Source organism: Convolutriloba macropyga, chromosome 10 (genome assembly GCF_964194025.1).
Source record: "Convolutriloba macropyga chromosome 10, txConMacr16.3, whole genome shotgun sequence".
In the NCBI taxonomy this organism is placed as follows: Eukaryota; Metazoa; Xenacoelomorpha; order Acoela; family Convolutidae; genus Convolutriloba; species Convolutriloba macropyga.
This window is the reverse complement of record NC_134477.1, coordinates 32,179,977-32,307,459: the sequence shown is the minus strand read 5'-3', so window position 1 is coordinate 32,307,459 and position 127,483 is coordinate 32,179,977. Positions and strand designations below refer to the sequence as shown.

At 35.9% G+C, this 127,483-nt stretch overlaps 3 protein-coding genes and 1 pseudogene across 4 annotated transcripts in view; 2 read left to right on the top strand and 2 right to left on the bottom strand.

Moving 5' to 3' along the window:
* LOC142348455 (synaptosomal-associated protein 23-like) overlaps nucleotides 1–19,511 on the top strand; it is a 22,371-nt gene extending 2,860 nt beyond the window's left edge. Inside the window, exons 2-4 of one of the 2 annotated variants that reach the window (XM_075399819.1) lie at nucleotides 12,988–13,177; nucleotides 13,683–13,885; nucleotides 19,085–19,511. In XM_075399819.1, coding sequence (XP_075255934.1) covers nucleotides 13,023–13,177; nucleotides 13,683–13,885; nucleotides 19,085–19,317 — 591 coding nt within the window. In that variant the 5' untranslated portion in view covers nucleotides 12,988–13,022 and the 3' untranslated portion in view covers nucleotides 19,318–19,511. Of the gene's footprint in view, nucleotides 1–12,975; nucleotides 13,178–13,682; nucleotides 13,886–19,084 lie in introns of both variants that reach the window. The other variant, XM_075399817.1, reaches the window with a different exon arrangement.
* LOC142347995 (uncharacterized) lies at nucleotides 8,593–12,190 on the bottom strand (annotated as a pseudogene).
* Nucleotides 19,512–50,255: 30,744 nt separating the features above from the next.
* Nucleotides 50,256–103,555, top strand: LOC142348454 (uncharacterized). The gene is made up of 3 exons (XM_075399816.1): nucleotides 50,256–50,578; nucleotides 63,941–64,187; nucleotides 103,254–103,555. Exons 1-3 carry the CDS (start codon nucleotides 50,489–50,491, stop codon nucleotides 103,271–103,273), a joined length of 357 nt encoding a protein of 118 aa, XP_075255931.1. The 5' UTR covers nucleotides 50,256–50,488; the 3' UTR covers nucleotides 103,274–103,555.
* LOC142348453 (uncharacterized) lies at nucleotides 77,788–102,304 on the bottom strand. Its single transcript, XM_075399815.1, has 3 exons — nucleotides 102,038–102,304; nucleotides 88,355–88,552; nucleotides 77,788–78,499 (listed from the first exon to the last, which is right to left on the bottom strand). The coding sequence occupies exons 1-3, from the start codon at nucleotides 102,240–102,242 to the stop codon at nucleotides 78,132–78,134; spliced, it is 771 nt and encodes a 256-aa protein (XP_075255930.1). The 5' UTR covers nucleotides 102,243–102,304; the 3' UTR covers nucleotides 77,788–78,131.
* Nucleotides 103,556–127,483: the final 23,928 nt, after the last annotated feature.

Genomic DNA, 127,483 nt, shown 5'->3' with positions numbered 1-127,483 from the left:
ATTAGATTGCGAGATTTTAATACTTTTCTTTGTATTAACTCTAAGCGAATAACCGTTATTGATTACATCAGTGATTAATCAAGCTCGTGATTTTAATCTTTCTTGTAAATGTTTTGTTCCTTTTCCTAATTTTTTTTTCGAGAAATAGCTATTAATACAAAAATATAAAAATACTTCGAAAACATTTGCCAACTATCAATTTGTTTTTCGGTTAAATTTATGTAAAATGGAAATAGATGCAACAAGGAGTTAATAGAAAAAATTATATTGTCATCTTCAGCTTCATGGGGCTGCAAAGAATAGCCGTTTTTCAGATGATTTTGCAATATCCATGTTCGTTGTTAAGCATTGTTGTATCGCAAGTTATAAAAAGCTCCTAGCACGCTGTTTACAGTATATAGGTAGCTCCATTCAATCCTCGATATTTTTTCACACGCACTTTATCAGATTTAAACACAGCAAGAATGGTTTTTCAAATTTTTACATCTATATTGCAACAAAATTGCAATATTTTTGTTGTCATGGGTTCTGACTTAAACACGGCTGTGCTTGAACTGATATTCTTTGATTGGAGAAAACAAAGTGGTTGCCAGAGTATCAAAATAATAAAATTTTGTGCCAAAAGCTGTTTTTTCTGGAAATGAAAATCAACAGAAAACAGCCGTAATTTTGTTTGAGCTACAAATAGTTGTGCTACTTGTGTATTCACAAAAAACAGCCAGTTTTCCGCTTTTTAACAAGCATTTAAATTTTTAGGGAGCTCATTTGTAGCTGACTGAAATAATGCAGTTTTGACTAGAAACGGGTGCATCGGTAATTAGTTGCGCTTACGATTGCTCGACACGTACTCTTTTTTGGCCATTTAATCATTTATTTTAATACTTTGTGCAAAAACCAACTGATAAAACCCGGCTTAATTGAAACAAACTTTGCTCAAATAAAACAGTACTTTCCCGAGCCGAGTTTTGCAAAGCTTGCCGTTGCATGATTTTCTAGGACAAACGTTTGCAGGAAGCTTTCAAAGTTTTAAAAGATATCGATCATACATCCCGTGGTAATTATTGTAGTTGTGCAAAGATTATATACCTGGAAATCTCAACAAAACATCGAAACAATATTTTTTCTTATCGTACGATTTACATGGTTTTAAACTAACATGCACTGACCTGCATGATTTATACGTTTCATATGTGTTTAACTGCGGTCAATAAATCCTGTATTTTGATTAAAAAATACCAAAAAAAATTTTGATTAAGGACAATTTTAAAATAAGATAATCTTCTAAATGATGTATTACATACACGGGACGAGATAGAATGACTATCATTCTAAGATATCGTAAGATTCAAGAAGCAGTTTCTTATTTTATGAAATCTCGTAACATTTTCAAAAAAGAGAGTTTTTTTTGTAAAAAAATATTCTTGCAATTTCATTCCAGTCGATCTAATCTGTTCATTTGTGCGCATCATTGAAGGAAATGTCGATCCAATTGTTTGTACTGAAAATTTGATTACAAAATTTGTTTGACCGGAAATTGATCTCTAAGTGCAAAACTAAGTACAAAATTGACGCCTAAGTTACAAAACTGTTGATAATTACTTTGAAGTTAAGGCTAATATTCGCAGCTGGAAAACATGAATTTTTTGCATTTTTTTGCTGTTCTGAACAATACACCAATTGTTTCAAATATAATGCAATTTAGTTAAATATAGGTTTGAAGGACACATTAAAAAACAAAATTCTTTACTTTTTAAAAACAAATACGCGATAGTTTTGTATTTCTTTTCAAAAAATTAGGTTTCTGTACTCAATTGAAAAACCATTTTTCTTTGTTTTAGTGATAAATCAATCAACTCCAAATTTGTAAATGCGCTTTTTATTTCAACGAGATGAAAATTTGCGCTGCAAAAAACTTTTCAGCCGATGTCAATTTTGTGGGGATCTTGTAAGACGAATCTTTGTCTTGCAAGAAATCTTGTTAGACTAATTTTCATCTTTAAAAATTCGGCCAGAAATTCTTGTAAGGCTATGCATTATCTTGTGAGATTCTGACATATTTTTACAAGATCTTATAAGATAACCACTCCAAGTATACTTGGGTAATGTTGAATCGTTATCTGTTGTTTTAAATCCATGAAAAACAATACTTCTAATTAGCGCAGTGCTGCCTAGTTAACGGATGTTTAGAGGTTTTTTAAAAACATTGCTTTATAAGTTGGCTAACACTTTTCGGTATATAAATAATCAGTTTACAAAACGATTAATGTTTTCCTGTTAAGCATAATGGAATCATAAAGAATTGCCACGTTATCATACAGGATATATCTAATATCCTGGTTGTTTCTAGTATCAGAGACCACAACAATTGCAATAATTGATCTGAAAAGAGTTGACATTTGATAACTTTCGTCAATAACTAATAGTTTTCACAATAAAATCCTTTTTTTAAAAATTCAAATACCAGAAACAACCGTACTAGGTAAATTGTTTCGATATGGGCGTTATATAATCACCAATATAAGTAAGAAATGTCAAGCAAGTTCAGCAGCCAAAAATCAGCTATTCTCAATTTCGTCAGTCAGATTTGATCTCATATTTGCAATTTGTGTTAGAGAGTAGAGAAACATTCATGTTGCTTTTTGTGTGACGGTTTCTCTTAGATTTCTTTGCATGACGTTATCGACGTTAGCTCTGATATATAAAGCTTTCGACAAATATTTATGCATTACTTTTGATGACGTCAATAAACGTCGAACAATAGGTTCAGAGCTATGAAATTTTAAAGTTTATGATGCTTCAGTTCTTGTTTTGCGTCATTATTCAATATTGACTGTCCATTTAATTATCCTAACATATTAAACTTGAGAAAAGAAATTACTAAACTATGCAAAAAATAAAATTTTAATGTCATTGCACTGGCTCCAAATATAGCTCCGAAAAACATGTTTTGAAAAATTTTAGCTGATTTCTGTGTCGGGTACTCTGGTAGGAGTCGGTATATAAAATCTTAAAAATTTTAGACAAGTTGTATGAAAAATTGTTATAAAATTGAAGAATTGAACATCACTAAACTGAGTTGTCAGACCCAAAAGATGCTTTGATTCGATCAGCTCGGTTTAACATATGTGATATCATTCTTCTACAGTAAAATTCAGTGATATTTGTTAAATTTGCCTAGTGGAAAAATGTGGATATGCTAATCTATATATTAATTCTAACTCGAATGCTATGTCACCATGTTTAAGCCCCTAATCTTCACATGTTTTAGCGTCCCTTAAACATGCAGCCTAGCGTTTGCATGCATTTTGAGCGCTTCGAGGTGGTTTCGAACCGGGGTCTGTTGAGTTCGTTCAGGGTATAAAAACGTTCGCAAACCACTAGGCTAAATCCCTTGCTGTTAAGCAGCTATTAATTCAACGTCGATAGAGAGCCACATCATCATGCGCCATATCGTTTTGCATGCACGCTTGCCATTGCCAGACTAGTCTTTGACCGAAAGGCTACCTATGCCGTAAAGGTCAATGACTGATTAGCCGTAGATGCAAAAATAAGTCATCGACCGAAAAGCTGCCAATGTCCGAAAAGCTGCCTGTGCCAAAAAGGTCAACGACCGGAAAACTGCGGATGCAAAAATAGGTCAATGACTGAAAAGCTACCTATGCCGTAAAGGTCAATGAATGATTAACCGTGGATGCAAAAATAGGTCATTGACCGAAAAGCTGCCAGTGTCCGAAAACCTGCATGTGCCAAAAAAGTCAACGACTGAAAAACTGCGGATGCAAAAATAGGCCAATGACTGAAAACCTGCTTATAAAAATTATTCCATCGCCGAAAAGTTTGTCACACGAAAACAGTCCTTGAATGACATGTGCGATGCATCTTAGATATTGACAGAATAAAGATTCTTTAAGTAAAAGTCCGAAATGAAATTGAAGATGAAGAATTGTCCATTTATATGATAAAAAAAAGATAAAGAAATTTGAATCACTCAGGTAGAAATGCAACGCGGTCAAGATTTTTTGTAGCGTTTTTAAATTCTCAACAGATTGTTGTAATATCTTTTCTCTTTCATCTCTCTTTTTTCTGTATCTATTCTCTTTCGTTTTTCTTTTTCTGTATTTCTTTTCTCTTTCGCTCTATTTTCTCCCCCCTCCTTCGTTTTTCTCTTTCTTTTCTGTATTCTTTGTTTGTCTTTTCGCTCTTTTGTCTTTTTCTTTTCTATTTTTCTTTTCTCTATTTCTCTCTCTTTGTTTTCTGTTCTTTTTATCTGTCTTTCTTATTCTTTTTCTCTTTGTTCCTCTTCCGCTTGTCTTTTTTTTTCGTATTTTTCCCTTTCTGTTCTTTTTTTCTTTTCTCTTTCTTTTCAGTCGTTCTTTTCTCTCCTACTTTTCTCTCTTTTTTTCTGTTTTTCCTTTCTGTCCTTTTCTCTCTTGTTTCTTTCCTTTCTTTCTATTCGAATTTTTTTTTTGTTGTTTTCGTCTGTCTGTCTAATTTCTTCTTTCTTTTCTCTCTTTCGATTATCTCTTACTTTTCATTCTCTTTTTTGTGTTTCCTGTCTGTCGTTTTTTCTCTCTTTTCTCTTTCTTGTTTTTTTCTCTTCCGTTTTTTTTGTTTATTTTCTGTTTTTCGTTTCTGTCATTTTTCTCCCTTCTCATTCTTTGTTTTCTCTTTCTATTCGCTTTTTTCTGTTTTCTTGTGTCTGTCTGTTCTCTTCTTTCTTTTCTCTTTTTCGTTTATCTTTTTTCTCTTGTTTTTCTCTCTTTTCTGTATTTCCTGACTGTCTTTTCTTTTGTCTTTGTCTTTGCTCTCTTTCGTTTCTCTGTCTTTTCTCTATTTTTCATTCTTTTTTCTATTTGTTTTGTCTGTTTCTTTTTTTCTTTTTCTCGTTCTTTTTTCTCTTTGTCCCTCTTCCGCTTCTCTTTAGTTGCTCGCATCTTTTTTCCTTTCTGTTTTTCTTTTTTGCTGTTTTGTCGGGCTTTTTTCTGTTGCTTTTTTTGTCTTTCTTCTCTTGCTTTTCTTTCCTTTTTCTTTTCCTTTCTGTATTTCCTCTTTTGCTCTTTTTTCACCCCTTTCTTTGGCTTTTCTTTCTTTTCTGTATTCTTTTTCTGTCTTTTCTGTTTTGTTTATTTTCTTTTCTATCTTTCTTTTCTCTCTCTGTTTCTTCGGTTCTTTTTATCAGTCTTTCATTTTCTGATACTTTTTTTCCGTGTTCTTTTTCCGCTTCCCTTTAGTTTCTCCTATTTTTTTCCTTTGTTTTTCTTCTCTTTTGCCTTTTTCCTTCTTTTCTGTCGTTCCTTTCTCTCTTTCTTTTCTCTCTCGCTTTTCTCTCGTTGTTTTCTGTTTTTCGTCTCTTTTTTCTGTTTTTTTTCTGTTTTTTTTTCTACCGTTTTTGTTTTCTCTTTTTCTCTCTCTTTTCTCTTTCTTTTCTGTCTTTTTTCTTTTTTATTGTCTCTTTCTTTTCTGTCTTTCTTTTCTGTCTTTCTTTTCTCTTTCTTTTTTCTCTTTATTTCAGCGTTTTTCTCTTTCTTTATTCTTTCGCTTTTCTCTTTCTTTTGTATTTTTCTTTTTACCTTTGTTTTCTTTCCGTTTTTCTTTTTTCTGTATGTCTTTTCTCTCTTTAGCTCTTTTCTCTCCCCCTCTCTCCTTAGTTTTTATTTCTTTTGTTTATTTCGTTTCTGTCTTCTATTTTTTGTCTTTTTCTTTTCCAAATTTCTTTCTTTGTTTCTTTTCTGTTCTTTTTTATCTGTCTTTCTTTTTCTCATTCTTTTTCTCTTTCGTTCCTCTTCAGCTACCTTTTATTTTCTCGTTTCTTTTTTCCCTTCTTTTTTTGTTTTTTTTCTGTTGTCTATCTTTTTCCCTTCTTTTTCGTTTTTTTTTCTAATAGTTTTTTCCAGTTTTCCTCTGTGTGTCTTTTCTCTTCTGTCTTTTCTCTCTTTCGTTTATCTGTTGCTTTTCCGTCTTTCTTTTCTCCCTCTTTTTTTCGTTTCTCTTTCCATTTTTTTCCCCCGTTTTCTTCTGTCTGTCTTTTCTCATCTTTTTTGTCTCTCTTTTGTTTATCTCTTGCTTTTCTGTCTTGCTCTTCTCTCTTTTCTGTATTTCAGTTCTGTCTTTTTTGTCTTTGTTTTGTCTTTTTCTCTTCCGTCTTTCTTTTCTGGCTTTCTTTTCTCTTCTTTTTTTCTGCCTTTCTGATTCCTTTCGCCCTCTTTTGTTCTTTTCTCTCGTTTCTCTCTTCAGTTACTCGTTCTTTCTCATTTTTTCCCTTCTCTCTCGCTTCTCTTTCTTTTCTGTATTTCATTTCTGTCTTTCTTTTTCTCTCTATCTTTCTTCTATCCTTTTTTTCTGCTTTTCCTTTTTTCATTTCATTCTTTTCTATCTTGCTTTTGTCTCTTTCTTTTCCGTCTTTCGTCTCTTCTATGTTCCCGTTTGTTTCTTCTTCTGCATTTCTTTTATCTCTCTTTGTTTTTCCTTGCTCTGTTCTGATTTGTTTTTTGTGCCTTCTGCTTTTTCTTTTCTTGCTTTTCTCTTTCTTCTCTATCTTTCGTTTTTTTTCTTTTCTCTGTACGGTATCTTTTTCTCTTTCTTTTCTGGATTTTTCTATCCTGCTTTTCTCTTCTTTTTTCTTTCTTTTTTCTTTTCTGATTTGCTTTGATCGCTTTCTTTTCTCTCCTTATTTTCTCTTTTTAGTGTCTGTCTTTTCTCTCTCTGTTTTTTTTTCTGTATTTTTTCTCCTATCTCGTTGCTTTCTCTCTTTCTTTTCTGTCTCTCTTCTCTATCACTTCTTTCTTTCTTTTCGCTTTCTTTTTTCTTTCCTTTCTGTCTATCTCTTTATCTTTTTCTTTTCTCTTCCTCTCTTTTCTCTTTTGTTTCTTTTCTTTTTTCTGTTTCTGTTGCTGCCTTTTTTCTCTTTTGTTTCTTGTTTTTTTTGTCCTTGTGTTCTTTTTTTCTATTCTTTTTCGGCTTTCTTTCTAATCCTTCTCTCTTTTGTTTTTTTCTTCAATTTTTTGTTGTTTTCGCTTTCCTCTCCATTGTTTCTTTCTCTTGCTTTTCTGTTTCTGTTCGGACTATCTTCTGCCTTTTCTTCCTTTTCTCCTTCTTCTTTCTCTATCTTTCATTTCTGTCTCTTTTCTCTATATCATTTTTTTCTCTTTATTTTCTGTCTTTGTTTTCTCTCTTTTTTCATTCTTTTCTTTCTCTATTCTCTTTTTTGCCGTTCTTTTCTGTCTCGCTTTTCTCTTTTGTCTGTATTTCCTGTCTGTCTTTCTTTTGTCTTTGTTTTGTCTTTGTATCTTCCGTCTTCTCCCGTTTTCTCTCTGTTTTTTTTGCTTTTCTCATTCTTTTGCCCTCTTTTGTTCCTCTCTCTCATTTCGCGCTTCAGTTTTTCGTTCTTTCTCATTTCTCTCTCTTCTCTCTCGCTTCTCTTTCTTTTCTGTCTTTCGTTGCTGTGTTTCTGTTGCTTTCTCTTTTTTCCTGTCCTTCTTTTCTGCCTTTTTTCTCTTCTGTTTTTGTACCTTTTTGTTCTCTTTTCTATTTGCCTTTGTTTTTTCTCTTTCTTCTTTTTTTTCTCGTTCTCATTTCTGTTTTTATCATTTTTTCTGCTTTTTGTTTTCTCGCTTTTCTCTTCTTTCTCTATCTTTCGTTTCTTTTTCTTTTCTCTGTATTGTTTCTCTTTCTCTTTCCTGTCTTTTTTCTCTCCATTTGTATCCTGCTTTTCTCTTCGTTTTCTTTGCTCCTGTTCTGGTTTGCTTTTCTCGCTTTGTTTTCTCTACCCCCTTTGTATTTTTTAGTTTCTGGCTTCTCTCTTTTCTGTTTTTTTCTGTCTTTTTTCTTTCCTGTCTCTCTTTCCTTTCTCTTTCCTTTCTGTCTATTCTCTTTCGCTTCCTTCTTTTCGCTTTCTTTTCTCTTTCCTTTTTGTCTTTCTCTTTATCTCTTTTTCTCCTCTTTCATCTTTTGTTTCTTTTCTCTCTTCTCTTCTTCTTTCTGCCTTTCTTTTCTCTTTTGTTTTTTTCTTTTCTAATCTTTTTTCTGTTTTTTTTTGCTTTTCTTTCAAATCCTTCTCTCTTTTGATCTTCTCTTTCGTTTTTTCTTCTGTTTTTCGTTCTCTTCGCATTCTTTTCCGCTTTTTCTTGCTCTGGCTTTTCTCTTTCTGTTCTGAGTTTCTTCTGTCTTCTCTTTCTTTTCTCTTCTTTACCTTTCTTTCATTTCTGTATCTTTTCTCTGTATCGTTTTTTCCTCTTTCTTTTCTGTCTTTTCTCTCTCTCTCTTTCTCTCTAACTTCTCTCTCTTTCCTCTCTTTTCTCTCTTGCTTTTCTGTCTTTTTTCTTTTTTCTGTTCTCTTTTTTCTCTTCTGCCTTTCTTTTATCTCCTTTTTTCTCGCTCTCCGTTCTGTTTTTCTCTTTTTTCTACCTTTCTTCTACTTTTTGACTTTCTTGCTTTTCTCTTCGTTCTCTATCTTTCGTTTCTTTCTCTTTTCTCTGTATTTTTTCCTTTTCTATTTCTTTTGTCTTTTTTTTCTCTCCATTTGTTTCTTGCTTTTCTCTTCTTTTTCTTTTCTGCTTCTTTTCTGATTTGCTTTTCTCGCGTTGTTTTCTCTCCTTATCTTCTTTGTATTTTTTCAGTTTCTGTCTTCTCTCTTTTCTGTTTTTTCTGTCGTTTTTTCTCCTCTCTCTCTCTCTCTCGTTCCTTTCGCTTTTTTTTCTGCCTCTTTTCGCTTTCTTTTCTCTTTTTCTCTTTCCTTTCTGGCTTACTCTTTATCTCTTTTTTCTCTTCTTTTCTTGTTTCTTTATTTTTTTTCTCTTTTTTGTTCTTTTTTCTGCCTTTCTTCTCTTTTGTTTCTTTGTTTTTTTTTCTTTTTCTTTTTTAATATTCTTGTGCCTTTCTTTCTAATCCTTCTCTCTTTTCTTCTTTCGTTTTTTTTCCAGTTTTTCGTTCTTTTCGCTTCCCTTTTCTTTTTTTCTTTCTTTTGCTTTTCTCATTCTGTTCTGAATTTCTTCTGCCTTTTCTTTCTTTTCTCCTTCTTTCTCTATTTTTCGTTTCTGTCTCTTTTCTATGTATCGTTTCTTTTTCTCTTTCTTTTTTGTCTTTTCTCTGTGCCTTTCCCTTGCTTTTCTCTCTTGCTTTTCTTTCTTTTCTGTCTTTTGTCTCTTTTTTCTGTTCTTTTTTCTCTTCTGCCTTTCTTTTATCTCCTTTTTTCTCGCTCTCCTTTCTGTCTTCATCATTTTTTCTGCCTTTCTTCTGCCTTTTAATTTTTATTTTCTTTTTCCTTTCTGACTTTTTCTTGATCTCTTTCTTTTCTCTTCTTTTCTTTTCTCTTTACTATTCTGCTTTCTGCCTTCCTTCTCTCTTTTGTTTCTTTGTTTTTTTCTTTTCTTCTATTCTTTTTTTGAGTTTTTTGCCTTTCAAATTCTTCTCTTTTCTTCTTCTCTTTTGTTTTTTTCCTCAGATTTTTGTTCTGTTCGCTTTCCTTTCCTTTTTTTCTTTTTCTTCTTTTCTCTTTCTGTTCTGAGTTTCTTCTGTCTTTTCTTTCTTTTCTGTTCTTTCTCTATCTGTCATTTCTTTCTCTTTTCTCTGTATCGTTTCTTTTTCTCTTAATTTTCTGTCTTTTCTCTCTGCCTTGCTTCTCTCTTTTCTCTCTTGCTTTTGTGTCTTCTTTTGTTTCCTTTTTTCTCTGCCTTTCTTTTATCTCCTTCCTTTTTGCTCGCTCTCCTTTCTGTTTTTTTCTTTTTTTGCCTTTCTTCTTGTTTTTAATTTTCTTGCTTTTCTCTTCGTTCTCTCTCTTTTGTTTCTTTCTCTTTTCTCTGTATTGTTTCTTTTTCTCTTTCTTTCGTCTTTTTTCTGTCCATTTGTATCTTGCTTTTTTCATTTTTTCTTTCCTCCTTCATTTCTGATTTGTTTTTCTTGCGTTGTTTTCCTTATCTTCGTATTTTTTTCAGTTTCTGTCTTCTCTCTTTTCTGTTTTTTGTGTCTTTTTCTCTCCTCTCTCTCGTTACTTTCGCTTTCCTTTCTGTCTCTCGTCTGTATTGCATCTTTCTTTCTTTGGCTTTCTTTTCTTTTTCTCTTTCCTTTCTGTCTTTTTCTCTCTATCTCTTTCTTTTTTCTTTTGTTTTTTTTCTCTTTTCTGTTCTTTTTTCCGCCTTTCTTCTATTTCTTTGTTTTTTTCTGTTCTTTTTTGCCTTTCTTACTAATCGTTCTCTCTTTTGTTCTTCTTTCGTTTTTTTCTTCAGTTTTTTGTTCTTTTCGCTTTCCTTTTCGTTTTTTTTGTTTCTGTTGCTTTTCTCTTTCTGTTCTGAGTTTCTTATGCTTTTCCTTTATTTTCTCTTTCTTCTTTCGCTGTCTATCGTTTTTGTCTCTTTTCTCTGTATCGTTTCTTTTTCACTTTCTTCTCTGTCTTTTCTCTGTGCCTTTCTCTCTTGCTTTTTCTCTTTCTTTCTCTATTCTCTTTTTCTCTGACTTGCTTTTCTCGCTTTCTTTACTCTCTTTATCTTTATTTTCTTTCGTTTTGCTGCCTTTCTATTTTTTCTGTCTTTTTCTCTCCTTTTCTCTTTTTTTTCATTTGTTTTTCTCTTTTATGTTTTTGTCTATCTTTTATCTTCTTCTTTGCTCTTTCTTTGCTATCTTTCTTTTCTCTTTCCTTTCTCTCTTAGTTTTCTCCCTCTTGTCTTTCGTTTCTGTATTTCTTTGCTCTTCCCTCTTTTTTGTGTTCTTTTCGCTTTCGCCATTCTGCATTCTTTTGCTGCCTTTCTTCTCTTTTGTTTGTTTTACTTTCTCCTTATTTCACCTTCTATTCTCTTTTTTTGTTTTTGACTTTTCTCTCCCATTCTTCTCTTTCGTACCTCTTTCGGTTTTTTCTTTAGTTTTTGATTTTTTCTCTCTTTCTGTTTTTTCTTTATCTCTTGTTTTTCTCTTTCGTTTTCTTTATTTCTTTTCTGTCTTGCTTTTCACTTTTTTGTCCTTCGTTTCCGTCCCTCTTTTCTCTTTTTTTTTTCTTTTAAGCCTTTCTTTTTTCTATTGTTTCCTTCTTTTCTCTCTATCTCCTTCTTTTCTGCCTTTTGTTTTGTTTCTTTCATTTCTCTCCTGCTTTCCTCTTTTCTTTTCTTTTCTGAATTGCTTTTCTTGCATTTCTCCGTTTCTCTTCATTTTTGTATTTTCTTTTTCATTTTTTTCATTTGTCCACCTTTTCTTGTCTGTCTTTTTTCCTTTTCTCTCTTGTTTTTTCTCTTTCCATTCGGTCTTTATTTTCAGTCTCTTTTCTATTTCGTTTTTCTCCTTCCTTTCGCTTTCTTTTCTTTTTTCTTCTCTTTCTTTTCTGTCTTTCTTGTCTCACATGTTTCTGTCTTCTCTTTATTCCCCTCTCTTTTCTGCTCTGTTCTCTTTCTTACTTTTCTCTTTTGTTTTCTTTTTTCTATTTTTTTTCTGCCTTTCTCTTTTTTGTTTCTTTTTCTCTTTTTTTCATTACTTTCTCTTTTTCTCTTCTGTTCTTTTTTGCCTCTCTTGGGTTCCTCTCTTTCTTTTTTTCTTTAGGTTATTGGTTCTTTTCTTTTCTTCTTCTTTCCTCTTTTTGTCTGTTCTTGTTTTCTGCTTTTCTTCTGTTGTTTCTTTTTTTCTCTTCTTGTTTTCTCTTCTTTTTCCTCTGCCTTCCTTTTTCTTTCTTTCTTCTTTCGTTTCTTTCTCTTTTGTCTGTATGGTTTCTTCTCTGTTTTTTCCTGTCTTTTTTCTCTCCTTTTTTCTCTTTTTTCTAATTCTTCTCTCTTCTTTTCTTTGCATTTCTCTTTTCCTGCTTTTCGATCTTCTTTCTCTTTTGTTTTTCTGTTTCCTCATTTTTCCTGTTCTTTTTTTTCTGCGTTTCTTTTTGTCTGTCTCCTCTCTTTTTCTCTCGCTTTTCTCTATTTTCTTTTTTGCTTTTCCGTATTTTTGCTTGTTTTTTTCATTTCTGTCTTCTGTTTCTCGATTTCTTCTCTCTCTTTCTTCTCTTTTTTTTCTGCCTTGATTTTTAGTTTCTTTTTCTCTTTTCCCACTTTCATTTGTCTTTTTTGTTTCGTTTCTCTGTCTTTTCTCTTCTGTTCTGTTTTTTTTCTATTTTCTGTCCTTTTCTCTCTTTTGTTTATCTTTTTCCTGTTCTCCTTTTCTGCGTTCGTTTTCTCTCTTGCCACTGTCTTTTCTCATTCGTTTGTTTCTTCTCTTTTCTCTTTCGCATGTTTAAGCTCCGTATCATCGCATGTTATAAACGCTCCCTAAACATGCAGCCTAACGTAGAACATGAGTTACACTATGCCACGATGTAGAATATCGTTATCTGTACAAGTCTGAGCGCTCCTTAAATATGCAAAATGGTAAAGCAGAAAACGTGGTTGGAAAAAAAACTGTTGACACATAGGGTAATATTCTAGAACCAAACACATCGGTGACGAAATGTAATACCTATTGCTTTTGAACGAGGGGCATAGCTTCCAGCCCCAGTTGGCGCAAAAAAATCTGATTTTTTAACCTTCTATCTTTTCTTTTAAATGATTTACTTGTGATGCTTTTGCGGGCCTGCTAGTTCTTTTGAAACGTTGCTCTGTATATATCGTGGGGATATCGGACAAGCGTCACAAAATATCAGAGAAACATCTTTTACTCACAAGTGACATGTTCGCCTGATTAATTTCAGCCTCATTAACACTTTCAGCCTGATTAATTTTAGCTTGAATGTGGTTCACATTATAGACCTCCCATATTAACTGAGGATTGATTGTTCCTTTCGAACAAATTAACTAACAGATGTTATTTTTCACTAATTCGCTTTGGATTGTGACCATACTATAGTTCTTGTAGGTCTGGCACCTCTACCTGGATTTTGATTGTGGGCACCAGAAGCTGTAAAAACGCTATGGTATTATTTTTTACAAATCTCTACAAGTTTTCCAATTTTCGGTTAGCTAAACAAAAACCTTAAAAATTCCGCTGACATAAAAAGGAAACAGTTGCTCTTTTGATAAGACTTGTCATCAGATATAAAGAAGACAGGCAGAAAGTGACGTTTCAAAATGAGCGAGCAGAGGTCGGCTCAGCAGCAGATCCACGACACGAATGCAGAGTCGGTGGCAGCAACCAGGCGCATCAGGGCTCTGGCTGAACAAAGCCGAGAGGCAGGCATTGATACCATGAACGAGCTGGACAGACAGGGCGAAGCACTTGACAGGTTTGTTTAGGTCCAGGCTGTCCTTATTTCATCCCACTAAAAATCACCGCATACATTTGATTTTTCTCAGTAAAATTTTCTTCAAGGTCATTTTTCCGCAAATGCAGGGTTGCCCCCCCTTTAGACTAAAATCTTATTGTAGTAGTCACAATAGCCGTAGCCGGGTTGCCAACCACTAACAATTTTCAGTAACTATATCCGCAGCATCATGTAATTTCTTAGTATATGATTCCTTGGAAATCTCCAAAACCATGTTATTTCCTGGATGGAATAGAAAGATCATAAATCATAAAGTTTATGTCTGTGTTACCAAATTTTCGTGCTTAAAACTCAATCATCGCTCTTTCTTGAAAACTATAGCCGAAAAGTTGTAGGTATAACAAATAAAGTTTCAACAAAAAAGGTGGAACCAAAATAATAGGACCGGATAATGGTTCTCGATTTGAAGAACGTGATAATTAAATAAAACTTATCTCTTGGTTATAAGCAACTTATAACGTTATAGAGCAGAGAAGGGTCTGGATGAGATCAACCAGGATATGAACCAGGCAGAACAGAATCTGGATGAGTTAGAAAAGTGCTGTGGAATTTGTCTGTGTCCTTGGAACAGGAAGAACAGGACTAACAACTACGACAAACACAACAAAAGCAAAGCGAAGACTGCCAAAGTTGCATACAACTCCAACGAGAATGTCACCACTCAACCTGGTAAGCACCAGCAAAAATTTCACGTTGATTTATATTGAGATGTGAACGTGAATAAAGCGCCGCAGTTCCGGGTCGAGGCGTCAACGGTAAAAATCGCCAAAAGATGTAAGATTTGCGCTCAATTCGATTAATGCGGTAATAAAATTCAGTGCCATTTTTTCAATCGTTGTCGGTTATGTCACTTCAGAGAGTTAATAGACAAATAAATTGGGGAATAAAGGTTTGCCACCTGCGCAAAAACTTTGACAGTGCAAGAGATCTATTATTGAAAGTCAAAATTTTACCAGCAGAGCTTTTCATTAAAAACGTATGTCTTCTTAAATTTTTTGACCTCCTCTCACAATATAAAGAGAGCAGTCGAGAAAGCAAAAAAACTCCTCATTCAGGGTTTTTGAAAAGTACGAATTGACCAAAAATTCCAGAACTCTCCAGTACTTTCCAAAGAATAAGTGCCAATCCAAATGGAGTGACAGGTCACTGATTAGAAATTTTTCTAGGAAGTGGAATAATTTGCCAATTGAAATCCGAAAAGAGAAAACTAAAAATAAATTTAAGGAAAAACTAAGCAGCGAAATGGTCAAACTGCATGAACGTGTTGCAATAGATAGACAAGTAAGAGGCTTTAGAAATTTGTTCTACTGAAGTATAAAGACCAAACTATTCATATATTTACAAGGCGATTTTGAAAATGTAAATATTTAACCAAACGTTTTTGTTGTGGTTATAACTTTAAATTTACATTTTTGAAGATTGAAAAAAAAATTTTAAATGGTGAAAAAAATTTTTTAAACGCTTATGCAGTGAAAAAAAAAATTTTCACCGCTGAAATTGCAGCGAAATTTTTATTTTCACCGCTTCCCATTGGTAGCGATGAATTATTTTTTTCACCGCTTAAGCGGTGAAAATACAAAGTTCACCGCTAAAAACCGCAAATCTTACAAAATTTTAATTCATTTGTTATTCACAATGTTTATTGATTGTGATTTAATTTCACAAGAAATATAATTGCATGCTATACAGATGGCGGAGTGGAATAAAAAGTTGTTGACATGCAGGAGGTGAGAGGTTCGAACGCGTGTACGTCAGTTTCTTTTTTTATGGAAATCCTGTGAATGCGGTGAAAAATTTTTTCACCACCGAGAACCGCAAATCATACAAAAGTTCACCGCTAAAAACCACAAATCTTACAAAAAGTCACCGCTTTTATTGCATTCATCGCAAAAAGATTGCGGGCGCTTTGCGGGGAGAAAAGTTTTTCGACCAAACTTCGACATGGGTTTTCGGACTATTTTATTATGATCTCTCATTGTTATTGTTCAGAATATTCAAAGCAACCTGAGTTGAAGAATTGTTCCAAATTCGAGACAGCCACTTATGAAAAGATTTCGAAATTCTAGTCGGGGATCGACATTGACTATAAAAATATGGTCCAGTAACATATTTAAATTCGATCTTATGTCCCTCCATTGGTCCACGTAACACTTAATGGTCAACCATGGTCTCCACATCCCATTTTATGGTAGACATTGTCTTTTCATGAGCCAAGTATTCAAATTATTTGAACTTAGTTTGTGTTATCAGTGCTCATTTTTTCTATGGATGCGCTATCATCAAAGAGCAACATAAAACTATATTTATCACTGGCAGACCATTAAGATAACAGCTGGAACTTTCCAAAAAAATAGCAAATTTTAAAATCTTAAGAGTGATACCATTCAGTGTAGCTCTTATATCTTACAAACATAATTTTATCAGAAATGACTTTAGTGTGAAATTTTTGGTTGTTTTCTTGGCAAATATATATTAAATTTGTGATGTCTATTAATTTCTAGTACCTCCCTTACTAATATTTTCTCAATATTGAGAGACTTGCTCGTTGACTACAAGATATGCAAAAACCCACTGTTAAAACGCACATTTAAACGCTCAAAAAATGTTGCCACCAACAGTTAAAAAATTGTTTTGTAAAGATCTAGTGGTTGCAAAAACCGTGATTTTTATTACATTGATTGTTTTTAGAGTTTTTAAATAACATAGAAATGTAGTTCCAAATATCGAGGGAAAATTTTTGGAGCTTTGTATCTCTAAGAAATTCACTAAGAAAACTTTTGCTGCTCGTAATTTTGTAACATACCACACCCTCAATATGCAAATTTCATTTTTGACAACTGAGCTTCTTACAAAAAACCATCCCTTTTTCAGCAAGTAAAATAGAATCGTTGGAAATTGAAATAAAAACAATCTATATGTTCTAGTACATGAAAATCAGTTCCAAGGTGGAATTTTCAAACCATTGTCATCTCAAAGTTACACGTAGAAGTTATTTAGACGTGAAATGCGAAACTAATTTTCTATGAAAAAACCAATGCAGAAAATGCTGGACAATTTGGGGGAAAAAGTAAACAGACGTGTTAAAAAATCTCTATTACTATCTATTTTTAAAGTTGGCAAAAAAGATTCGAACTGGTCATATATTTAAAAAGCTCATGGGAAAGTTGCTTTTTAAACACTCTATTAATGCTTTTTCCATACACTTTTTCTAAAGGATCAAACTTATCATTGTCAATTTACTGAATGCGACGTAGCTCAGTGGAAGTGTGAGACCATGCTCACATAGATAAAGGTTCATTTTTTCCACGAAAATTCTTTATGTCGGGGTATATTCTTTCCGTGCTCATATTCACACATTAAAAAATAATTTCAACTCTTTAATATTCTTTTCATTTGAAAATTTTTTTGTTTATTGACTGTTTACGTCATTAAAAATTGGTTAATGGTAGAGTTTTCGTAAAATTGTTTTCACTGTCTTTACCATACGACATAGAGTGAGCTGTTGGAAATATGAAGCGGTTAAATCGATACACAAATGGGCATTGATCAGACGATCTAGAAAACAGTATTGACTCGAATTAGCTCGAAATAGCGCCAACTACCAGAAAACAATCCGACAAATTTTCATACCTGCGGCACGATTCGATATTTCGAGATTATGAACCAAAAGTACGATGATTCAAAACTGTGTGACTATGATCAAATCACAAAACCCTGAACAGAAATTGCAATGCTCAGATACTCAGATAAGAAGATGACATAATTCGAAATTCTGTGCAGATGTGTAAAATAGCATGAAAGTGTTTGAAATTGAGCAATTTCAGACAAGTTTGCTCTGACGAAACAAACAGTGGAAAATTGTACGACTATGGTTTGACAATCTAGAAAAAGCAAACCTGCGCAATCATAATCATTCAAAACTTAAACATACACAGAAAATCTTTTGGTCTCATTACAAAATACCCGGGTCAAAGCTTTGGTCAAATTTTTGTAAGAAATGCGGTGAATGCTGTGAATTTTTTTAAGAAATTCGGTGATTGCGGTGAATGCGGTGAAAATAAAAATTTCACCCCATTTTACCGCAATTTTTAAAAAAAATTCACCGCAAAATTCATCGCATTTCTTATAAAAGTTCACCGCATCCGATTTTTTTGCAAATTAATGTAGGAAATGCGGTGAAAGCGGTGAATGCGGTGGAAAAAAATAATTCGCCGCATTTAACCGCATTTCTTAAAAAAATTCACCGCGAAATTCACCACATTTCTTACAAAAATTCACCGCATTCGCTTTCCAACGTTTACTCAATCTTATTTATATTCTCTAAAAGTATCACAAAATTAAGTGAGGGTTGGCGCAGTGGAATAAGCATATGACGGCATGCAGGAGGGCACAGGTTCAAACCCGCGTAAGGATGCCTCTTTTTTGTAGAAATACTGAGAACGGGGTGAAAATAAATAATTCACCGCGATTCACCGCATTCACCGCAAAAAGATGTAAGAAATACGCGGTGAAAATTATTTTTTTTTCGCCGCATTTCACCGCATTTCTTACCAAAATTCACCACCAAACCTCAACCCGGGTATTCTTTTCTTATCACATCTTCAATTAAAGCTACTGAAAATACTAACTAGGCTAAATACAACAAAAACTCCCAAAAACAGCAGATGAAACGACGGAAAAGACCGAAAATTAATTTTTATTTTGTTTAAGTTCGTTAAAAATCTACAAGAACTCATTAAACAACAAGATTGAATACACAATTACAATTTAGTTGCTCTAAGCGGAGAAGTTGTTTTTTTTTCGTCACAAACTTGACATTTTTTCATTGTTTGCGTTAACGTACTCATGTTGATAAGTTTTCAGAGCTATCTTTTTCTCAGTTTATACGCAGAATTAAAAATTAAAATTATGTAAAAAGTTTCAACAATTCAGAGTCACTATGAGAAATAATTAATCAGAATATCAATTGAATAGTCGCGCTTTTGTGAACTTCGGGTTTGACATAATGACTTATGAATCAAACTAGTGGGGTAACTATTCAACATAGTTGGCGGACGATCCCAACTGGTGCCTAGCGCAATTAAATCTGACGTATTGGTCTATGATTCATTTATTTTTTCTCATGGTTCGACTTAGCGCGGTTTCGATTTGAAACATGTGGACAAAAATTAGGTCCCAGACCATGTTTTTGCGTTTGGAAGGGTACACCCCACTACTTCAAGACAATAATTGTCGAATGACATTTCTATTTCAATCACATCTCGCAAGAAAGACCAAATATTGTTTGCAAGGGTGCATACAAGGATCATGCTAGAAGATATAATTGTATCAAAAGGTTTGTATGTCCGACGGTTTATTTGATATCATGTATTTTCCCTGTATGACTGTCAGTAACTGTCAATCCGGGTTGCAGTTTCCGTTCGTTTTTTTTAACAAACTCGGCGCTTTGCGGCTTTTCGTCCCATGACAAAATTGACGCTTGGAGTGCAAGGAGGTTTTTCTACCCCTTTTTTTCGTTTATTTGACGACCACATTTTCAGCAAGATCTAGCACGATAATGTTTGTTGTTGAAATTCTTTCGAAGGTAGGAGATTAAAGGTAATTAAGATACAATGCTAATATACCAAAAGAATTTTGCTTCCGAACCTGAGCAAGTTTGCTCGTAATGATGAAATATATTGGGTCGACTCCATAAAATTTTCCGTTATGAGCTAAATTGCTCGATTTTATGTGTCAAATCCATTTTTATATAATAATAAATTGAATATAATTGCCCTTATAACCCCTAGTTCTAGCTGGTAAAACTGATGATTTTGTTCAAAAGAGTTGTCTTTTGTTCTTTTTCTGTCAACACGAATTTACACAAAGGTACATCTCAACAAGCGATGGTGAGAGTGACGAATGACGATGCAGAGGACGAGATGGAAGACAACATCAATGCAGTGGGAGACATCACTGCCCAGCTGAAGAACATGGCACTGGACATGGGGAACGAACTGGACAGACAGAATGACCAGATTGGAAGGATGAATGACAAGGCTGAGGCCAACCGGGAGAGGATCCAGAAGGCAGACAGACAAGCCACCAACATACTCAAGTAGAGCAGACGGGGTCCAGGAATTTCAGTGGTCTCAGAGTCTTTTCCAGTTCTGAACCAGCATTTCAAGCAGTATATTTCAAACTGTTATGGAACAATTTATGATCTCAAAAGTTTCTGTATGTGCAGTTTCTGCCCATTCTAAGAAAAAAAATAATGCTGCCCATCTTTTGAACAAAATTCATTTTTTCATAAGCGTGAGTGAACAAGCTAGCCCGGGTCAAGGTGTCACCGGGAATGAGTGTTATTAATATGCAGCCTTAACGAGACAGAAATAGCCACTACGGATCTTTTTGGTTTCCTCCCACCAATCTTAGTGAGCGATTATTTGCACCCCACAAGCGTGCGTGACATAATTTTACATAATCATTTGCTAGGCACGTGCTCTGTATATGGAAAGTTCACAAAAAGTCCACCAAATTTAATACGTCAGTTTAATGTCAAAATGTAATATAAACCAGCTCGATAGGTCAGTGCTTGCTTCGTTCTGTCATCTCTTACAATTCCTATAGTATTGAAAACAGAAGTTTTTCGGCATCCAAATTTTCCGACCCCCCCCCCCCCCCCTGTTGTCGGTCGAAAATTTAAAAAAATGTATCTGTATAGCTCGTTTTTTGTCCGTTGCAAATCGTGTGAAATTTGAATGTTTTAAAGGAGTCGCGCGGGCCACCATCTCAGACTCACTCAGCTTTTAAATCCATCGACTTCCAGACGGACTCAGAATTGATAGCCATATCGATAGCCCCTGGAAAATTATTCGTCCCCTCCAAAATTCTTCCTATCCCCTTAAAAACAGTCCATGAGCATTTTACTTCCCGCGTCACCGGCATGCAATAGTTCGCGAGGGGGAGGTAGTGGGGGAGCAATTCTGAATTAAATTTCGGTTTCCTACTCCCCAGTTAGCTTACCCCCCGTAAGTTTCGGGTACATAATTTTGCCATCCAACAAGATACTCAATTCCCAATTATGGATCTGACTTTTTAGTGGGAAAAAATCAGTTCTAGTAGGGCCTTAAGTTCATACTGTAAACCTTTAACCTTTTTTTGATAATCCTTCAGTTCTGTTTCACCATGTGTACATTCAGTTCCGACCTACTTATACCCATATTTACTGGTTAAACAGTCGTTTTGAACTAAGAAAACAAAGGCCCTCAATTAGATCTGGTTCCCTATCTAATGATTCAACGGTGAGACGCCAGAAGAGAACGCATTTTTTGGCGTACGCCCCATTAAAACTTAGTTACCTGCCGATCAAAATAACTACCAAGGAAAGAAGTGGATAGGATTCTGCATGATTATGGCAGTAGTCCTCAACACCGAAGAAATTCGTTTCTGCTTTAAATAAAGATAAATCCTCTGTTAGATCTGAATTCGCATATACTAAACACTCGTAAACGATTTCTGCTACAACGCGTAGCCAAATAAACTCTGGAAAAGTGCATTTATTGCAGTATGGACTGGATCATTGATCGTGAACTAAGGGTTACGAAAAGACTTTTCCACCAAGCAGCAAAACATTATATGCCTCGAACGGCATTCTACTACTAATGGCCTCTGAACAGAGCATTTTTCAGTTGAGTTAAAAGTTGTACTGAGCTAACGGAAAAAGAATGTGCACAAAGCGGCTCTTCTCGTGAAAACTTCGAAACTTAACCCAAATGAAACTGTAGACATCTGAAAATCCGAGAGTTGCGCCGCAATTTTGTTAAAGATTATTTGGCTTGCGATGCAAAATTTCTCGATATCTACCCAGGTCAAGATTTTCGTTTGTCCTCGTTTATGATGCAGACATTTTTGAACGCACACAGGGGGCACGGTGCGTTCGCAGATAAACAGGCGAGGAATTTTTTTGAACACGCAATATAAACGCACCAAGTACTTACGGCCGAGCTCAATTCTGCACCACAGACGAGCCAAAATCTGTAACAGAGACACACCAATTCTGCAACATACACGAGCCACATTCTGCCACTTACACGAGCCGCCTTCTGAGCCACAGACGAGTCAAAAATTTTATCATAGGCGAGCTGAAGTCTCAACGATTTTTCGAAAAATCTTGCTATGAAATTTTCGAAAATTTTTCAAGTTGGTTTAAAAAATCCTTTTTTGAGATTTTCCAGTGTGTTCTGAGCGTGTTTCCCTCCTCCTTTCTCATCCGGACTGGAGACCGGCTACGGCGTTTTCAAAAACAAATAACTATAGGAGAATTGAGCTGGGCTCAAAAAAACCAGGCTCGAATTCTATCTCGAAACAAAACTAATTAACAAAACCGCAATTATATACAAATTGGCAAAAAAATTGTCGGAAAAAATCTCCTGTCGATTTAAAAAATCATTTTTTTTGCAAATTCCCAGTGTCTTTTGGGTGTATTTCCCTCCTCTTTTCTCATCCGAGTATACACTTATGATGCCATTATAATTTTTTTTACTAAATGCGTGATGGGTCTTTTTGGCAGGGCTTAGAGAAAAGACCAAGACATTGTTAGGACTTCTTTGAAAGCTATGTCTTTCTTATTCACAACTGAAATTTAGTTAAGTTAAAAAAGCTCTCACACTCCCTTTTGATTATCCTAAATTTGATGCATCATGGTTCCGCTTAGCATATTGCCCACCCAGACAACAATTAAATGTGTGTGTGTTCATCACTGGCGTTTAATATTACGGAAATTTACGCACACATGTTCTTGGTGCACTCGAATTACATGGTCTGGAAAAAGCTCCGAGCGCACTTTTCTCAGGACAACGGTCTAGAAACTGTCTGATGAGAAGTCAATTTGGTTTGGGACCGTCTGATCAGAGGCTGTTTCAAGCGCATACTAGTCACATCAGAGGCTGATTCGGGCGCACACTAGTCTGATCACAGGCCAGGTCAAGCGAATTTTTTTCTAGTTTTACTCTCTTTTTACTGGAAGTTGTGGAGTCTGCGAAGACTCAACAATACAGCAGTTTTCTGATCAGCCCCATTTAAGTCTGATTGGGTTGATCAGAACCAGGGGACAGCTGGCAGCAGCTGCCGTTCCCTTCATGAAAAGATTTGGAATAATTGTAAATCAAGACGTTTTCATGCAAGCTGTCTAAGTTCATCTATTCAGTTAGAAACATGAATTAATGGTGTACTCAATAATTTTTTTTATCGGTACTTAGGTTTTCTTTTCAATGGCTCTATTTTTAGAATTGGCTTTTCGTATTTTGATTGTATGTTTGAAAACACCAACTTTCCTGAAATGAATATATTGTAGCGATATTAAGACAGTTGTTCATGTTGAAAATCATCCTATGATTAGACTTTCTTGAACGTACTTTAATTTAACAAAAGTCTACTTTAATCTGTGCACTTCAATCTGAAGCACACTTAAATGTGATCGAAGATGATTTCGAGCGCACTTTAGTCTGATCGTAAGCGATTTCAAACTTAATTCAGTCTGATCAGAGACGATGTCGAGCGCAGTTCACTCTGATCCAAGGGCAAGTCGGATCGAGCCGACAGCTAGTCTGGTCAGAGGTGAATTAAAGCGCACAATAGTCTGATCAGAGGAAGTTTTCGAGCGGACTTTGAGCGCAAACGAGCTTCGAGTGCACGATAATTTAGTCAGAGGACAATACTTTCTGGTTCGGTCTGATCGGAGGTCGCTTATGTCTGGGACGGTCTGATCGGAGGTCGCTTATGTCTGGGACGGTCTGATCGGAGGCTATTTTGTTATGGATCTCGAACTGGGCTTTATTATCAATTGACGTAGGTGCGACTACAAACATCTCTTCATCAGCCCTTGAAAAAATTGCATAAAGCACGCTATTGAAGATATTGATTATGCCAGTCGTACCTATTCCAAAACACTTTTGCCGACATATTTAAAAAAAAAATAAGCGCAATACTATCCGGGGAACAACCTTTTTACCATAGTCAATTTTTTATCCATAAAAGATTGAACCATGAGGGATATTTCTAAAGTGCGGAATTGGGCCTTGGGTATTGTAAACGGATGTGAATTAGTTTCAATATAACTACGGCAGTCCCGTTCAGGGCTCTCTTTATTGATTTACTGTTTGTAAGCATAGCGCTACTTATTTCTGTACTTAACAAATTTCATGTGGCTAACCGACTCAGGAAAACACTGACAGTGAGCTTCGGTTATTACGGCAAAGTTATAGAGTATTACCAGATTCTATGGTATACGCATATTAGCGAATAATATGAGACTGGCTAAACTTTTAACGGATGCATTTTATAATGCAGATTGGAGTTTTCTCAATCTCTGAATTGCGGAGAAATCACAGAAAAGATTAGTGTATACTGCATTCATCCAGGGTAAAGAACTTTTACCCGACATAAAAAGTTTTTCAATTCCTGGGTCGAGGTGTCACCGCTAAAATCGCTAAAAGATGTAAGATTTGCGGTGAATTTGAGTAAAAGTTTAAGATTTACGTTCAATGCGATGAATGCGGTCAAAAAAAAACTTTCAAGCAGTGAAACATTTTTTTTCAACGCTTAAGCGGTGAAAGAAAATTTCCCACCGCTACCAGCAAGATGCGGTGAAAAAAATTTTTCAGCGCTACCAGCAGAATGCGGTGAAAAAAAAATATTAGCGCTACTAGCAGAATGCGGTGAAAAAAATTTTTTCAGCGCTCTCATCAGAATTCTTCTGAATTTAAGAATGCGGTGAAAAAATATTCACCGCTAAAATCGCAAACCTTACAAATATTCACCGCTAATTTCAAACGCTTATCTTAAATTCACAAGAATTAAGAATGAAGTACGTAACAGATGGCGCAGTGGAATATGAAGTTGCTGACAGGCAGGAGGTGAGTGGTTGTAACCCGTTTACGGCCGTTTCTTTTTTGTAAGAAATCCGGTGAATGCGGTGAAAAAAATTTTCACTGCTAAAAACCGCAAATCTTACAAAATTCACCGCTTTCAGCGCATTCAACGCTAAAAGATGCGGGCGCTTTGCGGTGAAAAAAGTTTTTTTTCACCGCTAACTTTACATTATTTTTTGACAAAACCTCAACCCGGGTTTTACAAGTTACAGGGTATTTTGACCAGTGATGTCCTGACCGAGCCAATTGTCTTACATGTTCTTGTGGCCAAAAACACAGAACTGTGTCTCATAATTTGGCATGGTTGAAAAAAAATTCTTGGAGTTTCTTCTGTACACTTGCTAGTTTACCAGCTTACTTTCTCGTGAACGTCCAGCCTGTTTAACTTAAGGTGAGCCACTCTTTCTAAAATTGCTAAGCTATCTATTATGAAAACTGCAAGCTATTGAATCCAATCGACGAAAAAGTGACCGAAAAGATATGTAACCAATAAAAAAAGTAAGGGAAAAATTTTAAACAGTATAAAAGTTTTCTAGAAGATCTCCGATTGAGACAGAAATTTTTCAAAAAATTTGTGCGAAGGCAAATTATTAGTTTGAAAAAACTCTAACTAACTTTAGGAGAATTCTCTTGGGCTAAGTTCCATCATCGTTTTGGAGGGTCACTAAACTATGGGAAGAGCTCAGGATCACGGAAAAATGAGGCGGCCGGAGGAACTGGATATAGATCCTAATTGCAATGAGGTGCCACTGCAAGCAGTTGACTGTAGATTTCGTTCTCTTCCTAGGAAGGAGAACTGTTCGGGAGTTTGTATGCAATCACAAATTAAACACGTCCATGCTTATATTTGTCTCCCCACCTTCAGGGAATTGCACATAGTTCACTAGGACAAGAATTGGACGGATATTTCTCTCAAAAAGAGGTAGGATTATATTATATAATTTTAAATGGGTTCGAAATTCCTGAACGTTTTTTTGCAATCTTAAAGCTCTATAAATAGCCGTTTTGTTGTAGTAACGGGAAGCAATTTCACAATTCATGTACTGGAGACATGTACTAATATGGAGAACGTGGTCAAGGGCTGTTGAACAAACTCGTAGTTTTGTATCGTGTACTGCAACTTGGTCTTGGATTGAACTGGAATCGACGAAACTGGTTGCTAATGTCCATATGAGCAGAGGTTAAGCAAGCAAACTGGAAGTAAAAAGTATCGAATTTGTGATGAGCACGATAAGCAGCTGTGTCCCGGTTAACAATTGTGAAATTTAAAGACAAAATTGAAAGGCCTTAGATGGTGTTCGGGTAGAGAAGCAAGATAATTGATGAGCTCAAGAACACAAATTCCACATTCTGTGTTAAACGGGCAACACTTCTTCTCAAGGATATTCTGCTCATCTTACGGTTTCTGTCCGCAACTCTTGAAACTCCTCCGTTTGGGTTCCTGACAACCGATCAAATGAACACAAAGGCCAACAAAAAAATCCATTTTTGTCGCAATATCAACTGTGCAACTAATTTCCACCCGCATGTCTGCGGTAGTCTCCGTCTGGTGTTTTCATTGTTGGACACACATTAACAGTGACTCAAGTCTGTATTCTTCTCTGTTCTTTTTATATGCCATGTCTAACTGTCCTGTCATTCCACTTCTGCTGCGTTGAGCTGTATCTTTGGTCCTACAATCTTTGCAGATTGTCCAGCTTTTGCTCAACTGTGTGATGTTTGCTGTCCGATTGAACTGTACGACGCAATGTTTCATCTTTTTAATTCGCAGACCGTTGAGCAACAAATTAGTGAAGAGGCCATCTTAAACTGTTTTCTTTTTGTCTTGTGGCATTGTATACTCTTTTGTCCTCTGATTAGGAAACTCTCCAAATCTTTGCGATCTTCAAACTGCAATGGGGCCTGTTGTGCCACCAAATGCGCCACTGTCGGTTTTTCCAAAATTTTGAACAATATGTTGCCAATGCTTTCAAACCTTAAATTCACACCCAGCGCTGTCATCACCAAAGCTGTTTTGCAACATCAGTGTGAGGAATTCTCCATCTAAAGTTGGTGTCAAATGGGAATAAACATTAATTCTTTTTCCTCAATTTCACCAACTGCTTTCTCATATGCAAATTACTTCATGCATGGATGCATCACCGCCACAAACTTAGTAGCCAAGATCAAAAACTTCTGTGCTTTTATTGTGGGCGAAAGTTTTCATTTTCTGTTTTTCATTTTTGGTTTAGTTTGAATATTAAAAACAATTTTTCAGGCAGAAAAGATAACAATTTTCAGAAAAAAATTGCATTGAATTTGAGAAACTTTTCACTATATTACAAAAAAACTATCCTAAGAATAACAGAAAAACGAAACAATTTTCATGAAAAATTAACAAAAATTACATAACAAAAATGCTGATTAAATCACGGAATTAAATCAAATTTATGAAGTAAATAGGGCCAACAAAGCTCAAATAATGAACAATTACTCTGCATGATTAAGAAAAAATTGGTAGGAATTTATCATAAGCACCATAGTTTAGAGTGCGTATCCTATATGTGGCCAACTATTGTTTGAGTCTCTGAATAATTTCCACTTCCGGCCTGTGAAATCAGAGCCATAAAAGCACTTGATGTTCAAGAGGATCAAAATTGGACATCTTTCACAAATCTTTCACCGAATTTAGAGCCCGTCAACAAAATATTAATATTCTCACACAAATGTCGCCGGGTTGATTTTAATAATTTCGTTACTTTGAATCAAGTTAAGTTTAAAAGTTGATTTCTACAAATGTTAGCGATTGCTAATGGAGTTGATTACTTATGACATCGTTTCACTCGGAGAAGTTTAAAAGTAAAATTGGTCTATAAACCTGTAATTAATATTTAATATTTTGAAAGGACACAATTTGAACAATATCCTATAAAGCTGACCAACACGCTGAAAAAAACTTACGTCATTTAACCTTTAATTTTGATGGAAATAACATTTTGCAAAGCTCTTTTAGGGGATGAAAAACTTGTTGCGTCTTGCTTTTGATGACTCTGCTACTAAAAAATTTGTCAAAATCTTTGTAATTAAATTCCATGATTACGTTAATGGCCGAAAGCAGCAATTACACTTTGATATAGTGGTACAATTCATGATAAAATATGTAAACTTTGTGGAGCTATTTTTCCATAAAATTCGAACTCTTAATTGAGTTCAATTTGTTGTTAATGTTGATCTTCATTGCCTGATCTGCACTTCCTTTTAGATTTATTTGTTCATGTTTTATTCATGATGTTTACATGACGCATTGTCTTTCAAAACTTGTAATCCTAAACCTTCCAAATTTTTGCGGTGTTTCTAATTGTGTTCAATTTGTCATTTGGGTTAACTTATGATCAAATTTCGATCACTTTTGTTAGTTTTAAAAATTTAGTTTGTTTGATCTGCAAAACAATTTTTAATTGACTCCTCCTTTTTTATATCTATAATCGGTAGGCAAATCTCGCTATCTCAATTTCAAATCTAATGGTATCAAATACCGCTGAAATGTTGAAACGAAAACAACTAGCCCTCTACTGCAAAATTATAATTGATTTCGTGGAGCGAAATCGGCAAACACTTGCATTCAATAAAACTAACTTTTGCCCCGGAAAACGTCAATCTCTAATAAGGGCTGCTGATACCCGCGACTTAGCATAGCGAGCATACCGTGATTCTCTGAAAACCCCCTTTTTTATTGAAGAGTTATGGGAAAGACCAACAGCAGAGCCGGCTATTAGACGGACGAAGTGGCCCTTACGACTTATGTTGGCTATTTTAGCCCGAAGAAACATAACTTTTTACGGACTCCTAGCAACCAAAGCCAGAGCCTTCCGCCAGAACCTTCCACCAGAATTTTAATACGAGGAGCCAAACGAAAACCCAGCCGAACACTCTGAAAAAGAAAGACAGATCCGTAACAGTCAACTGAAGCTAAAATGGGACCATATATGACAGAAGATAACTGAAGCAGGAATTTGCTGTGGTCAGAATTCGCTGTGGTACTCGGAAAATGTGTGGTCAGAATGGTGTTTCACTCCTTTTCGTCGTTATATGAACAGATAAACGACGAATTTTGACGCAGAGTTTTCTCCATGACGATTTTTTCGATTTGACAACAAAGCAAATTTGAAGTATGTTCAAACTAATTTTCTTTCTTCCGAGAAACAAAACTTTCGAACGCTTCATGATTTTTTGATCCGGCATTCTTCACTATGCTCGTTTTTGAGTTCTCCAAAGCCCCAATGGACAGACGCCTTAGAGGGTGTTCGGGTAGAGAAGGAAGATAATCGATCAGCTCAAGACCATGAATTCCACATTCTGGGTAAAACGGACAACACCTCTTTTCAAGGATATTCTGCTCTTGTTACAGTTTCTGTCAACAATTCTTGAAACTCCTCCGTTTCGGTTCCTGACGACCGATCAAATGAGCACAAAGGCCAACAAAAAAAACATATTTGTCGCAATATCAACTTTGCAACTAATTTCCACCCGCATGCCTACGGTAGTCTCCGTCTGGTGTACTCATTGTTGGACACACAGTTACTCAAGTCTGTATTCTTCCCTGTTATTTTTATATGCCATTTCTAACTATCCTGTCATTCCACTTCTGCTGCGTTGACCTGTATCTTTGCTCCTACAATCTTTGCAGAGTGTCCAGCTTTTGCTCAACTGGGTGATGTTTGCTGCCAAATTGAACTGTACGACGCAATGTTTCATACTTTTAATCGCGGACCGTTGAGCCACAAATTAGTGAAGAGGCCATCTTAAGCTGTTTTCTTTTTTACTTGTAGCATTGTATACTCTTTTGTCCTCTGATTAAGAAACTCTCCAAGTCTTTGCGATCTTCAAACTGCAATTGGGCCTGTTGTGCCACCAAATTCGCCACTGTCAGTTTCTCCAAAATTTTGAACAATTCGTTGTCAATGCTTTCAAACCTTAAATTCACACCCAGCGTCATCACCAAAGCTGTTTTGACACATCAGTGTGAGAAACTCTCCATCTACAGTTGGTGTCAAATGGGAATAAACATTAATTCTTTTTCCTCAATTTCACTAACTGCTTCCTCATATGCAAATTACTTCATGCATGGATGCATCACCGCCACGGTTTAGTCTGAATATTAAAAACAATTTTTCAGGCAGAAAAGATTACAATTTTCAGAAAAAAATTGCATTGAATTTGAGAAACTTTTCACTATATTACAAAAAAACTATCCTAAGAATAACAGAAAAACGAAACAATTTTCATGAAAAATTAACAAAATTTTATAGCAAAAATGGTAATTAAATCGCGGAATGAAATCTAATTTATGAAGTAAATAGGACCAAGAAAGCTCAAATAATGAACAATTACTCTTCATGAATAAGAAAAAAATTGATAGGAATTTATCATAAGCACGTTTAGAGTGCGTATCCTATATTTGGCCAACTATGGTTTGCATCTCTGAATAATTTCCCTTTTCGGCCTGTAAAATCAAAGCTATAAAAGCACTTGATGCTCAAGAGGATCAAAACCGGACATCTTTCACAAATTAAAACTACCGAATTTAGAGCCCGTCAACAAAAAATTTATATTCTCACACAAATGTCGCCGGGTTGATTTTAATAATTTCGTTACTTTGAATCAAGTTATGTTTAAAAATTGATTTCTCACAACCAACACCTGAAAAATTAAAAAAAACTGAAATGACATGGACTTAATGGTGATACCAGCACCCTGGGACATAGAGCCACTTTTGGCAGATAAACAGAAACGAAAGAAAACGACACTTCCTGAAAATTGAGGGAGATAATATGCAATAAATAAAAAACGAACGTTAGCGAGTGTTATTGGAGTTAATTACTTATGAGATTATTTCACTCGGAGAAGTAAAATTGGTCTATATATCTGTAATGAATATTTGAAAAGACACAATTTGAACGATATCTTCCAAAGCCAACTAACATGCTGGAAAGAACCTACATCATTTAACCTTTAATTTTGATGCAAATCACCTTTTGCAAAGCTCTTTTCGGGGATCAAAAACTTGTTGCGTATTGCTTTTGATGACTCTGCTACTAAAAAAACTAGAAGCAATTACACTTTGATATAGTGGTACAATTCATGTTAAAATATGTTAACTTTGTGGAGCTTTTTTCCACAAATTTTGAACAGTTAACTTAGTTTAATTTGATGTTAACGTTGATCTTCGTTGCACTTGTTTTTAGATTCATTTGTTCATGTTTTATTCATGATGTTTACATGACGCATTATCTGTTCAAAACTTGTAATCTTAAACCTTCCAAAATTTTGCGATATTGTCATACAGATTTCGTTACTGTACTAGATGAAATTGCGGTGCCGATTTTGCCGAAATTGCGGTTTTGTCACTAGATAATTGTTGGCTATTTCATGGAGCCAATTCATTATTAATTCTGTATTTTGAAAATCCGTTTTTCTGAGTTCCAATTATGAGTGCTATTAGCACGGCTGAGTTAGCTTTAATTTCCAAACTAGTATTCCGCTTAGCGAATTGAGGTCTATTCTAATATTGTGAAATTGAGTATTTTGGGGGGCGAATGTCGGATTGAAAGAGATGCATTTAAACTTGAATTCAGATTCGACAAGAAGGATTAAATTAAGATTAACAGAATGTGATCAGCAATTTGATCATAACAAAATTTTACAAGTTGCGGCAAACAGAATGACTAGACAGCATAAACAGACAATTATTTCAGGAAAATATGTAATTAAATTTAACAAGAATGAAATGATGAAGATTTGATCTTCAAACAGGAAATGAACAAATCAGAACTAAAAATTGAAGAAATTGAACAAGATTAAAATTTCAATAATTTAAATATTTGCTGGTTACTTTAACTAATACTGTAATTTTTTGAAAGTTTTTAATCAAATTCGCTTTCATAGATCCTTTCCGCCTCACCAACTGTCATTGATGTCTCTGGCCCTTCATAATTCCGGGAAATATAGTATTGGGTCAGTTATGTTTGTACCGGTGAACAAGGGTTTACTGTATAATCAGACTCTACAGTTTGAGTTCTGGCTGCAGTTTTTTGAATCGTAGAGACAATTGGCTGATTTTGTACTTGAGTTTGCTTGATTAACTGTCGTCGTTTTTGACACGAAGGTGCCGAAGATGATGACGTGGCTGGCGGACAAAATTGATTGGAAGCTAGAGACTTGTCAGATTCCGTAATCGACGGGCAGGATCTTTTTCTTTTCTGTGTTGGTTGGGAAGATTCGGTAGCTTTAGTTGCTGCTTTTCTCTTGGGTTGCGTTGGTGGCTCCGCAATTACGATTGACGTAAGCGGAAGCTCCATTGGCGGCGAAAAATCAGTTACACTTTCAATTGGTGGCTGTGGTGGTGCGGGTACTAAGGTTTTCTTTGGTTTGACTGGCATTCGTACTCGCAACGCTCTTGTCACGTTTGAGTGGATTGATGAAACTGCGCTAACATCATCTGCGGTTTTCTTATGCTTCATCTTTTTTTGGCTATCCAACTTTTTTCTCGCTTCTCTCGCATGCTGGTTAATCAAGTCCTCTGTTATCTTTCCTGACCGTATTTTCTGTCTCCTGTTGGCATAAATTTGTAAATCAGTTTGACGCTCTGCCTTCGTCCCAAATTTGGCCAAATCCGAGTTTCGCCGGCTCTTTGATTACTGATGTGTAGGCGTCTGTTTTGATTACTGATGATCTAGGCGCCAGAACCTTGTAGAGACCATCGAGGCTTTTCATTGATCCTTTGCTCTTGGGTTTCTTCTTTGCTAGTTTTACTGTAAGTGATGCCTCCGTTCTTGGCACTGCCAGACCAACATCTGGATGAGGAATTACACGTGTTTCTTTATCAGGATCCGCGTTGCTTAACTTGTCTTTATTTTGATCCAGCTCGATGTCACTTCTTGCTTCTGTGTCCCAATTGTCCTCCGAGATCAGCTCTTCCCAACGAACTGTCTCCATGTTTAAATTTTTATTCAAAATTAGTTTATATGTGAGACTGCTAGTATCAGGTTCGGTTGAAATATTACTTAATGGAGTTTTTGCTTTTCTGCCAAAATATGCTTCAAATGGCGATATATTTATAGTCTTTTGGCGGCATATACGTAATTGATATATAAAAGAATTTATCGATGCTTTCAAATTAAATTGATTTCGCGCCGCCGTTTTAATACAAGCTAAACGATTATTGATTGTTTGACTTAGCTCTGTGGTCGTGTATTGGAGCTTCAATTAATTGTATATTATTTTGATTAGAAAATGCTTTAATTTGTTGACCAGTTTAGAACCGCGCTTCAATCTAAAAGATTAAGGTATTCCGTGTAGAAAAACATATTCTTGAAGAAATTTCTGCTAAGCATATTCTGATAAGAAGTATTATCTGCATTTGCTCTATGAAATACCTCCGCAGTCGGAAATTTAGAAAATCGATCTATACATGCCAGAAAGTAGACTTCTTGATTTTTTTCATTATAGGTCCGCCAAAATCCATTTGAATTTCTTCATTTGGTACTTTGCATAATTTTAATGGTGGCCATTTGTTAACGGGAATAAAAGACTTTAAATTTTTACAATTTTTCCCGTTTTGTGGTGATATCACGATGCATGTACGGCCACCATGCATGTATCGCCATGTCCGTCATCCCCCAACTCTCTGGACTCGTTGCACGGATCGCCTCCACATAAGTTTCTTTGATTGAGTTGGGTATGGCGATGCGATCGTCAATGCACACACATCCATTTTTAACATGAATGTCCTTCCAATCGATCTAAGGGCTTATCTATCGGTATCTGTCCTCGTTTTCTGTGAGAACACAGTCCCTGATCTCCTTTAGAATTGCGTCCTTTGAGGTGAGGCTTGCTATCAGGATACTCGAGAATATTTTAGACAATGCGAAGTTAAAGACCTCCGTATATAGGTCATCAGTGGACGGCGAAGTAACGGTAGTGGTGTCTGTGTTTGGCGTCGACGGTGTTGCTGGCACTGCGGGAGCTGTGGATGGGCCTGCTTCGTCTGCAAACCTTACTTTAGATGGTGTTGAATGCTTCACTTGCATGAGAGTTTCTTCGTCTGAGTTTGACATCATTACTACGTTTTGAAAATTACTGGCAATTTGTAGAAACTTATTTAAATTTTTGTTAGACTGAATTGTGGAGTGATTTAAGGCAAAAAGCGAGTTTGGAATGTTTGCTGTCTCGAATTGGGTATTGGAATTTAAGTTATTTGGTGCTAATTTGCCAATTGTATTATCATTTTCCGTAATCGCAGAATATTCTCGATTTCGCTGTGCAAATTCACTGCTTAATTTGTTATTGGAATGCGGAGTATTTGAGGCTTGTTTTAAAATTGGATTTCGCTCCGCAAAATCAGTGTAATTCTCCGCATTTAATAAGAAGCGCTTCGCGTTGCGTTTAATCACGTCCAATTTAGCAACTCTGAATTGCTCATCATAAGCAGATACATTAACAGCTCTTTGCTGTGGGTCGCGTGAGATATAATCAACAAATCCCATTTTTGATCCGGGTAGATGATCGATCTTAAAATCAAAAGGTAATATTCTATCGACCCAACATGTTAATTGACTTTTATAAGATTTGTTAGCTGTATTTTCTCTCTTGATCGATAGCAAAGCCCTGTGATCAGTAATTACAGTGAATGGCTTACCATAAAGATATTACTTGAAGTGTTCGATGGACCAAACAACACCTAATAGCTCAAACTCATTGATGCTATACCGATCTTCTACAGAATTTAAAAAAAGTGATGCAAAAGCTACGATGTGCCAATCGTTTGGAGTTCTTTGCTCTAATGCACAACCCGAGCCTTTACGTGAGGCATTGCATTTTATACGGGTTTCTAGATCGGGGTTAAAGTGCTTATTTTCCATTGTTTCAGCAATCTTCTGTTTTATCAGCTTGAATTTGTTCTTCATGTTAATCTGTCCAAATAATTTTTGTATTTTTCTTACGAAGAGGTCTAAGTGGAAAACACAATTGCGATAGATTGGGGATAAATTTTCCCAGATGATGAGCTGATCCCATAAATGATCGTAGTTTTTTGATATTTGAGGGTGATGATAATTTTTTGATTGCATCAGTTTCAATTGATAATGGTGTTATGCCTGTTTGAGTGATGCTGTGCCCGAGCCATTCAATTTTATCTTTTGCAAAATGGCATTTTGCAGGATTGATTCGAAGATTTTCTTGATCTAATTCTTGATCTAATGAGATGTTATTCAATCTCTACCTACTATCAATATATCGTCCAGAAAACAGAATGTATTGGTTAGGCCGGCATTTTGAAATTCGGCTGGCATATCCGTTAGTCCGTAAAATTCCGTTTTGAAACGATAAGTGCCGGTCATACCTCCGCTTAGTAGATTAAAGTTACAATGGCGGGCCGTATCGCTAATTAAATTTAATTGACTATAAGCATACTGCAAACCTAGTGTCGTAAAGTAAGCTGTTTCTTGCGGTGCAGTTGACAGTGTTTGCGAGATCGTTTGAATTAGCGAATCGATGTTTGGCATCTGGTACTTGTTTTTGTGTATAGCTTTGTTCAAGATTTTGGAGTCTAAGACTATTTTGATTGATTGGTCTTTTTTGACTGTTATAACTATTGGAGATATGAAAAACTGTTGAGAACAGTTTGTTAATTTTTCGATATGTCCTTCATTTAACAATTTTTCGAGTTCAATTTTTACTTTTGGTTGAAGATGAATTGATACTTTTCTCCCTTTTTGGTACGTGACACGATAATTTCTGTGAAACTTTGAATTAAGTGTATGATGTTTCGATTTTCCTATTCTTGAGATGAGTTCCGGAATTTCTTTTGCCAGTGATTTTTTTATTGCACAAGGAGTTTCTATGTTGTTTACCTCTATGTTCGGGCAAGACTTTTGTGAAATTGTTATCCCAATTGATCAAAAACGTTACGTCGAAGAATGGGTCTAAAACCGACCGCAACTACCGTGACTTTTGCTTTTTGAATTTTCCAATCATTTCAACGAACTGGCGTTTTTAGTGTTCCTAATGTTTCGACTATATCATTCGAAAAAGAGTTCAGTTCGAGTGGTTTTTTCTCCGACCATTGTGATTGTGCACAATTAAATATTATTTCCTTGGCAAGTGACATATTGATTATAGTGCAACCACTACCAGAATCTAGGAGCAAATGACAATCCGTGTATCCAATTGTTATTGTCGTATTTCGTAGTGCAATAGGCGGTGTGTTGATACTTTCTACCATTGCAACGTAATTATCGTCTGAAGAATCGTAGTCAGAATTAAATTGTTCATTATAGTTTATATAATTAACATATTGATTTTCCGAATGTGTGTTTTGTTCTGTAGTTTCAGCAGTTTCTACATTATTGATGCGATTATCTTGACAAGCGTTTCGTGTATTATTTAGTTTTTCCGACACACCTTTGCAAAGTGATTGAGTAGACCACAATGATTGCATTTCTTAACCAGAGCAGGGCAAACATGACGATGTGTTGGAGTCCAAACTTGTCCACATCATCTACGCTGACCAATCGCTGCTCGATTGACTGCTACTCTGCCTGATCGATTTCCGCGTGCATTCGCGCCGCGAAATCTATTGAAAGGTGGTATAGCATTGATTGCAATGCCAGTTGCGCTGTTTTTGTTGTTGTTGTTTTTGGATGAAATCCGTTGTTGGTTTTGATGACCCATCTCCATATTTACAGCTATACTGAGGGCTCTTTCTGGGTCAAATGAGTCACCGAGTCACGTGATGAAGATGTCTCTCATTATCACCTTTTCTCGATTTTCGAAGTCACAATTTTCCGCCAATTCTTTCAAAATGCTGTAGAATTGTTCTACAGTTTCACCCTAAACACATAGCGATCAAAAGTGATATCTCTGGGACGAATGAAAACTGTTTCCATCATCTCCCAGAGTTTGAGTGTAGTGAGATCGTAGATGTTATCATGCGGAAATTTTTGTGTTAGAAGACGTCTTCCCTCTGTTCCGATACTGAGATACAGGAGTGAAACACATTTTTGGTCACATAGATGCCATGGTCGTTCTCCAAACGAAAAGCCTGCCTTTGTTATTTTTTGGCATTTCAATTCCCATTGAAGCTTCAGTTGATTGTTCCTGATTTTCCGGTCTCTTTCCGTATACTTTGTCGCATCTTTGATAGCCAATTTATATTTCGGCTCGACATGTAGTCTTAGAGTTTTTGGTTTTGGTTGGAGAAGCCCATCTAGCTTGATGTTCTCTCGTGCGATGATTGCAAGTTTTACTTGAATTCGCCACTTCTCCCATTGAATTCGCCATGTCATACAAATTTCGTTACTGTACTCAAAATGAAATTGCGGTGCCGATTTAAGAGTTTTGTCACTATAAAATTGTTGGCTATTTCGCTGAGTTAATTCACTATTAAATTTGTATTTTGAAAATCCCTTTTTTCTGAGTTCCAATTATGAGTGCAATCAGCACCGCTGAGTTAGCTTTAATTTCCAAACTAGTATTTCGCTTAGCGAAATGAGGTCTATTCTAATATTGTGAAATTGAGTATTTCGCGGGGCGAATTTTGGATTGAAAGAGATGCAACTGAACTTGAATTCAGTTTCGACAAGAATGATTAAATTAAGATTAACAGAATGTGATCAGCAATTTGATCATAACTAAATTTTACAAATTGCGGCAAACAGAATGACTTGACAGTATCAACAGACAATTATTTCAGGAAAATGTGTAAATAAATTTAACAAGCTTGAAATGATGAAAATTTGATCTTCAAACAGGAAATGAACAAATGAGAACTAAAAATTGATGAAATTGAACTAGATTAAAATAATTAAATTAAAAGGATTTAGTACTCCTAAACCGATAGCCCCAAAAATACTAATTCATACTATATCACAGATATATCTAATTGTGTTCAATTTGTCATTTGGGTTAATTTATGACCAAATGTCGATCACTTTTATTAGTTTTAAAACTTTCATAAGTTTGATCTGCAAAACATTTCTCAGTTGACTCCCCTTTTTCATTTCCTAAAATCGGTAGGCAAATCTTGCTATCTCAATTTCAAATACAATAGTGTCATTTGACAAGCAAAAAACGAACTAAATCTGATAGCCATCATTGCTGATGCGAATAACGCTGAAACATTGTAACAAAAACAACTAACCCTCACTGCAAAGTTATATTTGATTTCACAGATCGAAATTGGCAAACACTGGCAATCAATAAACTAATTTTTGCCCCGCAAAACGTCAACCTCCAATAAGAGCTACTGATAAAAACGACTTACTGCAGCGAGCAAACCGTGACTCTCTGAAGACACCCCTCTTCGATGAAGAGTTAGGGGAACGATAAACTGAAGAGCAGCCTACCAGATGGGAGATGTGGCCCTTACGACTTATGTTGGCTAATTTATCCCAAAGAAACGTCACATATCGTGATTTTTGCTTTTTGAACTTTCCAATCATTACAACGAACTGGCGTTTTTCATGCTCCTAATGTTTCGACTATACCATTAGAAAAAGATTTCAATTCGAGTGGTTTTTTCTCCGACCATAGTGATTGTGCACAATTAAACATTATTTCCTTCGCAAGTGACATATTGATTATAGTGCAACCACTACCAGAATCTAGGAGCAAATGACAATCCGGGTATCCAATTGTTATCGTCGTGTTAGGTAGTGCAGTAGGCGGTGTGTTGATCTTTCTACCCTTGCAACGTAATTATCGTCTGAAGAATCGTAGTCAGAATTAAAATGTTCATTATAGTTTATATAATTAACATATTGATTTTCCGAATGTGTGTTTTGTTTTGTAGCTTCAGAAGTTTCTACATTATTGATGCGATTATCTTGACGAGAGTTTCGTGTATTATCTTGTTTTTTCCGACACACCTTTGCAAAGTGATTGAGTAGACCACAATTACCCATTTCTTACCCAGAGCAGGGCAAACCTGACGATGTGTTGGAGTCCAAACTTGTCCACATCCTCTACGCTGACCAATCGCTGCTCGATTGACTGCTACTCTGCGTGATTGATTTCCGCGTGCATTCGCGCCGGGAAATCTATTGAAAGATTGTACTGCATTGATTCCACTGCCAGTTGCGCTGTTATTGTTGTTATTGTTGTTGGATTAAATCCGTTGTTGATTTTGATGACCCGTCTCCATATTTACAGCTATACTGGGTCGACTGTGTCACGAATGAGTTCACGTTGAATATCTTCATCCAACATATTCGTGATGAAGATGTCTCCGATTATCACCTCTTCTCGATTTTCGAAGTCATATTTTTCCACCAATTTTTTCAAAATCCTGTAGAATTGTTCTACAGTTTCAAACGTTTTTTGTTTTCTTGAGAAAAACACATAGCGATCAAAGGTGATATTTCTGGGACGATTGAAATTTATTTCCATCATGTCCCAGAGTTTGAGGGCAGTGAGATCGTAGATGTTATCATGCGGAAATTTTTGTGTTAGAAGACGTCTTCCCTCTGTTCCGATACTGAGATACAGGAGTGAAACACATTTTTGGTCACATAGATGCCATGGTCGTTCTCCACACAAAACGCCTGCCTCCATTATTTTTTGGCATTTCAATTCCCATTGAAGCTTAAGTTGATTGTTCCTGATTTGTCGGTCTCTTTCCGTATATTCTGTCGCATCTTCGATGACTAATTCATATTTCGGCTCGACAGGTAGTCGTACAGTTGTCGGTTTTGGTTGTAGAAGCGTATCTAGCGTGATGTTCTCTCGTGCAAGGAATGCAAGTTTTTCTTGAATCCGACACTTCTCCAACGTATTGGAGGATCTGAAGTAGGCCGTTCCCAAAATGGCTCTATTGACAGCGGTGTCTTCCTAGATTCGCGAGCTGACTGCGCCATGTCATGAAGATTTCGTTGCTGTACTCGAAATGAAATTGCTGTGTCGATTTAAGAGTTTTGTCACTACAAAATTATTGGCTATTTCGCGGAGTGAATTCACTATTAATTTGTATTTTGAAAATCCGTTTTTCTGAGTTCCAATTATGAGTGCTATTAGCACCACTGAGTTAGCTTTAGTTTCCAAACTAGTATTCCGCTTAGCGAATTGAGGTCTATTCTAATATTGTGAAATTGAGTCTTTTGCGGGGCGAAATTCGGATTAAAAGAGATGCAACTAAACTTGAATTCAGATCCGACAAGAATGATTAAATTAAGATTAAGAGAATGTGATCAGCAGTATGATCATAACTAAATTTTACAAGTTGCGGCAAACAAAACAACTTGACAACTTGAACAGACAATTATTACAGGAAAATATGTAAACAAATTTAATAACCATGAAATGATGAAGATTTGAACTTCAAACAGGAAATGAACAAATGAGAACGAAAAATTGATGAAATTGAACTAGATTAAAATAACTAAAATTAAAAGGATTTATTACTCCTAAATCAATAGCCCCATCCAAACTAACTCATACTATTTTACAGATATATCTAATTGTGTTCAATTTGTAATTTGGGTTAATTTATGATCAAATTTCGATCACTTTTGTTAGTTTTAAAACTTTCATATGTTTGATCTGCAAAACATTTCTCAGTTGACTCCTCTTTTTCATTTCCTAAAATTGGTAGGCAAATCTTGCTATCTCAATTTCAAATACAATAGTGTCATTCGACAAGCGAAAAACAAACTAAATCTGATAGCCATCGTTCCTTTTGCGAATACCGCTGAAATATTGTAACGAAAACAACTAACCCTCACTTAAAAATTATATTTGATTTCGCAGATCGAAATGGGCAAACACTGGCAATCAATAAACTAATTTTTGCCCCGCAAAACGTCAACCTCTAATAAGGGCTACTGATAAAAACGACTTACTGCAGCGAGCAAACCGTGACTCTCTGAAGACACCCCTCTTCGTTGAAGAGTTATGGGAACGATAAACTGCAGAGCAACCTACCAGATTGGAGATGTGGCCCTTAAGAATGATAATGGCTAATTTAGCCCAAAGAAACGTCACATTAGACGCACTCCTAGCGACCAAGCCCACAGCCTTCCTCCAGAACCTCCCATCAAAAATGTTATAAAAGGAGCCAAAATATAACTCAAAAAAATACTCTGAAAGTAAAAGACAGATCCGTGACAATCAACTGAACCTAAAATGGAACCTTAAATGACAGAAGATAACTGAAGCAGGAATTCGCTGTGCAGGTGGTACTTGGAAATTGTGTGATCAGAAATGTGTTTCACTCCTTTTCCTCATAATATGAACAAATGGACGATGAATTCTGACGCAGAAAGTTCTCGACAACGATTTTTACGATTTGACAACACAGCAAATATGAAGTATGTTCGAACTATTTTTCTTTTGTCCACGAAACATAACTTTCGACCGCTTCACTTTTTTTTATCAAAAACAAAAGAAAAGTGGACAATTCTAGAACGTCTTAAAAAAGAAGACCGAATCTGTAATTTGAACAATCACAGAAAAGGTTTTATGACAGATAAATTTCATCAGATGATGACATTTAGAAAAATGGGTACGTGACACGGTTGATCCTGACAGAGCGTCGAGCATTGCAGTCAGAATGGAAACGGGGCAACAAAACGATCAACTAATTCCATCAAACTAGTCCTATGAGTGTTAATGCATTACCACCTTAGAGTCGATTTCGCGGTGAAACATCAAATCAACAACAGAGATCACGATAGGACTTCATTCGTGAGACAAGTAGTACTTTCAGGAAATGTGGTAAAAATTGGTCACAAAATCAAAATTAAGCAGGCATTGCGGTTGGTAAGAAATGTAATCATCGTCGTGTTCTTAATCGCTTCAACAAGGCAATCCGGACAGAATTGAACTAAGAAACTACTCACAGAAAAACAGAGATTTCAGTCATAATGAAACAGAACTTTCTGATGAATCGAATTTCAATTTCATAAATTACAACAAACAATATGCTTCTCAGACGAGTCATCCAAACATAATAATGCAGCGATGAGTGAAGATACTGGTCTAAAAAATTTACTTCAAATGTCGAAAATGTTTAATCGGAAACACTAATTGTACTTTGCTCCTCAATTCTGAGAGTGGCTGATCAATTATAAACCTTTCACTTGTGAAACAAATAATCTACAGATGTGAATATGCGGAAAGATACCAATAGAACCTCTAGAACTAAAGTCGTTTTTGAGTGACAGAGTTCACACTTTAAGTACATTGAAAGCGCGCATCAAATACAGTAATTAAAAACTTCAAAGAGGAACATTAGTTGTTACCGCAGTTGGATTTAAACCAAAACTCATTTGAGATGGATTCGATCAATTAGGAAAGAAACCCAGGTTGAGGTCGCGCTCAAAATCGCCTCTGATCAGACCATCCCAGACAAGTGGGACCTCTGATCAGACCGTCCCAGACCGAAGTGACCTCTGATCAGACGAGTATGCGCCCGAAGATCATTGTGCGCTCGAAGTGCGCTCGAAGCCGCCTCTGATCAGACGAGTTCCAGACCGAAGTGACCCTTGATCAGACAAGTTCCAGACCATTGTCCAGACTAGTTCCAGACCATTGCCCAGACCGGAGTGTGCTCGAAATATAGTCCCAGACTAAAGTGCGGTCGAAATCACCTCTGATCAGACAAAAGTGCGCTCGAAGTTGCCTCTGTTTAGACTAAAGTGCGTTCGAAATAGTCTGATCAGAGAATGATTTTGAACATGAACAAATCTCTCAATATCGTTATAATATATTCATTTCATCTTTTTTTTTTTATCAATCTTATATTCAACTAACAAAAAGCCAATCCTGAAGGTATTGCTAATGAAAATAAATCCAAAAGAATGATCAAAAAAATTACTGAGTATGCCATTTATTTATGCTTTTAAATGAATAAATGAACTTAGACAGCTTTGCATAAAAACGTCTTGATCTACTTTGATTCAAAATCATTTCGTGAGGGGATCGGCAGTTATTATCAGCTGGACCCCTTGATTCTGATCAAACCCATCAGATTTGCAGATGAAGTTCTGATCAGAATGCTGTTTTATTGTTGACTCTTACCAGAGACAACAACAGTTAGTATGAAAACAAAAAAAAACATGAAAAAAAATTCGCTCAAATTGGTCTCTGGTCAGACTAGTGTCCGCTCGAATTGGCCTCTGATCAGACAAGTTTGCGCTCAAAACTGCCTCTGGTCAGACCGTCCCAGACCGACGTGACCTCTGATCAGACAAGATCCAGACCTTTGTCCAGACAAAAGTGCGCTTGAAGCCTTTTCCAGACCATGTAATTCGAGCGCACCCGGAACATGTGTGCGCTCGAAACTCGTCTGATCAGGGGTCACTTCCCTCTGGTCACCTCGACCTGGGAAATGACACATCTAACTTCTCCAGACTTAGAGATTGTTTGCTTTATTCACCAATGTCAAATTGCCGCATCAACTAGTGGAACTGGCAGACCGAAATACCTTGCCGATATCACAAAGACTGTAAAGTCATCCAACAAAAATGCAGAAAGGTCCCAATCCATTTGCAGCCAAAGAAATTACACCTCAACAAACTCATGAAAGCAGTTCAAAAAGAAAAACAGTCCATTTTTCGGTTCAATATTTAATTTCAGCAATTGTCATAACAGTAAGTAGGAAGCAATCAATCAAAAAGCCCTGGATTTAAAAATTGGTACCCTGGTTTTATGTTTGGTACGAATTGACAATCATGGTTTCACTCATCCAAATAATTTCCCAAACTTTAAGCTCAATTGCGCCGCAGGAGAAGGTGTATTTATCAATGCACAACAACTCGAGAAGCAATCCTTTCAAAGCTACATCCCATTGAGGCTTAATTGATTGTTCCTGATTTGTCGGTCTCTTTCCGTATATTTTGTCGCATCTTCGATGGCTAATTCATATTTCGGCTCCACAGGTAGTCGAACAGTTGTCGGTTTTGGTTGTAGAAGCGTATCTAGCGTGATGTTCTCTCGTGCAAGGAATGCAAGTTTTACTTGAATCCGACACTTCTCCCAACGTATTGGAGGATCTGAAGTAGGCCGTTCCCAAAATGGCTCTATTGACAGCGGTGTCTTCCTAGAATCGCGAGCTGACTGCGCCATGTCATGAAGATTTCGTTGCTGTACTCGAAATGAAATTGCTGTGTCGATTTAAGAGTTTTGTCACTACAAAATTATTGGCTATTTCGCGGAGTGAATTCACTATTAATTTGTATTTTGAAAATCCGTTTTTCTGAGTTCCAATTATGAGTGCTATTAGCACCACTGAGTTAGCTTTAGTTTCCAAACTAGTATTCCGCTTGGCGATTTGAGGTCTATTCTAATATTGTGAAATTGAGTATTTTGCGGGGCGAATTTCGGATTAAAAGAGATGCAACTAAACTTGAATTCAGATCCGACAAGAATGATTAAATTAAGATTAATAGAATGTGATCAGCAGTATGATCATAACTAAATTTTACAAGTTGCGGCAAACAGAAAGACTTGACAACTTGAACAGACAATTATTACAGGAAAATATGTAAACAAATTTAACAAGCATGAAATGATGAAGATTTGATCTTCAAACAGGAAATGAACAAATGAGAACTAAAAATTGATGAAATTGAACTAGATTAAAATAACTAAAATTAAAAGGATTTATTACTCCTGAATCAATAGCCCCATCCATACTAATTCATACTATATTACAAATATATCTAATTGTGTTCAATTTGTAATTTGGGTTAATTTATGATCAAATTTCGATCACTTTTGTTAGTTTTAAAACTTTCATATGTTTGATCTGCAACACATTTCTCAGTTGACTCCTCTTTTTCATTTCCTAAAACCGGTAGGCAAATCTTGCTATCGCAATTTCAAATACAATAGTGTCATTCGACAAGCGAAAAACAAACTAAATCTGATAGCCATCGTTCCTTTTGCGAATACCGCTGAAATATTGTAACGAAAACAACTAACCCTCACTTAAAAATTATATTTGATTTCGCAGATCGAAATGGGCAAACACTGGCAATCAATAAACTAATTTTTGCCCCGCAAAACGTCAACCTCTAATAAGGGCTACTGATAAAAACGACTTACTGCAGCGAGCAAACCGTGACTCTCTGAAGACACCCCTCTTCGTTGAAGAGTTATGGGAACGATAAACTGCAGAGCAACCTACCAGATGGGAGATGTGGCCCTTAAGAATGATAATGGCTAATTTAGCCCAAAGAAACGTCACATTAGACGCACTCCTAGCGACCAAGCCCACAGCCTTCCTCCAGAACCTCCCATCAAAAATGTTATACAAGGAGCCAAAATATAACTCAAAAAAAAACTCTGAAAGTAAAAGACAGATCCGTGACAATCAACTGAACCTAAAATGGAACCTTAAATGACAGAAGATAACTGAAGCAGGAATTCGCTGTGCAGGTGGTACTTGGAAATTGTGTGATCAGAAATGTGTTTCACTCCTTTTCCTCATAATATGAACAAATGGACGATGAATTCTGACGCAGAAAGTTCTCGACAACGATTTTTACAATTTAACAACATAACAAATATGAAGTATGTTCGAACTATTTTTCTTTTGTCCACGAAACATAACTTTCGACCGCTTCATTTTTTTTATCAAAAACAAAAGAAAAGTGGACAATTCTAGAACGTCTTAAAAAAGAAGACCGAATCTGTAATTTGAACAATCACAGAACAGGTTTTATGACAGATAAATTTCATCAAAAACATGTCAGATGATGACATTTAGAAAAATGGGTACGTGACACGGTTGATCCTGACAGAGCGTCGAGCATTGCAGTCAGAATGGAAACGGGGCAACAAAACGATCAACTAATTCCATCAAACTAGTCCTATGAGTGTAAATGCATTACCGCCTTAGAGTCGATTTCGCGGTGAAACATCAAATCATCATCAGAGATCACGATAGGACTTCATTCGTGAGACAAGTAGTACTTTCAGGAAATGTGGTAAAAATTGGTCACAAAATCAAAATTAAGCAGGCATTGCGGTTGGTAAGAAATTTAATCATCGTCGAGTTCTTAATCGCTTCAACAAGGCAATCCGGACAGAATTGAACTAAGAAACTACTCACAGAAAAACAGAGATTTCAGTCATAATGAAACAGAACTTTCTGATGAATCGAATTTCAATTTCATAAATTACAACAAACAATATGCTTCTCAGACGAGTCATCCAAAGATAATAATGCAGCGATGAGTGAAGATACTGGTCTAAAAAATTTACTTCAAATGTCGAAAATGTTTAATCGGAAACACTAATTGTACTTTGCTCCTCAATTCTGAGAGTGGCTGATCAATTATAAACCTTTCACTTGTGAAACAAATAATCTACAGATGTGAATATGCGGAAAGATACCAATAGAACCTCTAGAACTAAAGTCGTTTTTGAGTGACAGAGTTCACACTTTAAGTACATTGAAAGCGCGCATCAAATACAGTAATTAAAAACTTCAAAGAGGAACATTAGTTGTTACCGCAGTTGGATTTAAACCGAAACTCATTTGAGATGGATTCGATCAATTAGGAAAGAAATGACACATCTAACTTCTCCAGACTTAGAGGTTGTTTGCTTTATTCACCAATGTCAAATTGCCGCATCAACTAGTGGAACTGGCAGACCGAAATACCTTGCCGATATCACAAAGACTGTCAAGTCATCCAACAAAAATGCAGAAAGGTCCCAATCCATTTGCAGCCAAAGAAATTACACCTCAACAAACTCATGAAAGCAGTTCAAAAAGAAAAACAGTCCATTTTTCGGTTCAATATTTAATTTCAGCAATTGTCATAACAGTCAGTAGGAAGCAATCAATCAAAAAAGCCCTGGATTTAAAAATTGGTACCCTGGATTTATGTTTGGTACCAATTGACAATCATGGTTTCACTCATCCAAATAATTTCCCAAACTTTAAGCTCAATTGCGCCGCAGGAGAAGGTGTATTTATCAATGCACAACAACTCGAGAAGCCATCCTTTCAAAGCTACATCCCGCAACCAAAAAAAACAAGCGTGACGAAAAGTTTATTATAAAAACGACTATGGAACTTCAAAAATGGGATTCACTGCAGGATAGTGGGAATAGACTGTGCGTGTAGTCACATATCAGGAAAATTTTGCTCAAAAGCAATGCAAAAACAGAAGAAGCCGGAGACAAACAAATTATTGTTGCCGAATAATTTTTGTATTGTTGCCAGGCCACAAAGAGACAAATATTGTTGCCGAATTCCCAAATTACAAAAACCAACAAAACAGCTCCTCAAAATCTCGGCCACAAATCTACAAAAACAAGAGAGCCAAAAACAAAAGCCACCAGGAAAACAGAAAACACTCAACTGCGGGACCCAGTAGTTTTGTTACAACCAAAAAAAATTTCCGAAAAAAAAACAAAAATCTGCGGAAAAAAGGTCGGACATTTTGAAAAAATCGATCATGAAAAAAGATGGAGCCAGCGAGCTCAATTTTATAGTTGCAAAAAATCAACAGCGGGAATGACTGAAAACATAAACAAGGTAGAAGGGATCGTGATAAAACAAGCGAAAGCAAACTTAGACACTCAAACTTGACAGACGCTGTTCAAATGAAAGGAATAAAAAAATGAAAAAGCCAACCGAGATATAAGAGCGACACTTTGGTCGTTTTTTTGTCCCATTTCAATACGATTATAGTGGGAGTAAAGTTTGAGACCTTTGTCGGTTGCGACTCCAAAGTCTCAAAATTGATTGCAATTTATTGCTCTCCACTGAGTCAACTGGTCCACACCGCGAGAGTCTTATTATGCTGTCTCAATTTGAACTATGATTTCAAGCTCCATCTGATGATCACAACTTACTTACTAGATTTCATACTGTAACACGCCGCTTTAGTTGTGCGTCATAATTCCTCGCTTTCAACTTCTGGTTGGAGCGTTATATTAGGCCCAAAACTTATAAAAAGCAACTCTTTGCTCGTTATGTTGATTCTATGTCAGCACCATTATAGTGAGAGTAAAGTTTGAGATTTTTTTCAGTTGGGAACCCTCAATCTCTTAATTGATTGCAACGCTGTGCTCTCCACTGAGCTAACTGGTCCACACTACTATAGGCTCACTATGCTTAACTAAATTGAGCTATTATTTCAAACTACATCTTATCATCACAATTTACTTACCAGATTGCATACTCTAACACACCCCCTAAAGTTGTTCATTATAACTCTACATTTTCAACTTTGGCCAGAGTGTTATACTGGGCCCATAAACAATAAGAGCAAATCTGTGCTCGTTATGTTCATTCTATGTCAACACCATTATAGTGAAACTAAAGTTTGGGGAATTTGTGTGATGCGGCTCCACAATCTCTTAATTTATTTTAATCCTGTGCTCTCCACTGAGCCAACTGGCGCACAATGCGCAAGTCTTACCATGCTCTCATAAATTGAGCATTATTTTCAGTCTCTACCTTTTCATCATATTTTATTTATCAGAGTGCATACCCCAACAGGAGCCAAAACTAACAAAACCTAGGGAAGCATTGATTTAATTATATAAATTCAATAAAATCGTTATCTTTTGCAAAAGAAAAACGAATCGGGATATGACGTAGAGTTGGGTCCTCTTCAAATATTGGAACGCAACCGTTTGGCTCCATTTCAGTAGCCAAATTTCAGTAGAACATCTGTTGAAGCTCATATAACCCCGGACAGAACTTCAAGGCTTAATCAGTACTGATTCAGTGAAATTGCATGTTTTGAATCGGTACTGTATAAGAGCTATGCCCACGTAAATTTTTAGAGAGGGCACGTCCTATATCAAGCCCTAAGTCTTGTCAAATCTTGAGTCCAGTCTTGGTCAACACCTGACAAGTCTTGAGCAAGTCTTAGCCAAGACTTGACAATTCTTGTGCAAGTCTAGGCCAAGACTTGACAAGTCTTGGATCAAGTTATGAGCAAAGTTTTTATTGTTGGTTTGCTTTTGTTCGGTAACAAAAGAAGAAGGCGGCCACTTAAAGTGGCATTCCTAAAAACTCCCCAAGGTAAAAAAAAAGAAGCGCAAGACAACTTGAGCACTTCCGCAGAGTTCACTTGATAGAGAACGGATTTTTTTATCGCTCAAAGATACCAGCCAAGGCTGCTTTTTTCTGCTAATTGAAGAAAAATTCCATTCTGGGGTGAATGTCTGAGACACTTGAAGCTGGTATATGCTCAATTCAGAAATAGCTTGGCCAGATTATCAAATTCATCCTAAAATTTTTTACGAATTTTTGCTATTTTGGAAACGCATTAATTATAAATAAAATTTTATAAAAAAACTAATTGTTCCTAAAACTCCTTTTTGCCTAACCGCGCAATAATCAAGACTTGTCAAGTCTTGGTCATGAATTGACTGAAAACTTGAGAGGTCTTGGTTAAGACTTGACTCAAGACTTGCCAAGCTTTGGCCAAGGCTTGACTTACACTTGACAAGTCTTGAGTAAGTCTTGACATGTCTTCACAAGTCATAAGACTGGAGATAAGACGTGATCAAAACTGATTTGTCAATTCGAGGCGTTTATTCCACTGCGAAGGTACTTATCAAGGCTTGAAATCCGTTCCGGGCTCAATTGCCGACGAAGCGGCAGACATTCTCAATCAAAAATTTAAATCTCAATCAACTCACCCGAAGAGAAGAAACAAAGTAAAGGATTGCTGAACAAATTAAAAATCCTGCCGTTAGAGGAACTCACTAAGCCCGCGGAGAAATCATCGGCATCTACAGTAGACACAACTGAGCAGGAAACGGAAAAATAAAAAGAACCGAGTTCCAGACTGAAAATAAGCTCACGGAGCTATAAACTTTGGGTTACAAGAATCTAATTCAGAATTAATTTATACAATTTATACCCCGCGTTGCTTGAGATGTGTTATTTCTGACCGATTATCTAGATGGTGCTGATTGACCTTGATGACATTAGGTCATCTAAAATGGAATAGATGATGTGAGAATGATATTGGTAAAAATAGATTACAGCTTTTGTTCTCAAACGTGTTTTTTTCCGGAGAAGCAAAATCAGATTTTTAACACAACAAGATCTCACTGTCGACAAAACTCATTGCAAAAATGTTATTAAAATGAATGGGATTTGGTGGACTTCATGCATCATTGGACTGTTCATGCATCATTGGACTGTTCTAACTGCTTTTGACCAATCAATTTCCCCCACATCAGTCATCAATCGTCATCTAATATTTCTTCTATTAATTCAGTTTAAATAAATTTTTTTAAGGGAAAGGCTAAGAAAGTGTAAAACCTTATTTTGAACAAATTATTATGCATATTGTGAGGAATAAAAGCAAATTGTTTTTCAAAAGCTTTATTTTCAAGAAAAACCTTCAAATAGCGCTTCAATAGAGACATTTTTGCTAAACTGAGAGCTAAGCAAGAAACATCTTCAAATAATCAATCATATTTTTGAAAACACTCAGTGAAAACAAGTCTTGAAGCAGAAAATGTCACAAATTGAGGTAGAAAATGTCACGAATTTGAAAATATTTATGGTAATCTCAAATGCTTTTATGTCTACAATATCGAGATCTTTTGATACAGTTGCTGCGTTTTTCCTTAACTGATTTTTAAAAAACAAAACGTGAACACTTTTGGTAAACTTGATCTGTGAGTTCAAACGTTTTGATGGAAGATTCTTGACACCAGAATGTTCTCAAATCTGAGAAAAATGAGAACTTGATAACTGGCAAAAGTAATTCTTTTCACCATTCTTATGCCTGTTTCAACGCCTTTTAGACCCCTTTTTGCAATGCTTGAACTCACAAAGATATCATTAGCTGAAGTACGTAACTTTCCATGAAACACGATAGCTTACTTAATCATAGTTATTAAAGAGGGTCTATGCGTACAGTCAGCTAGTAATCGCGGGCTAAATCAAAGAAAAGGAGGGTTCAATTTTTCACTGGTTTCGATTTCATAAAAGTTGAATTATGCGGGACTATTTTTTGTCTAATTGGAAATTTGAGAGGTTTTATTTTATCCTACTGTTTCCTCTATTAATTCAGTTTAAAGGCAAAAATTACCATTCTTTACTTAGATCTTCACTTTGAAAATTCAAGAAATATTCCCTTAAAGTTGCCACTCTTAACCAATCAAATTGCAGTATAATTTCCGTTAATCAGCGCTTTTTTGAAAAGATACAATTTGAAAGTGAGGAAAAAGTAACTTTAAGTGTTCAATTATTTTCCATCAATTGCGTTTTTCCTCATTTTTTTGTTGACTTTATTCAGATAGATACCTTTTTGTTCACTCATACCTGGTGTGATTTGTTCTCTAATTACAATTTAAGAGTGTAAGAAACAGAAATTTCAATTTAAACTGCAGCAATATGAACAGCAATTTAGTCATCCGTTCTGTGTTGTTGACCGTTGTCATCTTTCAGATATTCTTCAGAAGTCAAACTAGAGCACAACAACAGGTAAGCTGTCCAAGTTTTTGACAGTACAAGAGAAGTTCTTTTCAACTTATCTTTCTCGTTTCTGTCTTTAAAAGAAATATAAATGCCTTCAAAAAAGTGGCTGCGACCTTAGCAGAGTAAACCCAATGTTGATACCCAATCCCCAGTACAAGTAGGATGGTCATCTTTTGAATATCTCAAAAGATTCTGACAAAATGTTTATTCTGCGATCTTGAATGACTATCAATGTAAATGCCTGCCTTACAAGATCATTCAAAACGATGTCTAACTTGAATATTTGTAAGTGCAGGATTCTTGATGTTTGTCACCCTCGACCTCTACATTAATATTTTGCGCAAAAGTAAGATTAAAATATCTTTTTAATGACCTCTAAAAACTTTGAATTGTTCCCTTGGTTTTTACCATTACTTTTTAATTTTTCGTCCGGAACTGCACATTCCAAGTTTTGCCTATTTTCCTCAGACAAAATTTTTTTCGTAAGACATGTATGACAGTTTTTTTTACACCACGTCATTTCACAATTGTATTCTAATTTGAATAATAACAAGACCTTTCATGTTTATTACTATGTTGTTGTATTTGGTAAGAAAGTTTTAGATTGTAGCTGCTTTATCTCACATTTGCTAGATGATCGCTTATCTTGCAAGATCTTAAGAAAATAATCTTGCATGCCTTAAAGTGAAGATTCTCGAAAGATCTTTCAAAATAACAAATTGAAGTCTACCGGAGAAACTAAGACTCATTAAACAACAGTTTTTATATGCTACCAATATCTTAACCACGAAACTTAGGTTGGAATATCCAATTTAGGTTTTGACAACAAGTGTCGAAAAGAGTATTTGCCTGATTTTACCCAGATTGTGATAATCAATGACTCATGATCAAAACGGTATTGGCAGCAATTAAACATGGCATTTATCAAATAGATGTTGTTTTATGCCTTGTATAATCAATTTCTTTTATGGAAATATTCACGAATAAGCATAGATGACACCATTTGAAGCATTAAAAAGAAGTTTCCAAAAACTGTAGTTTTTGTGTTAACTTTACAAGCGTAATTGATTCATGCTTCAAAAAATTGAATAATTTAATTAGATTGTAATTTGATAGATTGTTAGAAAGAAAAATTGAAAAACTGCAAAAAAAAAACTTAAAGCTAACTATACGATAGTTTTTCCTCACCAAGATACATATTTTCCATCAAACTGAAAAGCATCTTGTAGAACAACAATTAAAACTGTTCTAAACAAGAGTGCTCGATAATAGCTCGGAACGAGTTTCAAGCCCTGACCAGGACGTCCAAATTGACAACTCAGTAGTGACCAGGTCTTGTTTCAGATCCAGAAATTTTTGAAGACTTGTCAAAACTTGCTCGAGACTTGTCAGTTCTCAGTCAAATAGTAGCGAAAACTTGAGGAATCTTGAGTCAAGTCATCGCAAAGACTTGACAAGCCTTGATTATTACGCACTTAAATAGCAAAGTACTTTTGAGAAGAAATTATGAAATTCTATCAACTCACAACGTCCCAGATATTCAGGGCTAAAATGCGTTCAAACAACTGACGGAAAAGTTTTTGGACTCATTTCTCTAAAAAGCTGCTTAAAATATTATAGAATCAAAACAATTTGAAAAAGGTCTCATTTATTAGAGTTTATTTTGCTAGTTGCGAAGTCGCCAAGTTGATGTAATCAAGGGGTATTTCAATATCTGGGCCAAACAAAATGTTGTTTCTGGACAAAAATCTTACTAAAGGAAGCCAAATACAGCAGAAATTTGAATCCTATATATTGGGAAACAACTGAACAGCTGAAGAAGACAATGTATTAGGGTAATTGGTAGCTTTATAAGGATCACCTAACACTTCGAAACACATTTTGATTAGATTCTGATGTTGAGGCGCACATTTTCAAATTTCTATCCGTTTGACTTATAAATTGAATTTTCAAGGTCAGTTATAGGCAACTCGTTTTTTACCAATAATCTCTGAATTCAGAAAAAATTCCGTGGCCCATTACAGAGAATTGAAGTCCCATATTGAGTCATTGGTTCTAATACTTATGACAATTAGCACCTAATGGAATCTCGAAAAAAAAAACAGCGCTGAAGTAGATTGATTGATGAAATCAAAAGAAAATCAAAATTTTAGAATCAGTATATTCAGTGCATTTCTGACATACTTTGCATTTATAATGTCAACTGAAAGCCAATAGAAACTTTCAGCAAACAAAATTTTTAAAAAAAATGCACTCAATGTATTAGCATTTCGTTCTCGGGAAACTACGTGCTTATGGATTTGCAAATAAAGCTGTAAAAATGTTTCAGTCATTTTTTGTAGAAAGAAGCAATGTGTAAAAGTGTAAAATTAGAATACGTTTTCATTGAAATAACAACAGTGAACCATGATTTTGCTCAAGGAACAGATTTTGGGGCCCATCATTCTTTCTCTACATCAAAGATTTTAATGGAAAAAAGGAAAAACTGAAATTATTCAATTTGTTCATGATACATGTTTTATATCAGAAATAAAAAAAACCCTCAAACAGAAAATTATGTCCTCGACATTTCGAAAACATGTGATGAATACCTCAAACAAAGCCAGCTAACAACAAATTCTGATAAAAATAAAGACCAATTCATTTTTCATTTCCAGACAAAATTATGGTCGGGACAAAAAAGAAAATTGAAAAAAAACACACTGCCATGGCATGGCGAAATGATCAATGTATACTATACGGCCTCAATTAGCTCTTAAAGCAAGTAATGTGTATTTTATTTTTCAAAATCTTAAGAACTCATAAACACAGCGAATAATCCAACATATATATTGGAGAATAAATGTTTGCTCAACAGATCTATGAATGAAATCTGATACAAAATCAGCGGTGTTGCTAATCACACACATGAGCTAAGAAGCGATTCTTTTCAGGAAATGCTTTTCTTCCTGATAACTTTCTCCTTGGGAAAGGTTCTGGCAGAAAAATTACCGAACAGAACTGATCATATTAGAAGCAAGCAACTGTTCGTACACCAAAAAGCTTTCTGGAATAAAGTGCGTCTTGAAATACTGAAACTAAAGTTAAAATATTTTTAAGCTAGCATCTGTTCCAGCAATTTAAACATGAACCAACCGAATCATTAGAAGCATTAGATGCTTTCTAGAAGGTACTTTTAAGTTTAGCAGAACACGGATTGTGATTGAAATAGTGTACTGGGAAAATACAGGGTAAATATTAATTTGACTTTTTTTAGTTGCTTTCAGAGTTTTTTTTTACATTTTTTTTTGGAAAACTACACAAACAGGTTCGGTCCACTTTTTTCTCTAAAGCATTGGTTTTCAACATTGGTTTTATTCTCTAATTCGCTCGGAAATGTGTAACAGAAATTGTATTTTCTTTGATAGACAGATTAGACCATTCTGTGGTTAACAGTTAGGTTACTAATTGTAATAAAAGCTGGAAGACTTTTTGGAGCAGTCTACATGACTGAAAATTGCCAAGCAGTGTGAATGCTAGACAGGTCTTTTATTTGATGTCAACATTAATAATCCAAACAATTGTTGATACTAGTGCAAGCAACCAACAATAAATTACCAATCACTCATTCTCTTCGTGCCACTTATAGAAATGACAATAAAGAGCAGTTTAGAACTGGCATGAGATGTTGATGAGTTTTTTGTCCTTTTGTCCAATGCCGCTTTTCAGCTTCAGTTGCTGCAGACATGAAATTTTGTTCCAACCCTCCACGGGTCGAGAAAATTTCCAAGAATTATGTAAGAAACGCGCTGAAATGCGCTCAATTTTCAAAAAATTCAGCGCAAAAACCTTACATAATAATGCGCTGATATGCGCTGAAAAGTGCTAAAACTTTGTAAGAAATGCGCTGAAATCCGCTGAAATTTCAAAAATTTCAGCTCTTTTCATTCATTCCGAGGCTCGAACCCCGATCATTGTGTCTCTTCTATCAATTAATCCACTGCGCTATTGAGAACTGAAATGCTTCCCCTTTAGTTTGAACTTATAATAAAAAGTTTGATATGAAAAGCGCTGAAATTATGTAAGAAATGCGCTGAAGATGCTCTGAAATTTTGTAAGAAATGCGCTGAAAAGGTGCTGAAAGTTATGTAAGAAATGAGAAGAAAATTCACTGAAATTGTGTAAAAAATGCGCTCAAGGTGCGCTGAAATTTTAAAGTTTCAGCGCTATCTCGAAATTTCAGCGCATTTCAGCGCATTCAGCGCATGTCTTACATAATTTCAGCGCATTCAGTGCATTTCTTACAAAAAGATGCGCTGAAACGGCGCTGACATCTCGACCCGGGTACAAACTTTTTTGTGGAATTAGGAACTTTATACCGGACCTAATTGTTTTGTTAAACCAATTTTAGCCGACTGATAGCTTTTGGAGAAAGGCAAAAAATCAGATTTAGAGAGCAAATAAAGACAACAAAACTCATTTTTAAAATTATGTAAGATCATTTGCAAAATTGGACAAAAAATTCAAAAGTCATATATTTTCAATATAAAAATTTTAATTGATGTGATATGCTTATGATAAACAGATGGTAGATATCATACTCTACATTAAGCTTGCAGTAATAAAAACCATTTCAACCTAAACTATTATTATTATATCAAAACTTTTTGAAAGGCGTGATAGAAACATGGTGCGAGCCTGGTTTTTTGTACAGTCAACAATGGACGACCAATAAAACTTTAAAGAAATACAAAGACAATGGCAGTGAAACGCTTTTGAAAATTGAATTGGTCTTGTAAATTTATCGTATTTATATTTTCTTTTTTTGAGAAGCAATTGAGTCTTAAAACTTTTAAAAGTTAAGCACACCAGAACGCTTAAACCCGAAAAATGCGATTTTCCTATTTATTTAACCTTCTTAGTTTAAATAGCTCTGAGGAGATAAAATCTGGTACTAATTAAACTTTCTTTTATGAAGCTATTCCTTGTTCAGAGATGTTTGCAATTTAGAAAACCGTTTCCACTTTAAATATCAAGTTGGAGAAAAATTAGCGTTTTTCATTTTTCTGATATAAACTTTATTACTAGACTCTAGAAAAAAGGAAAAACATTTACTTGGCAAAAAACCTAAAATTACCCAGAAAGTATTCGAAAACTCATTGCGAACGCTAAACCGACAATTGGTTTATAGCATATTAAATTGAGATTTTTACGGAGCATTGCAAAATACTTTAGGATGGCTTAATGTTTATTTCAGTCAATATGAAAATAATGGCTGTGTTTGTTTTTCATTTGATGTCAACATTAATAATCCCAACAATTCAAGATTGGTGCAGACAACCAGAATTTTTTATTCACTCATTCTCTTCGGGTCACTCATATAATGATAGAAAAGAGCAGTTTAGAACCGCATGGAAAGTTGATGATCTTTGTGTCTGATACCGATACTCAGTTGCCGCAGAGATGACATTTTGTTCCTGCCCTCCAAATTTTTTTGTGAAGTTAGGAACTTTATACCGGCCCTACTTGTTTTGTTTAGCCAATTTTATCCGACCGATATCTTTATCGGAAAACGAAAAAAAAAGAATTATTTAGAATTCCATGAAAAACTGAATCGATTGGTGAAGAGACTATTTGAATTGTTTGATTTATCGTGAAAGTATTGAGTTTTAAAGTTCTCTACTTTATTCACTTCTCTCGGCTTTTCACATTTCCAATGAATTTAGGTAGTTTGAAATCGAATGCCTGGAATTCGATGCTATTACAAACTTGAAGAAATATTTGAATCTGATATTAATACAGGAAATAAATTAGATCTAAGGAACAATTGAAGACGAAAAAACTCATCTTTAATTTTTTTTGTTAAATCATTAACACAAATCGACGAAAAGTTCAAAAAATCATGAATTTTCAATATAAAATTTTCAATTAACTTGTGATATACACATGCCCAACAGATTTTAGATATCATAAGTAAGGTTGAAGTAAAAAAAATGATTGCGACCTAAACTATTATTGTTGTATCAAAAGTTTGAAAGGTAATATAGAGACATAGTGCGAGCCCGGCTTTCTGCTCAGTCAATAATGGACGGCCAATGAAACTTTCAGAGAAATACAAAGACAGCGGGAGTCAAAGACTTTTGAAAAAGGAAGTAGTAAAGGAAGGAAATATTCTCATAACTATATCAGCAATTTAAATTGATTTTGATGAAAATAAATTTTAAATTTTTTCTCGGTAAACACGAACTGACAAATAACAACTGCCAAAAAACTTTCATAGTTTAAAATTTCCGAGGAGATGAAACAGGATACTAATAAACTCCCTTGTGAAATCTTTTGAAGCTACGCCTTATTCAGTGATGTTTGCATTTTTTTAAAACAATATCTCCAGATGAAAAATCAAGATGGAAAAAAATTAGTGTTTTTCATTTTTCCGATCTAAACTATATTACTGGACTCTAGTTTAAAAAAATGAAGAAAAAACATTTACATGGCAAGAAATATATATATATATATATATATATATATATATATATATATATATATAGCACCAGAATGCATTTCAAATTTCATTACGAACGCTAAACTGATCCTAGGGTAATAGCAACTTTAAACTATAGTTTTTCCAGAGCATTGGAAAACACTTTAGGATGGCTTAATGTTTGTTTCAGTCATTAAGAAAAATAAGTGCTATTTTGTTTTTCAATCCAAAAGCATCAAGCAGCCAAACTTTTTGATTTTTTCTAAACTCTCAGGAAAAATCAAGCAATCAAACTGTGCTATGTTTTGGATTATGGATGTTGCTGCAAATTTTATAAAATTTAAAAACGGATCAAACTTGCAAACTCATTGGTTCAAAGATTGTAAAATTTCAATTTCTCTAGAAATTCCATTCGAATTGTCAGATTGACTACGGAAATGTTATGCAGCTCAATAGAACAGACGAATGACAGAATTTTACGTGTTTTTGTTTTCTTTGCCACCAATTTATGTTCAATTGACTCTTCAATTATATTAAATTTTTATCTCATTTGCTTATCTATTTCAATTGTTGGTGCAGGATAATCTGAATGAAGGGAATCATTTTTTGGAAAGCTAGCTCTTACTTCTTCTTAAAGTTTGAAAATAATCAAAGTCTTGTGAATTTGCCTAGAGAGATTGAAAGACAAAGAATGCACCCTCCATTAACATTGTTCTCCTGTCAAAATTGAAAAAAAAACACAGTTCCTTTGGAATGGTAATGGCCTATGGCGTTATTTGATAATGTGGCGCGTTTATCAAAATATATGAGTAGACAAAAGGCTGAATGGCTTTTTCTTTATAAAAATATTCGGCACGTTTTGCCATGTTTTTTGCAGTATGCCAATCGTAACTATTTTGCTTCTTTTTGAGGGTGTGGTAATACTTCAAAATAAAATTGCTTGTTTTTATTCAAAACCACTGAATTATGCGCAGAAATATTTGCACGTTTTTTGTCTTAGTAGACTGTGGCGTTAAAATCTTATAAACGCTCCAATTTCGAACACTAGATTCGAATATGCTTGAATTCATTTGAATATCTAAAGCAGCTGAACAAATTTTGCTCGCCCTTTGATGTCATATAAGGTAAAGTTCAGTCAAATACATCAAAGTAGAAATATGAACTCTCAGGACTTTTTAGCAACGATAATCAAAAACAACGTTGCAGTGGAACAATTCAAAAGTTAATATAGCTTTTAATTAATTTAGCTTGTACTAAATAAAATGCCTCAAATTCGAAAACTACCCATTTCAGAGTTCCAATAGCTAGAATCAACCTGACAGTGTAACAGCCATTTAACTTCTATATAAAGGTGAAGACAAAAAATACAATGAAACCTTATCACCCTAGAGCCCATGCCAATTTCCAAAGCCAGTAATTTTGAGGCCTTGCGAAATTGCAAGTGAGTGAAACAATCCTCAGATAGTAATATTAACAAAAAATGATTATTATGTTAAGGTGGTTTATGCTTACTTTTAATTCAGAAACTTAAATTCAATTTTCGGTAAGTAATCGCAGTTTCTGCGAGTCATATTTTTTGGCTAATTGTTTTTTGACCTGTCAATTGTTTTCAATTACACAATGAATAAGATTGAACATAAACCTTATCTTGCAAAAAAAAGATAACTTGTAAGCACAAAACTTTTTTCTATGCGTACAGTGGATTACCATACGAAAAATTATAACAAGAAAAACTGTGTTGAGTTTAATTTTTCAGAATTTTCAAAAAATAAAAAGCAAATTAATTTAAGATTTGTAAATCTAAATTGTTTCAGTGCATGTTGCGATTTGTGAAATAAAAGAATGCGAAAATCACTTACCATTATCCTTTTGATCGTTAACGAGGAGGATATTTTTCGATCAATTGCTAAAATAGTGAGAGAGGGAATTGTGACGTAGGCTACAGCTTCTTTGTAGACCAAGTTCAGTTCACAGACATGATAAAATGCTAGACAGCTAACGAAATTCTTCAAGAGACACACCCAAAGCCTAGACCTCTCTATCACGGAACGTTCAATTTAAATGAATTGACACCAACAACGAAGCTGAATGTTAACAGCTGCATAATTGAGAAGCGATCTCCAAATAGTTTTGGTAGCTCAGGAATCGGATACTTATCATTGGTTTGATTCACTCATTAGGTTTGGATGCAAGAGCTCAATGCTTGAAGATTCAGTTGCGAAGTTGGCCAATTCAATTGGTTCCATTGCGCAAGATTGAAACGATTTTCTACTGTCGATACTTTGCACTGCTCAAAAATCAACGTGTGCGAACATAAGCATAGGAGTGACATTTAAACATTTACCTGGAAAAGTAGTAGCTGAATTGACAGGAGACATTTTAGTTCAATTTTTTGATACTCAGCAGTTAGCAAGAAGGCCTCCTTGTGATATCGAAGGATCTGTACATGTATTTAGACATCTAATAAAAAATCAATGGTTTTGGCCTGCTGTTACTTGACGCAAAAGTGCTTTCAAAATCAATCAATCACCATGCTGCCCTTTTCAACGCCAGTGAACACCGGTTACGAGCCTCGACATTTTTATTTAACAGATACCAAAGAAAAATACAAGCAAGTGCTCAACACAAACTTTGTCATGTGCTGTGAGAAAGGCAAAAATCAGGGGGATCCATTTTCCAAGTTTCCATGGAGTTTCCTTGATGCCTTTGATTGAAATTTCTCTTCGAAAAGATATCGGAAAAAGCTTCTGCTAGCGCTAACTTTGAAAAACAAAAATAATTGAATTTGGGCCAAGGTTTGGCTATTCTCTAGAGCCCCGCAAGACTAATCTGATTTGCAATGAAAACCACTTTGCTGCACCTCAACGCTGTTCTGATAAGCTTTTTTTGAAAAATTTTACAGGAGAACGGTAAATAGGGGTTTTATTGCGGCACTAAAAGTTTGCAAGACTTTGTTAAGCAAAATATAAGGAAGCTGCTGATGAAAGTTGTACCAGCTTGATTAGAGTTGCACACGCTTGATGAGTGTTGCACCAGCTTGTGAAGAATTCCATCAACTGTTAGATGACAAATTAAGAAGAACATTCCTATAAGCTGTCAGAAATGTTCGTAACATGCATGACGTGATGCGTAAGATTTTCAGCTCATCAGCAAAAAACAGTGCTTTGGGAATAACGAACTCCACTAGCTACGCCAAATATCATTTCGATGTTTCCAAAGTATCATCAAGTTTGATAGCAGTTTCAATTGCGAATGCAACTGAGTTAAACGCTGCGGAACATAAATCAAACTTCATTAGGAGAAAGCAGTAACTTATAAAAAAATGAAAGGAGGTAAATGTAAGCTACAACTTGATTTGTCAGAGCAGTTAATCAAATCTGAGAAAAAACGGAAGGAAAGAAGCTTCGAAAGTGGAAATTTGTGAAGTTTGCAGCAAAAATTTCAGAAACAGATCATTTTGACTGCCGAGTTTTTTTACGCCGTAGCTCAACTCTATGGGCTCCAAGGAAGAAATGTGAAAATTGTAGTAGATTCACATTTCCGGGTTTGGCATGTTCTCATCTGTAAAAAAAGGTGGCCTCCAAAGGCAAAGGCATTATAAGATAAGAGCTTTGTTAGGGAGATAGACTGGCTTGCGGCTGCCGTACCCCCAGCAAAACAGTCATCAGAGAACACTCATAGAACAAGCCAGCTCTAAGAGCCGATCTCATAGTCAGCGCAGTATCGAATTTTCAAGAAGCTGCCTCGATTGATAACTGTGGCTGACATTGAGGCAAAAATCTTACTTCAACGGAAACTTGGTAGACGTCAAACCTTGTTTAAGAGGTACCAGATGCCAACGTCGATCATTTCAATTCGAAGACTGAGCATTATTGCTGACTGACTACTAATTTAACCAGAAGCAAAACATGCCCAACTTTCATAATAGCTAGCCCAAAAGTTGGGGACAATTTTAGAAGCCGAGTAAAAATCTCGCAGAATGATTGCTCCAATTTTGAAGCTAGCAATAAATGGACTATTGATAAATGGACTGTTAATAAACTCAACTAATGGACTGTTGAGTTTAATTGTAACCGTGTCAGCAATGAACTAAGTACTATATATTATAACGGAAGTAAAATCCTTGGCATATGACTTTTACTTCCAATTAAAGGCAGAATCTCCCGTTGGGATTCAATACTGGCTATGCGGAGAGATAAATCGAAAATTAAATTGTACTTTTCTATCCAATTTGTAACGCAGGTTTGTATCAAAAGTATAAGTGCAGTTGAAATTGAGTTTGTTTCCTTTGTTTTATAAATAACTCGCAGTCAAAAAAAGTCAACTTGATAAAAAAAACCAATAGAGCTCTAGTTCGGTAGCAGTTCATTGCATAAGGGTAAGAGTCTATTGCCGTTTACGATTATTATTTTTGAAATAGGTTTTGAAATGTTTGAAGAATCAGTATCCAAAGATAAATGAAATTCAATATTTCTTTGCAATTTGAAAGTGGTTTCCAATTTGCCGTCTGTTTTTCTGTTAAGTAAACTGTTTAGTTTTCAGATTACCGGTTACACATCACATATGTGGCAAAGCAAGCAGCAGGGCTAGCACATGACATGAAATGTTGAAGGATCCTGATTTATAGATTAAATTCTTCAAGTGAATTTTTTGGCTACTGAACTAACTTTGACAGCAGTCGCTAACCTCTGATAACTGCTTGCTCACCAAAAAACAAATTGCAATTTATCAAAACTATCGCGACGTAAGAAAATTGTCACAAGTGTAACCATTTCACTTTTGATTTCCGAGAGAAATTCAATTCAATGTTTTCATTTTCCTGAATGTCCCATATTGTATTCACAAGACAATCCTTATGTATACAACGATATTTGCGCGATTATATTTGCAGTTGTGATTCAAGAAATTTTTGTTTAAATATTCTAAGGTGACTTATTGGAATGGGATTTAATAATTTCGCGACGATTTGATGCAAATAAAATGAAGACAACAAAAAGATAAATGTTCTTGTTTCCTGTAAAAATTTTGCTACGCACCGACTTGCAAGATTCATTGCCATAGCGGTCCTTCATTTCACAATACGGATTAAGGAAACCGAAACTGTTGCTCTGCAAACAACTAGGTTCGTTCATTATGGCTGAAGGACACTATTTTCTCTGATACTTTGATCATTTGCACGAAACTATTGAGGCAACCTAAGCATAAATGCACCAAATGAAAAAAAAACACTCGAAGATAGTTAGTCCCTTTATCTGCGCTACATAAAAACCTGTAACATAACCGACTAACGTCGGGCAAATTGCTCTCAAAACGACCGGCGAGCGACTGGCTTCGTTAGTAGCTAGCCACAGTTTAATGAGACTACCTTCAGCTTGATTCGACTCTGCAGTTTTTAGTTTTCTAGCCTTTTTAGTTAATAAATCAAATATACTGATATTTTAAAAATTTGCAAAAATTGCAAAATTTAACATAAAAGCTGCCTGATTTTGCAGTCAAAATTTTCGAAATTATTTTTTGTCTCTGGAGTTATGTCAAGTAACCCATTTGCAAGAATTGAAAAGCTTCGTTGGCCAGTAATGATCGTTAAACTCAAAAAAGGACAAAAATGATCAAAAATTTTGAAAACAACCGCAAAATTAAACAAAATCTTGCTAAAATTCAAGATAGTAAAATCTTCAAAAACATTTCATTGTCTCAGTAGACTATCTGGTATCCCTATTTAAAGCTTTAAATAGTTTCACTCGCTCATAAAGATCCATAAACTTGGAACATTATAATATTTTTCCGAAAATTTGAAAAAAAAATATCAAAAAATTGCTAATGCTAAAGCTGGAGTCATTAAAAAATTAATAACCACTCCAATAACCTATAAACTCTGCAACAGCTTATCATTAAACCTTGGAGCAGTTCCTAGGACTCTGGTGACGGAAAAAAATGATAAAACGTTCAAAAAGATTCAAAAAACTTTGGCAAGTTTTATCGCTAAAATTTGTCATATTAAAAGAAATGGAAGTAACTCCAATGCAAAAAAATTTCCACGTTTTGTCAAAATTATGCGAAAATTTGTGATTTTAAAAAGTTGAAACCATTCCACTACCAATAGAAACTATGCAGTAACCTATTATAAAACCATAGAGGAGTTTCCTTGACACCTAGGGCTGAAAGAACTCAAAAAATGACAAAAATTGTCAAAAAGCTTGAACAAGATTGTGAAAATTAATATAAAATTGCGCGTTTTTAGCCATCGGTTGTTCGAATGTAGCCAGGGGTTGTGTGCAACTGGGGGTTAATGGGGAGGGAGGGGGCTGCGCAACAGTTGGGTGGGGGCGATAACGCTGTGGGTGGTGAGGAAATAGGGGGGGGGGGTCAACAGTGGGAGTGTCGTCAACCTCTAAGAACCGCCATTTACAACATAAGTATAAGTCTCCAAAACAGTTTGAGCTGAAATGGAGCTGAAAGGCTCTAAGAGCACTTAATGCCCGCTGGGCGCTACCTGTTTATCCCGTTATTGAGGACGAAAAGTTAAAAGCGTCAGACGAAAAATCGGTCAAGCGAAAAATCGCATAAAAGAGACCGACAGGACAAATATAATTGCTACAAACTGCGTTTGAGAGCAATTAAAAACATTTTGATTTTCTAATGCGAAATCTGATTTTTGTTTCCTCTAAGAGTAAGAGTTTTGATAATTCCTTGTCACTGAATTCCTTGATATTCCTTGTTAATGAAACTCCTGTATCTTTATAAAAAAGATACGAAGAACTTATATAGAGTTTAAATCACAAACTAGTTATCTGGAAAATTTTTCAACCAAAAAAGTTTTTGCAAGATTTGAAAAATTTACATAGTCAGTTTACATCCTTAATCGCCTTCAATCATATCTGTGCCGTTTTTACCCCCAACTTTTTCAGGACTTCGATTCAAGTATGAATTCCGATTTTGGTCTGTTTGGTAATGGGGACTTACAACAGCCACTACCACCCCCTCCCTCTCCATACAACCAACAGATGAGCAGCAGCAACTCTTTCGTAGACGACCTTACATCAGCTGCAAAAAGACTGGCTTGGGGTGACCGGAGATTGATGGTGAAGAGCCGGTCTTTTCCTTACAATGCCAGGTACTTCGGAGGCTCACCTTTTTACAAACGGGCAGCTGAAAGTTAGTACCTTAAAGAGAAGCTAGTGAAAGAAAATTTTTTAAAGTATCTCGATAAGATCTTGTTAGTCATATCAAGAAAATGAGATATACACTAACTTGTAACATTGTTGCATGTGTTTCAGAGAATTAGTTATTTTATCGAGACCCAGACATGCGTGTCAATATTTATCAATAATTCCTTACATTAACAAGAACCTGATAATCCAAAGTTTTTTTCAAGAAAATCCAAAATCGTCTACTTGAAAAACAAATATTTTAAATTTTTGTCTAAATAGGTTCCTTTGGATTAATATTTCAGTTCAGTTATACTAAGCATAACTCGGTGGAGAAGACGAGTGTCCTCAAAGCATGTGAAACATTTAAGATTTCACTCAAATTTTCACGATTCTTGAATAGATCGTGCGTTGAAATAATTTGTCTTCATTGGATGCTAATCCATCGTGTTGGTAATTCCACTATTTCTTTTAATTTAGTGGCAGTTAACTAATTTTTCAATTAATTAATTTATTCTCTTAACTAATGTTCCCTTATTCAATTAATATTCATACCTTTATAAACGGACTACTATGGCCATTATAATTGGTTTCAATTGATCGTTTAAACAGTGACATTTCTTGTTTTTTTCATGTTTCGCTATTTATATTTACTAATTGTGTAAATAGTATCAAATTAAGCTATATATGTATAAAGTTGTACATCACAATTTAGCATCGCATTCACGAGGCTGCATGCTGGGAAACTTATATTTTTTGCAGTTTTCTTTGAGAAGAAACATAACAAACAAATAAATTCCAGGAGTTATGAACAAAAGCATCTGGGCAAAAATAACAATTAACCTTTCTATTCCAACAGTAATAATAATAATTGATCATATTTCAATTCTTAGAATGTTGTGTGCAAGAAGCAACGAGTTCTGAAACAAAAGCAAATTTATGCTTAGTGAATGACGTAAGGTGAAATTAATTCAACTTGAACAAAATGTAAGCTCTATTTCTGCTTTTTAAGATCATACTGCAGTCAAAACAATTTTTAGGAGAACTAAGCTTGCGCGTTGTAAGAAAGGAAAGAACATGCCTAAAAAGATTACAATCATTTTGTCAACGGTAATGAATCATCCAAAAAATTCAAAGATTAACTTATTTCTTATTTTAAAAGGAATGAAAATAATTTGAACTACAAAAAAGTAACGCGGTTATGTTTTTGTAAAATCTAACAAGATTTTGCGCAAGCAAATTAGTGATTTCAAACAACTTGGCTATGTTATCAGATCTTTGATACCGTTGCAAGGGGAGTTTGAATAAACAGTAACACAAAAAAAGTAAGTGCTTTACAAAGCAGTTACAGAATATTGATTTTCTTCCAGCTTCACTGTCTAACTAAAAAACCATCTGGTAGTTAATACGAACAAAGAGGCTCGTTAATGTGCGTTTGCACATGATTTTCCTACCGGCGCTCATCTACAGGTTTGACTTAACTGTCTTTTGAACTACAATTTTGGAAAGAGATAATAAAAAATAGATGTTTGAGTTTAAGAAAATCGTTACACAAGCAAACTAATAACTGAATTAATAATGCCATGCCTCATTACAACAAGATCTTCCATTGAAAAGACTAGGAGAAAAAACATCAACAACAAAAAGGGACTAAAACAAAAACTCAATACACGGCAGAAACTCAATACCTTAATTTAAAAGCACCTAGTAACAACGTCAAATTACAGTCAGACAAAACCCCAATTACACAAATTTACTTTTTTCTAACTAAACATCAGATGGGATTTTTCACTAATAAGAGAAGGTAACAAGTCGACGAAGAGAAAAAATAATTAGGTGAAATTCAAAAATCAATCAACATTTTTCAAACCAAATAATTTCAAAAGTCTTAAATTATTTAGCTTTTAACAAAATAATTCTTAATAAACTCAGTAAAGAAACTTAATGGAACCAACTGAACCTGTATCTGGTTAGATTAAGCAATAGCAACGCACTAAAGATGCAGAAAAACTCAAAAAATTAGAAGATGAATTTAAAACCTTGAGAAAACACAAACTAGTGAAGCCATTTAACTCATTAGCTATTATCTGAAGATTATGTATCTTTAATTTAACTTCTATTTATACTAATTCAACTAAAATTATACTGAATGAATAAATAAGATCCATTGCGTCAAATTTGAAAATCATTCGGATTACGCGATTGTTATTACGCGATTGTGCTAAAGGAAGAGAAAAAAAAACAGAAGTACACCACCCGAATAATTTTTTATGAAATTGCATATTGTCCACCAAACAAAACATCAGTTACGCCATAAAATCAGTAAACATGTTATTTTTAAAATACATGGCATTGTATGGGACCTCTCAATGATGAGACTAAGTTACAAACTGACGAAAGAAACAACAAAAACTGAAAGAATTGAAAAATCCTGAAAAATCTTAAAAACATATAGAAGCATAAACTTTATGACTATTCGCAATAAATTGATTGCTTCTAGTAACATCATTCATTCAATCCTCAAATACAAGCTCATGGGATTGCGAACAAGAATAAGATTGACTTACAATTCATGAAAATAAGTTTATTATCGGTTAATGTTAAAACAAATTTCTTTAAAAGTTTTCTTCAAAGCCTTAACAGCCATTAGCTGTTCACTGAAAGCTCTAGATAGGTTCACTTAATGATCATTAGGAAAACTAGTGCACTGTTAGTTAACGTAACTAGGCCTAAGGACTCTAAAAACCTGGCAAAACTTCAAAAAGAAAATCAAAATTACCTTGAAAAATTACGAAAACTCAAAATCTCAAAAAAACACGAGCAATTCTTTAATAACATTTTTTTTTGTTCATTAGGAAATCAGGATTTTCATCAACGCAACCTAGATAAGAAAAATGACAAGTCTCTTGGTGACCCAAGAAAAAAATATGAAAAGTTTTCTAAAAGAAGAGCTCTCAAATAGAATTCAGTTTGTTTTCCTATTAAACTCCTCTATGAGACCAGGACTAGCCTTCTTAGGGGTTTTCGTTTATTAGGAACTCAAGATTGTTTCCTCTTGTGGCGTGAAAAGTAATTTTTAATTAAAATTTTAATAAAAATGTCTTAAGTTGAAGAAAAATTACACTAAAAGTGAACAAAATCATGTCAATTAACACGTTTTCACACAAAACTTCAATCCTCGATAAGTCCTCGAAAAAAAAACGAACTTCAAAAAAATCTTTTTTTATTTTCGAATTCTACGCTGGACGAGCTTTTTAATGATACCACTCATATTTCTCTACAATGTATATATATCGATCGGCCAAAACTGTCTGAACAAAAACTATTTGAGTTTATAGTTTCTCCCCCACAATTGGGGTCGGAACAAAAAGGAATGTAAAATTTCCCAAGTACTTTTTTTCAAGAGCATTTGCTTTCGTTGAAATGAAAAATGAGAATTTTAACATGTAGAGTTTTTTTATGATCAAGCAATATTAAATTATTAGATTTGGTTTTGTAGATTCAAGTCATATGATGACTCAAAATAGGATGTGATTTAGATTTTGATTGCCAATTTAGGTTCCAGTGTTGTCAGAACAATTTACCCAATTCCATTGTGCCCAAATCCATTATACCCAATTGCATTATACCTATTGCCTTTATACCCAATGCTTTCGCTATTTTCGTCCAATAATCGGACTACAAACTAGCAACCGAATAATACATATGTTTTAACGGGCCATGCCTCAGTGGCCCGTAGGACTTGATATGAAACTGTCAAAACCGAACAAAGGATTAAGTTATCCACTTCAGTATTTAAAGATTACGAGTAATAGCGACTGCTAATTTGTAATTGGATTTTTGATCGGAAATATTAAAGTGCATAGGGTATAATGGCATTGGGTATAATGACACGGAGTATAATGGCTTTTGGTAAAATGTAAGGTATCCGTTTTTCCCCTGTGATCTTCTTGGTGACTTGCAAATGGGGGACATTTCTGCTCTTACTGCAGCGGCTCTTCTTCCAACTTCATTAAATTTTCAACAACAACAGTTTAGAAAGTATGGGTTTCTCAATGAAAAACATTTAAATTCAATTTTCCGCTCAATCAACTTGAAAAGGTGTGTTGAAGCAAACATTTTTCCAATATGCGAAAAATACAAAGAGAATGAATTTGTGGTGTCAGATTTTTCATACACTGGAGTGTCTTTGTTGCTGCTTGATAAAAATTACCCAGATCTGTTAGTCAGTTAAAATCAGAGCTGGAACATTAACTTTTACAGACTGGATTTTAGCCAGGCCAGCTTTCTGAACATGTCTCACTTTGCAATTTGCAGCATGTTCTGCAGAGAAAATTATTAGTGATTCATCCTACGCATTATTTTGTTATTATTAGCGTTGCCAGTGAAGCTTTCACTAACCAAATGTCCTCAAGCTGATCATTGCTAATTATCCGAACTCAATTTATCTGAGCAGGCTAATTACCCGCCATTTTGTCGTTCAATGGCTATCTCTCATCTTAATTTGTCCAAACAATTAAACCAATTAAGCTCCCTAATCTGTATTCATAGATCAGGCGTTTCATGCCCTCTACATATAAACTAATGAAAAACTCATGAATAAATTTGAATTAAAATAAAAAAAAATAAACAAAACATTTAATAACGTAAAAAAAACAATTAATGATGGAAATAATAAGTTAATGTCTGTTTATATGTGTTCTGTTTATAGGTACTCCGATCTCCTGCTCTTTTAAAACTTCCAACATTGTGAAAATAACTGCTGTCGCGCACTGCTGTAACTGCTGTCATTGTGAATATAATTGGTGCTTGAAACACTTAATTTGACCCCGTGATGTCGTTTGCTACACGTTAACGAGCTGATGAATACAACAGCGGCGTTCCAGATGTGTCCATCTGAAATTCCAGGCCAGAAGAGGTCGGCCCACGTCCACCGTCTTCAGCAGTAGCACGTCCCACACCCGGCCAACATTATTGTTATCAAACTGCTGACCGATATCATCCAATGGTCCCATAGCACGTGTTTGATAAATAACTTGACGATTTTCATTGTTGTATGCCAATTCTTTGTCGACCGGGTCTTGGACCATTACAATTTTTCGACTGCTTTGTGACAGAATGATAATTGATGGACGTCAGATGTTCAACTAGCTTTGATTTTTGCTTTTGAAATAGAAACGAACAACAAGGCTCTGAAAAAGATCAAATATCAACACAGTAATCAAAGTAATCAAATTTGTTCTGCAATGAATCGACTATAGGAGCTAAGGAATCAAACATGATCAGGCACGGGACCATCTGATAATTGATGGCAAATTGCCTTCTAATGTTTAACATTAAGGGTGCCCCCAACCAAACCACGCTGCTCTGCGACGGTTAAAGGTACAATTTAAACATCAAAACCGTAACCGTATCAGCAAAACCGGACTCTAACTGTTTAAAAATGAATCAACAGCTCTCTGCAGGTAGATATTTAGAACTGAGAAGAGCAGAGCATCAACATACAAGAGTTCGTTCTGAGGAACCAATTCCCCCAACGCGACGCATCCTCTACATCAAAATTATCCATTGCACCCGAACCATCAGCTCCAACCCCCCCCCCCCCCCCCTCGTACACCCCACTCTATCAGTTCTAATCAGAATTAAGCAATCAGACATGTATCGTTTTTGGGGGGTCTGGTGTGTTGTTGGCCGGGTGTGGGAGGTGCTCCTGCTGACGACGGTGGACGTGGGCCAATCTCGTCTGTCCTGGAATGTCAGGTGGACACACCTGGAACGCGGTTGTCGTGTTCATCAGCGTGTTAACGTGTAGCAAGCGATAATATAACGCGTTGTTTCAAAGAAAAATTTACACTTGAATAAGAATTGGAGGGGGTTGTTAGTTGGTCCTTCCCACGGGTCCTCTGGTCTTTCCCACTATAGCCCCCTCCTTGAATTAATACCCCCACCCACCTCCTCCCCCCCCCCCTTCTAGCCGCACAGAAGTACTTTCCCTGCAACACATTTTCCACCTTTTCCACCTTTTCCGCCTCAACTATTTTGACCGAAGCCTTCCTGGCAGCAAAAGGTGGGGGCGGCCATCTTTAACATCAACCTGCCTCGTTTTCGAAATTTTCAACTTGAAAGTTTTATGCTTGAAAACTTTCTCTTTAGATTGAAATTGTATCCAAAATAAGGCAGGCTGCTTATTAAAAAATCAGAAGGATAATTAGCATGCTGAGAGTAGATGAATCATGGTAATTAAGAATGCTTAGCTAAAGGCCATTCGGAACGTGAAACTTCACATAATAAACGAAGCTTTTCAGCTCTGTCACAAATCTGGATAGACTGATTAGGCACTTTATACTTGTAAAACACTGAATCAGTTCTGTTTTAACTTCGAATTGAATGATCCAGTAATGAATTAATCTGACATTCACGTCCGGGTACCCAGATGCCCGACATTTTCTTGAGAAAAAGCGCAATCTTTAAGATTTTTTTTTGTTTCTTGTTCAGAAATTTTTTTTATTGGAATTATCTTTTAAGGTCCTTTTGTTGTATAAATGCAAAACATAGACATTTAGTGTCGAACGAATTGCCGTTGAACGTCAAGTACGGGGTCAGTTCAGGATGCATTCAGCCGAAACTTAGGGAGACTAATCTAATTGGGAAAAAATTGTACGACTGCATTTCATTTTCTTGGCATTAAGAGTGTTGGTTAAAGCGTTGATTTCAAAGCGCAATAATATTTATCATCTATATTTATATTTACTAAGTTAAAAAAATTAACTGATTAGCAATCTTTTTCATGCAAATTTGATAAAAATGTAAATATGAAATTTTCTTTCTGTTCAGCAGAAATTTTTTGTGAAACGCTGTCCACCGGTTTTTCACCAAGGCCAACTTTCTAATTTACTTTTCCACAAAACTATACTATTCTACTTAATTAATTGCTCAAAATACAATTTTTAATTGAGCTAAGGTTAGCAATTATGTACTGCCGATCTTTGGAAGAAAAGTTAATTAGCCTTTGCTGCTTTCATCTCAACGTCATTTGTGCCGCTAATTGATGCTAATAAATTGTGACATATTGAGTGAGAGCTGCGACATGTCACACAAGCTTCAGAGCTGAAAAGACAATTTTTCTTGACAAAATGCACATGACTTTCAGAAAGACCTTCACAATTTCGATCGCAATTTTCAAAGAGATCTGGAAATTTGCGATTTCAGAAGGTATTGGCGTGCAAAAATTGTTGCAATTTCAGCTCCTTCTTAAATTAAGCGAAAAATAAGTCAATATAGCAAAAAAATATTAGCTAAGAGCTTCTAAAATGTTCACATGTATTCTGTTTAATTGTTGTCTGATGCTTGAAGGTAGTGACCCCTTTGAATATTTGTGCTCAAGAGTATTAATCAGGACACAGTCCATATTTTTGAGACTAACTTAAATTTAATTCGATTATGATGCCATTGAAAGGGTGCTAGGACTATTGGCCTACATTGCTTTAGCCGAAAAGGGAAAATGAGAAACTGAGACGGCGCTTGATTCTGATTGGTCGAAAACCGGATTGGTCAAAATATCACTAGATCGCTCAGCCATTACAATTGCTGTGCGGTCGGTTTATCGGCCTAATTTTTTTTTTTTTTGGGGGGGGGGGGGGGTTGTCGGCTAAACCCCCCAGTCGGCTAAGTCGGGATCGCCCATTGAAAGGTATGATGGTGCGTCAATAATGAATGATGATCTATGCCCTTAAGAAACGGAAAAGCGTTCAATTATTTCACAAATTGTTGAAGAATTTCGTTCACAGTTTTTCCTCATTTTGCATCACGCCATACTCATAATTATGTTAAATAAATCGCTAGATCATCTTCTAATAATTGATACTCCAGGCTACGGTCCAAGGCCAAAAGTTTTTTCGTCCGGATCAAAATGGATGCACCAGGGTGCGTCATGCGCTCAAGTTACACGGTCTGGAAACATAGGTGAAAGCACCAACGTCTGGAGATATGTGCATATTCTGTCTGGAACGGTCTGGAACTGAATTTCGGCCAGGGATTTCAGGCTGGGAATGTTTCAAACTAAAGTATAATGTTTCACATATACGCATACTTGCACACCATTTTACCCTGCACAATTTGAACGAAGAGTAATCGGAGATCTAAAAATCTTGTTTAAGATAACAAAACATTTTTGGCCAACTGTATTAAGTTTAGAATTCTAAGTTTTTCAGATATACACATAAAGGCACAATGAATGAATTGTTTTCGTACGTTTTTTTTTTTATAACTAGAGCACCAAAACATTAATCAACTTAAAATTTTGTTCCGTCCTAATTTCTATAAATTTCTACATTGTAAAAACTCCCATTTTCAAACTATAAATTTGGATATTTTTGACAGTTCTCAACTTTTCATTTAGTAAAATTTAGCAATTTTCAGTTTGGCAATTTTCAAGCTGCAGGTGGACTTTTCTGGCATTGTCTGATTCCATCAATTCAGGACTGGTTAAAGCAATCTTGGCTACAATAGGAGGCAGAGCTTTTCCTCCCTCAAGATTCAGAAATGGTCTCTTATAAAATCGATTGAGTATATAATCAGCCGCATTTTCACTTTGACCACTCATCCTTCTATTGGTGATGAAAACCAAAAGAAAAAGATGAAATCCCATGACAGTAGTCAATTTAGGAATATGCTTAATCTATTTTTGCTTCATGTCAAGAGAGAAGCAAAATGTGTGCCGTCTACGAAAAATTAGGTCATATGTTCATGAATTTATGAAAAGAGGTCACATTTGAGCTCTTATTCACTTAAGCTTACGTAAATGCAGTACTATATACAGCATAGAATCCAGGTATTTATACATTCCAAGGACCAAAACACTGGTAAAAAATTTAGCAGTTAAGAATGATGGATGTCTATTCCTTTTCCGATCTTTTAAGAAGGAGCGCAACTTCTATTTTCATTTGATGATGAAAAAACAACGAATATCAATGTATTTGAACGCTATAGTTGAATCAAGATTCAAATTGAGGAATTGTCAGTTTTAGTTCTTTGACTCTCAAATGACCCCTAGTCAACTAATTTCAGTTTAAAAACCCAATATGGCTGAGATGTACTGGATTTAACCAGATGAAAGCTTTAAGATTACCTAAGTCGATGCAATCGAATTACATGGCCTGGAAAAGGCTTCGAGCGCACTTTTCTCTGGACAATAGTCTGAAACTTCTCTGATCAGAGCTCAATTCGGTCTGGGAGGTCTGATCAGAGGCCAATTCGAGAGCGCGCTAGTCTGATCAGAGGCTGATTCGAACTAATTATTTTTTCAAGTTTTTTTGGTTTTTTATACTAAAAGATGTTGTCTCTGCCAAGAGTAAGCAAAACAACAGCATTCTTCTCAACGATTCATCAACAGCTTGATAGTTTGATCAGAAACAATGGGTCCAGTTGACAGCAACTGCTGGTACCCTTTTGAAAGGCTATGGAGTAACTGTAGATCAAGACGTTATTATGCAAAGATGTCTAAGTGCATCTCTTAGGTCAAAAATGTGAATTAATGCAATGTCAATTTTTTTTCTGCGCTTGGGTTTTCTTTTCATTAGCAATAATTTTAGAAATGCCTTCTCCATAGTTGAATAATTTACAGAAAACATCAATTTTTTTTAATTGAATACATTATAACAATATTGGAGGATTTATTCATGTTCAAAACTATCTTCTGCTCAGACTTTATTGAATGCACTTGAGTCTGAGAACAGGTAACTTCGAGCGCACTTTAGTCTGATTTTAGGCTGTTTCGAGCGCACTTCAGTCTGATCAGAGGCGATTTCGAGCGCACTTCATTCTGATCAGGGGTTGACATTAGAGCCCACAAAAGTCTGATCAGACGAGGTTTTCGAGCGCATTTTAAGCGCACACGGAAATTCGAGCATAGGATAGTCTGATCAGAGGACAAATCAGTCCGGATTGGTCTGATCAGAGGTCACTTTTGTCTAGGACGGTCTGATCAGAGGCCATTCGGTCTGGGCCTCAACATGGTTAATAATTTAATAGCGCAAGACAGGTTTAAAATTTCTTGAAGGATGTTGGCTCTTTCACGCATTTATAAACTCAAATCTGTTCTTCTTAGAAAGTGCGTTTTTCTTTTTAAAAATTGTTGCCTGTTACATATTGTAACAACAAAAATCCTTCACAAATCATCAAATTTGAAATCTTGAAAAAATTTCATTTTTTTGTGTGTAAAATTAACTTTTAAGAATTGTAATACAAACAATTTTAATTACACAAACAGCACTGTGAGAAACTTATTTAGGTGTTCTTAATTATGAAAATCAATTGTAAGTATTGCGCGAATTATCAATCACTTCTCATTACCATTGAGAAACGTACTCATAATTGGTGCAACAATGTAATTTGCAGCAAAAAGAGGAGGCTCGGCTACGTTTGTTTGCGCATAATTTTCGGTCCACGCTCAACCGCATATTTCACTTATTTGTCTGCCAAATGAGGAACTTAGAAAACTTTCAAAAATTCAAAACATTGTTCAGAAACAATTGGTATATGACTGAGAAAAATGTTTCCATCGCAAACAACTTAGTACAGTAACAATTGTCACGCTAAAGGACCGATGATAACTACCATTATTAAAGTTACAAGACGAAACAAACAAAAAAATCAAGCAACAACAATAAATTTTTTATATCCAAAACTCAATTTCCTTTTTTTAAATAAAATTAATAAAAAAGTCAAAATACCGTCAAATAAAACTTAAACAGAATAAACTAATTTCAGCTGACTAGAAAAAAATCATGAGACAATCCTTGATGAAATTCGGTAACAAATAGACAAAAAAGAAACAAAAACTGCAAATTTAAGAAATACCTTTATTTTTTTCGAAAACAAATAATCTCAAATAAATAAATCTATCAGAAATCAATTAAAAAATTCAAATAGGTTTAAGTTCACTCAAAGTTTCATATGAAGACATTGAAAACTGTTATTATCAAGAACAAAAACGAACTTCTACAGAAAAAAAAGACAAATACAGACAAAAAAAGAAACAAAAAATTTTGCCAGAAATTGGTTTTGAAGCCGTTAAAACCATTTTCAATTTTTGAAAAATGAATTATTTTCAAATGCGACTTTTTTGAACACCAAAACTGTTAAATATGACTTCTGAATAATACGACTCGGCAACAGGGCAACAGGTAGACAAAAATGACAAAAACAGCAAAGTTAAAAAATATGCTTCGTTTTTTTTGAATAAAATATTTCAGATAAGGAAAACCATTAGAAAACAATTGTAAACTGTTAAACAGATTAATGTTCATTCTTATTTCCACGTGAAGACATTGGGACTGGTTATAAGCCAGAAATTAGCCTTGGTTCACAAAAACAAACGGCAATTACAAGCGCAAAACAGAAATTCAAATAAATTTTGCTAGTAAAATGTGTCAGAGCCGTTAAATCAATAAGCAATGCACTAAAAACATTACATCAGCTCACAATTGAAATACCACAACCTTCTTCAACGCCAGGAATTTGATAAGTAGCCTCTAAAAGTGACACTGGGAAACAAGTTGATATAAATATAGCCTTGCTATTACTGTTTCTCCACCAGAACACATAATTGTTCCGAACAATATGCATATGGAAGATTTGACAAAAGGTAAATATATCAAGAAAAATTGATGCAATTTGGATAATATTCGAGTTAACATGGCAAATAGCCGGCAAGTTTTTAATTCAAGAACACTCTCAATTGAAGCGCATATAAAACCAGCCCTCTTCTCTTCACAGTTAACAAAGATTGTTTCAGCAGTTTTAGGTATGTTAAGCCGGCGAATTTGAACAACGTGGACTAAAGAAATTTACTCTGTGCCATTTTTGAAAAAAAGGACCGATCAAGTACAAATGTATCAAATTTATTAGTGAAAGATTGAGCCAAACTGTTCAGCAACCCTCTTCTATCATTAGAGGTAAAACCAACAACATATCGTTAAAAATTTTCAAAAAATGCTGACAAATTGGTCAAAATTACGTAAATGTTTTGAAACAAAAACAACAAAAAGCATGAAAGGTTCAGGACAAAAATAGAAAAATAGCCACAGTGGAAGAAAAACAAAAAAATCGTTTAAATATTTAATCTTAGCTGGACGGGCATTTTAATGATACCACTCACAGCCTGTCTACAATGAAAATATCGATCGGCCAAAATTGACTAAACATAAAATCCATTAGAGTTTATAGTTCATGTCCCACAGAAGTGAGTCGGAACAGTAAAACATAAGAAGACTAACGTCGCAAAAGTTTCTCTCAAATTACAGGTGGCGCGCAAACTTTTCGTTATGCAAAAAATTCAGATGAAGCTAGTAATCGAACCCGACCTCCTGAGTTCGATTCCTTCACCTCGGCAGAAGCACTAATCACTCTGCTATAAGGACTTTGCCATCGTGTCTCTAGCAATCGGTTTGGTTTGAACAAAAAATTTTATTTCGGAGTGAGAGCACCTGAAATCACCTAAAGAAGTGCGTGAAAAAGTCACCTAAGAAGTCGAACAAATTTCTCGAAGAAAAGCGCAAAAAACGGTCAAGAGAAAAATCGGTATTAAAAAAACACATAGGTATACAATATTTGCTTTTCGTTTGTGAGCAATTGAAGATAATCTGTAAACTCATATACAAAATGAGAAAAATTTATCTTTTCATTTTCTTATTATTGGACTTGCATTTGAAGGAACTCTAAAGAAATGTAGCTTCGTATCATGTCATGTGCAAAAAGAAGTTGATAGAAAAGGCATAAGATTATAAAACAACTGAAAACACTGGTATCATTATCACCGCTACTATAAGTTTTTCTGGTCATATTGTTTTCAGAGGTAATCTCTTGGAAGACTTTGTCTAAATGCGTATTCAATTTGTCAACCCACGCAAACTATCAGTGGTATGATTTTGAAATGTATTTTTCCAAATTTTGATTTTTCTAAACAAATATGATATCGTCATAACTCGTCTCAGTAACAAAGGCTGCATAACTTAAAGAGAGATGCGTTCAAATCGCCCATAACCCTCCCATTTTAGTATGATCTAATGCTTAGAGACTAGTTCTGCTCTAAGAAAGCTGCTCAGCAACTTAGTGCCCTTTGAGTTTCACCTGTTTATCCCGTTTTTGGGGCACTACGAAAAGACCAACAGACTCAAAAAAAGTCGCTACGAAATTTGTTCGAAGCATCAATTAAGTACAATACCAAACAATGGCTATCAGTCTCTCAAATTGATATGCTTCGCTACAACTTCGCCTCATAGTTTGATAACTTCTCGATGGCGATAACAAACGTGTTGTGATGTTCATCACTGAAATCGTTAGGTACATATTTTGAAATATTGGACACAAAAAAGCAACCCGGATACATTTTCACGCACTTTTTATCCTGTACACACGGAAGAGACATTGACCGCAAATTGCTCTAGCCGCCGATAATAATTGTCTAACTCGCTGCACTTCAATGCGCATGATCAATGTTGAAGCAAATGAAAAGCATTCAAAGTCATAAACAAAGCAAATTCAATTTGCGACCGCGCAAACAAGTTCAGAACCCATTCGCTCTTTAATTCTCAATAAATTTTCCTGAAAACTGGTATCTACAATGGTCAATTTTCTCCCGTCCTGTTCTTCTGAATTGGTTATTGTAAAGAACTGAAACACATTAGAATTAACAGATTCGGGCGTGTAGATTATTAACATTAATAATATTTATTAGAAGAACATTGCAATCGGTTACAGAGTAACCCAGATTTGACTTTAGTAAATAATTATGTACTGTAGTAACCATAACAGAAAATATCCGTTCTCATGTTTGTTAATCATTTCACTCTGTTTTGTTGTCCGAAATGAAACTTGCATGATTTTCGCGGATGACTTCTAAACTGCTTGCATAGATTTAAAAGATTTGAATTTTCATCAAGAGCGTCTTCTTTCACTCTTCCGGTTCTCGTGACCTCTTAACTTTTTTCTTCTTACTGCTCTTCCGCTCTTTCTTTTTCTCTCCAGAACAGCAACAGATGCCGACCATGATGAATGTTAAAGTTAGCAGTGAGAAACAAAGTGTCAAAATCACCATCACAAACGGCCATCTAAATTTACCCTTAAGATCATAAAATTGGTCAGTGGTGTACTTCACCCCCTGAACTGACTTGACCTTTGGGGCCAGTTGGGCAAAGGTGTAACTGAGAACTTTGTACGTGTTTGTTTGGTCCGCAGATTGTAACTCGGATCCCTGCATGCTGCTCACACATTTGGAGTAACAGATTAAGACTAGAAGAGCTCCAACAGAACACCAGAAGGCTAAAACCATCATGATACTTTAAGTACTTTATCTACTCTGGAATATGTCCATTTTCATTCTAGGAAACCGTATGTATTTTTCGCTGTACCCTCAAAAGTACTTCTTGGAGAAATTTTTTTCCAAGATTGTGAATTTTGCCTTAGTTCACTGACAAAACTAATTGAACAAACTCGAATTTTTCGAATTTTCTGTTGGTTTTGAATTCAAATATTTAGCAAACAGGTTATGAGCAATCAAACATGTATACAGTCACTGAGTTTAAATAAGATCTGAAGAAAACGACCTCATGGTTTTTCTAGTTTCTCGAAGAAGTACTTTTGAAAATCCTTCGAGTAGAAGAGACATCATAACTTTGACTATAACATAAACTCCGTACGAAAAAAAAACAGACAATTTATTAAGTTTCCAGTCGAACATGTCGACAAGTTATGACATTTCAAACCAAACCTACCAACGATTTACAGGTTTTTGAAGCAAACATACCAAAGATTTCTTAAATTTTCTCTTTTTTGTTGTACCTTCGGTGAACTCGAGTTAGCAAAATTTTTTTTAAAAAAACTAATTCATATCCATCATACAGTATCTTTTCGTGGGCCAAAACAGTGATTAGCATGGAAAAAAGTGGGTCATTGATTCGAATACGGTTTTATATATAAGCTGATCTTGTTCAGTCGTCATAATCTGATCGGTTATTTATTGATTCATATCAAGATTCTTGGAGTGCTGAGGCTCAACGCTGGCCCATGAGACATAACCAAGTTAGCTGTTTGCTTTTTAAAATGTCAAACGAGCGTAAGAGAGTAAATACCACTGAAAATTTAATGTGCAAACTGCTGACTACAAACTTCCCTCTTGTGCGATCAGATACTATCTTACCCATAAGAATTACAATCTTGTTAGATCTAACCCAAAAAACATTTGCTGACTGGAATTTTTCTCTTGTAAAATCAGCTAATACATTTTTAAAGACAAAAAATTTTCTCACTGGAAATTTTTATCGTGAGACTATCTGATAAAAAAAATCTTACACAAATTTTATCATGAATGGTCAAAAAAGTCATATTTTGTCTCATTTGACTCATCACTAAAAAGATCAAATGCCGCAGTCAGATGTTTCGAAAAAACAAACAAAACATGTGAAAGTTAAATAACAACAAACTTTGACTCCGGTCACTCATTTAGGTCCCATATTCTTTCCTCAGTAGAGTCTCAATCACGCTTGTTCTAGCACGAGTTTTAGATAATTGTATTTGATCTCCAAAATTATTCAAAAAATTGGATTTATATATACATAACGCCAGTTGAAACAGATTGGTCATATCAAGAAAGTTTGTGACTTTAGGTTATAAGGATTGCCTTGCCTGTGAAGACTGAAACTTCTATCACTTTTGCTGTGAAGCTAGATAGTAGGCCAATGCGTAAACTGAAACATTTGTTGCTCTTACAAATCTTATGAAATGATCCGAATATCTTTCATTGAGGGATTTGATTTATAAGGTCCCGACATATATTGAAAAAAAAATCTATCTCAAATCTTCATGAAATTATGCGAAAAAATTTATTTATTTGCTCTTGCCATTTTTTGGCATATTAAAACATTCGAAGGAAAAAACATTTAACAGAGATTGTGAACTCGCCCCAGAGCTAGCTAGTTGTGACGAAAACAAAAAATTGCCAAATATATCCAGAAAAAGCTGATGAAAACTTTTTACGGTAGAATCTTGTATTTTGAGACATTTAAGAACTGAAAAAGCACTAAAAGTGCCAAACTACCAGTATCTTTGTTACTTAATGCAGTTGCAGTTATATGAAACGCAAAAAAAATTGCAGTAGGAAAATTGTTTTTTAAAAAAAAATAAAGACAAAATAAAATTTTTGCATTCTGAACGTTGCAGGTATCCGCAGCAAAATATTTTTATGCTTTAACATTTAAGTCTCAAGTAACTTCAAAAACAAATGTTTTGAATTTTTGAAGCTATTTTGAATTTCACCAGAAAGAACTGCCAACTTCAGAAACTGCAACAACAGAAATTTTTCCAATAGTTGAAAACTTTTTACAACTTTTTAGTGCGGAAAATCACAGTTATAACAAGATATCCGCAGTTATAACAATTTATATAGCTAAGTTGACCGCAAAAAAGTTTTCGTTTAGTGTTTAGTGTTTAAAAAATGAGTACAAGGAAGATTCTCATCAGCTGTGGTTTGCGCAGAAAATGTTCTCAAAATTCTCACAAAATCGTTTTCATGGCATTTGAGGGTCAAAGTACGAGTGGAGAGTGAAAAAGAGCATAGCATTTTAAATTGAGAAATGAGAGCACAGATTTTACACAAAACTATAGCTGCTTTACTTATATTTCTTTTTAAACAAAGTTTTGTTGGAGGCTCCCTCAAGCAACGGCAATGCCTAAAAAGCATACATAAGTAGCTTTGAAATCTTGTTGTTAACACTCAATTTTCTTTAAATTTAAAAAAAAGTTTAATTGTAGTTTCAATTAAATTGTGAAGATCGAGCACAAATGATATCATAATAAGGCAGGCAGAATCGGATAAATGCTCTTTAAGTTCTTCATCTATTTCAAATTGGCCCGGAAAAAAGTCCAAAAAATTAATTTCTTTTCTTTTTGTTCGCAAGTTCTTATTTGCTTTGATAAGCCTTGACAGTCTTGAGCGGTAACTTGGCGTGATATTTGAAGATTATGTCATGTATTCGGGAGATCTATTGTCAAAAAAGTTTAATTTGGCTTATATCTCGTACACTGATACGGTGGCGTCCACTTTCTTGTTTTAAGACTGTGTTTTTGGAAGGCTTTATTAATGAGAAATTAGCCCACTGATTAGAGATAGTTGTAGGAAACAGGCCAGAAAATGGTTTGACTTTAAATTGTTAAATTGCGAGAAAGGGGAGACTTTCTTACCGTCATGTTGCTTCCATGGTTCGATTAAAATATATTGTCCTCCAGACATTACGATAGTTGTTTCTGCAGAAGCTTAATTTGTGTATTGTTTTTGTTTCTATGGTGACAAAATTTAAAAAGTTGACTTTTTGGGGCCCCGATTAATTCCAATTAGGTGCTAAGTGTTAGCTGGCTCCATCTTTCAAACTTACCTATGGGACGGGCAGACCTGGCAAAAATTGCCAGTTTGTTTTGCATTTTTCTCCAGTAGGATGCTCAAACAACAACTTTTCCTCTTTCATTAGGACAAAAATTTTGTCTCCGCACCTTTGGATTTTGATATATTCGTAAGAAACCGACTTGTTTGCAATTTGTTGAGAATTGTAAAGAGGCGCAAAACGATAGGAGACAGTGACAGTTGTTTCATATCCATAACCCTATATTTGAACACAAAAATTTTCCTATCTCTGAAAATGAACAAATTTTGAAAATTGCTGAAAACAAATAAAACGAAATCATGTCGCTAATAAGGGCATATTTAAATTTTTTGGTCGTTCAGAAACTATGATGGAACTGATCAAGAAATGTTTGATGCTGCTAATAACTAGTATCTACAAGGTTTCTGTTTCTCTCAAATTCTAAATCATTGAAATTTTCGTTGTCACACATCGACGTGCAACCGATCATGCATTGCTTCTAGACATCTGTGTCAACTTGTCAAAACGTGGCTTGATTATTATTACCCGTTGAGAGGCCGACTTTGGCTATTCAAAGCAAATAATACTTGATTATGCAAACATTGCTTGGAGATATGATATCAAATAGAGCGGGTTTTTACGGAGTACAAACTTCGGAGTCCCTGTCTGTATGTCGATCTATCTGATAAAAGGAATAAATAAGTCGAAGGCAAAGATGTATGCCCAAGACCTGTTCGCGCTAATAAATCCTAAATAAAATTTACATATGGGGCTGAAAAGTTAAATTAATTAGATAGATTGTTTAACTAAAAACGTACGCTAAATTCGATGCTATTGGGTTGAGCTGCTGGCGAATGACGGTTTCGCTAATCCGTTATTCTTCGACTTGGATAATTTTTTTGTTCAAGATTTTGGAATAGCATAATGTATTTCTAAGTGAAGTTAAGAAAATATTTTAAAGTTAAAAAGATTTAGGAAGTTTTCAAGAAGACTTAAGGCAGTTGTCTGCTGCCGTTTTCTGATTTATTTGTGTCAATTTGATTTTTATTCCATACCATTTCGCTGAGAGAATTTACAATTTCATCTCAGCTCCGTTTGAGCCCATAGGAAGCGAACTGCAAACTCACGTTCATAGTGAGGTTATTTATATTTTATTTTTCTTTTTGGCCAAGAAGACAAGAATTTTAATTCTTTTTTTCTCACGGAAAATTTTTTAAAACTCCAGAAATTAAAACAATCTAAAACTGAGAGCATCAAATATATATTTCGTTGGCGCCTAGTTTCTGATTTTAACTTCACTTACAGCCGCAGCAATGATAGTTTTTTGGGGTCTTTTTTATCAGGATCTATTGTCTTTTCCCTGAAGAAATCTGCATCTTCTTTTTTGAACTTGGGGGGAAGATTTGCATTGCATCTGTAAAAAACGGATTTTAATTTAATCAAAATGAAGTGTATTAATACAGGCCGCCTTCACAACACGAGCTTCTTATTCTATCCTGGATATAAGCGAGGGAAACCAGGCCTAAATTTGTGTAAATTTTTCCAAGTCGAAATAAGTAACTTAAATACTTGCGTACTGGTAATCTTAGCGAGCGTTTGAATATATGTGATTTCTGCTGTGGTAATCTTTAAGTAAACCATTAGGAAAAGTGTTAAGAAACTTGAGCCAGTTTTGATTTCTAGTTCAAGTGAATTCACCGTTTTTTTGTAGCACTATGTTCGTCTGAAATCAGATTTGGTTTATCATATTAATATGGCTGCAATTTGAAGCAGTTGTGGTTAAAATTGAAGCCTGAACACGAACTTCAAGAAGACTTCTATGGGTTCATGAGACTTTTTTGGTAAAATGTAGCAAGTTAAAATCAAAGTTTCAGCGCAAAAAAAAAACGCTGAGCGCCAAAACTATGCATGATTAAAACATAGTCTCACCACTAGCTGTGGGATAATTATTGCTTTTAATATTTGCTTATATTAAATATTGGACTTTTCAAAACACTTTTTCATGTCACATTTTTGGGAAAAAAGAGAGTCACACATTTTTACTATGTAAAAATGCAATCATTAACAATCGTTTAAAAAATGAGAACATCTTCAAATTGATATTTATTTCTAAATTGAAATTTCAATTTAGAAATATTTTTCAATCTGAAGATGTTCTCATTTTTTTCGAATAACAATTTAAATTTTTCTGACATGTAGAATTGCTTATTTAGTGGAGTTGTATAATTTTGTACAATTTATGCAAGTAGGTAGTCATTTTTGCAGAGTGTCTTTTTCAACCGACGTTATGGCCAAAAATTTCCAACTGCAAAACAGACTACGGAATTTTAGACAGAGGCACTATTTAAACGCATCTTTGATCGTAACTTCTCTTTCTGCCTCATTACGCTAACGAGGTACATGTTTTAAAATATAAACGAGGCCTTTGTCGGCGAATAAATTTGGATAAATTATTAAAGATGTTTTAAATAATAATCTAAACACACTTGAAGTACTTGTTTGAAACTGTTTATGGAGCTAAAATAGAAAGAAGAACTATAAAAAAGGAACCACATCTTCACTTTTTTTCTTAGTTTTTATAAATGTGAACAGTTTCTCTTCATGTTTCATTGTTTTTTCTATGCTTTCTATTCATGCTTTGTTAATTTTCCTATCCAGCATTTCAATCTAAGACTTATTTTTCACCTTGTTTTTCGTCAGCTTTCGGGCGACATTGCTGACAAAAATTTATATCTCTAAAATAATGATAAATATACGGATTAGGCCCACACCGACCTTTGACAATGTTTCAATGTGTTGCTCTGACCGTTATCTAGAAAATGGTTGTGGACTCGATTCGTGTACATACTCCTACAACATTCGACTTTCCAACACACTGCAATACTTACCTTGCAAACAGAAACTTGATACACCTTTATAGGAAATATACTAAAATATGGTAACTCAAGAATATGGTAAAAAATATGGTAACTCAAATATGGTAACTAAAGATCCTCAAATGGCACCTACTCTGAAAACATGATTTGTACAAACTTGAAAGCTTTCTTTGAAAGGGTTTCAAGAAAAAGATCTTTCCAAGACAAGCAAGAAAATTAACAATAAAATGCCAATACATAAAAAAGTTGTAAGAAGAAGCACTGATTATCAAGATTTATCAATAATTATTATATACTAAAACGAAATTGAGGGACAATTCAGCTCTAGTTAGCTTATTAACCAACAAGTGAGCCTATTTTTTTTTTCAGTTGAATGAAATTTTTAAGTGGATTTACATAGTAAAAATGTAAATGGTGCTCTTTTGGTTTGTACATTAAATTGAAACGTAGTAAATGCCTTAAAAAGGACCGCCACTGAAAAGACCCACACTAAAAGGTTTCTGGTTTTATCCTGTAAAGATCTGACCAATATCTTCCAAGGTTTACCATGAAATGTTGCCATTTCAAGTTCCTGGCAGGATAAGTCCAATTTAGTGAGAGATTTCAAGATCATTCATGTGTTTATCAAGGTGTATCAAGTGTCGATTCCCTGGGAAGTAATTGGGTGTCATTAAAATGCGGTTATTTTGTTTCTTTTCGGGAAGACTGAGCTTTACATATAAGCAAAGCAACTCAAAACCAAAACAAATAGTGAACTTCGAATAGCATATAACCGTTAAGTTTGCGCACACTCGCACACTCAAACTCAAATCACAATTGCCATGGGTCCTCAAAACTTGACTAAAACAAAAATCACTTGAAATACTTCAGTTATTTATAGTTTCTTTTTTGTCACCGAACCTGGCCTTTCAGCAATGAGAGAAATCCAAGTGTACATTATTAACACCAAACGCAATTTCTATTGCACTGCAGTCTTAAAAATTATACTCGAAAGTTTATTTGGAAGCGAGAAATGTCAATGTCATGCATGTGTGTATCAAGTTGTATCAGGTGTCGATTTTCTGGGAAGTAGTTGGGTGTGATCAAAGTGCGGTTATTTTGTTTCTTTTTTGAAGGCCGAGCTTTGCATATAAGCAAATGAACTCAAGGCCAAAACAAATAGTGGACTAACACTAGCATGAATAGTGAACTTAGAATTATATTTTAAAGTTTATTTGGAAGAAAAGATAGACGAAATTTAATTAAAATTTGCATCAAATACTTCAGGATTGGTTTGTAAATCAAACCATTCTTTGAATATTTGACAAAATTTCTGTATGGTGATCAAAGTTCTTGTGTCATCAGATATTCAATGAAAAATTGACGCTGTTGGAAATTGTTCTGATTTTGTTGACTTCTTTATCAACAACCAATCTTAGATGCAATTTTGTCATGTAAAACCAAATCACTAGCAGCAAAAAAGTAGTCCAAAAACTATCAAAAATAAGTTGAAACTTTTTAATATAGTCCTACCAAAGAGGCTGGCAGTGCGTAATGCAGCAGAACTCATTGAGCGGTAAAATATTTTTGTTGTGTGCTTTTTCTGTAAATCATATAAGTGTTCGTATAGTTTAGGCATCTTTGACTTGCGAAAAAAGAATTAACAAGGAGATCATCAAATTCTCTCTGACGCACAAACTTTTAAAGCAAACAAACTTGATGCAAAGCATCGAAGTATTTTTTTACTGGCATTATCTTTACCTAGATTTGTTCGCTAAGATTTGAGAGTTAGAAATCAATTAAGAAACCGGAGATTCAGATTTTTGGTTAGGAGATCTGGGTTTAAGACTGTTTTACGTATGTTGAAAATACCGACTTGAAAAATGGGGATTTTCTCGATTCAAATCATTGCCTGAGTTATTATCAACAACTCAACAACATTTGGTTGTTTTCAATTGGAATTTTTTGGGTTACTGAGCCGGAAGAACATTTGATTAGCAGCAAAGCAAAGCTCAATGATTCGTTATTTGGACTATTTGAGCATCATGTAAGTAACCGTAATCCAATTTATAGCAAACAATACAGTTCACAAACCTAATTGCCAAAACCTAATGCCAGTAGAGACTTGAAGCCGTTGAGATGAACTGGGTGCACTAGTGTTCTTCTCGTCTTTAATAGGAGAGCAAACGTTACATTTTCATAAAATATTTAACAATTTCTTGCAAAACAATTTTTTTGTGTAAGAATCTTAGAAGATAGGGTCCGTGTTTTGTAATATCAGAATTTGTACAAAGTTGAAAAATTTCATTGAAAAGGTTTCAAGAAACAAGATACTGCCAAGATAAGCAAAAAAAATCAGCAATGAAATAGCAAAACATACAAAAGTTTAAGAAATAAGCACAAATTATCCAGGCTTATCAAGAGTTATTAAAAACTAATAAGAAATTATGGGAAAATTTAACTCCCGTTAGCTTATTAACCAACAAGTGAGCCAATTTTTTTCAGTAAAGAGAAATTTTTATCTGGATGTACATATTGCATCTAGTTAAATATGTAAATAGTACTCTTTAGGCTTGCAAATTAGTTTGTGACGTAGTACACGAATTAAAGAAGACCGCCACCGGATAAAAACACTAAAAGTTTTCTAGTTTTATCCTGTATAGATTTTACCACGATCTTCATAGGTTTTCCATGAATTGTTGGCATTTCAAGTTCCTGGCAGTATTACTCCAATTTAGTGAGAGATTTGAAAATCATTCATGTGTTTATCGATGTGTATCAAGTGTCGATTCCCTGGGAAGAAATTGGGTGTCATCAAAATGCGGTTATTTTGTTTTTTTTTTCGGGAAGGCTGAGCTTTACATATAAGCAAAGCAACTCAAAGCCAAAAGAAAATCTTTACCAGCGGAAGTGAAACACACACTCAAACTCAAATCACCATTGGCATGGATCCAAAAAATTTGACTAAAACAAAAATTACGTGAAATACTTCAATTATAAATAGTTTTTTCTTGTCACCGAAACTGGACTTTCACCAATGAGAGAATTCCGAGTGTACTACACTAACACCAAATGCGATTTCTATTGCGCTGCAGTCTTGAAAATTATATTTGAAATGTTATTTGGAAGCGAGAGATGTCAAGGTCATGCATGTGTGTATCAAGGTGTATCAGGTGTCGATTTTCTGGGAAGTAGTTGGGTGTGATCAAAATGCGGTTATTTTGTTTCTTTTTTGAAGGCCAAGCTTCACATATACGCTAATGAGCTCAGGGCCAAAACAAACAGTGGACTTAGAATAGCATGAATAGTGAACTTATAATTATCTTTGAAAAATTATTTGGAAGAAAAGACAGAAGAAATTCATTATAAAATTGCATCAAATTCGTCGCGATTGGTTTGTAAATCAACCCGTTGTTAGAATGTTTGACAAAACTTCTGTATGGGGAACAAATTTTTTGTGACATCAGATTTTCAATGAAAAAATGACACTGTTGGAAATTGATCGTTTTTTGTTGACTTCCTTATCTACAACCAATCAGAGATGCCATTTTGACATGTATAACCACGTGACTAGCGGCATAAAAGGTTTTGAGCAGCAAAACTTAAAGATTCTTTATTTTGACTAATTTAGCATCAGGTAAGCAACTGTAATCTACTTTATAGCGGATAATACAGTTCACAGAACTAACTGCAAAAGCATACTATCCGGACAGATTTGAAAACCCTGAAACATACTGGGCGTAGTAATGTTGTTCTTGTCTTTACTAGGAGAGGAAACGTTACACTTTTATAATATATTTAACAAGTTGCTGCAAATTAATCGTCATGTGCCAGAATCTTGGAAGATGCGGTTCGAGTTTGCATGTAATTAATAATAACCTAAGGGGACATTACTGAAAAAAGTTTACCTGAAGCTATTGAAAAGGCAATGTTCAAAGTCTTAGCCAAACATTTCTCCGGGTCCAGACATTTTCCCAATTGCACTATTATGATGATAATGAGAACAAATGCACAACCTGCTCCGATCATGAGCAGCACCGCAGATGAAACGTTCTCACTCCGATAGAGATTCAGTTTTGCGTCTTTAACCTGCCCAGTAAATTCGGCTGAAATAAAATTACTGTCAACGCGTACTCTTAAAGCGCAGAACCCTGTTTGGAGGTGCTAATTAATGGTCACGATTAAAAGCGCCCGGTAGTGGGGTTGTTAAATGTTAAAATGTGGTTTGTGATTACTCGGATGAGTTCTCTATTTTGCCTAAAGTCTGATCATTAACGAGATAAATTCAGATCAAAGGAGATTTTTGGCTCACCACGGGCGCGATGTACTCCTCATTGCCTGCTCTTCAACGATTTTTTTCAAACAAAACTCAAACATTTTTATAGCTGCGAAGCTGTAAGCGTCGTCTGACTCTCTTTTTGTTCTACATTTTTTTCACGCCATAAACATCAAAAGGGCAACTATGTCGATATGCCACTATTTTACTCCTAGTTTGCCACTTTTTGCGTAATGTTGTTTCTTAAACTAGTTGGCGATGAGTTTTAAGCTGAACTGTGTGACAAATTTTTTATCACAACAGACTTACCTCGCTCAATAAATGACTTCTTATTTTTTTAGGTCAGTTGAGATAACTCTAACGCCTCTAAAGGTTAATATAGGACCCCTTTTTCAACAAAAATCTGTTTGAATCCTTTTTGTTCTTTAAAAATATTGGCCGCTGCATTGAGTAAGTTCGGTATTTGTTGCTATCTATATTCTAGATTATGTAACTTTGTTTCGCAGTTATTTTTCGTAATCTGCCGGCTATGTTTGTTAAAATTAGGAAGTTTGAAATATGTAAAAATACTGATTATCTTATAATTTGGACCATAAAGGCAGGTAGATCCTTAATCCAAGTACTTAATTACGCTGTGATAGAGAAAAAATGATTGCTTCCAGGTCTACCGTAAAAAGTTATTCTCAGAGCAAAAACTAAAACATATAGTATACTGATATCTCTAAACTATACGGCTTACTTAATCATTAGTTAAATCAGAAGGGCATTTTAAAAAAAAAATCCTTTTGAAGAAGATACAGAATTTTTAACGGCTATTTTAGTATTTAACTTTGCGTAATCTATTTGTGCGTAGTTACTGTCTGGTCATGAGAAATGTTACATGAGATTAAACACGAGCGAGCCACTCAGCTAAAATAATAGCTAACGTCAGATCATGGCTGTTTATCCTCTGGCTGGGTCTGAAAGTGGCGCACCAAAAACTACAAACGGAGTAAAAAAAGCTCATGTGAAATTATTTGATTAATACAGATATTTGCCTGAAAAGATCTGATCATCAATGAGCACCTTGACTTGGAAAATTGCTTTTGCTTGCGCTATGGAACTAAGTGAGCAACTTATCGTTAAAAGACGATTAGATTAGATTGAAATGAGCTCCTGATTGCATTGTTTTGTACAAAAACTAGTAGTAGCAGAAATGGAAACTCTACAACAGATCATAGATGTCGTCAAAAGAGTTCCGCAAGTAGATTACTTACAACTAGGCTAACGTAACACTGTAGAAACGTTTAAAATTTCAGGGGAACATTTTAAAAGTACCACATATCTAATGTCAATTAGGTTTCAACTAAAGACTAGCGTAATTTACTTTCAAAGCAACCAGGGCACTTTGTTCGTTAATTCGGTTGTGATAAAATCATATCAAGTCCAACGTGCCACTGAGGCATGGCCGTGGTCCGCAATTATCATTGTTTGCTTTAATTTATCTCGCTCCAAGTATTTTGTCCCGATAAACGAAAAATTTCCAAAATCTCAGCACTTCACTGTGATTGGTTCAGAATTGTGGCGCCCATTTCGATAAAAATTATTCGGTTGGTTTTGAAAATTGTTGGATGCAAAGTTAATTTTTTGCACGCGTATAATTCGCAGTTATACATTGTAAATGGCATAGTTGTACATCAAACCTTAAGTGAAATTTTTGTTTCATTTCCTTTTGTTAATTAAACATTTTAAAATATTTTGCAGAACATTTAAAAGATTAATTTTTCCATAATAATTTATACATTTTTCCCTAATTGTGACAGGAATTCTTTTTAGCTCTTTCATTCATTTATAGTGCTGACATGATTACAATGCGTGTTTTTGGTCTGATTTTCTGCGTATGGTCTGCTTTTTATTCAATTTCAGATCCTGTTGAAACATTTTTTATGGCCTTATTAAAGGTGAAAACACTCTTTCGTAAGCTGAATTCTTCATCCAAATCGATATAAAGCAGCGTATAAGTTATCGTAAGTACATATCATCATAAAGTAGCGTGTTAGGCTTAGAACAACGTATTAACTCATCGAAGATAGCAACAACGTGTCAGCATTATCGGTGTACAAAGCAAATTGTTCTGCTAAGCAAAGGTCAACCATTCAACTTAGAAGCTTTAATACGTACATAGCAACAAGTGGAACTTAGACGGCTAGATTTTGTTGTTCATTTAACAGGTTTTTTCGTCTGATGTCATTGACGTCAAAATCAGTTCGTATTCAATCGGCAATTGTCTAGAAAACCTAAAATTTTAAGCCGAAAACCGGCTTATTCGATACATATAGTGGTTATATTTACTTAAAATTAGGTTAAATGAACTTTTTCGGAACTTTCTACGTATATTAGAACGTATTTAATTCATATTTTAAAGTTTAGAAATACTCGATTCTGATTGGCCAATAATTCGTCCATTTACTACATAACATACTCCGGCCCGGAAGAAGATGTTGGGAAAACTGGTACAAGTTTTACAAGCGGGCTGACGAGTGAACCGGTCGACGTACGTAAAGCGGCGGAGCGCGCGACGCTATCGGAGCCGTAACGGAGTTCCACAATCCGAGCGGTTGGGTAGTAACCCCTAGGATCGGTTTCCTCAACTATCCAAACCAAGTCACCGGTCTTAAGGTGTTGCTCGGCAGGCGTCTGCCACTTAGAGCGTCGGTTCAGCGTCGGTACGTACTCTTTGATCCAACGGGACCAGATCGCATTAGCGTATGACTGCGCACGGGCGTAACGTTTACGATGGTCGAACTCATTGTGGCCGACAACAGACGGAATACAGGTAGAGTAATCTCCTAAAAGAAAGTGGTTGGGCGTTAAAGCGTTCAAATCGCACCGATCAGCGCTTACGGGTGTTAAAGGACGCAAATTGAGGGCATTCTCCACGAGACAAAAGGTAGTATGAAGTACCTCATCCGTGAGGCGACGCGTGCCAAGAATAGTATACAACACGCGCTAGAAACTGCGTACCAACCTCTCCCAGATGCCACCTTGATGTGGTGCGCTGGGTGGATTGAACCTCCACTTTCTACCTTTGTGAGCGAGCTCAGCTGCAATGTTGACAACGTTCCACTTTTCAATACTTTCTCGGAGTTCTTTCTCCGCTCCAATAAAGTTAGTGCCATTGTCTGACCAAATCATGGCAGGTGTACCCCTACGTGACACAAACCGCTCAAGTCCCATAACACAAGAACTGGTGTCCATGGATGTAACTATCTCGACATGGACAGCGCGAGTAGTGAGACAGGTGAAGAGGAAGCCCCACCTTTTCTCAGTAGTACGGCGGACAGTATCATACAATGGCCCAAAGTAGTCAACGCCAGTGTTCGTGAAGGGAGGAGACTGGTAAGCAAGTCTCTCCTTAGGTAAGTCAGACATGATTGGTTGCATAGTTACAGCTTGAAATTCGCGGCATCTCAGACAGTGTGCTTTGATGGAACGCAAGGATGATCTTAGTTTCAGTACTGTATAGTGTTGCTGCATAATTGATCTTAGGTATTCAACGCCCTGATGATAATGCTTTACGTGCGTGTGTTCAAGGAACAGTTTCACAAACGGATGACGTTGATCTAAGATGATTGGGTACTTTACGTTAAATCCAACTTCAATTAACCGCTTGCTGCGGCCCGAGGAACGGATTAGCCCATTTGGACTAATAAACGGTGAATGTGGAGCGATTCGGCTACTCCGTTTGACGACCTTATTGTCAAGAAGATCTTTTCTTTCGGCTTCAAAAGACTCTCCTTCAACCAAGTACTGTAGATGACGCTCTTCGTCAAGTTCAGTAGGGTCAGTAATGCTACCATCAAGATTACGGTAGCCGGCATGTTTCGGAAAAAGCCGGAGAACGTATGCGGCAATGCGCAAGTACTTTTGATAAGAACTAAACTTATCAAATGGGAATAAAGACGGAACGGGAGTTGTCTGTTTTTTAACAGATATAGGGAGAGAAACAGTGTCTTCTATAGTGACTGCTTTGTTGACGCCAAGTTTGATGTTATTAATGACGTCTTTGTTCGGTACAAACGGGAAACGTGAATTAGTTAAGAAATTTGGACCTCTGACCCAACTGCTTAGTTGCAAAATCTCAGCGGACATTCCACGCGTGCCAGCGTCAGCTGGATTATCCTTATTTGCGACGTGGTTCCATTGGTCAACGCTAGTATACTCCAAAATTTCGCAATCACGGTTTGCAACAAAGATTGGTTGCTTTTCATTTGAGTTAATCCATTGGAGAACGGTCGTGCTGTCTGTCCACATGAATACTTGGTTAACAGTAACGGTAAGTGCTTGTGTAATTTCTCTTTTAAGTCGAGCGGCAAGTAGAGCTGCTTGTAATTCGAGTTTTGGGACAGTCATTACTCTCATTGGCGCCACGCGCGCTTTCCCCAAAACAAACGCAAGCTTTGTTCTTTCTTGGCCCGTAGGTGTTTTTACTTGGGCTCGCAAGAATGCGACCGCACTGAAAATATCCTGCGAACTGTCACCGAACATATGCAACTCTATTTTATCAAAGGGTCCACTAAAGTAACTTCGGGGAATTTTGATGTTTTCAAGCTTTGGTAAGTCCGCACTCCAAACCAAAAATCTTTGAACGATGTCCTGTGGGAGCTCGTCATCCCATTGTTGTCCTGTGACACGCCAGATGTCTTTTAAGAGCAGTCGCGCACCGACCGTAAAAGGTGCGACAAGACCAATGGGGTCAAAAACTTTCGAGACAAGATTTAGGACCAAGCGTTGCGTGAGGGACTTGGTGATAGCGCAGCTTGTACCCCTACTCACAACTAAAGTGTCATTAGTATGATCCCACTTTAAACCTAGCACATGCGATGAATCCTCCTGACATGAAACAATAACTTTGGGCTCAGTAGACTGAAAGGAACCATCAATTCGGTCAGCCAGATTTGGTACATTGCCTACGAACTTTGTAAGCTTGAACCCACCGAGATGGAGAAGATGTACCAATTCTTTCGATCTATTGATGGCTTTCTCTGGAGACTCCATTGAGTCAAGATAATCGTCCATGTAGAAGTTTTCAAGGACGGCTTTTGCAGCTTCGGGATAAAACTTGGCATTGTCTCTCGCAGTGCGTTGCAATGCATAGTTGGCGCATGTGGGCTAGTCTTTAGCCACGAATATATGGCGCGTATATTGATACACTACAACATTAGTTGTGGGGTCCTCCCGCCACAGAAAGCGAAGTGATGGTTGATCTGATGGTAACACGCCAACCTGTAGAAACATTCCCTCGATGTCGGCGGAGACGGCATATGGATGTTGTCGGAAGCGAAGAAGTACCTAAATAAGATTTTGGAGCAGATCAGGGCCAGTGAGCAAAGATTTATTCAGTGACGCGCCATGAAATTTTGCTGCTCCATTGAGCACCCTACGCACCTTACCTGGTTTGTTCGGGTTTAAAACCGGATGGTGGGATAGGTACCACTCTTTATCAGACCGGCTCTCAACCTTGTGAGCGTCCCGAATCTCAATTACATACCCCTTATTTAGGTCTTCCTTGATGGTACTAGTATACTTCTCTCTGAGGTCTTCGTCCTTGACCAAACGTTTTTCGAGCGATTTTAGTTGCACAAGGGAGGAGAAGTAATTATTTGGGAGCTGGATGTTGTCTGCTGCCCACAGCATTTCGACATCATATCTCAGGCCATTGTGTATGGTGGTACTCTCAAGGATCTCGTGAGCCCTTGCGTCTGCTGCAGATCTGGAGTCGACCTGCATGTTTGCCCCGAATGATTCAATGTCGTACCATGACTTTACTTGACTTGCTAACTCATTGTCATGTTCGATATTCACTTTAAAGCACGTTGAGGTTAAACAAGAACTTGATGTTAACGGACCGCTTAAGACCCAACCTATGGGTAAGCGTACGGCAACGGGTGAACGCTTCTCATCGGCAGAGAAGTATTCTAACGGGAGGATGGCATGATAGACATCTTGTCCGAGTATCATCTCAATGTCTTTATAGGAATATGTCACGGGATCAAGGACCGCTAACTGTGGATAAGTCTCTTGCAGGGCCTGTACATTAATTATATCAGAGCCGACGTTCAGACTCTCTTTAACGAAAGGGTTGATGGTAAATGGTTCGAAATCTTGATGTTCTCTTGGTTTCACAGTAACTTCAACAATCCTAGTGTCAACTACTTCTTCGGTATTAATACCCTTGACAGTTAGCTTAAGTGATTTACCGTGGAAACCGAGTCTATCTGCGAGACTACCGGCCACCCAAGCGTTACTGCTGGCGGTATCACACAACACTAAAGCCCTGGTATCTAAACCGGACGAATTGACAAACTGCAATTCCGTTACCTGAAGGAGCCCCTTAACATCAGTAACAGATGACATTGTTGTGGTCTTATTAGACGGCTGTTGACTAGTAGTTGCTTTACTTTGACCTGTGTTGCCAGAAGAGTGTATAGTATTGGGATTTGTTGAATGTTTGTTTGGGAAAACCCTATCTGCTCCATGCAATAGTGAGTTATGCGAACTATTACACCCCTCTGCTTGGCACTTTCTTGGCTGAGGGCACTGGTGGAACGTGTGCTTGTTCCTTAAGCACGAAATGCAAAGTTTGTTATCCGCCAACAACTTAGCTCTCTGGGTTGGAGTCTTTTCTTTGAAAACTCGACACTCCCATAGCCGGTGGTTACCTTTGCATACAATGCACCGAGAGTAAGTGTTTGTGGAAGAAGATGGAATTTGCTTCTTTGTGTCCCTTTGTTGTAAGTTTGATGCAAACACTTTTGAGGCTGTTTTGGGTCTTTGTTACTGAAGTGATGTTCTCTTCAGGTTTGGCCTTGGTTGCGCTTTGTTTCATAAGAACATGGGCCTCAGCCTTTTCTTTATCTTCAAAGTCAAGGAGGGTAGGCTTGACCCAGTGCTTCTTAACCGTAAAGAGTGACCATGACTCTTTCATGTTTGGTGGTAACTTCTGAACCGCTTGGTTAAGTAGGGAAGCGCTCTTCAAGTCAGCATCATATGATAGTGACTTGAAAACACCAACGAGGCTGGATATGGCTGCAGAATAGTTAATGATGTTATCACTATTGTGCATTTTAGGAGGCGGAAAGTTGCTTAGTTTATCCAAGTGTGCACTTACGACTGCCTGTGGCTGGCCAAATTTACGTTCCAAAGTCCTTAGTGCATCCTTGTACATTAAACCACAGTAAGCAAACTCGGCGATTGCAATCTTTGCTTTACCAGTGACGAGTGTCTTAAGGTATGTCAATTTAACGTCATCAGTGAGCGTTTGCGAGTCAATCGCGCTTTTGAATTGACCATACAACTCGTGCCATTGCAATGGATCGCTATTATACTGAGCAAGTTTCCATTCTGGCAAGGGGTCATTTTTCTTGCTGTTTATTGCGTCAGCCAACTCCCCAATCAATGACGCAGTGTCCGGTATCGGAGGGGCAGGTGCAGACATCTGCGGACCACTCCAACTCAACGGTGTGGGCCCAACATAAGGGTATGCTGGCTGAAAAACAGGAGTGGCTAGACCAGGTACGACATTACTAGTAGTCGCGGTTGGGTTTTCCTGCTGTGCACCTGATGGTGGTTGCATATCAATCAAAAGGGGTGAATTCGAATATATTCGTTGTGGAATATTAGTGCTTGAGGGTGCGATATGGTTGTGTATATTTAGAGGCAGACTATTCACGGTGGTTGTGTCTTGGTTGACTATTGACGGTCTGTGTTGTGGAAACCGCCAATGACTCATATTTGGCACAAAGTTTTGGCCAAGAGGGATAGTGGGCATATTTGGGACAGGCGGAACAACAGAACGTACAACTTTGTGTACTCGGTTATTATTATTTTGAAAAGTTTCGTTGACGAGAGGCTGATCAATCAAAGGGGCGTGTAGGATGGGAGCAGTGATGTTAGGTGCGAAGACTGAGTTCGGATTGGGAAGGTCGTTAGGATGAGCGGGTTCGGAGTTGTGCTGTTGAGTGTTTGGACTTGGTGGGGCGCTTGGGTGCGAGGGAACGTTTATTGCGGGGGCTGGATGATTTGTTGAGGGAAAAGGAGGAAGAGTGGCGTTTGGTGCTCAGGGGACAAAATTAATTTGTTGTCGGGAGAATATACGCGGGGCCGAATCATTCTTAGGCAGCCTTGATGTTTCAGGTCTCCTTAAGAATTGAAGTTTTGCGTTGGGAATTAACTCGGAGGCATTATTTTGATTTACTTGCGGTGCGAACGGTTGTGGTGGAATGGGCTGTTGAATGGGTGGTGGAGAAGCCCCTGGGGCGTGTACAGAAGGCGGGTGACTATCCGCGGTTACTTGGTTGGATACGCTCGGAAGTGCCATGCCTTATTGGCCTGTTTGATCCATTTGCGCCCTTAGGTGCGCCTGGTACAACGCCTGTGTGTTAGCAGCAGCCAAAAAATTTTCAGGTGGAGTATAATAGGGGTCGAGTTGCTGCAAGGTCTCAATGCTTAAAAAATAATTGCATCGACAATTTTTTGGAATCGATTGCCTTGAAATGTCAGTGTTGTGATTTTCCACTGCTTCGGCGTTATTGTGGCTAGTTCTTTCGTAACCTCTGGTTCACCAGTTTTCTCGTTGTTATTAAAACTTAAAGCAAGTGAGGTGTTGATCCAATCCTGAACAGCCTTTTCACTTCTCATTGAGCTCCTAGCACTTGCAGTTGTTTCAGATTGGCTACCTTTAGAAACGGCGTCCAGCAATTCAAATTCTTGCAGATTTGCCTCTGCCAACCGTTTCCTGTTAATTTCCTCCAATTCATCTATTTCCATTTGTTTTTCTGTTTAGCAAGGCGAATGGCTGCCTCATTCTGTTTTTCAATTTCTTCACGCTTCATCTGAGCAATTACATAATCATGTTTACGCTGACTGGATGTTTTTGACGATGTCATAATTGAGGGAAGTCTAGAACGAATGGAAGCCCTTGGTTCCTGGAACGCACTCACTTTATCATCAGCAGAGTTGATGTAGTTTCGTGCTGAAGTGAGTATGTTGTCGTTCTTAGTTGTCATTGCTTCCAAGTAAGACTCTAATGAAGGAACAAGAGCACTTGGGTCCTCTGGTTTTCCAGCAAATGCAATCAGGTCCTCATTTTTGTCTACAACAGTCATAAATGCTTTGTTGCACTTTGTTACTAGGCGTTCAACTTTCACTCGCCTACTTTGACTATTTATACTATGGAGGATGTCTTCATGTATAGCATGCAATTCAGCTTCACGCTTTGACCTGGCCGCGTACAGTTTTTTTACTTTTCTATCAAGACTATTAGACATCACGATGTTATTATCTCCAATGACCAGCAAAACTACCACTGCAAGCGGTTATCTATTATAAGCACACTCCAAACAAACCAAATCCACGCAAAACAAACTCAACGCAAAATGCACCAAACACAGCACACTGTAGACAGTCTGTAAAACAAACCGCCCAAAGAACAGAAAAGGTCGTCGAGCCCACAGTGCCCGACAAAAACAGAAGTGAAGCGCTTAACGCTATACACTCAGCGCGGAGGGAAGACAAAAGACACAAGGGAAGTCGAGCGAGCAACGCGCGACAAAACGGAGACGTTACGGACGGGAAGTTGGGCGAGCAACGCGCAACGCTACAGACAGGACGGAAACGCGGAACAAGCGACGCACGAAGAAACCGGTAACGAGACGGTCGGAACGGACAAACGGGAAACGGGAAAACGGTACGGACGAGGCGGAAACGTCGGGCGGACGGCGCGCGACGAAACGGGAAAACGGTAGAGACGAGACGAAGACGTCGGGCTGACGGCGCGCGACGGAACGGGAAAACGGTACTGACGAGACGGAAACGTCGGGCGGACGGCGCCCGACAAAACGGGAATACGGAATATCAGGATAGGGAGGTAGGCCACGAGCGAGGAGGCGGGAAGTTCAAACGCTGGCAGACCATAGCAACAAACTCTACCAAACAAACTAGCCGTAACTCCAGAATAAACTTAAGTCACACCCTAGAGAGGAGGAGAGATGCTACTGCAAGAGACAAACTAGCACAAGTCATTATGGGGCTTTATATATACGAATAACGAACTAATTTACGGCAGAGCAGTAGTATACTAAATGGATGAAAAGAGCGAGAAATTTACTAGCTGTAACTCCAGAATAAACTTAAGTCACACCCTAGCAATATTCAAACCTAAACAACCGATCAGCATACCAACAATATTAAACAAACTACAGCAAAAGTTAAGTAATATGCAGAGATTTTGTATGTAGTCTATGAAAGCTGGAAAAGTTAAGAAACAATCTAGCCATGACTCCAGAATAAACTTAAGTCACACCCTAGAAGGCAAAAACCTAAACCAACTAACAATCATACAGTTACACGCAAACATACGGCAGCAAAAATCAATATATTACAACAAAGCTGCTAGTAAATTAGTGAGTTGGAAAAGTCCAGGAACCAACTAGCCGTAACTCTAGAACAAACTTAAGTCACACCCTAGAAAGCAACAAGACCAAAGCAACTAACCAGCATACTAGCTTAATCAACATACTGCAACAAAAACACAACATACTTCATCATATATGACAACATGCTACATCAAAGGAAAAAATTAGGCGGACAAAAACAACTGTGAATGCAAGAAAAAACGGAATGATTGGAAACGAAAACGAAGAACAAAATTTTTGGGAGAGTGACGTTGATGAAAAATGAACGGAAATTGTGAATGGCGGAGTTAAAGAACGAAAAAGAAGCGGACGGTACGGTACGAAAAGGAGATGCGAAGATAATAAGAAGACAATCTTTTTTTGAGCCAGAGGTTGTGAGTTTATATCTCACACCATGGTGGCCATAGAGAGGTCCAATTTCTCTGTCCAATTTTTTCAAATTTTGGTCAATTTTTTGCAAATTCTTGATTACGGAACGGTAATCCTGAAAACAATTTTTTGCTATGTAGCCATAATGGACCAATTTGTCTGAAATTCTCAACATTCGACCCAAAATTTTCAAAATCGATGTTTTTTTCTCTTAAAAAAGGTTCTCAGCTCCCTTCTCCAAAAAGTATTCTAATTCGCTGAGATTTGCCAAGATAGTACTACTTGCTTTTTTTTACAAACTGGCGGAAAGGGATTTGTGAATATCGGAAGCTTTGCTCAAACTCCGAACCTTGATGTTTTTTAAACTCAAGAAATTCAACTGTCGGGATTATTGGTGACCGGTTACAAAAAAGATTACAGTCAATTATCCACTATTATAAATACCAGTGTTTGGGACTGAAATTTCCGTCTAAACTATCTAAAAACTTTACTGCAAAAATAATATAGCATATGTTTCTGTCCTACAATTTTTTCTTCCGGCGCGTCCTGACAGCAATTAAAACTTTTTGTTGATTGAGCAGGTGTCACTCATCGTTGTTCTTTGGATCACACATCTGGGGCTGAAGAGAAATGCCGTCTGTTCACACTCGCGGGTACATAACACCTCAGAGGCTCATTCCCCCCCCCATGGTGGTCACATAGTACTCCTCCACTCTCAACGTTATAGTATCCTTCCCCGCTGTGACTCAGATCTTGCACAATTTTAATGATTTCAATAGTATGTTGCCGGCTTCCAATTCTTGTGTATGGGCTTTCGTGACTTCGAGTATTCCATGGGTCTTGTAATCTGGGCATACCATGCTACCATCTGCTGCAGTGTTGCTGCATCCCTCTTGTCAATAAGATAGTTCAATAAACTCACACCATTTACCAGCTCAGTAATTAGCATTAAAGGTGATCCGATCGAAGGATATGGATAAATTGGCTGATAACTTCAACACAAAGCACGTATAAATTCAACACGCATTCAACATATTATAATTATGGAATATAGTCCTGAAATTACAACTTAACAGTAGACACTGAATGTCAGATTTGAATAAGTTTGTCACAATTCAAACAATTAGGCTGAAAGGTGTTCAGAACCCTAGCGGCACCAGATTAAAGGTGAAAACACTCTTTCGTAAGCTGAATTCTTCATCCAAATCGATATAAAGCAGCGTATAAGTTATCGTAAGTACATAGCAACCTTCATCATAAAGTAGCGTGTTAGGCTTAGAACAACGTATTAACTCATCGAAGATAGCAACAACGTGTCAGCATTATCGGTGTACAAAGCAACTTGTTCTGCTAAGCAAAGGTCAACCATTCAACGTAGAAGCTTTAATACGTACATAGCAACAAGTGGAACTTAGACGGCAAGATTTTGTTGTTCATTTAACAGGTTTTTTCGTCTGATGTCATTGACGTCAAAATCAGTTCGTATTCAATCGGCAATTGTCTAGAAAACCTAAAATATTAAGCCAAAACCAGCTTATTCGATACATATAGTGGTTATATTTACTTAAAATTAGGTTAAATGAACTTTTTCGGAACTTTCTACGTATATTAGAACGTATTTAATTCATATTTTAAAGTTTAGAAATACTCGATTCTGATTGGCTAATAATTCGTCCATTTACTACGTAACAGGCCTAATTGAGACCTTCTATAGTTTTTGAGTTTTTGTCCAAAACAATTCTGCGCATCTCAGATAAAACATCAAACAGTTACTGAAAATTGATTATAGTTAAACTCGCACCCTTTTGACTGAAAAATCAGACACTACTTGTTACACCGAATCGATATGGTATCCTGCACTTTTATTGTAGAACAAGGAAAATAAAAGGCAAAAGAGTGTTAACAAACAGCCAGGAGTAACTGTCAATATGCTTTTTCTGGAAAAATTGGTTTCTGAATTACAGACTTGTGAATATCTTTTTAGCAACCTAGACCAATAGAAGATCAAATCGATTGCTTTGTTGGTTTTTTGCGCTTTCCTCCTATATAAGCTTTCATTGTCGGCATGTTCTTAAATATTATTTTTTAACTGAAAAGGTAATAGAGAGCTTTAATTCAATAGTTGTAATCACTGTCCTCTACAGCATTCGGATCTTTTATGTGAAAATTTGGTTCTTTCCCATTACAACCCCTCGCGAATTTATAGCCCCATTACGGTTCATTTACGGGAAATGGGGGGGGGGATATACGTTATATAACCATTAAGCCAGGAGACTGTAATGGGAAAGACCCAAAAAACGAAGGCAGGTCTCTGGGATTACGAATTGAGCATTAAAAACACTAGTTGCATATTATTGTTTGCGTATATCATAAATTAAGACATTTTACGCAAAAAATATTGCCAATAGTTAAAAGGGCATTTGATCACGTAATGCAATTCTTAAAATGAAGCTCTTTCGAATTGCAATGTTTAAAGTCACTTTTTCACTCACAGATTCCAAGACACTCCTCTTTTTTCTCAGAATAGACGCAAACTTTCCACAGTCCCGCTTCCATGTGCAACTTGAGGATGTCAGGATCTTCGCTCTTAAAGCCTTCTGCTATCATAATCATGTCCATATTAGCCAATACACAACACACCACTGTAAACGATGTCGTAAATAAAGAAACTAATATCAGTATCTTCAAATCTTCCATTTGTTGACTTGTTTATTTTTTTCGCTTCTAGTGTTATTTTTTTCTATGCATGAAAAGGTCAAAAGTTGCTGGAGTCTAATTTTAAGTGCATTAATTCACAATGACACACAGATCTTCTAATAAAAGTAAACAATCGTCTCGGGATGAAAACTGAACAATTTATCTACCCACAAAGTGAAGTTTATACCAATTTATTACTGAAGAAACCAAAACTGAAGAAAATAGCAGAATCTACAGCTTATTAAGAGACGATCCAGCAAAAAAGTGGAATAATTTTTCAATTAAAGCTGTCGATGATAACGTGGCCGTAGAAAGCATTGTGTCAGAGATCACATGAACTAATTCAACTAAAACGCCACCAGTTATCAAGTAAGAGACGAATGTGCTCTAAAATCATATAATTGGTGTTAAATTATCCTTAACCAAAAAAATATCTTGAAATTCAGGGGGAAAACTACTTTCAATTTCTACTGGTGAAACAAGCGTACCGACATACATTTTCACAGGTGCAAATTGTTTTCATTTCTTTTTCAATCTACAATATCGAGGCAGCAAAGATTTTGATGCTCTTTTTACTATTTTTCTGCGCAAGATATTGAAAAATTATTATTCGATATAACTGGACTAATAGCACAGTTTGACCAAAATGGTACCTAAATAAATTGCTAAAAAAACAGTCGTCAATTTGTTTTCTGACTAATTTAAAGCCAAAGTCCTATCTATTCCTACAACCGATTAAGGTTGGTTTGGTTTCATTAAATCGATATGTCTCTCATGGTTATTGCTATTATGGTCGACCCTGAAGTATTTTTTAAAGTTTGCTTAAAATCTAATTTCATTGACTTAATAATAAAAGTACTTGTGGTTTCTGCGTAATCGATGCGGAACAGCATTAGGCAGCATTTTACTGTTCTCAGCTGCCCTTTTTCTATTATTCCCCACATTTCATCCTGTTCTTTTTGCGAACTGTTGTTCAATTTTATTCACTGGCATTTGCTTCTTATGCTTTAGGTGAAACAAACAGCTTTTGAGGACTTCTGCATGGCTTCACCTGAGAACACGTGATCCGATGCCTGCATTTGTGAAGCCTTTTTCAACTCAATCCGACTTCGATTTTTTCTCGCAAACTTTTTGTTTGTAGAGAGAAACGTGAACTCATTTCATATCATTACACATTAAATGCCCTCTTTGTACTTGGTAGCTTTTGCCCACCTCTCATGCTTTGCAGTTACTGTAGACGAATATTATAATTTTGCTAGCAGAGATCGGACATCTTGGATGAAATAAAACGGAATTCAAATCTCAAAGTGTGATTTTTTCAAGTAGAGAATTAGACACTGAGTATGTTTCCAAAGCGAAAAACGTCAGCAGGGAAGAAGGGGTTTAAAATACAGGTTATCACTGCACAGAATTCAAGCTGACTGTTCTGCATCGGCTCGACTAGTTGTCTCAACCAGGTGAAAAGGCTCTCATTATTCTAGAATTAAATTGATTTGTATTCACTTTGAGGAAACCTCTGAGAAAAGAGCTATTTTTTGTTCCGACCCCACTTGTGGGGGGGACTATATACTCAAATGGGTTTTTTTGTTCAGAAAATTTTGGCCGATCGATATATTCATTGTAGAGAAATGTGAGTGGTATCATTAAAAAGCTGGTCCAGCGTAGAATTCAAAATTAAAAAGATTTTTTTTTATTTTTGTTTTTTTCGAGGAGTTATCGAGGATTGACGTTTTGTGTGAACACGGGATAATTGTTCACTTTTAGTGTAATTTTTCTTCAAATTAAAATATTTTCTATAAAAACAGTTTTTCAAAATTAAATTTCACGGCAAAAAATGAAGCAATTTTGTGTTCCTAATAGACTAAAGGCAATAAAAATATTAGTTCTGGTCTCATGTGGAAGTTCACCATCAAAAAAATTGAATGGCATGAACTCAATGACTAACAGTGCAATATAATCCGTAATGGGCCTCAATTGAACATATCTAGTGCTTTGAGTGGACAGCTAATGGCTGCAAAGATTTTAAAAATAATTTTTCGAAAGTTTTTTTGAACATTAACCAATCATAAAACTTTTTTGTGAACTGGTGGTCAGTCTCAGTATTGACAGGACCCACTTGCTTTCTACTGCAACTGAAATTAGTCTTGTTAGAGGATTTATCTTCTAATTATTGTTTACATGACTTCAATGACACAAAATTTCAAAACAATTTAAAAAATTTCGGAAATTTTCTTATTATTGGCTACTTTTGAAACCATAACACATTATCGAAATATTGCTCGCTCCCACTGGCTGAAAGAAGACGTTCAATGAATCAGCGATGAAGTTTTCATAGTAAAGCTAATTGTTTAAATGGCTTCGACAATTTCTTCTCGCACTTTTCTACTGAATTTTTGGTTTTTGCCTGTTTTTGTTGTTGTTGTTTTCTAGTCATAAGACTTATTGTGATGTCTTATTGACTACCTATGCCGTACAAACATCTCTGTACTCCAAACAGGGCATATTTGAGCGTATTTAATGACTTCCGTTAAAAACTATTGAAATTAATGGCTGTTAAGACTTTAAAGATAATTTTTCAAAACATTTCTTTGAACATTAACCAATCTTAAAAACTTTTTCCTGAATTGTTAGTCTGTCTAAGTATTGACAAGAACCACTTGTTTTCAACTGCAACTAATATGAATCTGGTTAGCGAAGTTATATCCCAACTATGGGATATAAGACTTCCATGACACAAGATTCCAATTTTTTTTAAAAAAAAACTTCTGGATATTTTCGTATTAATGGTTACTTTTGAACACTAATCAGATTATCTAAATATTATTCTAATGTCATTGGCTCAGAGAAGACGTTCAGTGGATCACAGATAAAGTTTTCAGAGAAAAACTAATGATTTAATTGGCTTCGACACTCCCTTCTCGCACTTTCCTACCCAATTTTGGTTATTGCCTGTTTTTGATGTTGTTTCAATAGTCATGAGACTTTTTGTGATTTCTTCTTGTTGATTTACGCATGAAAAACATCTTTTTTCTCCCATTGGGTTATATCTGAGCGTAGTTAAAGACCTCCGTTGAAAGCTTTTGAGTTTTATGGCTGTTCAGCCTTCAAAAATAATATTTCGAAAATTTCTTTGAGCATTATCCAATTTAACACTAAACTTATTTTCAGGAACTGCTAGTCAGTCTCAGTACTGAAAGAATATTTTTCTGCTACAGTTAAAATTAATCAGGCTCGGGGTTCTATCTTCTACCTATTAGTTTTAATATTTAAATGCCACGAGATTTCATAAGTTTTTTTAAGTTTTCGGATACCTTTTCTTATTTTTGGATCCTTTTGAAATCTTGTCATATTATCCTATTAATGATAGTTGCTAATGGATTAGGGGAGACGTTCAACGGATCATAGACAAAGTTTTCAGCAAAGAGCCTATGATTAAAATTTCTTCGACACTTTCTTCTGGCACTTTTCTACAGAGTTTTTGGGTGTTGCCTGCCTTTGTTGTTGTTTTCTTTCTAAATTACTTTTTTGTAAGGTATTATTGATGAAAAATGGATGACAGACAAATCTGTTGTCCAATCGAGTCATAATATAGCGCCTTTACAGATTTCCGTTGAAAGCTAATGTATTTAGTAGCGTTGATAAATCAATTTTTCTCAAAAAATTCCTGGTTCTAATGTATTTGTATTTATTTGTTTATTTTTTGAATTTATATTAATAAAAAAAGGAATCTCAATGTTCTTAAAAATCATTTTTAAATAATTCTCGAACTTCTCAGTTTTTGTTGTTCTTTTCGTCTAATTGTGACTTATTTTCATCAATGAGAGGTCACATCCAATTTCTTGCAATTCAAAAAATAGCATATCTACTGATATTATTTGTCACTGATGTTTTGTTTGTTTGACAATATGCGTTTTTAAAAAAAATTCTTTGAGTGGTTTTTTTTGGGTTTCTTTTTCTCTTCTTTCAGAACAATCGCGTAGTAACAGATCCCAATGGTTTTCAAATGTGGCCCAAAAAAGCTTATTTAATCTCTCAGTATAAATCATTCAACTGAATTAGTAGAAACAACAATAGAATAAAAAATACATAGTAATCAAATAAAAGCTAATGATTTTAATTGTAGCTATAGTCTGTCTTTTCTCAAATCGTTTGTAATTTGTTGAGTTTTCCTTAGTTCGTTTCCTGGCTTAGGTTAAATAAGATAGGTCCTTTTTGTTTTGTAATAATCTTCAGTAATTTATCAAGGATTATTTAGTTAAAAGCTAATGATTTTTAAGTATTTTGAATTTTCTTGGTTTAAAAAACGTTGACTAATATATGATTTTCGCCTCATCGTTCGCTCTCTTTGTAGCTGATGATTTCCCCTCATAATGGCTCATGATTTTAATGGTAGCAATAGTTTGTCGTTTCTCAAGATGTTTGTAATTTTTTGAGTTTTTCTTCAGTTCAATTCATGGCTTAGGTTAACCAAACACAGGTCCTTTTCATTTTGTAATATCTTTTAGTAATTTATCAAGGATTATTTAGTTAAAAGCTATTGATTTTTAAGACTTTTGAAATTTCCTGGTTTAAAATTTGATAAATTTTTGAATTCCGCCTCATTGTTCGTTTTCTTTGTCGACTTGTTAACTAGTCTCAATAAGAGAATTTTCCATGTGCTGCTTAATTAAGAAAAATAAATTTGTGTTGTTAAGGTTTTATCGGATTGCATTATGACGTTGTTTACTAGGTGCTTTTGCATCTAGATATTGAGTTTTTGCCATTAATTCTTTGTTTTCCATACTTTGTTTGTATTTTTTGCGAAGTCATTTTATTGGCAGATCTTGTGAGCTCTGTAATGAGACATGGCATTATGCAATCCAATTAGAGGTTTGGGTGTGAAACGATTTTTTAAAAACTCAAACGTCTATTTTTGTAATCTCTGTATTTGGTTGACAATTAAGTCAAAAATGTAGATGAGCTCGGGTTGGAGCATTATGTGCAAACGCACATTAAAGAGCCTCCTTGTCATTTTAGAAATCAAATTTGAATAGATAAGTTAGAACACTGATAGGCAAGTAATTTAGTCAAACATTAATTGTAACCGACGGTTGATAAACATGTTTAAGGTGGCAACGCTTCTCAGCGATTTAAATAAAAAAAATTTTCATGTATGTATGTTCTAAAGCTCTCGAAAATCTTCCGAAAAGCATCTTAAGAGAACGACCTCCAAAAAATTGATTAAAATTAAATAAAACAATATATTGAACTAGACTGATAATAACAATAGTAATATCAATAATAAAATAATATCAATAAAAATAATAAAAGTCGTAAAAAATTAATAGCCTTACAAAATGAAAATAATAATAATAACAATAATAATAATAATTATAATAATAAAAATAATATAAATAAGACTTGTAAAAAAATAAGAATAATAATAATAGTGATAATAAAATCACACCATTTATAATAAAACGTTCAGTATTAGAAATAACAATAATTATAAAAAATAATAATAATAATAATATAAATAACAATAAACATAATAATAATAATAGTAATAATAAGAATAATAATATTAATAATAATAATAATAATAATAATAATAATAAAAATAATAATAATAATAATAATAATAATAATAATAATAATAACAATGATAATAATAACAATAATAATAATAACCATAGTAAAAATAAAAATAATAATAATAATTAAAAGAGCCTCCTTGTCATTTTAGAAATCAAATTAGAATAGATAAGTAAGAACACTGATAGACAAATAATTTAGTCAAACATTAATTGTAACCGACGGTTGATAAACATGTTTAAGGTGGCAACGCTTCTCAGCGATTTAAATAAAAAAAATTTTTATGTATGTATGTTCTAAAGCTCTCGAAAATCTTCCGAAAAGCATCTTAAGAGAAAGACCTCCAAAAAATTGATTAAAATTAAATAAAACAATATATTGAACTAGACTGATAATAACAATAGTAATATCAATAATAAAATAATATCAATAAAAATAATAAAAGTCGTAAAAAATTAATAGCCTTACAAAATGAAAATAATAATAATAACAATAATAATAATAATTATAATAATAAAAATAATATAAATAAGACTTGTAAAAAAATAAGAATAATAATAATAGTGATAATAAAATCACACCATTTATAATAAAACGGTCAGTATTAGAAATAACAATAATTATAAAAAATAATAATAATAATAATATAAATAACAATAAACATAATAATAATAATAGTAATAATAAGAATAATAATAATAATAATAATAATAATAATAAAAATAATAGTAATAATAATAATAATAATAATAATAATAATAATAACAATGATAATAATAACAATAATAATAACACCAAAGTAAAAATAAAAATAATAATAATAATTAAAAGAGCCTCCTTGTCATTTTAGAAATCAAATTAGAATAGATAAGTAAGAACACTGATAGACAAATAATTTAGTCAAACATTAATTGTAACCGACGGTTGATAAACATATTTAAGGTGGCAACGCTTCTCAGCGATTTAGACAAAACTTTTTTATGTATGTATGTTCTAAAGCTCTCGAAAATCTTCCGAAAAGCATCTTAGGAGAAAAACCTCCAAAAAATTGATTAAAATTAAATAAAACAATTTATTGAACTAGACAGATAATAACAATAGTAATATCAATAATAAAATAATATCAATAAAAATAACAAAAATCGTAAAAAAATTAATAGCCTTACAAAATGAAAATAATAATAATAATAAAAATAATAATAATAATAATAATAATAATAATAATAATATAAATAAGACTTGTAAAAAAATAAGAATAACAATAATAGTGATAATAAAATCACACCATTTATAATAAAATGGTCAGTATTAGAAATAACAATAATTATAAATAATAATAATAATAATAATAATAATAATAATAATATAAATAACAATAAAAATATTAATAATAGTAATAATAATAATAATAATAATAATAATAATAATAATACTAGTAATAATAATAATAATAATAATAATAATAATAATAATAATAATAATAATAATAATAACAATAATAATAATAATGATAATAATAATAATAATAAAAACAATAATAGTAGTAATAATAAGAATAACAACAATAATAATTGTGGTGAGTGTAAGAATAAGACAACGCGAATAAATCAATTCCGTTTGGAGTTTATCAACTGAATACAGTTAACATAAAGGCAATACTGCACTTTTTCATTGTTTCGTATTCCCACTTAGAGTGTGCGCATACAACTACCAGTCCACACTTTAAGCTAACACTTTGCTATGAACTCACTAACACAAAATGTTTACATCGTAATTTAGCTCCGCTGTATCTGATATATTGTAACAGTTTATGGAAAAAAATATTAACATATAGTTTATGAGTGTTTATATGTAATACTTGTAAGATGCTTTGTTACAGTTTCTATATTCCGTCTGGATGTGCACACCGCATTCCCCCCTGCGAGGGACAAGAATTTTAGTATTGAAATTCTTCTTTGTAAAAGTCGCTTGGTTTTAATATCAAACATTGAACTTTTGCCAGGTGAGGCTGTTGGAATGTAATGCTGTTCGTTACGTTCATGTTCTTGAGGAAGGATGGGTTGACTTTCGGATGTTGGTGGTTGTTTGCTTGTCGTTTGTCTGTTGAGTACGGATCCGTTTTCATTGGAGGTGTTGTCAGCCGGTATGTTTTTAAGTGAAGTGTCTTGAATGGATGTTGTTCCAAGTGGAGTGATTTTAATTTCGATTGGCGATTTAATTGGCATTTGTGTTTCATTAAGTTGTTGTATTTTTTTCACTACTTTGCTTATCTTTGGAGTGGAGATTCTTGAAGTAAAAGTTGTAGGAATTTCCGGGCTCTTAGAAGAGGTAGCCATAACGTCAAATTTTTTATTTGAGGTGTACACTTTGAGTGGGCTGCTTTGTGTATAACCAAACGTGAGTGTGATTACTTCTGGGGTTGGAGACTTTTTTAGTTCTTTCTCGTCGATGCGGATGAACGACCTGCTTTGTTGCGATTGTTTCTCTATATGGAGCTTTGTATGCTTTAGGGCGGCTGCTCGTGATTTCGATAGGAATGATTCGTTGGGTTTTGGCTTTGTTTCCGTTTTCCAGCGTATTTTGATTTTGTCTCCCTTTTGTGGCATTGTGTCTTTCTTCCTTCTTTGGGGTGAGAGTTGTTGTCTTGGTTGTTGTTTTTCAATGTTTACATTACGCTTCTGTTGGGTTCGCATGTTTTGTTGTTGTTGTCTCTGATTATTCTTCGCATTTGTGACCAGTTTTTCCAGGCTGTATAGGTCTTGTTCTCCAGATGGAGTCGGAGTCTTCGATGAACTTGGTCCTTTCATCAGCGATTGTTGTTTTTGCTTTGCTCGTCTTTTCTCCTCGAAACAGAATTGTTTTATTTTTGCTTGGTTAATGTTGCACTCTCTTAGAGATTTGCAAGCTACCATGTGTGTCAATCTTTTGGGTGGTGAGGTTTGTTTTTGGGGTGATGGGAGTGGTTGTGTTACTATAGCTAGGTCAATTTTTATTATTACTAGTTTCTTTCGATTATCTGTGTCTAGTGTTATTGTGTGTGGTGAGAAATTAGTGACGGGGCCGTTTTCTATTATGTTCAATTGTGGTTTCAAGGTTCGCCGTGGTTCGGGTGCTTTACTTGCTATCGTTATTCGTGCGAGTTGTCTTTTAGTGTATATTACTGTGGATGTTTTATCACCGAATGTGATTTCAAGCTATGATGGTGTTAACTTACCCGGAGTTCGCAGGGGCTAAGCAGCGACGAATTCTTGGAGTCTTCACTCTCCGTGGAGACGTGGTTGTCCGGGTGTGGGTCCTTTTGTGTTGAATTCTTGTATTGTACGTTGAGTGCGGGTCCGAAGTCTTGCTCCATGTCCCACAAAGCTGCTGGGGTTAGTACCGGCTGCTTTAGTAGTCTCCAATCTGAAGCAAAATTTTTAATTTGTGTGTATGATAGGTTTTGTTTGTTTGGCCTTTTTACTATGTTTGAGAGTGCGGTGTTTGGTTTTCTGCCGAAAGGTGCTTCAAAAGGTGCTACTTTTGTTACTTTATTTGGGATCAGTCTTATGCTTTGTATTACGTTAGCTACAATTGTTGATATATCTTCGGATGACCATAGTGGATGTATTGTCCTTACTCCCAGTTTTCGTGTTATTGTTTGAATTAATCTTAACCATTCCTGTTGCTCTGCGGTCTCCAGATGGAGCTAGAAGTAGTTGTTGCGGCAGCTCAAAAATCTCAGCGGAACCGATATATCACAGCTTGGTTCTCGAGTTTTACGCCGGCCTGGTTCTTCACTGGGTTCGTATGACTAACAATCTCGCAGAAAAAATTAGTCGCTCGGACGTATTTAAAGGACTGTAACTTTAATTTTGTTTTTGTTCATTTTTGAGTTTTGATAATTTCTAAGTTTTTTCAGTTTCAAAAGTTATTTCTTGCTGTCTTATGGCTTTTCTAGCTGATCTGAAGTGGCGCCAACATCGCCGGCCCTGTTTTCGATCTCGGAAACACCATCGTAGAATACTGGCGCTAACTTCACGACTGGCCAGTTTAGCTCTCCATGTGCCATTTTGACTCTCGCTGATCTCACAACTCCGTCGTTGACGGTGAAGATCTCAATGATTCGTCCAAGTTTGTATTCACAGCGTTTCACAGAGTCATCTACTAGCCACACTAACTTGCCTTCTTTCAGGTTTCGCACATGTTCTTTTGACCACTTCGATCTCTGGTTCCATTGTGGAAGATATTCACAAGTCCATCTTTTCCAGATCATGTCGGCATATGCTTGAGCCGTTTTGAAAGATTTTCTCAGGTAGTGGTAGCGTTCACTGGATGGCATGAATGGTGCACTCGCGTTCTCTTGTCCTAGCAAGAAATGATTAGGTGTGAGGGCTGTCAAATCTTCAGGGTCGTCACTTACTGCTGTCAGGGGTCTTGCGTTGAGAGTCTGCTCTACAAGATACATTGTTGTGCTGAGTACATCGTCGGTTAGGCTTCGGTGGTCCAAGATTGCAATCATGACCTTCTTGCAACTTTGAACCAGTCTTTCCCAGATTCCACCAAAGTGAGGAGCTCCGGGAGGATTGAATTTCCAAACAATCTTTTTCTGTGCTAAGTCACTCTCAACCTTTGCTTTGTCCCACTCGTTCATGAATGATTTCAGCTCATTGGCTGCTCCAACAAAATTTGTTCCGTTGTCACTGATGATGGTACTTGGGTAGCCACGTCTTGCAATGAATCTTGTCACTGCAGCTAGACATGACTCGGTGTCCAATGACTGTGCGACTTCGATGTGTACTGCTCTCGTTGTCAGGCAAGTGAAGAGGCAGCACCATCTCTTCAGGGTGCGTCGTAGGAACTTGACTTTGAAGGGTCCGAAGTAGTCGACTTCAGTATGAGTGAATGGGAACACATGTTCATCAAGTCGTTCTCGGGGTAGATCTGCCATCGGTGGGTGAATTGGATTGGCGTTCCTGTGTCTGCATTTGATACATCTTGACTTGATTTTTCTTAATGCATTTCCCAGTCCGGTGATCCAGTATTCTTGTTGAAGCATGTTTCTTACGTATTCTGTGCCCTCATGTAGATTGTCTCATGTGCTTTCTCCAACAGAAGTTGTACAACTGGATGTTTTCCTGTTATGGAGCTTTGTAACCAAGGTTTGAATGCTTCAGTCGGCCTTTCACTCTAATTGTTCCATCTTCTTCTATGAAGGTTGACAATTTGGCAATGCTTAGTGTTTTGGAGATTTCTCTGCTGTTTGCTATAGACTTCGAAACATTCGGGAAGCGTTCATTTTGAACAAATCGAAACAGTGTTTGCTCTGCTTGATGAATTTCGTCTGCTTTGAGGATACCCTTCTGCTTTGTCTTGAACCTCATGCAGTAAGCAATGAAGTCTCTAATTCGATTGAAGGTACTGTATCGTCTCCAGTCAAACGGTTGTTCTAGCTTTGTTTCTGTTGCTACAGTACTCGTAACTTGCTCGGTTTCGATTTCGTTCACTTGGCACCACGGCGTCGGCCACTTTTCTTCATCTGCCTGGAGCCATGCCGGCCCGTTTAACCATACGGACTCCTTGAGGCCTTCGATCGGGTTCCTCGGGTTCCGATGTCGGCAGGCTTTTCGACACCTTTGACGTGTCTCCATTGATCCATCGATGAGTTTTCCAGTATTTCCGCTGCTCTGTTAGCAACGAACACTTGTTGTTTCTTGTGCGCTGCCTGTAGCCACTGTAAGACCGTTGATGAGTCGGCCCAATGAAGGATTTTGTCAATTCTGACATCATGCTCGTTTAGAATCTGCTTTCTGAGACGAACTCCGTAGACTGCGGCTTGAAGTTCTAACTTCGGTATCGTCATGTGTTTGATGGGTGCCACACGGCATTTTCCTATTACATATGTCAATTTTAGCGTTGCTTCATCTTGCAGAAATGCTACAATGCACATTGCTTCCTCTGATTCATCTGTAAAGATGTGAAGTCTCAGGTTTGTGCATCCGTTTTCAAAATAAAGTCGATTTATCGACATCGTCCTTATTTCTCTCAACTCAGAGCACCAATCACTGAACAATTTTGAGTGTTCTGCTGACAACTCTTTGTCCCATGCTTGTCCCATTGATGCCCAGATGCTTTTGAGTAGGAACCGCATTCTTATCGTGTAGGGTGAACATATCCCAAGTGAGTCGAACACTGCTGAGACAAAGGATAGGACAATTCTCTGAGTTTTTTTTGCTGGAACCTCTTGCTCAGTTCCACGACAGACAATGAGACGGTCTGTGTCTACATTCCAGTTGAGTCCTAGGAGTGAAGATGATTGTTGTTCTGCTTCGAAAGTTTTCACAACTTTCGTTGACCTGTCTGTCTCTGGGATCTGTGACTTGACTTCTTCGTCACTTGTTATCCATTTCGTCCAATTGAATCCACCTTTGATGAGGATGTCTCTGACTTTCTGGTAGATTTCAATCGCTTCTTGAGGTGTTCTGACTGACTTGAGGAAGTCGTCCATGTAGAAGTTTCGCTGGACTGCTTTGACAAGATTTTCGTCTTCTTTCGCGTCATCTTTCGCCACTTGATGCAAAGCGTAAATTGCACAGGTCAGCGAGCTCTTCGCCCAAAAAACGTGTCGTGTATACTCGCAGACTTCTATTCTCTGCTCTGAATCTTCTCGCCAGAGAAATCGTAAACATCGGCTATCATCGCTCGGGACACCAACTTGAAGAAACATTGCTTCTATGTCGGCTGATAAAGCTATTTGGTGTTCTCGGAAGCGAAATATGATTCCAATCAAACTCTGCAGCAGGTCTGGTCCAGATAGAAGTTTGTCTTTCAGGGCTACACCTTGATACTTTGCTGCTGCGTTGCATACTCTTCTGACTTTTTCGGGTTTATGCGGGTTATGACAGGATGATGTGGTAAATACCATTGAAGTTTGTCTCTGGTTTCATTCAGTTCAGCTTGATCTACTTTCCGAACGTATCCAGCGTTGACATCCGAGTCAATGGTTTCCTGATAGCGCTTTCGTAGAGTCTCGTCTTTCTGTAGGCGTCGCTCTAGGGACTTGAGTTGCCCCATTGCAGAGTAGAATTTGTTCGGTAACTTCACTTCGTCCTCTTGCCACAGAAGTCCTACTTCATATCTTTCACCGTTGAATTGCGTTGTTTGCTCCAACGTCTTGATTTCTCGTTGCTCTTCCTTGGAATATCCGGTGATATCGCAGTTTGAAGCGTAGGACTCGATATCCCACCACTTACTCAACTGGTTTGCTAGTTTGTTATCTGCAGTTGATGTTGCTGTTGTGGCAAGAGTTTCTGCCTGCTTCGCTGGTAGCGAACCACTTAGGGCCCAGCCAATTTTTGATTTCACTGCCCATGGTGCAGCTTTGTCTTCTGACTTCTTGAATTCAAAAGGGTGATGAATGTCGTAACAATCTTGTCCAAGAATCATTTGAGCATCGTTTAGATTGTAGCTCTGATCTGGCAAATTCCTCAAATGTGGGTAGCGGTCTTTCAACTATTGCAGCTCCACAATCTGGTCACCCAACTTCAGTTTCTCGTGCACATAGAATTGCACTGTTGCCAATGGTCGAGACTTGTCATTCGCTGAAACAGCTGTTGGCACTATTTCCGTCTTGACATCTTGTGATCAGTGGATCCCTGCTAATGATAGAGATGCTTTTCGGCCTTGGAGTTGGAATTTTGACACCACTGATTTGTCCACAAATGAGATCGAGGATCCGGAATCAGAAATTGCAAGTACATTTAGGCTTAAGTCTCTGTTTGTCAGCTTGATTCGTACCACTGGGAGTCCACCTTGGGTGATGTTAGTTGCTACTGCAGTTGTAGCATCTGAGACATTCTTTGTAGTTTCCTTCTTCGGTAGGTCGATGTGCAAAAGCCTGTTGTGCCGCCTTCCACAGCTGAGTGCGCTGCAGGTCCTGCTTCTGCAGTCCTTCGACCTGTGACCTGGTTTCAAACAATTGAAACACAGTCGAAACTTCTGGACATGCTCTCGTCGTTCATTTACTTTCAGTGAATCAAACTTTTCACACGTCCAATTAGGATGTTGCCCGTCTTTGAAGGGACCTTCGAAATTCTTGGGTTTGCTCGACTCTTCAGCGTTTGAAGCAAAGGTACTCGTCTTCGGTTTATCACTGCTTTGAAATTTGTTTCTGTCAACCGACGAGCTTGTCTGTGCCAACATGTTCTCATGAATTACAGCTTTGGAGGTAAGCCATTCTTTGAAAACAATCAGGTTGCCTCTCAGTAGTTGACGATCTTGCATATACTGAAACCACTGTTCTCTCAGTTGCGGAGAAAGTTTTCTCGTTGTTGAACTTAGCCCTCCTTCTGATTCTAGGTCGAATGTGTATCCAAGTTGGGTCAAAGTGTTTACCACATTTGTAACCACATTTGCGAATTTGATGATGCCCGTAGAATCGTCATGTGGAACTGCAGGATCAGTATGTATTTTCTTAAATTGCGCGTTGACTATGAAATCTGATCTGCCATACTTCTCACAGAGTATATCCCAAGCATGATAGTATGATTGCGAGCTAAATCCCATTCCCGATATTGCTGCTTTCGCTTCACCCGAGAGACTGATCTTCAGGTATTGCATCTTTTCTGTATCGCTGATTGGCTTTTAATGAACAACAACATCAAAGAGACCTGACCACTCTGGCCACTCCAGAGGATCTCCTGAAAACTCGGTCAGTTTTAGTTTTGGCAAGCTACTGGTACCACTGCAGGTACTGTCTGGTAAATGACTTGGGGAGTAGTGTGATTCATTTTGCTCCTGTTTCTGCTCTCGGCAGACCTGTTTCGAGAGTTGTTAATGGGACTCTGACTCCTGTTTCTAGTTTGAACGGCTGACGTTCCCTGCTGCTGAAACATCTTCCCTGTCAACGGCGGTGCTGGTGGGTCCGTTACTCTAATTGGTTTACGGACTTCTGGTTTCCTGAGAATGCTCGGTTTTGTCAGTTGCGTTGAGAAAAGTTCTTCTCCCGTTTGGAACAGGGGGTAGTTTTCGGGTAAGTGCTGAAACGTTTGTCAACTCTCTCCTGTGTGAAATTCGTTGGTGGGTCGATAACAACATTTGGAGATAGTGGCCGTCTATGGACAGACTGTTGAGCCACTGATTCTGCCCACCCTGCTGTTCTTTCGTGATTTCGTTTTGATCCAACACTTTCTATCTCATCTGCCACTGATCCAGATGCTCTTGAGCTTCCTTTGGTCAGCTTAAGTTTCATAAGTCTTTCTTCTTCTTCTTCCTCTGCTTTCTTTCTTTCGTTTTCAAGTGCTCGCTCATGCTGTTGAAGACGCAGTTCATCTTCTTGTTGTTGCATCTTTAGATGTAACTCTTGTTCTTGTTGTTGATGTTGTAATTCTTCTTGCTGGCGACGAAGTTCTAAATGTTCACGCTCTTGCTCTAACTCCAACTTGCGCTCTCGCAGGCGTTGCTCTGTTTCTTTCTTTGCTCTCAGGTTTTCGAGCTCCATTGCTTCGATCTGTCGCCTTCTCGATGATTGCGAGTTGGTGATACTGGGTTGCTTTCTGCTTCCATATGTAACAGAATGCTTGGAAGAGACCTCGGCGTTCTGCTCAGCGTTTTCTATCGCTCCATTACCTGTATCAATTACAGTTTCGTCGTTTGTGTCTTTGTCACCAGCCGATGTATTTGACACTAACAATGTTTGGTTTCCACAATCCTTGCTGAGCCTGTACTGTTTGATCAGGTCCTGATAGTGACTCCTAGCTTTACTGAAATTCGCAAACCCATGGGGACAACTTTCTGTCTTCAATATCCGAAAAGCTTCTGTGCAAATTTCATCTCGCTTTTCTAATAACCGTTCCGCCTGATCGCACAGTATCTGTTTTTCGGAGTCGCTTAAATTTTCTGATTTCAAATTTTTTTTCGAGTTCTACCAATTCGTTCTCGATTGGAACAGAATCTTCCAACATATTGTACCGTCGCAAGGTGTGTTTTCGGTAGTCGACGACTACTGCGCGACAATCTTCAATATCTTGGAGATCTGGTATTTTGCCAACTACCCATCGCAAAACTTTACTCTTTTCTTCTAACATACGCTTGGTGTCATTGTCAAAGTTTTCAAAATACTTGGGTTTTAATTGTAACCTTTGCTGTTGTCGGCTGTCTTCCAAGTTGTCTTATGTCTCGAAGAAACATCGATAAGCACCTTCGGTTGTCATTGTTTTGTTTTTTTGTGTGTGTCAGGTAGCCTTCTAGCTCGTTGAGGTGTCTGGAGAAGGACTTGAGTAGGTCAGCTTGCTCTTTCTCTAACGTCCTGAGTTGACCAATCGCCTTCCAATCAGCTGTATTCCAGTGTCTGTTGGGACTTTTGCTTGCCATCGTTGCTGGTTGTGTTTTGGTCCACCAGGTTGAATCGAAGATTCGTTGCTGTTCGTGTAACTGCTGTTGTTATTGTCCGGATCGGCGGACCAAATGTTGCGGCTGCTCAAGAATCTCAGCGGAACCGATTTATCACAGCCCGGTTCTCGAGTTTTACGCTGGCCTGGTTCTTCACTGGGTTCGAGTGACTAACAACCTCGCAGTAATAATTAGTCGCTCGGACGTATTTAAAGGACTGCAACTTTAATTTTGTTGATTGAAGTTAAGAAAATCCTAAGTGATAATCTATGTTCAATCTGGTGCCGAAGTTTGCAAGGCTTCAGCCAGTAGCCAGTATTGTTGCAAACTTCTCGTCAAGTGAGCTCAACTAACTTAGATTTCGCAAGATCTTAAGATCTATCAAAACTTAACAAAAAGACTAAAGTTGGTAGAAATCAAATTTTAGTCTATCTGAGAGCCAACTGCTATTGGTAACAGTTTCTAATGGTTCTAAATACAATACGGTTTCACTAATCAAACAATTGGGTTAAAGTAAATAATCAAATATTTATCAATTTTAACATCATTGGCACTTGTCTCTGATTGGTTAATCAAGAAAATGATTTAGGTCATTGTTTACATAGTAAATGTCAAATTACTGCAATATTTGTTTTTGTTGACATAAGCACGGATGATTATTACGTGGCTCTTTAATGATCACCTAAAGTATCATAGAATAAGCAATTTAAGAACTTCAACAATATATAACAAAATATCGAAAAATGCCAATTTTGCACCATATAAGTGCTAATAGCCACACTTGTGGGTCTGATGCAAATACGTTCATTGAGTCCATGAGTAGCTTAGAGGCAACCCCAACCGTCTACCATAACCTCGGATTGCTCGGGTTTTGCCTTCCCAAAATCGGGGGGTTGTACAGATTTTCGGTCCCAAGTTGTAAAATTTTTCATTTTTGACCATTTTTGAGTTTTGATAAATTCTAAGTTTTTTCAGTTTCAAAAGATAATTCCTGCTGTCTGATGGCTTTTCTAGCTGATCTGAAGTGGCGCCAACATTAGTTTAATGTTATTATCTCTGGACTTGAATGCTTGTGCCTGATCGCATCTTAGTGATCTTGTTATACCATGGAATTTACAGTCATCTTCTAGATATTCTATTGCGGTAGGCTCATCGCAGTTTTTATATACTTGCGCTGTGGGGAATCTTGAGTATCTGTCGAATGATACTAAGATATAATAATTATCTGTATGATTTCAGAATGGAATTGGACCCGCAAAATCTATTCCTCGAGTTCCTCGTTTGGTTCGGTTAGTGTGGAAAGTTTACCTAAATTTTGTTTTGATAATATTGGTTTTAGATTTTTACCTTGCTGAGTACATTCCTCACATGCTTTTGCTTTTGAAGTAAGACTACTGTGTATGCATGGGAACCACAATAGATTTCCCGAGCTTAGAATGCCTGCTTGGCCGGGATGGTCTGGTGTATTGCGTCGATTACCAGTTGTTTGATATTGCGAGAGATCAATAGCTTGTTGTCGTACAGCATGCAACCTGATTCTGATACTGCTAGGTCTTTTCGAAGCGTGTAGAAGTATTTACTTGTCTTCTTTAGGCTCTCCCATACTTTTTGTCTTTCTGGCTTCAATATTGGTGTTAGAGATCTGTCTTGCTTAGTTGCCTCAGCGAAGAACTCTTCACGAAAAACTTTGTCCAAGTGTTTGCGATAATCTGGCATTGTTTCTAGGGAGCTGCTTAACAGGGTTATTGGGAGGTGTAGCTCTGTTCTTATTGGGTCAAGTCCTATCTCAGTATTTTCTGTGTCTTCAGTCTGTGTACTGATTGTTACCAGTGGAGGTCTTGAGAATGATGGATTCATTGTTGTTTTCGATGTGGTGCACTTTTTGTCCAGAACTCTAAATCGTCTGATGATAGGTGTGTTAGATGTTTCAATTTGTGGTCTATTCCGGGTGATAACGTTAACTGTTTGTGATGTAAGATTTTGATTAATCCGTTAATTGTATGATTTGGTGTAAATTTGTGTATAAGTTTACTTGATTTAATCTGTAATTGATTAGGAATTTTATTCGCTTGGAATTTACGAGTGGTTAAAGCGTGCAGCTTAATTCTGTGACGAAAATGCCAAGAGGCGCTTGAGTTTGTTTCTTTAGGCTGAGTTCAATTTATGACCTCATAATTGCTCAGTTGGTTGTTAGCGTAGCTTCTATTGGTGCGTAATGTGTTCTGTACTAATGTGAATTTGAAATCATTCATTTGATTTATAATGAAATGTGTATCTTCGTCTGATGGGGATGTTGCTGCTCCGTTTGAATTTTTACTGAAATAATCAGCGAATCCCATCTGTTTTCCGGGGATATGTTCAATGTTGAAATTAAATGGGGTTAGTCTATCTTCTCAACGTGTTAACCTACTTTGGTAGGTTTTATTACCTCTGTTTTCTTTTAGGGCGGTTAGTAGTGCCTGATGGTCCGTTTGGAGAGTAAACTCTGCTCCTTGTAGATAGTGTTTGAAGTGCTCTAGTGACCACACTACGGCTAATAATTGTTGTTCGATTGTGCTGTATCTAGGTTCTACGGGATTTAGGAACCTACTTGCAAAAGCTATTGTATGCCAAATGTTGTTCGTTTTTGTTCTAGGGATGCGCCTAGAACAAGTTTGCTAGCATCACTTTTGACTCGTGTTTCTTTTCAATAAGTGTTTGTTTTCAATTATTTTGGATATTTGTTTCTTGATATTAGAGAATGTGGTGGTATGTTTTTCTTCCCATTCGTTAGATGTAGTTGTGTTCTCCTTTTTTAATAAGGGACTTAATGGTTCCGATATTTCTGCTAGGTTTGGTATGAAATTTATTAAGTGATGGATGCTGCCCATGAAAGATCGGAGTTGTCTTAGTGTTTTTTTTTGATCTAGTTTTTGTAGTGCTTCAGTTTTCGATATTAGTGGTGTTACTCCATGTGGAGTTCTTTTGAATCCTAGCCATACGATGGTTTGTTTTGCGAATTCGCATTTTTGTAAGCTTATTGCCAGTCCTTCTTTGTTGAGTTTGTGTAGTATTATGTCCAGTGATTCTTCGTGACCCTTTAATTTACCTTTGTTGCGATTAAAATATCGTCTAGAAATGCGAAGTAATTCTTGCACCATTCTAACGTTTTGTCTTTTGTTTGATGAAATGTTGCAGGCAAGTCCGTTAATCCGTAGAAACCGTTTACAAATCTGAAAGTTCCTGTTGGTTTTCCGCCGAGGATGTTGAAATTGCAATGTTTAGCAATACTCTCACCTAGAGGTATTTGGCTATTTGCGTATTTAAGGTCGATTTTGCTGAACCACCATGGTCCTTCATTGTTTTTATTTGATGAAATTTGAATTGCAAGTGAATCTGTTAGGTGGTCTATTTTGCCTCGTTTGTGGTCTATTTTGCCTTGTAGGTGGTCTATAATTGCCTTGTTTAGTTCTTTTGAGTCTAATGCTTTTTTATCGATTTGTCTCCTTTGAGCGTTATTACTCCAGGGCTTATGAATAAGTCGTCTGGGCATTTCTCCAGACGGATAATTTGATTGTCGTCGATTAGTTTTTGCAGTTCATTTTCTACTTTTTCTACTAAATGTAGGGGTACGCTCTTTCATTTGTGTTGTGTTGGTGTTTTTTTTCCTTTCTCAGAATGGACTTCGCAATATGGTTTTTGGTTCTACCTAATCTTGTACATAGGTATAGGTACTTTTTGAAAATCCATTTGGTAATCATTTGTTCCATTTTATTTTTGTTGATATTTTAAAATTTTCTTACCTTTGTTTGTTTTTTGTTGAATGAGAGTCAGTCCCAGTTTTGCGAGAATGTCTCTACCCATCAAGTTTTGTGATTTGTGTTCAACCATGAGGACGTTACAAGTTGTTGCCTTCCGTAAGCGTGAGCTGAGTTCCATATGGTGTTGGCCTTTGTTGTTGAAATACTTGAATTTCACTTGACCGTCGTACTTCTCTATTTTCATGTTTCTTTATTTTTGAATTAGAACTTCTGCAGTTTGGATGTCGATGAAGCTGCGTGTTGATCCTGTATCGGCTAACCATTTTATGATTTTTTTATATTTAAGTGTTGTCTGTATGATTATTTCTCCAGGAGGAGTCATTTTGTTAATTTCTGTCTTTTTGATATTTTCGAAGTCTCTTTCGATAAGGTTGATTGTGTTCCAGTCTTCCATTAATTCTGTGATGTACATTGTGGCTTCTGGATCTATTTTTCCGTTTCTTCTTCTTCTTCCAGTGGTGCTTCTATCACTTGTGTGTCCGTTTCGTTTAGATTTTTCACATTTCTTGTTTGTGTTTGTTGTCTTTGTTAGTATTGTCCTCTGCTCTTGGGAACGTTTGGTATCTGTGATCTGCACATTTTTTGCTAATTGTCCTGATTTTTTACAGATGTTGCATTGTGACACTTTTATCGGGCAATTTTTTGTTTTTGTGTTAGGGGTGAAAGATCCAGCGAATCTCCAGCATTGCGGGTATTGTTTTGTGTTTGGTGAATGGAGTATGACTGGTTTTGTCTTTCATGCTGAGAGGTGTGCTACTGTGATATTCCAGTTGGAATTGTTTCTCCTTAGTATTTCTTTTTGCTTCTGTTGGCCACGTTCTCGTGCTAGTGAATAGTTCAGTACTTGTGCTGAGGTTCTCATCTCCGATAGGAGTTCCATTTGGATGGCTGTATTTTTCATTTTTCCGATGAAGAAGTCTTTTATTAAATCTTGTTCTACTGCACCGAATGCCGCTTATGCTCCTAACTCTCTTAGCCTACTGTAAAATGTTTTGAGTGATTCGTGTGGTTCCTGTCTTGCGTTTATTGTTTGGAATCTGACATATGTTGTATTTCTTGGTTTCGTGAAGCTGATTGAAAGTTTGTGTGCGAATTCATACGTGGTGCATGTGTCAACTTTCGTTTGTGGATTGTCTTGATGATATATTCCTGTACCTCCTGTTTCATTTGATAATTAGAGTAGGCTTTTAGTTTTCTTATCTGCTTCTTCCCACGGGTAACGATCTACATAAGGACCTCTGAGTTCGATTGTTTTACATTCGTTTTCCCAGTCAATTTTCCTTCTTTGATTCCTGATGTCTTGTTTTCCTGCTCCTTCTTCTTTTTCATTTGGTTTTGTTTCTTCGAGTGACGGAATCGCTGGGTAAAATAGATTGGCCGCTTTTGGCTATACGCTTAGTAAATTATCTACTTTTAAATTTTCTTTGGCCATTTCGGTTAGCTTGAAAGTGTAGAATCACTGAGACGATTCTTGCCCTGGGTTTGCTCCTGATTCCGAGAATAATGCAACTCCTATTGGGGACTTTTGTGTGCTTGACTGGGCCATGTGTTGAGTGTAGGAATAAGACAACGCGAATTAGTCAATTTCGTTTGGAGTTTATCAACTGTATACAGTAACATAAATGCAATACTGCACTTTTTCAAGGTTTCGCATTCCCACTTAGAGTGTGCGCAGACAACTACCAGTCAACACTTTAAGTTAACATTTTGCTATGAAAACATTAACACATAATGTTTTCATCGTGGTTTAGCTCCGCTGTATCCGATGTAAAGTAAAAGTTCATAGAATAAATATATTAACAATTTTTTTGTGAGTGTTTATAGAAAATACTTGTAAGGTGCTTGGTTGCAGTTTCTATACTCCGTCTTGAGGTGCACACCACAATAATAATAATAATAATAATAATAATAATAATAATAATAATAATAATAATAATAATAATAATAATAATAACAAAAATAATAATAATAATAATAATAATAGTAATAATAATAATAATAATAATAATAATAATAATAATAATAATAATAATAATAACAATAATAATAATAGTAATAATGAAAATAACAATAATAAGAATAATAAAAAATAATCATAACAATAATAATAAAAATAATAATAATAATAAAAAAAATAATGAAACTATAAAATTGATAATGAAAATAATGAAAATAATAGTATTAAAAAAGACTAATAATAATAATAAAAATAATAATAATAATAACAATAATAATAGTAGAAATAATAATAATAATAATATTTATAATAATAATACTAGTAGTAAAATTATTAATAATAAAAATAATAATAATAATAATACTAATAATAACAATGAAAGTAATAGTAAGAAAAAAATTAATAATAAAACTGGTAACAATAATAATAGTCAAATTAATAATAATAATAATAATAATAATAATAATAATAATAATAATAATAATAATAAAAATAACAAAATTTAGAATAAGTATAATAATAATCACAATAACAACAGCAATAAGAATAATATTAAAAAAAATAATAATAGTTATATAAACAATAAAAATAATAAAAAATAATATAAAAAATAAAAATAATATTAATAATAATAATAAAAATAATAATAGTAACAAAATTTAATAATAATAACAATACTTAAAATATTAATAATAATAATAATACTAATAATAATAATAAAAATAATAATAATAAAAATAGTAATAATAATAATGAAAATAATATGATTAATAATAATATTAATAGTAAAAATTTTATTAATAATAATAACAAAATTTATAAAAATAATAACTGAGTCGCACATGTAACCAAGTTCCTAGACGTATTAATATAAACTCGCTAGAATCTGATATTTCTTTTTTATATACTCATAGCCTCTACATTTGTATCTCGCGCATAGCGCTTCTGTATGTTGTCGGGTATAACCATTCTGATCTTGTATGTTCCAGATGGAACGATATAAAACAGCGCAAATAGTGTCTATATAGTTTCGCGTAAATCTAATTCAATTTTATTGCGTTAATCTTTTCACAGTCTGGAAAAACCCATCTCTTCGGCTTATGTTGTCAATATATTTATACAAACCTTAGTGATACCTTTTAAAACCTACCATTGTCGCCTCCTTATTACGACAAAAGTCCGAAGCTTTACCCAGCAGAACTAACATGTGAATCCTCTACAGAAAATGAGACAGAGACCATGACCAAGAGAATATCAAGCGAAAAATCGATTGGCTGAATAAGTGCAAAGACATTCAGTTCAAAGAACCTAACATAGACGGAATCCCGTGGGAGGAAGCCGATGCGAAAGCCAAAAGCCTCATGTACCTACGCTTTGGAGCCGAAGGACAGCGCGAATACCAGCAACGTTTTCCTCAATCAATCATAAACAACATCATCGCGTTTGAGTTAGCCCACGCACTCTCCCTAGTTTTCACACGGCCCAGAAATAGAACTTACGACCGCTTCCTCCCGTTCACATGCAAACAGAAAGAGAATGAAAAGCTGGAAAAATTGTTTTGCAGATTGAAAACTTTAGGAGCCATGTGTCGGTTGGGAAATTCGGAACGCGATCTAATCAAGGATTTGTTTATTGCTTTTATGTCCACCTAGAAACTCTGAAAACTCTGGTGATTCATCAACACCCCTCTGGAAACAATCTCCGAGGGTAAAATATATCCGTCTATATTCACTTTCCAATTAGGCGGCAAAATTAATCATAGATCAAACAAAAAGAAACTTGGCTCGTAAGACTTCAAGAAGCCTAAACCAGAACCTCGAGGCGCATTAAATCCCTTGGGTCAAAAATGCCCGATTGAGTTATCGTCAATTTTACCCCACACACCGTAACCGTCGATACACATAATATGAAAAACACAGTAATTTGCTCAAATGACCAAGCAATAGCTAATGAAACAAGCCCCAAATCTCCTGAACCAAAACTGCGACTAATAAATTTCTTAGCATGCAAAACCATAGGTGAATATAACCAAAACAAAAAAATAATAGAAAATTTATGTTTATCAGAAAAGTCACTCGCAAAATAGACGGCACAAGAAGCAAGCTCAACCTTAACAAATACCAAATCGGACTCAACTCCAACGCCCATTGACAGTCCAGGACCCTCCTCCAAACTAACAGCCCCGTCCTCGTTCTCAATCTCTCGATCAAAAATTTCAAAAAAAAATTCCCAACAAATGCATCAACTCTCCCAAGAAAAGTACCCGACAAGGACAAAGGAAATGAATCTCAAAACCTCAAACCATATCTTCTGAACGGAAGACACCATCCTCCCAATTTACGGAGGCAACATTAGGATCCCTAAAGCAAACCAAAGCCTTTGAAATTAGCAGCAGATTAATCAATATTCAAGCACTTGAAGAAGCCCTAACATCAAGTTACGCAACATCCGCTCTTCAGGCCAGCGCAAACATTTCATCATCGCAACCTCGTCCTCGGCCGGAAAATTTATGCCTCCATCTCCGACTGGACACAGAAGCACTATCTCAACGATTGCTATAACCTGAAAACTGCGCAACGCCCCCAAAGATGAAGCCGAGCCGATAATTAAAAATTTAATAAGGGAAAACAACATCTCTTGTCTTCCTTCACGCAAGCACACAACTCGACAACGGTAATAGACCTACTCGACGCCTCCGATGGCATCCCTCCCGGAGAACCAAAATCTCTTTCCCTCAAACCACCACCGACAAACTTTGGAAAATCTCTAATCATCCTCTCCTCTGATTCATAAGATTGATCCCTGCACTTAATTCAAAACGGCATCTGTAACTTCTCTCCCCATAAGGGTCGCTCAGCGGAAACAAGCGACCAACATGGAATGTTACAACCCCAAATCATACGTCAGAGACGACCAGTCGGAACATCTCTCCGGCAACTCTAGTATTAACACACCATGACTCAACCATCATTGAACTGATGAAATATACCAGGGGGAATTCAGTGAGCCTGAGGTTCATTCGTAACGAAGTTTGTAGACGTATTATTATAAACTCTCTATAAACTGTTATTTATATTTTATATACTCATAGTCTGTACATTTGAATCTCGCGCATAGCGCTTGTGCATGTTCCATGATCTCGCATGTTCCAAACGAATGATATAAAACAGCGGACATGGTGTATAAATTGCGCAAGGTAAATTCGAGTTCAATCTTATCGCGCTAGTCTTTTCAAAGTCTAAAATAGACTATCGCTTCGACTTTTATGGTCAATATTTTGATCACAACATGGCGCAGTCGGCTGCTATACCTCTCATACGAACCGCAGTGGGAATCATCTTCTTCTGGGACAGTGGCATGGATACCCCAATAGAATGGCCCACATGAAGATCTAACCTGAAACTCGCTATCATGGCAAAAAAATCTATAAATGTCGACTCCTTATTACGGCAAAAACTTGAAGCTAAAGATCTAATACTATTGATAACAAAAATAGTAAAAAATAATTGAGAATTTAATAAAAAATAATAATAATAATAACAATA

What these genes read in the sequence shown, in the direction of transcription:
- LOC142348453 (XM_075399815.1), bottom strand. Translation starts at nt 102,242, where the DNA reads ATGGAAGATTTGAAGATACTGATATTAGTTTCTTTATTTACGACATCG. An exon ending in AGAGGAGTGTCTTGGAATCT is followed by an intron (nt 88,553 to 102,037) that starts GTGAGTGAAAAA and finishes ATTTTATTTCAG; the next exon opens with CCGAATTTACTGGGCAGGTT. An exon ending in TGCCTTTTCAATAGCTTCAG is followed by an intron (nt 78,500 to 88,354) that starts GTAAACTTTTTT and finishes TGATGGTTTTAG; the next exon opens with CCTTCTGGTGTTCTGTTGGA.
- LOC142348454 (XM_075399816.1), top strand. Translation starts at nt 50,489, where the DNA reads ATGAACAGCAATTTAGTCATCCGTTCTGTGTTGTTGACCGTTGTCATC. An exon ending in AAACTAGAGCACAACAACAG is followed by an intron (nt 50,579 to 63,940) that starts GTAAGCTGTCCA and finishes CAACTTTTTCAG; the next exon opens with GACTTCGATTCAAGTATGAA. An exon ending in TTACAAACGGGCAGCTGAAA is followed by an intron (nt 64,188 to 103,253) that starts GTTAGTACCTTA and finishes CTTATGCTTTAG; the next exon opens with GTGAAACAAACAGCTTTTGA.